The sequence below is a fragment of the Bos mutus genome, chromosome 15 (genome assembly GCF_027580195.1).
Source record: "Bos mutus isolate GX-2022 chromosome 15, NWIPB_WYAK_1.1, whole genome shotgun sequence".
Taxonomy (NCBI): Eukaryota; Metazoa; Chordata; class Mammalia; order Artiodactyla; family Bovidae; genus Bos; species Bos mutus.
This window is the reverse complement of record NC_091631.1, coordinates 73,628,090-73,772,268: the sequence shown is the minus strand read 5'-3', so window position 1 is coordinate 73,772,268 and position 144,179 is coordinate 73,628,090. Positions and strand designations below refer to the sequence as shown.

Genomic DNA, 144,179 nt, shown 5'->3' with positions numbered 1-144,179 from the left:
GGAAAGTGTGTATGAGGCTATAACACTGTGAATGCCAAAGAATGTTCAAACTACTGCACGATAGCACTCATCTCACACACTAGCAAAGTAATGCTCAAAATTCTTCAAGCCAGGCTTCAAGAGTACGTGAACTGTGAGCTTCCAGATGTTCAAGCTGGATTTAGAAAGGGCACAGGAACCAGAGATCAAATTGCCAACATCCGTTGGATCATGGAAAAAGCAAGATATTTCCAGAAAAACATCTACTTCTGCTTTATTGATTATGCCAAAGCCTTTGACTGTGTGGATCATAACAAACTGTGAAAAATTCTTAAAGACATGGGAATAACAGAACACCTGACCTGCTTCCTGAGAAATCTGTATGCAGGTCAGGAAGCAACAGTCAGAACTGGACATGGAATAATAGACTGGTTCCAAATTGGGAAAGGAGTATGTCAAGGCTGTATATTGTCACCTGCTTATTTAACTTATATGCATCATGCAAAATGCCAAGCTGGATGAAGCACAAGCTGGAATTAAGATTGCCAGGAAAAATATCAATAACCTCAGATATGCAGATGACACCACCCTTATGGCAGAAAGTGAAGAGGAACTAAAGAGCCTCTAAATGAAAGTGAAAGAGGACAGTAAAAAGTCTGGCTTAAAATTCAACATTCAAAAAATGAAGATCATGGCATCCAGTTCCATCACTTCATGGCAAATAGATGGGGAAACAATGGAAACAGTGACAGACTTTAATTTCTTGGGCTCCAAAATCACTGCAGATGGTGACTGCAGCCATGAAATTAAAAGACACCTGCTCCTTAGAAGAAAAGCTGTTACCAACCTAGCTGCTGCTGCTAAGTCACTTCAGTCGTGTCCTGCCGGTGCCAGCCGGCAAAGTCGATCAGGTCCCGAGAACGTGCATGGCGCGGCTGAGAAAGGAAACTACAGCAAAAGAATTCTACAACAAAGATGGGGTCGAGAGGTTCAGACATGTCTCCACGAAGGGATGCAGTCTGACCATGACTTTATTCAGCATCTTATATTTATACAGGAGAGTGTGAGAAAGACAAGACAGCATTTTTCTTGGTTGACCTATACATCTTACAAAAAGTCACAAGAAATCTTGAGAGCATGGGAATGGCACCCTGTTATTATTTCTTACACCAGATAACATTTCCCTGTGTGTGAGAAGTTTGTCCAGAACTCCAGGTGTCTGCAGTAAATAATCGTCTAATCTCTGGGGTGGCGGGATAGAGAGCTATGTTTGCAAGCAAACCCTCAAGGACTGAGGCAGCTCCCAGAGCTGTGTCCTTCAGGCAAAGGACCCCGTTCTCATGGGCAGCTCCCTGCATCTCCCCCTTTCTTTTTATATAGGCGCACACTTATGTTCCTTTAACCACAGACCATTTCCATAGATGGAAGCCTTTATCATCCATAGATCATCAGTCAGTTTTTTAATTAAACAAGGTGCAAGAAGCAAAACAGTTTCATTAGTGTATATGGGAATGGACTGACCCTCCCAGTCCACGGGTTGGAGAAGGGGAGGGTCGGGCAAATAAGCCCAGTAAACACTTGAATATTCTTCAGAGTGTGCAGTATTAATCTGATTTAAGATAATTAATAAGGTTATCAGGAAGCTTAAAGGCGATATTGGATCGCCCTGCACAGCAACACGATTCTGTGCCTCTCACATCAATGCCTGGAGTTGTTGCTGAGATGGTAATTCATCATGCTCTTGAATCATCAATCTCCTCATCTGGTTTACGAGAGATTGTCTCCGCCGTGCGTACCAACCTTTCTGGCAGCCAGCGCGGCCCTTCGGCATCCTGTGGGAAAACACAAACATACCCTCGTCCCCAAATTATTACTGGATCTGGTCCATACCATTTTCCCACAAGTGGGTCTTTCCAAGAGACTTTAGGTCTTATTGTTTGCACATCAAAGTTCCAAAATTGCTGTGCTGCTGAATGGCCACATATATCCAATTGTAAAAAATTTAGAACAAATAAAGCATGGTTTAGAGGGTTGGAGGGGGTATTGAGATACAATTCCCCCTTCTTTAGTTTTTGCAATTGATGTTTGAGAGTTTGATGCGCCTGTTCAATGATTCCTTGACCTTGAGGATTATAAGGGATACCCGTTTTATGTGAGATAGACAATTGCATACAAAATAGTTGAAAATTTTTTCCAGTGTATCCTGGACCATTGTCTGTTTTTATGGTTTTAGGGGTTCCCATAACAGCAAAACATTTAATGCAATGAGCTATGCAATGTTTGCTAGCCTCTCTGGATTGTAGAGAGGCATGTAAAAAGCCGGAGAAGGTGTCAATAGTAACATGAACAAATTTTTGTTTACCAAATTCAGGAATATGGGTAACATCCATTTGCCATATGTCGTTTGGCAACAATCCTCGGGGATTAACTCCATAATGGGGGATGCTAAAAAATTGAGGACATGTTTGACATTGCTTAACAATCTGTCTGGCAGCTTCTCGAGTAATGCCAAATTGAAGTCTTAAGCTATTGCTGTTTTGATGGTGTAAGCTGTGAGAAGTTTTTGCCATTTGTTCCAATGAAGGAAATATCATACATGTAGCTTCGTCAGCTAAAAGCATTGCCTCGTGCTAAAAGTCCAGGAAGTCCAGAGTGAGCACAAATATGACCAAAATAGCATTTATTAACTCTGGAGCAAATTAAATGTTGTATATCACGAAAAAGAGTTTGAATAGTAGAATTCAGGGTACCAATAAATGGAACAGTCTCAATAGTGTTTAAGGCTCTTATGATATACTGACTGTCAGAATATAAATTAAATGGAGCAGAGATTTGTAATAGAGCCTGAAATACGGCAAATAGTTCTACTTCTTGAGCAGACTTATAATTAGTACGCCAGGCGGCAGTATTGTCCTGTATAATCAGACTAGCTATTCCATTAGAAGAGCCATCAGTAAATACAGTTAGGGCGTCGGCAAGGGGCTGAGAAACAACAATTTTGGGGAAGAGAAATTGGTGATAGTGAGCAAATTGCAAAATTTTATCCCTTATCCCGCTTTTGTTGCTGATACAGTACTTCTTTGACTGTCTTTCCTTGTAATGCCGCGGCCAAAGTTATGCCTTGAACGTACAAAGGGCCGATATCGGCACAAATCCGTACATAATTGGATAAGCCTCCCTTTTTTCTGTAAGGTCTCAGGGCAGCTTGACAAGCCGAATTGGCATTCTCATAAGCAAGCTGTTTAGCCAACACCATTCCTGCCTGCTCATCCCCTATCATTTTACTAACTGCCTCAAGCAGGCGGGCAACAAAATCGATATGGTTCATCTGGCCCCTGGCGAATTTTAGGTAAATCTTCAGTCTTTTTATCAGAATTTGGAAGTTTTTTCCATGCTCGTAGAGCCGCAGCACTAATCTGAGGGTAGGCTCCAGGCAAATAATTAAGTTGATTATTAGTGTCTCGATAATCTCCCTCTCCCACCATCATTTCATAAGTGGTGTTCAGTCCCTGTCACCGATATCGGCTGTGATCCCACACTGCTCAGCAAACTCAGATTTCCATAGTAAATAATCTCCTCCAGATAAGCAAGCCCAAGCAACCTTTTTCCAATCATTAGGTGGCAGATTTTGGTTTCCTAAAGCCTCTATAATAGCCTGAGTAAACGGCGCAGTTGGGCCGTATTGTGCACAAGCCATTTTAAACTCTTTTAGTTGCTTAAAGGGCAGCGGTTCATAATACCTCTGTGTTGAGCATTTTCAAATACTGGATAGATTCCTGAAAACCCAGGAATACGTACTCCTTCTTCATTAGCTCGCTTAATCGCTTGTTGAAGAGGAGATAATAATATCTCACTTCTAATTATTATGTTTTCACCGGGCAAAGAAGCAGGGATGGATATAAGCTCTCGCGGTTCTACGAAAGGCGGAGGTGGATCGAGCCCAGCAAGAACCAAGGGAGGATATGCTAGAGGCACAGGCTGGCTGGAGTGGGAGTCTCCCTGTGCATCATTTTTTACTGCTATAACAATTTTCTGAATTAAATTCTCCAGCTGTTCTTCGGAAAGCCCTGAATGCTTTAATTCCCCTTTTCCTATAGGGGGTTGCATGCTAACCATCATCTCCCAAGGCATATCCTCTCTATGGTACTGAGGCGCTTGCTCATTTAACTCTTCCTGTTCATCAGAGCTTAACACATCATCATTCCCTCCAGCCTTACAAGCTGTTCCCTCAGGCACAGCATAAAGTGGCTCAGGCGGAGGGGCAGAAGGCTCTGCAACTTCGGGTTCTCTGGAATCCCTGAGGGCCATTTGAATCTTATGTCCTTCATGTTCAGGATCCAGACAGTCTCTTATCAGAGTCCACAAAGAGAAAGCATCCACAGGGACACGATTGGTACCATGTAAGGAATAATATGTCTGCAATTGTTTTCCTACTTTCTTCCAAGTTTTCAGACTTACTGTTCCTTCCTCTGGAAACCAAGGACAAACTTCTTCTACAAAAAGTAAAAACTTCTCTAGCTGTAACTTATTTACATGAATTCCCCTACCGTTTAACATAGTTTTCAACATATGTACAAATAACTGGTGGCTATTGCCTTGTCCCATGATTTATTACTCTCGACAATAACACTCCCTGCCCTTTACTTTAATTAATTAGGAATTCCTCTTTACTTACCTCAATCTTGGCAGGCAGCGGCTGTCGTCGCGCTCCGATTCCCAAGTCCCTGTTCGGGCGCCACCTGCCCGTGCAAGCCGGCAAAATCAATCAGGTCCCGAGAACGTGCACAGCGCAGCTGAGAAAGGAAACTACAGCAAAAGAATTCTACAACAAAGATGGGGTCGAGAGGTTCAGACACGTCTCCACGAAGGGACGCAGTCTGACCACGACTTTATTCAGCATCTTATATTTATACAGGAGAGCGTGAGAAAGACAAGACAGTTAGCATTTTTCTTGGTTGACCTATACATCTTACAAAAAGTCGCAAGAAATCTTGAGAGCATGGGAATGGCACTCTGTTATTATTTCTTACACCAGATAACATTTCCCTGTGTGTGAGAAGTTTGTCCAGAACTCCAGGTGTCTGCAGTAAATAATCACCTAATCTCTGGGGTGGCGGGACAGAGAGCTATGTTTGCAAGCAAACCCTCAAGGACTGAGGCAGCTCCCAGAGCTGTGTCCTTCAGGCAAAGACCCCGTTCTCACGGGCAGCTCCCCACAGTGTCCAACTCTGTGCGACCCCATAGATGGCAGCCCACCAGGCTCCCCGTCCCTGGGATTCTCCAGGCAAGAACACCAACTTAGACAGCATATTAAAAAGCAGAGACATTATTTTGCCAACAAAGGTCCATCTAGTCAAAGCTATGGTGTTTCCAGTAGTCACGTATGGATGTGAGAGTTGGGCTATAAAGAAAGCTGAGAGCTGAGAAATTGATGCTTTTGAACTGTGATGTTGAAGAAGACTCTTGAGAGTCCCTTTGATTGCAAGCAGATCCAACCAGTCAATCCTAAAGGAAATCAGTCCTGCATATTCATTGGAAGGACTGATGCTGAAGCTGAAGCTCCAATACTTTGGCCACCTGATGTGAAGAACTGAGTCCTTGGAAAAGACCCTGATGTTGTGAAAGACTGAAGGCAGGAGAAGGGGACGACAGAGGATGAGATGGTTGGATGGCATCACCGACTCAATGAACATAAGTTTGAGTAAACTCTGGGAGTTGGTGATGGACAGGGAGGCCTGGTGTGCTGCAGTCCATGAGGTCGCAAAGAGTTGGACACAACTGACTGAACTGAACTGATAACACTATGAAATAATAGACAAAATACATATTGGTGTCCATCCCCAGTTCATGCCACAGAGCTCCTAAAACCCTTGTGATCTGCTAAATAAGGGCATCAGTAACATTTTTTTTTCTAATATTTGATATCTGACCCTTGACAATAATTTCTAAACCCTTTGTAATTTCCTGAGTGATACAAACTTTTGTTATCATGAGGCAACTCTGGGTGGGCTCCTGGATGAGGCCTGGTCACCAGAAAAACCAAAGCATGATTATAAACTTAGAATTTTCTGACCCATCCCCAAACATACCCCATTCTCTTGAGGAAGGAGAAGGAAATGAGTCACAGATCAATCATACCTATGTGATGAAGCCTCCATTAAAATCTCCAAAGGAAGGGGTTTGGAGAGCTTTCGGGTTGGTGAACACATCCATGTCAGTGTACCCTAGCTCCATGGAGACAGTAACTCCTGAACCTAGGGCCCTTCCAGTCTTCTTGACCCACGTATTCCTTTCATCTCTTTTTCTGTCTGTTCATCTGCATCCTTTATCACGTCTTTTAATAAACTGGTAAACATACCTGTTTTCCCTGCGCTCCATGAGCCATTCTAGCAGATGATTGACTCTAAGGAAGGAGGTCTTAGGAACCCCTGGTTTGTAGTCACATTGGACGGAAGCTGTGGGTAACTTCAGACTTATTACTTAGGCTTGGTATCTGAAGTGAGTGTGTGAAGGCTGGGGCAGGGGGAGAATCTCCTCTGGATCTGATGCTATCTCCAGGTAGATCATGTCGAATTGAGTTAAATTATAGGCCAGCTGTTAGAGATGCAGGTTCAGTCCCTGGGTCAGGAAGATTCCCTAGAGGAGGGCATGGCAACCCACTCCAGTGTTCTTGCCTGGAGAATCCCACGGACAGAGGAGCCTGGTGGGCTACAGTCCAATGGGTTGCAAAGAATTACACACAACTAAAGCGATGGACTGTGAAGAAAGCTGAGTGCTGATGCTTTTGAACTATGGTTTTGGAGAAGACTCTTGAGAGTCCCTTGGACTGCAAGGAGATCCAACCAGCCCATCCTAAAGGAGATCAGTCCTTGGCGTTCATTGGAAGAACTGACGCTGAAGCTGAAATTCCAATACTTTGGCCACCTCTTGTAAAGAGTTAACTCATTGGAAAAGACCCTGATGCTGGGAGGGATTGGGGGCAGGAAGAAAAGGGGATGACAGAGGATGAGATGGCTGGATGGCATCACCAATTCAATGTGCATGAGTTTGGGTAAACTCCGGGAGTTGGTGATAGACAGGGAGGCCTGGCGTGCTGCGATTCATGGAGTCACAGAGTCGGACACGACTGAGCAACTGAACTGAACTGAACTGAAAGTGATGCACACTTCTTCTTCTAATAGGCCATCCACCTGGTGTTGCTTCTTATGGGGGGAAGGCCCCTACACATCTGGCGTCAGAAGTGCTGTGAGTGTGGTAGTACAAGGAAGAACAAAGAAAAACACGTGAGAAAGACCAGGTATTTTTCCTACACAACCACCAGTGCCCAGTGCCCCACCTCCTCCCACCCCCACTACCTACTAGGTCACTGAGGATATTCCAGGTTTGATCTACGACCCTTGAGAGCAGGCTTCCTGCAAAGCTCTATTCTAAAAAGTCAGGGAAGCCCACATCCAAAGATGTCACCTTCAGCAATTCTTTGTCCCCATCCCCTGTCCCAATAACCATCTCCTTCATCCATCAGAGTCTGGGTTCTTCCTTGTACTCAGCAACCTCCCCTCCACCAGTAATATGTGCCAACATATAAATGTTGACAATGCATAATCTTATCTGGTTTTGTGTTTTTCTTTTTTTTCAATGCACTAGAAAGTGAAGTGCAAATATTTTTCGCATCTTTGGCGAAGCAAGTCCTCCCTTCCCGGGAGCAAAGAAGAACGTGTTTTTCAAGTTATGGATTGAATGAGCTTAAAGTGTATGGTGAAGGAGCACGAGGGAGGAAGTTCCTCCCAGACTTGGAGACTACATAGTGGTGGGAGGTAAGGAGTCCATAGGTCCAGAAGCAGCAGAAGCCAGGCTCTATTCCAAGTCATTACCCTGAGAAGTAGCAAGGGTCCAAACAGGAGGTACGTGGTTTACCCAGGGAAGCTGGGGCCCAGGCACTGGGTTTCAGAGCTTTGCCAAATATTCCAGTACCCTCAGTGTGTCAGGGAAACTGCCAGAAGCTGCCAGCCCAGACAGGATTGTGCAGACACAGAAAATGGGAAGACCAGCAGTAACCAGGGTGGGAGAGATGACTCATCAGCCAGGGAGTATGGTCCAGGTGGCAATGGAGGCTGTCAGATTGACTTATACACCTTCCTACTGGCCCAGTGAGCTTCCTGCGGCTCCGCAGTAAGAAGTGACCTGTCAATTCCCCAGTTTGATCCTTGGGTCGGGAAGATCCCCTGGAGAATGAAATGGCAACCCCCTCCAGTATTCTTGTCTGGAAAACCCCATGGACCAAGGAGCCTTGGCAGGCTCAGTCCATGGGGCTGCAAGAGTCAGACACAACTTAAAAACTAAACAGCAACCAGTGCAAAGGAGTGGCAACTTGGAATCAAAACTAGGTTGATCCAGGGATCACAAAGAAATGTAATATTTCTTACACACCTGAGCTTTTGATCTTAGATTTGGACCTGTTACAATACAGTAGATTCCTACTCAGGGTATAAATCCAGGAGCTGAAGGACTAACCCCAGGAAGAAAAGCCTCTGTTGACCATTCTGTGATCACCCTTCCAGACTCATTTTTGCTGTGCTCCAGGCATACCTCGGACCCCACACTGCTCACCATCCTCAGCCCTGCCAGCCCTCCAGGGCAAGGCCCCTATGTCTCCTCTCCCATTTTGTCTTGAGGTCTTTTATCTCAGGAAAGAGGCACATGTAGGATGGAGGAATTTCTCTTCCTCGATTACTTTCCAAATGTTCTCTGAGAGACCATCTATCCCCTGGTGATTCTCGAGTCTGTATCGCCAGGCTTGTCCTGACTATAGAATAACAGCTCGTGGGTGTGACACCCCCTTGGTACCCTACCTAGAATTCAAGCTCCAGATGCTAAAACTAGAACATATTAACTTGTGCCACCCTGCCCTTAGATACCCCTATGTCAGTAATTAGAACCACCAACCAGTTGACTTAATTAGAAACCCAAAGTCATCAACTTTTTTTAAATGTTCTTTATTCACCACCTCCTCCAGTCCCATGACTTCTGACTTCATTTAGGACTTCACCATTTCCTGTCTGGATCATCACAATAGCCTCCTGATCCATCAAACTCCAGTATACTTCCCACAAAGCCAGATTGATCTTCCCAAAACACAAAGTGATTATCACTCCCCTTTTTAGCATCCTTCAGTGATACCTCACTCTTCTGCTTTTCTGTGTCACATAAACTGTGGCCCTTGGCTGAATCCAGCCTGCAGCCTCTTTTTGTGTGGCCTTCAAGATAAAAATGGATTTTATATTTTTTAAGTGTTTAACCAAAAAAAGATGAACACCCAGCAATTGTCATATGTGGCTGACAAAGCCTAAAGTTTTCAGATCTAGCCTTTACAGGAAACATTTGCAACCCCACTTAAGTTTAAAGGACTCCACTCTGGCCCTTTCCCCAACCATGCCCCTCCCCGCTCAGGGCAAGAAATCCCCAGCTATAGCTTGGATAGGGCTTTCTCACCCAGAGCCTGTGTCCTCCTCCTTCGAGAAAATACCCCTGGGATTCCCAGCCCGAACAGCCTGAGCCCACCGCTAGGGCTCACTCATGTCTCAGAGGAGGCCAAAGGCAGCTGTTTGCAAGGAGACAGGACAGACCCTGGACATGCAAGCTGAGTTGTTCACAAATGTGTGTGAGGAGGTTTGAATAACAGGAGCAGGGATGGGAAAAGAAGGGACCAGCCAGGACGCTGTACTTGTGCTTTTGGCCTGGGCCCCACAAGTGTATCTTCCCTGTTGCTCAGATGGTAAAGAATCTACCTGTGATTCAGGAGACCTGGGTTCAATCCCTGGGTCAGGAAGATCCCCTGGAGAGGGGAACGGCAACCCACTCCAGTATTCTTGCTTGGGAAATCCCATGGACAGAGGAGCCTGGTGGGCTACCGTTCATGGGGTCATGAAGAGTCAGACATGACTGAGCGACAAACACGGCTACACTGCCACAAGTGTAAGGATACTTATAGAACCCTCTGGCATAATAAGTAAGACTTTTCATGATACATACCCTTGCACACCACACTCAAGACAGGCACTGACAAGGCTGACTCTTGGTGCACCCTGCTCTTTCACCAGCATCTATGTACTTGCCTCCATTTTGCTGTGCATTCTCTTTCTGGAATCCTCTCAAATTTGAGACTCAGCTCCAAGGTCAGTTCCTCAATGGAGGTTTTCCTACTCTCTCTTCTCTCCTCTCTCATCCTTTCTCATTTAATCTTGGGGGCCACAATACCCTACACAAATGTCTATCACAGTACCTCTGACACTTTGTTCTACCTGGTTTATTGCGTCTGTTTCCTTCCAGTGGACTGGAGCGTCCTTGTCCAGTCGACTGGACCTAGACTAAAGAGACTTAGTCTAATTTTTTTCTGTGATCCAATCAGTATAACGGAGTTTCTGGCACATAATATGTCCTCAATGCTTTTTAAAAGAATACATGAATAAATCAAAATATATGACCAGTCTATCTTACCAAATCCTGGGATCCACACTCAAAGGGCAGGGATACTTGTATATTCCAAGTGACTATGGTCTCATCCCACTTATATCCATGGTGAATTAAAATAAAAACTAGAATCCCACAACTATCTGCAGTTTTCTACAGGTACCACATGTTTATGGCCTTTGTGACCTTGTTTGAGGTTTGGTGAAGTTCTCAAGGCTTAAAACTTACCTCGAGTGTTGCTTCTTTCAAAATGCCTTCAAGCTGAGTTTGCTCTTCCCATGGGTGTACTCTTGTCTGATTGCATATTTCTATTACCAGATTTTCTCATTGTTTATTTCTTTCTCCCTAACAAGACGGAGAGTTTCTTGAAGGCAAGATCTATCCATGCATTTTTGCATTTCCAGGGACAAGGGCTATACCTAACACTTAAAAGTTGTTTAATAAATGTTTGATTAATGTTCATACACTTAGAGACCTTAGAGACTGTGGAGGTTATTCAATCCAAAGAAAGAATCCCAGTAACAGTATTTTCTATTATCAGCCCATCTTTGAATTCCAGTGACAGCCTCATTAAACTGCCCTAACAGAATGTACACCTCACTGGGACAAAAGTTTTCCTGTTGTTTTTTTTTTTCCCACGGGCAAATCCCCAGAACTTAGATCAGTGCCTGGCACATAGCTGTTGTTCTTGCTGTTCAGTCACTAAGTCATGTCCAACTCTTTGCAACTTCGTGGATTGTAGCACGCCATGCTCCCGTGTCCTTAACTATCTCCTGGAGTTTGCTTGGATTCATGTCCATTGAGTAGATGGTGCTGTCTAAGCATCTCATCCTCTGCCACACTCTTCTCCTTTTGCTTTCATCTCCAGCAACAGTCCGTCCAATGAACATTCAGGACTGATTTCCTTTAGGATGGACTGGTTTGATCTCCTTGCAGTCCAGGGGACTCTCAAGAGTCTTCTCCAACACCACAGTTCAAAAGCATCAATTCTTCAGTACTCAGCCTTCTTGATGGTCCAATTTTCACATCTGTAATGACTACTAGAAAACCCATAGCTTTGACTATATGGATCCTTCACTGGCAAAGTGATGTCTGTCTAGGTTTGTCATAACTTTTCCTCCAAGGAGAAACTGTCTTTTAATTCATGGCTGCAAACACCATCTTCAGTGACTGTGGAGCCCAAGAAAATAAAATATGTCACTGCTTCCACTTTCCCCCTTCTATTTGCTTTGAAGTGATGTGACAGACACCATGATCATAATTTTTTCATGTTAAGTTTCAAGCCAGCTTTTTCACTTCCCTATTTCACCCTCATCAAGAGGCTCTTCAGTTCCTCTTCACTTTCTGCCATTCAAGTGGTATCATCTGCATATCTGAGGTTGTTGATATTTCTCCCAGCAATCTTGATTTTACCTTGGGATTTATCCAGCCTGCCATCTCACATGATGTACTCTGCATGTAAGTTAAATCAGCAGGGTGACAATACACATCCTTGACGTACTCCTTTCCCAGCTTTGACCAGTCCATTGTTCCATGTCCAGTTCTAACTGTTGCTTCCTGACATGCATACAGCTTTCTCAGGAGACAGGTAAGGTGGTCTGGTATTTCCGTCTCTTTAAGCATTTTCCACAGTTTGTTGTGATCCACACAGTCAAAGGCTTTAGTGTAGTCAATGAAACAGAAATAAATGTTTTTCTGGAATTCCCTTGCTTTCTCTATAATCCAACAAATGTTGGCAATTTGATCTCTGGTTCCTCTGCCTTTTCTAAATCCAGCTTCAACATCTGAAAGTTCTTGGTTCATGTACTGCTGAAGTCCTGATTTAAAGGATTTTGAGCATAAACTTGCTAGCATGTGAAATAAGCACAACTGAACATTCTTTGCCATTGCCTTTCTTTGGGATTGGAATGAAAACTGACCTTTTCCAGTCCTGTGGCCACTGCTGAGTTTTCCAAATTTGCAGGCATATTGAGTGCAGCACTTTCACAGCATCATCTTTTAGGATATGAAATAGCTAAGCTGGAATTTGATCACCTCCACTAGCTGTAATGCTTCCTAAGGCCCACTTGACTTCACACTTTAGGATCTTCACCTGTAGGTATGTGACCACATCATTATGGTTATCCGGGTCATTAAGATCTTTTTTGTATAGTTCTTCTGTGTATTCTTGCCACCTCTTCTTAATCTCTTCTGTTTCTGTTAGGTCCTTACTGTTTCTGTCCTTTATCATACCTATTCTTGCATGGAATGGGTTCCCTTGAAGACCAGTTTTCTTGAAGAGATCACTGATCTTTCTCATTCTATTGTTTCCCTCTATTTCTTTGCATTGTTCATTTAAGAAGGCCTTCTTTATTACAATAGCTTTGCTATTCTCTGGAACTCTGCATTCAAATGGATATATCTTTCCTTTTCTCCCTTGCCTTTCGCTTCTCTTCCTCAGCTATTTGTAAAGCCTCCTCAGACAACGACTTTGCCTTCTTTCATTTTTTCGTGGGGGTGGGGGTGGCTTTGGTCACTGCCTCCTGTACAATGTTAGGAACCTCTGTCCATAGTTCTTCAGGCACTCTGTCTACTGGATCTAAATCCTTGAATCTATTCATCACCCCCACTGTATGAGGGATTTTGATTTAGGTCATAACCTGAATGGCCTTATGGTTTTTCCTTCTTTCTTCAATTTAAGGCTGAATTTTGCAATATGGAGCTCATGCTCTGAGCCACAGTCAGCTCCAGGTCTTGCTTTTGCTGACTGTATAGAGCTTCTCCACTTTGAGCTGCAAAGAACATAATCAATCTGATTTCAGTACTGACCATCTGGTGATGTCCCTGTCTGGCACATAGTAGGTGCTTAATAAATATTTAGTAATGTTTGAATGAATAGTTGAAAAGTTTTTTCTGACAATGAACCAAAATTTGTCTCCTTGTAATTTCCACCCTTTGAACCTGGAATATATGTTTTCCTTCTTCACATGACAAGTTCCAAATATTTTTCAGGGAGATCTTGTGTCTCCCCCATTATGTTCCTCTTCTTTTCCAAGCTCAACAACCTCAGTTTCTTCCTAACTTATTCTGAGACCCTTTGCCAACTCCATGCCCTTATCATTAACATCCTTCTGATTCTAAAACAATAATAATAATAATTAAGAGGAGCCATGAAAGAGACAAGTATAATTAAAACTCACAGCCCTAGTCCTAGTATAACAGTTTAAACATTAAAGAGTTCAGAGAATCTCTCGAGTTATCTAGTTTAAGCTTCTAATTTTGCAAATGAAGAAACTGAAGTTACAATGAGTTATTCATCAGAGCAAGACCTGCTCCTGGTCCAGTAGCTAATCACATGTAGACCCATCTCAACCCCAAGATTAATCATCTTACTCTATTTGAATTCTTATTCAAATGCTAACCTGAAAAAAACTTATTAGATTTGCCATAATCTATCTCCTGCCAAAGACGATTCTCTCTACAGATATGATGAAATAGGAAATTTGGCCTTCTCTTCTTTAAATTATAGTTTTATTCATTTATTTATTTTTGGGTGTGGGGGCCTTTGCAACGGCCACTGCCTAGTTATGGTCCACAGGCTTCTCACTGAAGTGCTCTCTCGCTGCAGAGCCTTGGCCCTGGGGTGCTCTGGCTTCAAGAGCTGCGATGCGCAGGCCGCAGAGCATGGCCTCAAGAGCTGCCCAGCCACTCCATGACCTGTGGGATCTTCCCAGGTCAGAGAGTGAACCCGAGTCTCCTGAACGGGCAGGCGAATTCCTCACCATTGAGCTGCCAGGGGAGCCCTGGCCTTCTTTTTAAAAGAATTTCATCACATGTGTAGAGAGAACAGTCTTTGTCAGGGAGCAAGATTTTGAAAATCTACTAAGTTTTTTCAGTTAAAAAAGAAGGCCACATTTCCTGGTTCTATAGCAATAATTTATACTTGTTTGAGCTGTTTTTCATGAATTACCAGATTCTTGGTAGCCTTTCTTTTTTCAGGTGGCGGGGGCCTTCATTTTTTTTTTTTAATTGGAGGCTAATTACTTTACAATATTGTAGTGGTTTTGCCACACATTGACATGAATCAGCCATGGGTGTACCTGTGTCCCCCATCCTGAACCCCCCCTCCCACCTCCCTCCACATCCCACCCCTCTGGGTCATCCCAGTGCACCAGCCCTGAGTGCCCTGTCTCATGCATCAAACCTGGACTGGCGATCTGTTTTCTTGGTAGCCTTTCAAGAGAGAGTTATTAAAATGGTTTATAACTTGTTAGAAAGGCCAAAGGCCATAGAGGTTCACTGACAGTCCAGTGGTTAAGAATCTGCCTTGCCATGCAAGGGACACTGGTTTGATCCCTGGAAGGGGAAGATCCCACATGCCTCGAGCAGCTAAGCCTGTGAAGCCCAAGTGTCCCCGAGCGCATGCTCCACAACGAGAGACACAACTCCACTGAGAAGCCTGTGCACCGTGAGAAAGAACAGACCCTGTCACAGAGTGCCAAAAGCCAGAGAAACCTGTGTGCAGCCACAAAGACCCAATACCACCAAAAAATAATAAAAACTACAAATATTTTTGAAAAAGAGCTATAAAAATCATTTTAATAAGTTCATATATAGACTTTTTTATGATACTTAAATTCTCTTAGGCCAAGAACTGAATCTCACTGTACAATATGAGGTAGAGGCAACCCAGCTGAACCACAAGAAGTCTGTGCCACATTTCTTTTCTTTTCTTTTACCTCACATTAGGATAAGATGGTAAAGAATCTGCCTACAGTGCAGGAGACCCGGGTTCGATCCCTGGGATGGGAAGATCCCCTGGAGAAGGGAAAGGCAACCCAGTCCAATATTCTCACCTGGAGAATCCCATGGACAGAGGAGCCTGGCGGGCTATAGTCCATGGGGTCACAAAGAGTCAGACACGACTGACCAACTAACACACACACACAGGAAATTAAATTAAAACCAACTCTTCAGTACAAGAAAGGATCACCCATTCCCACCTCTATTTAGCACTTTCTTTTTTCGATTTACCATTTCCTCCTATCTCAGAGAAGAATGAATAAAATTAAGTAAAAAATGTCAAATTTTTAGTAGAGACATTTAAATATTTCAAAGGCATGGGCAGTTACATACATTTTAGGAAATTCTGTCTTAATACTGATGAAGTAGTATAAGTAGCAGAGGGATTGTAAGGGTTACTTTGCATTTAGTAAGCACAAAGTCTATTTGTAACTAAGCCAATTTGCAGATAATCCAGTTGAAGAGCTGGTTTACTAACCCATTTTCCTAAAGTGGATCTACCTATTTGTAATTGGGAACTTCTTAGAAAATGGATAATGAACACACAAGTTGTACTTTCATGTTAAGTACAAACTTTAGTAGTCAACAATTTGTACAATTTTGAAAAGAATTCTCCCGTGTGAACTTCCCCATCAAAGACTTGTAATTTAACATAGGAAAACGCACAGTGTAGTTCAGTGTCAGAATTGCATCAGAGTATTACCAGGAGAATGCTGTAGATTTTTATCTTGGAAATTGCAGCTTAGGTAGGTCTTCTTTCTTTCCCTGTAATAATCCTCACCTTTGATAGCTCCGTCTGCCTCAGTGGTTTGCAAACTATGGCATCTGGCTGCATCGGCAACACCTGGGAACTGGTTAGAAATGCAAATTCCCAAGTCCACCCCAGAACTACTGAATCAGAAACTGGAGGGTGGGGCCCAACTGTCAGTGTCTTTACTTGGCGGCCGGGTGATTCTGATGCATGTTAAAGTCTGAGGATTGACACGTGTTATGTAGCAGCTCACCACATCCTGTTCCTTTACCTTTCACATGAAATGCTCTTCCGCTCAGACAAGCCCTTGTTACCTTACAGACGTGAGAAAGAGGAAAGCAGTCCCTGATATCTGGAGCTACTCTGGCACCCACAGCTTAGGCCCTGGTGTACAACATAAACAGATTCACAGAAAATCATCAGAGCAGGCCACTCTGCAATCAGGACAAAAGCAAACCCACTCCATAGTCACATCTGAATACAGACAAAAACAGGAACACGTCCAAACCACAAAGATAACCAAAATATTTTCCATCCTAGCTAAAATAAGCGGCCCTTGCCTCTTTGCCAATTAAAACTTTACACTCATTTTATTCTTGCCTCTTTCCAATAAGCTGTATTAAGATACCCAAACATAGAATAGTCCCCACTTCCTGGCAGCATCCAACCCCAGACAAAGCCCCATCTCTCAGCATTACCTAACACAAGTCCAAATCATAACCTAACACAAATCATTACCTAACACAAGTCCAAATCATAGATCTTCCTAATTACACAAGCCCCTGTTTCTCTGAAGTTTCACTTTACTCACCTGTGGTCAACCTCAGTCTAAAGACACCAAATGAAAATGTCAGAAATAACTCAGAAGTTTTAAATTGTGTGCGTGTCTGAGAAGCATGATGAAATCTCTCACTGTCTGCTGCATCCACCCACAATGCCAATCCTCCCTTTGTCCAGTCATTATGGCCCTTAATCACTCAGTACCCAACGTGGTTATCAGGTCCACTGGTCCTGGTATCACAGTGCTTGTATTCAAGTCACCCTTACTTAACAAGGGCCCCCATTGTAGTGAGCAGTGATGCTGGCAATTCAGATCTGCCCAAGAGCAGCCGCAAGCAAGGTGCTTCCTGTAAGTGAAAAGGTAAAAGTTTTCAACTTGATAACGAGCGGAAAAAAATGGCTTGCTGAGGTTGCTAGATCTATAGGAAGAACAATCCTTCTATCCATGAAACTGTGAAAAAGAAGAAATTCATGCCAGTTTTACTGTTATGCCTCAAACTGCAGAAATTATAACCACAGTGCATAAGTGCGTAGTTCAAATGGAAAAGGCATTAAATTTGTATAGTATTTTCAGAGAGACCACATTCACATAACTTTTATTACAGTATATTGTTTTAATTTTTCTATTTTATTATTAGTTACTGTTTTTAATCTCTTACAGGGCCTAATTTAAAAATTCAACTCTATCATAAATAGGCATGTATTTTTTAAAAGAAGCACAGTATTAGCCACAGTTTCAATATTATCCACATTTCAGTATAGAGTTCAGTATTATCCACAGTTACAGGCACCCAATGGGCGTCTTGGAATGTATTCCCCGAGGATCAGGGCAGAGGACTATTCTTTCTAAGATGTTGCAGGTTGTAACTAATTTTGCTACAACAAGTAATAATCAACTTTCTCAGGAACAGGTGTGTTTCTGTGGTCTTTGACTGGACAGCATTAATACAAGAATTATTGTGCAACCTCCTAGTCAGTGGTTCCTAGTGCCCTCCCGTGAACAATTTGTTCCCAGTCCAACACAAAGTAAGTACAGAAATTAGGATTTGTTATTTAGAAACACAAACAACCATTTGAGATAGTAATTTTATGTCTGTTGAATCTAAACATAGAACATCAGGCTGGTATTTTGCATACCAGTTGTTTAAATTTTATTTTTCTATTAATTCGTAACTACATCTTACAAATGATCCACAATAGATTTTTAAAAAAGAAAAACTGGTACTCCATCACAAATTGGTTGAGAGGCATTGTCCTACAGGGCTTCTCTAATACCTTTCAATATTACTGTCACATTAATCTTCTGAAAACTCTGCTTTCAATAGTTTGTGCCCTTTCTCAAGCATCTTAAACATTACAATCTCCTCTGTTTTCCAGATGAGGAGAGGGGAATCTAATATACTTTGAGTTTCTACTGTATGCTGTTAATTGTCAACATTTAAATATACCCAATTCCCAGGAAGGAATTCTAAATAGATATTAACATCCTGTTTCAAAACCTATTTCACAAAAAATACAAGGACCCAAGGTGTTTATGGGTGAACTTTTTAAAAATCTTTAAGGAACATTATACTGAATGTTATTTAGATAAGAATAAAACAGGACATACTGTCACCCTGCTTATTTAACTTATATACAGAGTATATCATGTGAAATGCCAGGCTGGATGGAAACCCAACCTGGAATCAAGATTGCCAGGAGAAATATCAACAACCTCATATATGCAGATGATACCACTCGAAAGGCAGAAAGTAAAGAACTAAAAAAGAATCTCTTGATGAAAATGAAAGAGGAGAGTGAAAAAGCTGGCTTGAAACTCAGCATGAAAAAAACTTAGATTATGGCATCCAGTCTTTTCACATCATAGCAAATAGAAGGTGAAAAGGTGGAAGCAGTGTCAGATTTTATTTCCTTGGGCTCCAAAATCATTGCAGACAGTGACCACAGCCATGAAATTAAAAGACACTTGCTCCTTGGGAGGAAAGCTGTGACAAACCTAGACAGCATATTAAAAAGCTAGAAGCATCATTTTGCCGACAAAGGTCCATCTAGTCAAAGCTATGGTTTTTCCAGTAGTCTTGTATGGATGTGACAGTTGGAACATAAAGAAAGCTGAGTGATTAAAAACGGTGCTTTCAAGTTGTGGTGTTGAAGAAGACTCTTGAGAGTCCCTTGGACTGCAAGGAGAGCAAACCAGTCAATCCTAAAGGAGAACAGTCCTGAACATTCATTGGAAGGACTGATGCTGAAGCTGAAGCTTCAATATTTTGACCACCTGATGTGAAAAGCTGACTCATTGGAAAAGACCCTGATGCTAGGAAAGAGTGAAGGCAGGAAGAGAAGGGGACGACAGAGGATGAGATGGTTGGATGGCATCACCGACTCAATGGACGTGAATTTGAGAAAACTCAGGGAGATAGTGGAGGACAGGGGAGCCTGGTGTGCTGCAGTCCATGAAGCTGCAAAAAGTCAGACTCGAATTAGCAACTGAAGGACAACAGCAAATAGTAAAAGAAACTTGATCAATATAACATTGAAATTTCTAGTGCAATATTGTTAGTAAATACTGATGCAAAGGTGCTATACTAAACAGTTGTTAAAGTTTGTTCCTGGCTTAACATTGATCAGGAACTTACTAAAAGCTGGCACCATTCACGGTCCCTTTGGCAGCCACATTTGTGCCACCTCCCCTTCTTCTGTCATTCTTGGCTCCAGAAGTAGGGAAGAAGCATAAGAAGAGCCAGTGAAAACACCTCGCTCTTCTGGCCTCAATGATGGAACCAGTGGTGTGTTCATTTTCCATGAAGAATAAACCAGTTTTCCCCAGAATTGTGCTAAGTATAGGTAGCAGGGAAGATGCCCTTTATCCTTTATTGCAAGTCATTAGGACATGGTGCATATTGCCAGTAGCATACTCCCTAGAACATGAGAAAGATCTATCTAATATGGGGACAAAACAAATCGAAACTTCAGAAAGACACAGAGATAGAGCAAGAATGAGAGCAAGAGTGCAAGCGAAAACCTCTCAACACCAGAATTCCCTGGACCAAGTCAACCCAACACCTTCTCTTCCCTTTCTCAGGCTTGGTTTCGTAAATCAACAGCATTCCTTTTCAGGTTAAGGTAGTTTTGAAGCAGGAAACAGACAGACCCTGGGATAAACAGAGTTCATGCCCTGTGGACAGATACTCAAAGAGGAGCAGAGAGAGACGAGCTGACTCCTGCCCAGATAAAAACCACAGATTTCTCATTTTCAAAGTCAAGCAGACCTTCCCAACCACACATATTCAGAAAGGCTCCATAGAGGTCAAAAGAAAGGGAGTGTCACCTCACAGTAACTAATGTCAACCTAGCCACATGTCTCTTCCCTAGATTCCATCTTGGCTAAGAAATGCACATATGGGAGGACCCTGAGATATACCATATCTGAACACAGAACCCACAAAGCAAGATGATTGGCCCAAGGAAACTTGGAAGAAATGCCCCATAACTGTGATTCAAAATAACACAAGGGCATGGCTCTCTCTCTTGAGCCCACCTGCATGTCCATCTACATGTAGATTATTTTTCCTCCTAATAAGCACTATATTTTTTCACTACTTTCTGTTTCTGTGTAGAAATTCATTTCTACACAGCTGACAGGCCAGGGTCTTGTCACTGCTCACTGGTCCCTGGTGGTCTGTTGGCTAGCATTCACAACTTTCATTGCTGTGGCCTAAATTCAATCTCTTGCCAGGATCCAAAGCCCTGATTCAAGCCACTGCAGGCTGAAGCCACCTTGAATCAGTTTGAGGTCCTTTTCTGTCATTTGCAACCCAAAAGCTTTCACTAACACAAATCTTCAATAACTAGCTCACGTGATAGAAAGAGCAAGGGCTAAAGACTGAGACAAATATAGTTTTTTCCAATTAATAATTATATGACAATTAGCCTCTCTGAACATCATTTGCCTTGTTTGCATCTGAGAATAAATACAGCCCACTCCTAGAGTTGGACTGTAAGCTTTAGAAGGACAGGAAACATGTCTACCTTTCTTCCTATGTCCTTCTCTCATGACCTGCCAAATGGGGGGAGGGCCGGGGAAGATCAGAGAAATATAGTCATTTTCTCAGATTCCTTCAGCTTAAAATATTCAATATAATAAGATGTCATATTTTAGGATAGCATGTCCTAAACCTGGTCACTTGAAAACCAGAGTTTGATTTGGCAAATGTCCCCACAATTAAACCCAACTCACTGACCTTTTTGTGTTTCCGCTTTCACTTACTTTTTTAGCCTCTAAAATTGCTAATTTCCTCATCCATGTTTCTAAATGTCCTTTTGTTACAAGGAAGAACAAAATATGACACGTTGGGTCTGTTTCTTTTACTTTAATCTTTGCTTCCTGTTGCCTTTGGATACTGTCTATACATAATTAAAAGATGCTTTCTCCTTGGAAGAAAAGCTATAACAAACCTAGACACCTATTACAATGCAGAGAAATCACTTTGCCAACAAAGGTCCATGTCATCAAAGCTATAGTTTTCCAGTAGTCATGTACGGATGTGATTGTTGGACCATAAAAAGGCTGAGTGCCAAACAATTGATGCTTTCAAACTGTGGTGCTGAAGAAGACTCTTTTGAGAGTTCCTTGGACAGCAAGGAGATCAAACCAGTCCATCCTAAAGGAAATCAATTCTGAATATTCATTGGAAGGACTGATGCTGAAGCTGAAGCTCCAATACTTTGGCCACTTGATGCACAGAACTGACTCCTTGGAAAAGAACCTGATGCTGAGAAAGATTGAAGGTGGGAGAAGGGGACGACAGAGAATGAGATGGTTGGATAGCATCACTGACTCGATGGACATGAGTTTGAGCAAACTCCAGGAGATAGAAAGGACAGGGAAGCCTGGCGTGCTGCAGTTCATGGGACTCCAAAGAGTTGGACACCACTAAGTGAGTAAGGGAAGGAACAACAACAATACACGATGGGCTTCCTCAGGGAACCCTGCACCTCTGCCTGAATGTTAAACCAAAGTGCTTTGTTCATATCCTGACCCTGTCCACCTGTGAATGGCTGCAACTAAGTAGAAATTAACACATCCCCTCCCTGAGGCTGGCCATTCTAGGAGATATTTGTAAGATTAATGGCCTTTTTACTTTACTTCCTCACCCTCTCCCACTCTCTGTTCTACAAGAGAAACTATCATCCAGACCCAGATAAGATGGTTATTTTGAGACACTGATCTCAAAGAAGATTTAAGTTCCTCTGCCATCTTCTTGGTCTGCCAGTTTTCAAATAAAATTATTATTCCTTGCCTCAAGTCCCTTCTCCTGAATTATTGGCCTGTCACGCGGTGAGAAGAGTGAGCTTGGACTTGCTAACACTTTTATCCTTTATCTAACATTTTTATTGTAAGCATCAACCAAGATATCTATACTGCCATTTTGCCAGAAACAGAAGTCTCTGATTAGTAGTTCTATTTACTATTCTTATGCAGTTTCACTGTTTTCATTTCAAAAATGTTCCCTGTACTTAGTATTTTCTATATTATTGTAGAATATTTTAACATTTTGTGCATGCTAAGTCACTTCAGTCATGTCCAACTCTTTGTGACTCTGTGGACTATAGCCCACAGGTTCCTCTGTCCATGGGATTCACTAGGCAAGAATATTGGAGTAGGTTGCCATTTCCTCCTCCAGGGGATCTTTCAGACCCAGGGATCAAACCCAGATCTCCTGCGTCTCCTGCACGGGTAGGTGGGTTCTTAACCACTAGTGCCCCCTGATAAGCCATTTTAATCTTTTAGTCCATATGATTTTCCTCCTCACGTTCATAATTAATTCATCTAAATTTTCGCAGATGTCTTAAAGTTTTCTAACCTTCGATTAAATCAAGTAAGTGGTCAGGAGCACAAGCAATTCTCATAAAATAACCAGTAAAGTAGAGTGGTTAAGAGCATGAATTCTGCACCAAACTTCCTGTGTTCAAATTCTCATTGCCACTTAGCTATGAGTGCTGTACCTTGAACTCCTTACGTGTAAAATGCAGGTGATAATAATAGTACCCTCCTGTTAGTATTAAAAAGAAAAACCACAGTCCCCAAATGGCATCACTTCTGCTAAAGACCATGATACCAAACCTAGATTTAACCTAACTCAACTACAGTTTCAACCTTCCCCTGAAATGTAATCTTAGTCACCCATCTGGGAATTTTCTGGTCAGTATTAAGGAGGTAATCTGTCCTAGTGGGTCCTCTCCATCCTCTCCCCACCCCCAAAAAGAATCTTTTCTTTTCTTTTGCTAACAGCTTCCTCACCCCACACTTCCTTCCATTTAGCACAACCTCTCAGAGTGCCTTTCTGTTTTCTAGACGGAATGCTGCTGCCTGATCAGGACAGGCTGTCTCTGAGACCGGGATGCTTGTTCTAGCTAGCTAAGTGTCTAAAGGCTTCACTGACCCCAGGAATCTGACATGCTCATCTTCACCTCCGCAGCACCGTGTGTGGCCCTAACGCATAGCGGGTAGGCCATAGCTGTCTTTGGAATGTTGTAAAGGTTAGACAAATGAACGTGTCAGTGAGTTAATGGATATGACTATGAAGATCAGGACAGAATTTTTTGACTGTGGCATCTTGCTTATGTGGTTACAGACAAGGTCTATGTGAAAACACCAGAAGATTTAAATCCCTCTCAAACTCAATATAAAACAGTAGCGAGATATGGCTGATAAATAATTATGATATAACCTTCAGTTCGGTTCAATCACTCAGTCGTGTCCAACTCTTTGCAACCCCATGAACCGAAGCACACCAGGCTTCCCTGTCCATCACCAACTCCTGGAGGTTACACAAACCCAGGTCCATCCGGTCGGTGATGCCATCCAACCATCTCATCCTCTGTCGTCCTCTTCTCCTCCCGCCTTCAATCTTTCCCAGTATCAAGGTCTTTTCCAATGAGTCAGTTCTTCGCATCAGGTAGCCTTGCTATTAAGTTAAAAAGAACATGGTACTCAGAAGAAAAAAAGTTAGTAGGGGATTCTTCACTCCTATGGTCAGTTTCCCAAGCATTCCAAATGCCGTTCTCAAATGCAAAGGAAACTGATCTTCCTTTCCAAGACAGACTCACATCCATTTGTCCTGTTTCCTCACGTGGTTTTCTCCCACCCATAAAAAATGCTTTCCTTCTCATCCTTCATTTCTTTATTGTCCTTCCTGGAATTTTCTGCTGTTCTACAATCCCAGGCCCCATGCTCCCAACTTTTCTCTACACTGCCCAAACCTCTGTTACAATGTTATGGTGCTTATCTTTTATAATTTGACATTTTCACTATTTTTGTCCTTGACTTCTTTACCAAAAAAGTATCAGCTGTAAAGCACTGATCAAAGGCAAGCAAATATCATTATTTTTATTGTACTTGCTTCCACGTACATTTCACAGCTATTAGATCATGATCTTTTAAAGGTCAGTAGTGACTGCGGTCATGAAATTAAAAGACGATTACTCCTTGGAAGGAAAGTTATGACCAACCTAGATAGCATATTCAAAAGCAGAGACATTACTTTGCCAACAAAGTTTCGTCTAGTCAAGGCTATGGTTTTTCCTGTGGTCATGTATAGATGTGAGAGTTGGACTGTGAAGAAGGCTGAGTGCCGAAGAATTGATGCTTTTGAAGTGTGGTGTTGGAGAAGACTCTTGAGAGTCCCTTGGACTGCAAGGAGATCCAACCAGTGCATTCTGAAGGAGATCAGCCCTGGGATTTCTTTGGAGGGAATGATGCTGAAGCTGAAACTCCAGTACGTTGGCCACCTCATGTGAAGAGTTGACTCATTGGAAAAGACTCTGATGCTGGGAGGGATTGGGGTCAGGAGGAGAAGGGGACAACAGAGGATGAGATGGCTGGATGGCATCACTGACTCAATGGACATGAGTCTCAGTGAACTCTGGGAGTTGGTGATGGACAGGGAGGCCTGGGGTGCTGCGATTCATGGGGTCGCAAAGAGTTGGACACGACTGAGCGACTGATCTGATCTGATCTGAAGAGACTCTTGCCATTTACATTATTTTATTTCTCTTTAATTTACACAGTGTACCTAGTTAGTTGTCCTGGACAAGGAACAAATGTTGCTTGTCTGATGGCTGACTCATGTATATCTACAAGCCACAATAGGAGGATGTTAACACACTAGCAAGGAACAAGGGTGTATATATACTCCAAGCCAAGAGCCGGGTTTTTGAAACATCTCTTAGTACATAGACATACAGATATATTTTCTGATTACATATTCTCATGTACATAAATTGAAAGAGTTAACCAACTAAGAATATGAAGAGATAATTTCCAGAAAGGGAAATACAAATGGCTGATGAAATATACAATGGTATGTCATCTTAGTTAATAAAGAAAGAAATGCAAATGGAACAAAATGAGACACCATGATTTGCCTACTACATTGGCAAAAGTCAAAGACATAGATAATAATCAGTGTCAGCAACAGCAAGAATGCACATTTTAAAGAACACTTTACAATACTGATAAAAATTTTGAAACACAGATTCCTTACTAAATAAGCCCACTTCTAAGAGCCTAGTCTTCAGAATAACTTTTTCCATATTGCCAGGATGTTGGCTGAAGAATGTCCTTTGTGTCATTAAATTTATATTAGTAGAAATCAGAGAAAATCAAAATATGTCAAAAATGAGATGTTCAAATAAACTATATTCATACTTCACACTCTGATGCTTCATAGCCATCACAAAGAATGAAGCATATCTATGTGTGTAGACATGGGGAAATGATCACAATATATTGTCAAATTAAAAAAGCAAGTTGCAAAGCAATGAATTTGGTATCATCTCTTTTTTTGTGGGAAAAAAATAAACATACGTTCTATGTTTCTATGTTCATATAAGTACCCAAGTTTCTACATAACTATATGCAAAAACAGAAGTAAAAACAAACCTACAAACAAAAACAAAGGTCTGAAATCTGAAAGGAAAACACCCAGCCGCTAACTGTGGTTACCCCTGGGGAGGAAAAACAGGAAAGGCTTTGCCTTTTATGTATTTCTGTGTATTGTTGAAATTTTCTTTCAACATTAACTTTGGATTTTTTGAAATAAAATAATAAACTCAATTAAAGTAGTTATAAAATGTTTGAAGATTTAAGAAAGTGTTACCGAGTCCAAGCTCCCTCTGCTTGCTGCACGATAGGCCGATGAATCTGAGAGAGAGGTGTTGAGGTAAGAAAGAGACTAATCAGGGAGCCAGCAGACTGAGAAGACGGCAGGCTAGTGCCTTAAAATAACCATCTTATTGGGGTCTGGATGCCAGGTTCTTTTATAGATCAGAGAGAAAGAAGCAATGAGGAACTAAAGACAAAAGGTAGAATAGAGAGGTAGAGGCAGCGGGAAAGTAAGGTGAAAGCATCTTCAGTCTTACGAAACATCTCCAAGGGAATGTCCAGCCTTTGGAAGGGGTGTTTTAATCTCTTTCATTCACAAGTGGGCAGGGACAAACTGTCTCTCCTTGAGCTGAACAAAGGCACCTTAGTTTACAGTCAAGCAGAGGGGCGGCGTCCTTCTGGCAAGCCACTGAATATGATTATAATAATAAAAACAAGTCAAAGAAACAGTCTCCAACATGGAGTCAGAATTGGTTTCCTCCCTGCAACAGACTATGCTAAAGTCTGACTGTGTGGATCACAAAAAACTGTGGAAAATTCTTAAAGAGACGGGAATATGAGACCAGCTTACCTGCTTCCTGAGATACCTGTATGCAGGTCAGGAAGCAACAGTTGGAACAACAAACTGGTTCCAAATTGGGAAAGGAGTATGTCAAGTCTGCTTTTGTGATGCTGCTTATTTAACTTCTATGCAGAGTACATCATGCCAAATGCTGGGCTGGATAAAGCACAAGCTGGAATCAAGATTGCTGGGAGTAAGATCAATAACCTCAGATATGCAGATGACACCACCCTTATGGCAGAAAGTGAAGAAGAACTAAAGAGCTTCTTGATACAAGTGAAAGGGGAGAGTGAAATAGCTGGCTCTGGTTGAGTGAAAAACTCAACATGGAAAAAACTAAGATTATGGCATCTGGTCCCATCACTTTATGGCAAATAGATGGGGAAACAATGGAAACAGTGACAGACTTTATTTTCTTGGGCTCCAAAATCACTGCAGATGGTGACTGAAACCACGAAATTAAAAGACGCTTGCTCCTTGGAAGAAAAGCTATGACCAACCTAGACAGCATATTAAAAAGCAGAGACATTACTTTGCCATATTGTAATATTGCCATATTGCCAAAGGCCATATTGTCAAAGCTATGGTTTTTCCAGTAGTAATGTATGGATGTGAGAGTTGGACTATAAAGAAAGCTGAGTGCTGAAGAATTGATGCTTTTGAACTGTGGTCTTGAAGAAGACTCTTGAGAGTCCCTTGGACTACAAGGAGATCAAAGCAGTCAATCCTAAAGGAAATCAGTCCTGAATATTCATCGGAAGGACTGATGCTGAAGCTGAAGCTCCAATACTTTGGCCACCTGATGTGAAGAACTGACTCCTTGGAAAAGACCTTGATGCTGGGAAAGATTGAAGGCAGGAGGAGAAGGGGATGACAGAGGATGAGATGGTTGGATGGCATCACTGACTTGATGGACATGAGTTTGAGCGGCTCTGGGAGTTGGTGATGGACAGGGAAGCCTCATGTGCTGCAGTCCATGGGGTCACAAAGAGTCGGAGATGCTGAGCAACTGAACTGAACTTGATGACTGCAACAGAAGCAGTGATCAAATCTGCAAGAACTGCGTGCATGAATTATCTCTTTAAGTATTTTTTAGAACTCTGTGTTCAAAAAATTATTCACACATATTCATGTCAGTTGCTGAGACCTTAAGTGGTAGCATAAAAAGTCATTTCCATGTTGTAGAAGAGGTAAGAAAGGAACAAAAAGAATTAAATTTCTTTCAACACTGTGGATGAAGAATGTCTCCTGTAATATCAGTAAACAAAAAATGCTGCAGTCACCAAGCCATCAGCAACTGCAGACACTCCCAAATGTGTACTCTGAGGGAACTCAAGATGGGAAAGAACAGGGTACTGGCCCCAGACAGTTAAGATGCATATCAAAGGAATGATTTCAATGAGCCCAAACTCTTGCATCTTCCCCTATGCACATGAATGTGTGCTCAGTTGCTCAGTGTGTCTGACTCTTTGCAGCCCCATGGACGCCTGCCAGGCTCCTCTGTCCCTAGAAAAGTCCTATATTCATCAACTTGAGATGTCCGTGTGTTTTTTTAATTAATAGTAATCTTCTGATGTTTCAACTACCTGGTTTTTGTAAAACCTCACATATCCTGGCTACTTCCTTACCTCTTTGGACCAATTCCTCAGAGCTATCTGAGAGTCCATCTCTCAGGTTTAAGTCCTCAGTAGGTACACCAAATAAAACATAATTTTCAACTTTTAGATTGTGTCTTTTTTCCTCAGTTGACAATACTTTTCTTTAAAGAAATTGACAAACCAAGCGCAGGGCTCTCAGAAAAATTCACCTGATCATTGATTTGTGCTAGAGGCCACAAAATTTCACAGGAAACAGGCAAGTAGCAGAGATCAGTGAGGCCAGCTGGGAATAAGATACTAAAGGCCAGAGGGGCTGTTTGGAGAGCGTGTACTGCTTAAAGGTCATAGCGATTTCAAAACTCCAGCTAGTTAAGAGTTTGTATCTGGTATTACCAGATCTTTTAATATTTCAAAGAAAATCAGAAAACAGAATTTTTCATAGCAATGTTTCAGGAACAGGGGCCCCTTCCAGGGCCCAAGAGTGGGCTCTTGTTTAATACTTGGAAATGAATTGTCTGAATTCATGCTTACAAAGAAAGAGATTTTATTGGAAATGAACGTCCAGGTGCACAGAGCAATAGGGGAAGGGACACAGGAGAACTGCTCGCCACCTGGCTCACAGTCTCAGGTTTTGTGGTAGTAGGCTTCGTTTCTAGGTCATCTCTGACTTAGGGTTCTTCCCGGTTGCTTGCCCAGCCAAGATGGATTTCAGCAAGAAGGATTCTGGGAAGTTGGTAGGAAATATAGACTGGTGTTTCATCTCTGCATTTGACCTTTCCCCATTTTTTCCTGGTTGGTGGTAGGTTGTTAATTACAAGTTCCTTACCTGGACCTCCTGTTGTAAGACAACTCCTGTAGATGGTTAGGTAACTATTGTGCCTGGCCAGGGTGAAGGCAATGGCAACCCACTCCAGTACTCTTGCCTGGAAAATCCCATGGACAGAGGAGCCTGGTAGGCTGCAGTCCATGGGGTCCTGAAGAGTCGGACACGACTCAGCGACTTCACTTTCACTTTTCACTTTCCTGCACTGGAGAAGGAAATGGCAACCCACTCCAATGTTCTTGGCTGGAGAACCCCAAGGACAACGGAGCCTGGTGGGCTGCCGTCTATGGGGTCACACAGAGTCGGACACGACTGAAGCGACTTAGCAGCAGCAGTAGCAGGGTGGGTAGTTTCAGTCAATGGTTCTCCTAACAGTAATAAACTCAACTTGTACATTTTGACAACCAATTCCTTTAAAACCTTAAAGGCTATGTTGGTAGACAGTGCACAAACCAAACAAAACACACCTCCTAGCTGGATTTGGCCGACAGCCTCCCATCTGCCATTTTTGGGTTTTACTGATTTCACAGAGTTCCAGTGGACTAATCCTAACACATCCTTCACCACCCAAATCAGTCCCCTCTTCTCTCACTAGCACTTTGGCCACTGTATTATAGAAAATTAGAGTTCAAAGATTTTTTTTTTTAAATCTTATTGAAATCTCTCAATTTCTTATGGTAGCAAAATATATATAACATAAAATTTGCCACTTTAACCATTTTATGTGTACAATTTGGTGTCATTAATTACATTCAGAAGGTTGTGCAACCATCATTACTACCTCTTTCCAAAGTTTTTTCATCACCCTAAACAGAAACTCTGTACCCATTAAACAATTAACTCCCCACTTCTTCCTCCCCCAGTCCCTGATAAATTCTAATCCATTCTCTGTCTCTTTGAATTTGCCTATTCTAGGTACCTCACAGAAATGGAATCATACAATATTTTTCCTTTTCTGTCTGTCTTATTTCACTTAGCATAATGTTTTCAAGGTTCATCCACATCACTGCATGTATCAGAATTTCAACTGAGCAATATTCCATTGTATGTTGTGATATTGTAATTTATATCAGGAAATAGGCATTGGGTTGGCCAAAAAGTTCGTTGGAGTTTTTCCATAAGATGTTACAGAAAAACCCCAACAAACTTTTTGGCCAACATGACATTTGATCTTTGTTCCCATTTCTAGCACAGGGGGTTTTAGAAATACTTGGCATCTTCTAAGCGGTGAGAGAAATAGATGCTTCATTTGTCATGTTAAAGAGGTGACTTTTGGAATGCAGGTCAGCTAAGACTGGGTGCTGGTTGCCAGGGCAACCAACCCTGTGATTGGGGGGTTGGCACTTTCAGCCCCTTAGCCTGACCTTCAGCTAGGGGAGAGGGGCTAGATGTTGAGTCATCACCACTGTCTATTGATTTAATCAATCATGACTATTTAATGAGGCCTCCATAAAAATTCAAAAGGACAGAGTTTGGAGAGCTTTCAGCTTGGTGACTCTGCGGAGATTGGTGCATCTGGAGAGGGCGTGAAAGCTCAGTGCCCTTTCCCATACCTTGCCCTTGCACCCCTTCTGTCTGTTGTCCCTGGGTTATATCCTTTGATAACAAAAACCATAATCTGGTACATAAAAGGGTTTCCTGAGTCCTATGAACTACTCAAGCAAATTAACCAAATCCAAAGAGGGGATCATGGGAACCTCTGATTTATAGTCAGTTGGTCACAAGCACAGGTAACAACCTGGACTTCTGATTGGCATCTGAAGGCCAGGGCAGTCTTGCATGACTAAACCCCTGACCTGTGGAATCTGGTTCTATCTCCTGGTAGGAAGTATCAAAACTGAGTTAAAAGACACCTAACTGGTATCAAAGCATTGTTTGCTGGGAAACTCTCTCTCGTCACCATGGAACTGTTTTCAGAACCATTTGTATGCATATAGCACATTTTGTTTACTCATTTCTCTTTGAATGGACACTTGGGTTGTTTCTACCATTTGAATATTGTGAAAAATGTTGCTGTGAACATTGATTTTAAAATATCTGCGTCCAACTTTTATTGTTTTGGGTGTATACCTAGGAGTAGTACTGTTGGGTAATATGAAATTCTATATTTGACTTTTTGAGGACCTGACAATCTGTTTTCCACACCAGTCACATCATTTTACATTCCTACCAACAATGCGTGTAAGTTCCTCATTTTTAAGATGAAGAAATCAAGGGCAAAACTGGTAAGATAGATAGCTTGACCATAGATACAGAAAGTCAACTACAGATCTTGTAGTAGCATGTGGCCATAGGCAGCCCCTGGCACACTGCCTTTGCTGTGTACAGTTAGCTCACTCTCTGTTACCAGGCAACGGTTACCATGAGACCATCAGTGGGCCCATTCAGCCAGCGTGAGTGGTGGCCATCAAGTGGAGAGTGAGGTAAGAGGCAGGTTTGGGCTTTCTCCCCAGGGTCATCCTGCTGGTGAGCTGGGGGCCCAGGGATAGGCTGGGGGCTGTGTTCTTCAGGGTTCCAGAGCCCTTGCCTAGGTCACCCCCTGGCTGGCCCAGGCCTTGAGTGGGTGGTAAACTTCTTCAGCAGCAGCAGTGTGCAAAGGATGTAGACTGTAGGACCTGGCCTGGGCAGGTTGAGAAGCCTGAGTGCCAGCTGAGTTGGGTGATTGACTCCCTCAACAATGACAGCTGGGCAAGGTCTGGGGACCTGGCCCCGAGGGAGCTGCCAACTGAGCTCTGCCTCTTCAGCCAGGGCTCATCCCTTAGAAGGGGAAACGTGTGCCTTGGGATCTTGCCCTTTCTCATCAGAACAGAGAGTAACATTTATTTGGTGGAGATGAATAGAAACACTCTTACCTGACCATGACCTTACCTCAATAAAAAAGGAACTGACACCGAGAACTTTGTTTGTAACAACTACATGCTCCTCCCTCGCCTTTTCTGTAAAAGGGCTTTGCTGAGAGCTTTCGGGGAGCTTGAGGTTTTTAAGGCATGAGCCACCCATCCCCTACAGGGTCCTCAACAAACCTTTCTCTGTTCCAAACTCCAATGTTTTGGTACTGTTTGGCCTCACTGTGCTCAGGCACACAGGCTTGTGCTTTGCTAACAAGCTGACAAGAGAAAGCAAGTATCTTGACTCCTAGTACAATTCTCTTTTAAAGGTTAGCTCCACTAGGATTTAACTCAGATGTTCAGGCTAATGACAGCACTATCTATACAAAGAGTAGGCCACTGGAAACAGATCAGTAGATATATTGGAGGAAACAACGACAATATTGGAGGAAAGAATTTGAATTAAGTTATGGATTTTCCTCTCCATATGGAGAGAATTTTGTTTTGTTCTTCTTTAGGTCTAAGCTCTGAGAGAAGATAAAGTCATACTTGTCTTTAGCCTGATATCTAATTATAGAATAATGATACAAATATTTTTGTATCATTATTAGTCTTACCATTCTAAACTAAGGGCTTTAAAAAAATTCCTTGAAATGCAATAAATATTTGTTTTAGAGGAGTTGGAAAATTCAGAAAGGAAAAGAAAAGGGCACCTGTTGTTGTTCAGTTGCTAAGTCACGTCTGACTCTTTGCAACTCCATAGACTGTAGCACACCAGGCTTCCCTGTCCTTCAATATTCTCCCTGAGTTTGCGCAAACTCATGCCCATCGAATCAGTAATACCAACTAACCATCTCCTCCTCTGTTGCCCTCCTCTCTTTCTGCCTTCAATCTTTCCAAGCATCGGGGTCTTTTCCAGTGAGTTGGCTCTTTGCATCAGGTGCCCATAGTACTGAATCTTCAGCTTCAGCATCAGTCCTTCCAATGAAAATTCTGGGTTGATTTCCTTTAGAATTGACTGATTTAATCTTCTTGCAGTTTAAGGGACTCTCAAGAATCTTCTCCAGTACCACAACTCAAAAGCTTCAATTTTTTAGTGTTCAGCCTTCTTTATGGTAAAACATATACAGGTATCTGTACAATCTGTACATGACTACTGGAAAAACCATAGCTTTGACTATACAGATCTTTGTTGGCAAAGTGATGTCTCTGCTTTTAATATGCTGTTTAGATTTTCCATAGCTTTTCTTCCAAGGAGCAAGTGTCTTTTCATTTCATGGCTGCAGTCTCCATCTGCAGTGATTTTGAAGCAGAAGAAAATAAAATCTGTTACTGCTTCTACTTTTTCCCCTTCTATTTGCCATGAATTGATGGTACCAGATGCCATAATCTTAGTTTTTTTCATGTTGAGTTTCAAGCCAGCTTTTTCACTCTCCTCTTTCACCCTCTTCAAGAAGTTCTTTACTTCCTCTTCACTTTCTGCCTTTAGAGTGGTATTACCATCTGCATATCTGAGGTTCTTGATATTTCTCCCAGCTATCTTGATTCCAGCTTGTGCTTCCTCCAGCCCAGCGTTTCTCATGATGTACTCTGCATGTAACTCAAATAAGCAGGGTGATAATATACAGCCTTGTCCTACTCCTTTCTCAGTTGTTTCATTTCTGGTTGTAACTGTTACTTCTTGACCTGAATATAGCTTTCTCAAGAGACAGGTAAGGTGGTATTCCCATCTCTTTAAGAATTTTCCACAGTTTGTTGTGATCCACACAGTCAATGAAGCAGAAGTATGTATACACAGATATAGATATAGATACATAGATAGATATGTTTGGAATTCCCTTGCTTTCTTCATGATTCAACAAATGTTGGCAATTTGATCTCTAATTTCTCTGCCTTTTGTAAACCCAGCTTGTACACCTGGAATTTCTTGATTCATGTACTGCTGAAGCCTAGCTTGAAGGATTTTGAGTATAACCTTGCTAGCATGTGAAATGAGCAAACTGTATGGTAGTTTGAACATACTTTGGGATTGGAATGAAAACTGACCTTTTCCAGTCCTGTGGTCCTTGCTGAGTAACCTAGAGAGCCAAAAAAATAACTATTAACTTTTTAGTACTTTTTTCCAGGCTTTTCACCCCTAAATATGATGTTTTCGTTTGGTATATATGGTTGAAATCATAGAACCTTAAAGCTTAAGAAGATTATTACAATTTGGGAAGCAAGCTTAAAAACAGAATAAGGATAAATGAAGATTTCAAGGTTTAGAAAAGCACCCAGTATAGAGTCAGGACTCCTTCCTAGCAAGCCATGGCCCTCACTGTCTTATGATGCTCCTTTTGGTGGTGTGTTCTTATTTACCTGTCCACATGGAAATGTGCCATTTATCTAAATGTATAAGCTCCAAGGACATGGCCACACATTATACTATTTGTTTCTTCCTCCATGCCATGTAGAGTGCTACAAACACAGTAGGTCCTTAATAAAGAATTTCTGAATGCTTATTACTGATTTCAGACCATCTTCAAAGTTAACACTCCTCAGACTCTCCATTAAGGGTAATCTAACCCAGGACCTGCGGAGAAGGCAATGGCAACCCACTCCAGTACTCTTGCCTGGAAAATCCCATGGGCAGAGGAGCCTGGTAGGCTGCAGTCCATGGGGTCATAAAGAGTCGGACACGACTGAGCGACTTCACTTTCACTTTTCACTTTCATGCATTGGAGAAGGAAATGGCAATCCACTCCAGTGTTCTTGCCTGGAGAATCCCAGGGACAGGGGAGCCTGGTGGGCTTCCGTCTATGGGGTTGCACAGAGTTGGACACGACTGAAGCAACTTAGCAGCAACCCAGGACCTGCAGGACCCAGTCTTGTCAGGGCTTCACATTCTGTGACCTTTGGTTCAGTAATCAAAGATAATTTAAAGTCATCTGGGAGGCTTCCCTGGTGGCTCAGTGGTGAAGAAACTGCCTGCCAATGTAGGAGACATGGGTTCGATCCCTGGGATGGGAAGATCCCACGTGCCTCAGAGCAACTAAGCCGGTGCGCCACAACTAGTGAGCCTGTATTCTGGAGCCCAGCAACGGCAACTACTGAGCACTCATACCATGACACCTGAAGCCCACATGCCCTAGAACTCATCCTCCAGCAACAAAAGAAGCCACCACAGTGAGAATGTACTAGAACTAGAGTGTAGCCCATACTCATGGCAACTAGAGAAAAGCTTATGTAGCAATGAAAACCCAGCACAGCCCATAAATAAAAAAATAATTAATTGATTTAAAATAAAAGTCATCTGAATCTTTACTTCCATTACTTGAATGCTATAGGAAATTCAACGTGTAACCCATAATAACACTTCTTAAAACCTCCTTTGCCCCATTCTCTTCACTTCAGTACATCTCAAGCCCATGGCTGACTTAAAGCCCCCATCTCAAAATCTTCAAAAATTCTCTCTCAACTTCATCCCCTGTGATTCTTGGTTTCATGTTTCTTCCCCTTTAACTTCAATTTCTTCTTTATTTCAGCCAAAAATTACAGCCATTTATATCGTTTTGGTGTTCTCTTATTTCTTTTCCCTACTCTTATTTCTTCAGCTCAGCCCCTCTCTCCTCAGGCTCTGATTTTGCATCAGGAAAGCTCAGGATTGGAGCTGCACACTCAGCCCTTCTCTTGGAAGGAGACCCAGAAGTTAGGACCTGGGGACAAGGAGGCAGAGAAGGTGGGAGAAGCCATAAGTGTTTATAATGTACTCTCTTTTCTTTTATTCTCATCCCATGATGAAATTCTCATATATTATTTACTTGGGGTGGACTACATGAAAGTTCTTTGGAAAAATATGTGGCAAGTTGTAAAGGGAAAATGATGAAATTTTCTTTGATAAAGGAGGTCACTACCAACTCACCCTCTCCTCTTTAGAATGTCACCTTGAAGGTATATGATAGGCCTGAAAAGTAGGGTCTGATCTTTTGGTCTTAAAAAACAGTCACAGGACTTCTGACCCTTGAAACTGCAAACATTCCTCTGGGATTAGCTCAGAGGTCTCTCATGGGTATAATAAGATAATTACAAGGTATATCATCTTGTCTCTCAGAGATAAGTTTTCATTTTTCTCTTTTCTACTTTCTGCATATACCTGTGTGAAAATCTCTCCAAACTTGGTATTCACTGTTGTGATAGCTGATATGCATGTTATCACTGATAACACTTACTCAGTAGTAAATTTACATTCTCTCTTCTATACTGGTATAGAGCATGGGTTCCCAACCAATGCTAGCCCCTGGCCTGTTAGGAACTAGGTCACACAGAAAGAGGCGAGCGGCAGGCGACTGAGGGAAGCTTCACCCGTGTTTACAGCCACTCCCCACAGCTCCTTACTTGCATTACTGCCTGAGTCCCGCCTCCCTTGAGATCAGCATCATTCTCAGAGGAGTGAACCCTACTGCACTTGAATCATCCCCAAACCAAGACTCACCTCCCCATCTTTCATGGAAAAATTGTCTTTCACAAAACTGGTGCTTGATGCCAAAAAGACTGGGGATTGCTGGTATGAAGGGGTCTTTTGCTGGAGTCTTTGCTACCTTTCCCCAGCACTACGATATGGCCCTCCAAACAACCGTGACATCTATTTAACTATAATTCTTATTTGATCTCTTTCTCCAGTTCAGTTAATACCCAAAGTGCACTCTTGCCGAGTGACAGCAAACCTAGGTAATACCCAACACTACTTGACATGAGTCAACAGGTACCAACAGATAATCACCGAAACTTTTTGTTCTCCCCAGCTATCTCTGCGTGCATTTTTGACGGAGTTTGCTATAAGACTCCAAAGGACAGGAGGACAGTAGAACCGAATCAGAAAGTGTGGGTGAATATTGCAGGATAAGGGATATGGAGCTACCACTCATTTAGTTCTGAGGCCACAAAACTAGGATTCTGCCTTAGTTCTCTTTCCCTCAAACAAAACATCTGATCGACTCCACACTCAACCCACATGCCCAATGCATTCAGTTCTTCTATTTTCACTACTTCTACCCTTGTTCAAGGCACCATGCACCAGCCTCCTAACTGAACTTCCTGTTTCTACTCTTGCTTGTCTCTATAGCAGCTGGTGTAACCATTTATAAAAATATAAGCCATAACATGCTACTGCTAACTCTTTAATGGTTTACATCATATTTAAATTAACACCCAACTCCTCACCTGAAAAGCCCCAAGCCTCATCTTACATCTCTTTGCTTCAGCCACACTTGCTTGCTTTCTGTTCCCCCAACACACCAAGTTTGTCTAAAATGTACTTCCCCCTGGTTTTCACATGACTGTTTTTAAGGACTCAGTTCAGTTCAGTTCAGTCACTCAGTCGTGTCCGACTCTTTGTGACCCCATGGACTGCAACACACCAGGCCTCCCTGTTTATCACCAACTCCCGGAGTTCACTCTAAGTCATGTCCATCGAGTCAGTGATGCCACCCGACCATCTCACTGAAGGACTCAGTTGAACTTTTACCTACTGAGAGAGGACTTACCTGTTTATTCTAAAGTAACTGCCCAGGTGTTCTCCATCACAATGTTGTGTTTTGTCCACATGACACTTTTCTAGTTGTTTCTTGAATATATGTGTGTGTTTTCAATTGCTCAAACTTTTGTTGAATGAATGAATGGTGAGCCTTACTCTTCAGTTTCCTAGATGGGAGAGGAAACACTGAGCAAGAATTAAGAGTCTAAGAATTTTATATCAGATTTTTCTTTAACTTCCTCACAACAGCTATTTTATCTACTTCAAATTTTCCATCATTATTAACCCTTACTATAGAATGGCTTGGGGATTTAGGCAACTAACTCCATATGAAGGTTTGAAGAAAGAAAAACACCAAAGAATGGATACGCGGCAGTGACTTTAAACAGGAAAAGAAAGTCTGCCTATTCCTATAGCTCCCTATAAAGAAGAAGCAGTCAAAGTAAGAGCTGATGAACAACTTGGGACTAACATTGGAAATGCCCATGGAACTCTCCGGTGCCCACCACCTGAAGTTTCTGAACTCAGACCTCACCTTCCTACTGCCTCACACAACATAATCCTGCACACACGCATTCTGAACAGTCTCCATCACCACCACTCTCCAAACCAAATCCTTCAGATTCAGACACAGTTCTCCAATTCCTTTTCCTTTCTTTTTTTTCCCCTTTGGTGGGGGGCAGTGGGGCCCTGGGTCTTAGTTACTGCCTATGGGATCTAGCCCCCTGCATTAGGAACTCAGAGTCTTGGCCTCTGGACCACCAGGGAAGTCCCTCCAATTCCTTTTTGAGAAGTCAGTCCTTAAAACCTTTAATCCACTAAGAACTTTCTTCTTCTTCTCTGACTTCCTTGTTTCAAAAGGAAAATCCAGTAGGAGTTCATTGGTCTTTTTTTTTTTTTTTTTTTTTTTTAACCATTACTTGTACATTTGGGTTTTGCTTTGCTTTGCTTTATTTTTACTTTTAAATATTTGTTGGAAGAACTGACGCTGAAGCTGAAGTGCCAATATTTTGGCCACCTGATGTGAAGAGCCAATTCACTGGAAAAATCGTGATGCTGGGAAAGATTGGGGGCAGGAGGAGAAGGGGATGACAGAAGATGAGATGATCAGATAGCATCATCAACTCAATGGACGGGTTTGAGCAAATGCCAGGAGATGGTGAAGGACAGGGAAGCCTGGAGCACTGCAGTCCATGGGGTGCAAAGAGTCAGACACAACTCAGTGACTGAACAGCAACAATTTTTACTTTTACTCTTGTCTTAATCTTAGAATTCTATATAGCATCAAACACAAAATACCAGTAAGAGTTTTTGTTTTGGTTAGTTTGGATTAATGGAACAGATTCACACTCTGGCTGCAGTTTGTACTCCGAAGGGAAAAAACACGAAGATAAAACTAAAAGGAGAGGGAAGAAGGAGGTGTGACAAAAAGAGGGGCTCGAATATATAAGGAAAGGAAGCAGGGGTACAAAAGAGGAAAGAGACCCCCAAAATCAGCTTTCATTGTGAAGACTTGATCACAATTTCTAACACGTTGTCAGTCTGCTAAAATGGAAGTTGACAGGAAATAGGCAGAATCAGGGAAAGGGCCACAGGCCAACTGACTCTCTTGTGTTAAATCTTTCCACTGCCTTGCCTTATTTGCAGTTACCTCTCAGTCTTAAAGTCAGGCAGATTCTGATTTGTTCTTCATGCAAGTATGGCTTTCTCCACAGATTTATTTATATATAGGTAGAAAGTAATAATCATCTGTGGACATTGAACCAGATGAGCCTTCCTCTCTCACCTCTTTCTTTTTACAAATAAAAATTTAGTGTGGGATATACATAAGTTTCGGTGGGAAAGCATGAACTCTCAGTAACTTTCATATAGTCATAATAGAAGCAGTTTCTGTCATTCCTCTCCAGAAATTAACTCACTCTGAAACCACTCACTGGATCTATCATTTTATGTGACAGGTAGATCACGATTATTCACTGCTATTTCCTAGCACCTAGCACAGTGTCTGGTACATGTCATGTGTGTAGTAAGTTTTTGTATATTTTCTGACAGAGTGAAAGAATAAATGGTAGTTCTAATCTCTGGTACACCCCTAAGTGATCTTAAATCAAAGATACAGACATATGGGAAATACAGGATGGTGTTTTTGAAAAGGACATAACTGAGGGAGAAGAGTACCAGAGTTTTGCTGCTCTGTTTATCTCTATCTAAAATTCATTCCATGAATAACTGAATGCCTTCTATGTGACAGGAAGTGTGTTATACCTTGAGGTACAAATATAGAGACTCGGACCCTGGCTCCAATGTGTGCTTTTCCATTATCCCATCATAGCCTCTAATCACATGCTCTTAGATACTAGGCTGTAACTGTCACTCTATCTGTCTTGCCAATATACTGAAATTTCTGTTAGGACCCAGCCCATCACACAGCAAGCACTAAATAACAGCTGGTAAAGCATCTAATGGAGATCATAGCCTCCCAAGGGAAGAGGACATATTCAACCATATAAAGTCAGGATTCTTAGTTGTGAGAAAGAAAAGCTGACTCTGGTTGAGACAGCAGAAAAGGAGCATGTTGAAGATACTGGATGGCTCTCAGAATTATTGGAGGGTAAAGAGAATCATCACAGAGGTTAGGCCTGCAGAAATGATGCCCAAAACCAGCAGAACCAGACCAGTGAGGAAACCGTCTCCATTGCAGCTCCCAGCCAATGCCACTTCTGCATCAGAAATTCAGTCTTGCAACCCTTGAGAAACTGCTGCTGTTGCCAGGGCTGCCAACAAAGTCAGCCACCTCTAGAGTTACTCTATCAAATGCCAAAGAACCAGAGAGCATCCCTTGTTCACGGAAAGGCAGGCTGAACCCGGATTGTGAAATGCTTGGACAGATGAGCAGACATCAGCACAGCTTATTCCTAAACCAGATTCCCCAATTAAATGGGGGCAGTGCTAGTCACTGTCGTGTCTGACTCTTTGCAACCCCATGGACCGTAGAACGCCAGGCTCCTCTGTCCATGGAATTCTCCAGGCAAGAATACTGGAGTAGGTAGCCATTCCCTTCTCCAGATGATCTTCCCCACCCAGAGACTGAACCTGGGTCTCCCACATTGCAGGCAGATTCTTTACCATCTGAACCACTGCTGCTGCAGCTGCTGCTAAGTCGCTTCAGTCGTGTCCAACTCTGTGTGACCCCATAGACGGCAGCCCACCAGGCTCCCCCATCCCTGGGATTCTCCAGGCAAGAACACTGGAGTGGGTTGCCATTTCCTTCTCCAATGCATGGAAGTGAAAAGTGAAAGTGAAGTCGCTCAGTTATGTCCGACTCTTCAGGACTCCATGGACTGCAGCCTACCAGGCTCCTCCGTCCATGGGATTTTTCTAGGCAAAAGTACTGGAGTGGGGTGCCATTGCCTTCTCCATCTGAACCACTAGGGAAAGCTAAATATGCAGTGCTTGCTTTTGGTATTTGCACATATGGTTGAATCAACAGATGAACGTCTGTAAATTCAGAACAGATTGCCCCAGTTAACCTCTATGATTGGTCATGTCTACAGTTCAGTCAGTAGAGTCACTCAATCATGTCCAACTATTTGCGACCGCAGTATGCCAGGCCTCCCTGTCCACCCTGTCCATCACCAACTCCTGGAGTTTACCCCAACTCAGGTCCATTGAGTTGGTGATGCCATCCAACCATCTTATCCTCTGTCATCCCCTTCTCCTCCTTGCCCTCAATCTTTCCCAGCATCAGGGTCTTTTCCAATGAGTCAGCTGTTTGCGTCAGGTCGTCAAAGTTTTGGAGTTTCAGCTTCAACATCAATCCTTCCAATGAACATCCAGGACTGATCTCCTTTAGGATGGACTGGTTGGATCTCCTTGCTGTCCAAGGAACTCTCAAGAGTCTTCTCCAACACCACAATTCAAAAGCATCAGTTCTTCAGAGCTCAGCTTTCTTTATAGTCCAATTCTTACATCCACACATGACTACTGGAAAAACCATAGCCTTGACTAGATGGACCTTTGTTGACAAAGTAATGTCTCTGCTTTTAAATATGCTATCTAGGTTGATCATAACTTTCTTTCCAAGGAGTAAGTGTCTTTTAATTTCATGGCTGCAGTCACCATCTGCAGTGATTTTGGAGCCCCCCAAAATAAAGTCTGACACTGTTTCCACTGTTTCCCCATCTATTTCCCATGAAGTGATGGGAACGGATGCCATGATCTTCGTTTTCTGAATGTTGAGCTTTAAGCCAACTTTTTCACTGTCCTCTTTCACTTTCATCAAGAGGCTTTTTAGTTCCTCTTCACTTTCTGCCATAAGGGTGGTGTCATATGCATCTGAGGTTATTGTTATTTCTGCATCTGCATCTGAGGTTATTGATATTTCTCCCGACAATCTTGATTTCAGCTTGTGCTTCTTCCAGCCCAGTGTTTCTCGTGATGTACTCTGCATATAAGTCAAATAAGCAGGGTGACAATATACAGCCTTGATGTACTCCTTTTGCTATTTGGAACCAGTCTGTTGTTCTATGTCCAGTTCTAACTGTTGCTTCCTGACCTGCATACAGGTTTCTCAAGAGGCAGGTCAGGTGGTCTGGTATTTCCATCTCTTTAAGATTTTCCACAGTTTATTGTGATCCACACAGTCAAAGGCTTTGGCATAGTCAATAAAACAGAAATAGATGTTTTCTGGAACTCTCTTGCTTTTTTGATGATCTAGTGGATGTTGGCAATTTGATCTCTGATTCCTCTTCCTTTTCTAAACCAGCTTGAACATCTGGAAGTTCACAGTTCACATATTGCTGAAGCCTGGCTTGGAGAATTTTGAGCATTACTTTACTAGTGTGTGAGATGAGTGCAATTGTGTGGTCATTTCAGCATTCTTTGGCATTGCCTTTCTTTGGGATTGGAATGAAAACTGACATTTTCCAATTCTGTGGCCACTGTTGAGTTTTCCAAATGTACTAACATATTGAGGGCAGCACTTTCACAGCATTATCTTTCAGGATTTGAAATAGCTCAATTGGAATTCCATCACCTCCACTAGCTTTGTTCATAGTGATGCTTCCTAAGGCCCACTTGACTTCACATTCCAGGATGTCTGGCTCTAGGTGAGTGATCACACTATCGTGATTATCTGGGTCATGAAGATCTTTTTTGTACCATTCTTCTGTGTATTCTTGCCACCTCTTCTTAATATCTTCTGCTTCTGTTAGGTCCCTACCATTTCTGTCCTTATGTCTAAATTTCTTGAAGAGATCTCTAGTCTTTCCCATTCTATTGCTTTCCTCTATTTCTTCTCCTTTTTTTTTTTTTTCTATTTCCTCTCCACATCCAAGGTAAGGAGTGGCGGCTCCACTTTGCTGGAGCAACTGTGAAGAGATACTCCACGTCCAAGGTAAGAAAAACCCAAGTAAGACAGTAGGCACTAAGAGCGGGAATCAGAGGGCAGACAGACTGAAACCACAATCACAGAAAACTAGCCAATCTGATCACATGGACCACAGCCTTGTCTAACTCAATGAAACTAAGCCATGCCGTGTGGGGCTACACAAGACGGATGGGTCATGGTGGAGAGGTCTGACAGGATGTGGTCCACTGGAGAAGGGAATGGCAAACCACTTCAGTATTCTTGCCTTGAGAACCCCATGAACAGTATGAAAAGGCAGAAAGATAGAACACTGAAAGATGAACTCCCCAGGTCGGTAGGTGCCCAATATGCTACTGGAGATCAGTGGAGAAATAACTCCAGAAAGAATGAAGGGATGGAGCCAAAGCAAAAACAACACCCAGTTGTGGATGTGACTGATGATAGAAGCAAGATCCGATGCTGTAAAGAGCAATACTCCATAGGAACCTGGAATGTTAGGTCCATGAATCAAGGCAAATTGGAAGTGGTCAAACAGGAGATGGCAAGAGTGAACATCGACATTCTAGGAATCAGCAAACTAAAATAGACTGGAATGGGTGAATTTAACACAGATGACCATTATATCTACTACTGTGGGCAGGAATCCCTTAGAAGAAATGGAGTAGCCAGCATGGTCAACAAAAGAGTCCAAAATTCAGTACTTGGATGCAATCTCAAAAATGACAGAATGATCTCTGTCCGCTTCCAAGGCAAACCATTCAGTTCAGTTCAGTTCAGTTCAGTCACTCAGTCACGTCTGACGCTTTGCAACCCCATGAACTGCAGCATGCCAGGCCTCGATGTCCATCACCAACTGCCAGAGTCTACCCAAACCCATGTCCATTAAGTTGGTGATGCCATCCATTCATCTCATCCTCTGTCATCCTCTTCTCCTCCTCCTCTCAATCTTTTCCAGCATCAGGGTCTTTTCCAATGAGTTAGCTCTTTGCATCAGGTGGCCAAAGTATTGGAGTTTCAGCTTCAACATCAATCCTTCCAATGAACACCCAGGACTTATCTCCTTGCTGTCCAAGGGACTCTCAAGAGTCTTCGCCAACACCACAGTTCAAAAGCATCAATTCTTCAGCACTCAACTTTCTTTATAGGCCAACTCTCACATCCATACATGACTACTGGAAAAACCATAGCGTTGACTAGACAGACCTTTGTTGATAAAGTAATGTCTCTGCTTTTTAATATGCTGTCTAGGTTGGTCATACTATCACAGTAATCCAAGTCTATGCCCCAACCAGTAATGCTGAAGAAGCTGAAGTTGAACAGTTCTATGAAGACCTACAAGACCTTTTAGAACTAACACCCAAAAAAGATGTCCTTTTCATTATAGGGAAGTAGGAAGTCAAGAAACACCTGGAGTAACAGGCAAATTTGGCCTTGGATTACAGAATGAAGCAGGGCAAAGGCTAGTAGAGTTTTGCCAGAAGAATGCACTGGTCATAGCAAATACCCTCTTCCAACAACACAAGAGACAACTCTACACATGGACATCACAAAATGGCCAACACCGTAATCAGATTGATTATATTCTTTGCAGCCAAAGATGGTGAAGCTCTATACAGTCAGCAAAAACAAGACCAGGAGCTGACTGTGGCTCAGATCATGAACCCCTTATTGCCAAATTCAGACTTAAATTGAAAAAAGTAGGGAAAACTACTAGACCATTCAGGTATGACCTAAATCAAATCTCTTATGATTATACAGTGGAAGTGAGAAATAGATTTAAGGGACTAGATCTGATAGAGTGCCTGATGAACTATGGACGGAGGTTCATGACATTGTACAGGAGACAGGGATCAAGACCATCCCCAAGATAAAGAAATGCAAAAAAGAAAAATGGCTGTCTGAGGGGGCCTACAAATAGCTGTGAAAAGAAGAGAACCGAAAAGCAAAGGAGAAATGGAAAGATACACTCATTTGAATGCAGAGTTCCAGAAAATAACAAGGAGAGATAAGAAAGCCTTCCTCAGAGATCAATGCAAAGAAATAGAAGTCATGTCTATAATAAGAGACTGAACCTGAGATCAGAAAGTATACAATCTCTCATAACATGTTTTATGGAATTTAACTGCAATATCAAGGCCTTTATGTCATGAAATCTGGGTCAGGTACCAAAAGAACCAACAACATTTAGATCTGCAACATTTATAGTGTTGGGGTTTGGGTGTGGCTGGATCTTATGTGCCCTGGATCCTTCTCAACTGAGGGTTTCCCACCCAAATCAGGACTCAATTTTTGTCATTCTCTTGCATCAGCCACAGGTTACTACAGGTTATTTCACAGTTCTTAGCAGAAACAAAATGCAGACTTTAGGAGTACTGCAAGTCAAGACACGTGAGTAGCACTGGCTCCAAGGGCTGAAGAGACACTTAGGCAAAAACTATTCAGAACAGGTTATTCCATCCCAACTGGGACAGCAGACTCCTTCTCCAAGGAGAGAACAGACTAGGTTAGAAGTGTGCAAACTCGGTCTTGCCGGCTATACTTTCCTCTGAATAGCTACCAATTCTTTCGTGTCCCCTTGCCGCCATCCCCTCCACCCCCCCACCAGAGTCCACTTTAATAACCGCTTAAGGCACGGAAGCTGTCTAGAGAAGCCGGGAATCTGTGAAAGAAGAGGCGGTATAATTTGGGGTATAGAGATCATGGATGTTTTACGTATAAAGTGAGTGAAGTCGCTCAGTCGTGTCCGACTCTTTGCAACCCTATGGACTGTAGCCCACCAGGCTCCTCCACCCATGGAATTTTCTAGGCAAGAGTCCTGGAGTGGGTTGCCATTTTCTTTTCCAGGGGATATTCCCGAGCCGGGGATCGAACCCGGGTCTCCTGCATTGCGGGCAGACGCTTTACCGTCTGAGCCACCAACGAATCATAAACTTAAACGAATTTGTCTTTTCCACCCCCCGCCCCATCTCAGAAAAACAACAACAACAAAAAACCCTCTGACGGCACAGGACCCCTCAAAGGGGATCCCATCTACTCCAGCTTCTTTCCTGGACCTCCCTTTACGCATCCCTCGCCCAAGGCTTCTCCCTGTCACTCGAAGCCGCAAGCATCCCCTGCACCCCACCAAAAAACTACTCTTCAAAGACTTCCTTCCGAGCCCAGCAAAGCCCGGCGCGCTCGCTATCCGGAGAGGCAACAGGTGCTCGCTTTTTTCCAAAAAAAAAACGAAACTGCCATTTCCGGGGAAAAAAAAAAAGGAACTTGATGAAGCGTTCTGGGGCTCGAAGACACGCGCGGGAAGGGGAGGTGGCGAGGAGAGCCCCGCGCGCCCAATCGCAAGCCCCGCCCTGTCCCCGCCCCTCCGCCTCGGCCCGTCCCTCCGCCTCAGCCCCTCCGCCTCGGCCCCGCCCCTCCGCCTCTGCCCCGCAGCCTCGGCCCCGCCCCTCCGCCTCTGCCCCGCCGCCTCGGCCCAGTCCCCCCGCCTCAGCCCTCCGCCTCGGCCCCCTCCCCCTCAGCCCCGGCCTCGCCCCTCCACCTCAGCCCCGCCCCGCCCCCACGTCTCGGTCCCGCCCCCTCAGCCCCCCCGCCCCGCCAAGACGCCTCGGCCCCGCCCAGCCCCACCTCCTGGGCCGGCACGCGACGCCCCCTCCGGGCCAGGTTCCCGCGCCCGATTTGGTGTTTGGGGGGAGGCGGCGGGAGGGGCGGCGTGCGCGGCGGAAGGGGAAGGGGGAGGGGAAGGGGAGCAGGCTCTCAGCCGTGCCGCAGCCGCTCGGTGAGGACCCGCGAGGCCTCGGCGTCCCGCCTCGGAACAATGGGACTCGGCGCCCGAGGTTTCCTGACGTTGCTGGCCCTGGGGGTCGTGCTGGGGGTGGCGCTGCTGAAGGTTTTCACGGACAGCGCGGACCCCGAGGGTGAGTGGCCGCGGGGTCGCCCACGGCCCGCGAGCCTCCCGGCTGGCTGTGGCCGCGCGGAAAGTTGTGCGAGTGTGGGGACGAGCGCGCGGCGGCCGTGCGCGGGCCTGAGGGCGGCGGGGGGCGGCCGGGCGGCCGGGCGGCCTCGCGCCCCCGCGCCCCGCGGGGCCGCCGGCTGACTGGGCGTCTGGCCCTCTCCTCAGCTCCGGGGCTCGCCGCGGTCGCGGCCCAGGGCGGCGAGTCACCTGTTGCGCTACCGACGACCGGCCTGCAGCGCGGTTGTTACAGCCTTTCCCCGAAGTTAACGTTTCTCGGGGAGGTTAGAGTTCCTCTCAGGCTTCCTTTTGTAAACGGTTAGGGGGACTGGAAAATATGTCTACCGACTCCTGAGCAGACGTGTCTACCAGTTAGTTGTGAACCTTTCAGCGTTTTCTGGCGTCTCATTGCCTCGTGTAAAATCAAACCAATTATGCATATAGTCTTAAGGACCCCAGACGCCTCAAGTTTGCACTTTGGGGCTCATGTGGCAGGTTGGGAGCTTCGGGGGCATGCGGCCAGCCCTCCCAGGCGCAGGTGATGCTCGCGCCCTTGTGGATGGCCGCTCCCGGTCCCTCGTGTACCGTAAACAGCGGTCGAGGCGCATCAGCTCTGCCGCCTTGAACAGCTGCGCGGATGTTAGGAGTTCAGGACACCGCCAGTAGAGTCATGACAGAATGATTTTGACCTTTCGCTCCTGGGGGAAGGGAGGTGTCCCTTTAGGCCCTTGGCCTTTTGGGGACTTTTTCGATAAAGCGGCGAAAGCTGGGATTTCCTGAGTAAATTCTGTTTTCTCTTTGTCAACTCTAATAGAAGTCAGATAACTGGTTAATGATCAGTAAACCACAGTGAGTTAGTTTAAAGACCCAAGCTTTTCATGGCTTTTAAATTCTATCCACTGTATATTTAGCTTTACATTAGTTTTATCCAGCAGTTTGCAAAACCAGGTAATTCAGACACAACGCCTACTTTTGCTAGAATAATCTGGGTGAATCAGACAACGATTTTCGTTTGTTTTGCTGAATTTTTTTGTTTGCTTTGCTGAATTGCACATGTGACAGACTAGCTTTGTAGACCACATTTTGAGATCATTTAAGGAAAGAAGATCAGTAAAAGCATGTCCATCGTATTTTCAATATTACGAGGTGTTTGATTGTAAAATGAACAGTCTAGAGTTAAAGAGTATAACTTGGTGCTAATTTTATACCAATATTTATGTCAGTAGGTCTCCATTTTTTATGTTACTTTGTGAAAGTATACGTTTTTATTGTTTCTCTGAATTACTGAGTAGAGAAAAAGTGTCCTTGCTTTTCTTTTCCCCTCATAACAGATTTTTTTGTCCTAATTTAATACTCACTTTTTGACAGTTCTGTTTATTACCTGATATCTCACTAGATGTTAACGCTGTTTGAAAAATTTGGGATGCTCTACTATGTGAGAGCCTTGATTTCATGAACTGGTATAACCAATGTGAGTGGGAATCCATTTCTCCAGACTATAATGTCACCTTGAAACTAAAGGAAGGTTCTATAAAGGAAATCTCAAAAGAACAAATAAATGTTGTCCTAGTGTTTATAGGTAATCTGTAATCCATTTAAAGTGTCATTATGAAATACAGTGATTTTTGTCATACTAGAGTTCCGTAACTAATTTTTACTAGACACTTTCATCTCACTCTGTGAGCTTCTCACTCTGTGCTAATTGAGGTCCATACCTCATCCCATTGGATCCTTCCAGTATTATACCCATTTTATAAATGAGGAAATTGAGGCTTAGAAGTTACCTAACTTGTGCAAAGTGAAACAACTAATAGATGTTTGATTTCAGAGGCCAGAATCAATCTTTCAACCATTTTCCACTAAGCTACATTGTGTGATGTTGACTCTTCAAGCAATACTGTCATTGCCCAGAATATTGTGGGAAAAAATAAAAAGATTACTGAAATTCTACTTTTAAGATTTTCTTCAGTCTGCTGCATAATTTCATAAATATTTTCGCTGAAGGAGGAGGGATAGTATGAATAAGTTAGCAAGCCAGCAAACAGGATAGAACGTGGTAGTACAATGAAAGATATAAGGGAGGGGAAAGCTGTTAGTCAGGACTGTTAGCAGTAGCAAGTGACAGAAACCCACCTTAAACAAGCATAGGGGAAAGGAAGGACTTCAATGACCATGAACTGAAAAGTCTAAGGGTTGAGGTAGCTTCAGAAATGCTGCCTTCAAGAGTTCAAACAGGTTGCTAAGAGATGGCCATTTCTAACACTAGATTACATCTGTCAAACCTTAGGCAAGCCCTAAAGTGTTCTTAGCCTGCAGGGGGAATCCAAATAAGAGGAACTTTCTAAAGTGATTCAGTTCAGTTCAGTTCAGTCACTCAGTTGTGTCCGACTCTTTGTGACCACATGGACTGCAGCACGCCAGGCCTCCCTGTCCATCACCAACTCTCAGAGCCTACTCAAACTCATGTCCACCGAGTCAATGATGCCATCCAACCATCTCATCCTCTGTCGTCCCCTTCTCCTCCCACCTTCAATCTTTCCCAGTGTCAAGGTCTTTTCAGATGAGTCAGTTCTTCACATCAGTTGGCCAGAGTATTGGAGTTTAAACTTCAGCATCAGTCCTTCCAATGAATATTCAGGACTGATTTCCTTTAGGATGGACTGGTTGGATCTCCTTGCAGTCCAAGGGACTCTCAAGGGTCTTCTCCAACACTGAAGTTCAAAAGCACCAATTCTTTGGTGCTCAGCTTTCTTTATAGTCCAACTCTCACATCCATAAAGGACTACTGGAAAAACCATAGCTTTGACCAGATGGACCTATGTTGTCAAAGTGATGTCTCTGCTTTTTAATATACTGTCTAAAGTGATTGCCACACTTCAAAAACCACCATAATGGGTAGCCAATTAGGAGATGAAATTAATCTTTAATGATTCTGGGCCACTTTATGAACTTAATTCCATTTAGAGTAGTATTGTGCTATATAATACTTGAGTCTTTTTTTGTCAAGTAAAGCATCCACCTCCTTGTACCTAGATTGTCCAAGACATTCTTTATTTCAGCTTGCACACAGTGGGTACTTCATAAGTATTTTTTGAAAAAAGGTGAAGAGCTTAGAAGATAGTTTCTGCCTTCTTCCTCAAGTCAAAAAAAGAGAAAAAAGTAAAGCACCCGTCATAAGAGTGACAACAGCAGGGAGAGAAAAACAGGAGGCTCTTGTAATCTGGGCAAAAGATGAAGACATGGGGTAATGGGGATAAGTGGGTGGAGTCTAGATCTACTTGGGGTGTGGAACTGAAATCATTGCTAATGGATTGGATGGTGGAGTGAGGAAGAAGGAAGACTCAAAAGATAACTTCCTGGTGTTAGAGTTGAGCAACCAGCAATGCAACAACTGGGAACAACTGCCAACTTCCAGAGGGCAGAAGCAGGTTTATCGTAGAAAATCAACACTTCCAGTTGGCACTCTCATGTACACACTTTGGAATCAAACAGCCTGGTCCACATCTGAGACTCCACCGCTTACTGGCTGGGTGGCCAGAATCTGCCTGAAGGCAGGAAACCCTGGTTTGATTCCTGAGTGGGAAAGATCCCCTGGAGAAAGGGATCGGCTACCGACTCCAGTTTTCATGGGCTTCTCTGGTGGCTCAGATGGTATAGAATCCACCTGCGGTACAGGAGACCTGGATTCAATCCCTGGGTTGGGAAGATCCCCTGGAAGAGGACTTGGCAACTCACTCCAGTATTCTTACCTGGAGAATCTCCGTGGACAGAGGTGCCTGGTGGGCTACAGTCCATGGGATCACAAAGAGTCAAACACAATGGAGCAACTAAACACAGCTGGGTGGTCCCCTGTGGGTCTTCCTATGGGTCTTCTGTCACTGCCTAGCTGTGTTCCTGTCGCAGAATTGTTTTGGGGGTTAGATGGGCTAATGCAGGTTACATGCTCCCCACAAGGCCTGGCATGTAGTAAGCCCTTCATAGTATTGGCAGTTATTTGCTACCTGCTGCTAAATACATCTAAATACATAGCCTACTGACCTTGATCTTTTTCAGGTTTAATCTTCACACCATAGTCTTGGGATAAATGCATTATGGTTCCAGCAAAAGGAAGAAATTTGCACACAGAGTAAAGATAGCTCCATCAGAATTGTTATTGCTTACTTTCTTTGTACTTGGGAGGTTTTTGCTGTGGGGAGGGCCTTCTTTGGAAGTACACAATAACATACTTGCTCGCCTCCCATGTAATATATGTATTTAATCTTCCCTTATACAAAGATCCAAGGTGAATAATGCACCCTGAAAAGTTGCAGAGCGTAGAATTCTTCCAAACTTTTTCCAAATTTTAAGTTACTAGTTAAAAATTCAAAGAGTTATATCAACAATGCTTCCAATTTTATGTGAAAACCCTAACCCACTTCATCTTCTCTCCATTGTATGAAGTTAGGCATGCTGGTGCACAAGACCTTGGGCACTCATTAGTAGTAAGGGTGATCCACTCTCCTCAGAAGAGCAAAGTTGTCTGTAGTAGAAATTCCTCATAACCACATGGCCTCCTGTCCAAACTATTTTATCAGTGGCTGGCACATAGTAAGTACTAGGTAAATGTGTACATTAGCTATATGTTTTCTGTCTTAAAAAATCTAGTAATATAGATCTAGATTTATGAACAGTATCAAGGCACATTTCATAGAAGCAGTGCAAAAGTAGAACTTCCTGCAGAATAATCTACCCTGCCACCCCTCAGGGGCTGAAAGAAACATATTGCCAGTACCCTTATTAAATATTGATGGCCGTTATTCACAGGATATTTCTTTGTTTTTATAGGATCTGTAAGTCAGAAGAATCCTATGTCTGTAGAAAATTCCAGTGATAACCAAGGAGGTGAGTTTAAAAAGGTCAGAAGACGGATTATCTGCCTAGCATACATAAAGTAATATCAGCTAGTCCAGTGCATGTAAACTGGTACACTGACCTGTCTTAACCATGATTTGTGCGTTTGTGAATACTTAAAGCCTACCATCAAAGGCTTCCCTTAGTAGGCATCAGGAAATGATAGTTCACTGGATTCACCATCTTTCTCAGTTTAGCAAAGTTGTCAGTAAATTTTAGAACTATTAATAAAAAAAATGCTGGAATTTATTACTGAGTTTTCAAGCACATTTTTAGGTATGACATTTTGCGCTCTGCCTATGAATACGAACTAGAATTCATAAATCTGCTGATCTTGCTGGTGGAAGAAATCACTTTAAGCTGGTCAGCCATGGCAGCCTTAATTTGCCTTGGTGGACTCTAAGGAGACCCTGCTTATATTTCACCCATCAGTTAGATTTCAATCCACACCATTGCTTCCTTATTAAAACAATAGATGAGGCTTTTTTTCTTCTGCTTTTAGTTTAGGACAGATGGATTTCTTCCTTGATTTTCTGTATTAACATGGAAGCATAGGAACCAGACTAATGTTATAATAATAGTACCATCAACGCATGTTTCTTCTAAGTGATATTTAGTTTATCTTCTCACTGCCTTTATTAAGAGTGACAGAGGTAGAAACTTAAAAAAGGTACACAAATCCTATCACTGAACCCATTTTTTCTACTTTTATTCAACAAATATTTATTAAGTGTCTTTACTGTGTGGACACAGTACAAAAGGGACCAAGCTCTGACTTCTTGGAGTTTTTCTTTGTTTTTTGTGTTATTTTATTGTTGAAACATGCACGTAACATAAAATTCACAACGTTAGCCATTTTTAAGTGTACAGGTGGCATTAAATACATTCACAATATTATGCAATTTTTTTTGAAGATATTTTTATTTTATAGCTGTGACTAGATGGACCTTTGTTTGCAAAGTAATGTCTCTGCTCTTTAATATGCTATCTATATGGTGATTGCCAGACTTCAAAAGCCACCATAATGGGTAGCCAATTAGGAGATGAAATTAATCTTTAATGAATCTGTGCCACTTTATGAACTTAATTCCATTTAGTGAAGTATTCTCCTGTAATACTTGGTCTTTTTCTGTCATGTAAAGTATCCGCCTCCTTGTACTTAGATTGTCCAAGACAGTCTTTATTTCAGTGCTTGCACACAGTAGGTACTTCCTAAGTATATTTTGAAAAAGGTGAAGAGGTCTTAAAACTAGAAAGTGCTTAGAAAGAAGGCAGTTTCTGCCTTCTTCCTCAAGCCAGAAAAAGGAAAAAAGGAAAGTATCCATCATAAGAGTGACAACAGCAGGGAGAGGAAAACATGAGGCTCTTGTAATCTGGGCAAAAGATGAAGACATGGGTAATGGGGATAAGTGGGTGGAGTCTAGATCTACTTGGGGTGTGGAACTGAAATCATTGCTAATGGATTGGATGGTGGAGTGAGGAAGAAGGAAGAATGAAAAGATAACTTCCTTGTGTTAGGGTTGAGCAATCACCAATGCAACAACTGGGAACATGAGGGCAGAAGCAGGTTTATCGTAAATCAGCACTTTGATTTGGCACTCTCATGTACACGCTTTGAAATCAAACAGCCTGGTCCACATCTGAGACTCCACCGCTTACTGGCTGGGTGGCCAGAATCTGCCTGCAAGGCAGGAAACCCTGGTTCGATTCCTGAGTGGGAAAGATCCCCCTGGAAAACAGGATCGGCTACCCACTCCAGTATTCATGGGCTTCCATGGTGGCTGAGATGGTAAAGAATCCACCTGCAGTGCAGGAGACCTGGATTCGATCCCTGGGTTGGGAAGATCCCCTGGAGGAGGACATGGCAGCTCACTCCAGTATTCTTGCCTGGAGCATCTCCATGGACAGAGGTGCCTGGTGGGCTACAGTCCACGGGATCGCAAAGTCAGACACAGCGGAGCAAATAAACACAGCTGGGTGGTCTTCTATGGGTCTCCTGTGGGTCTTCCTATGGGTCTTCTGTCACTGCCTAGCTGTGTTCCTGTCGCAGAATTGTTTGGGGGTTAGATGGGCTAATGCAGGTTACATGCTCCCCACAGGTCCTGGCACTTTTAAGCCCTTCATAATATTGCCAGTTATTTGGTACCTGCTGCTAAATACATCTAAATATATGGTCTACTGACCTTGATCTTTTCCAGGTTTAATCTTCACACCATAGCTTTTTGGGAATAATGTACTATGGTTCCAGCAAGAGGAAGAAATTTTCTCACACAGTAACGATAGCTCCATCAGAATTGTTATTGCTTACTTTCTTTTTACTTCAAAGGTTTTTTTTGAGGGGAGGCCTTCTTTGTGAAAAGTACACAATAATACACTTGCTCGCCTCCCATGTAATATATGTTTTTAATCTTCCATTATGTAAAGATCCAGGGTAAATAATGCACCCTGAAAAGTTGCTTAACTGAAGCATAGAATTCTTCCAAACTTTTCCCAAATTTTAAGGTACTAGTTAAAAATTCCAGAGAAGGCAATGGCACCCCACTCCAGTACTCTTGCCTGGAAAATCCCATGGACAGAGGCGCCTGGTAGGCTGCAGTCCATGGTGTCACGAAGAGTCAGACCTGACTGAGCGACTTCGTTTTCACTTTTCACTTTCCTGCAATGGAGAAGGAAATGGCAGCCCACTCCAGTGTTCTTCCCTGGAGAATCCCAGGGACAGGGGAGCCTGGTGGGCTGCCGTCTTTGGGGTCGCACAGAGTTGGACACGACTGAAGCAAATTAGCAGCAGCAGTTAAAAATTCAAAGAATTATCTTGAGAAGGCTTCCAACTTTACATGAAAACCCTAAGCGACTTCATCTTCTCTCCATTGTTTTATGTTAGGTGTGCTGGTGTACAAGACCTGGGCACTCGTTAATAGTAAGGGTGGTCCACTCTCCTCAGAAGAGCAGAGTTGTCAGTAGTAGAAATACCTCATAACCACATGGCCTCATGTCCAAACTATTTTTCAGTGGCTGGCACATAGTAAGTACCTGGTAAGTGTGTACATTAGCTATATGTTTTCTGTCTTAAATAATCCAGTAATAGAGATCTAGATTTATGAACAATTTCAAGGCCTGTTTCATAGAAACAGTGCAGAAGTAGAACGTCCTGTGGAATAATCTACCCTCCCAACCCACATAGGCTGAAAGAAAAACATTGCCAGTACCCTTAGTTAAATATTGATGTCCTTTCTTCACAGAATATTTCTTTGTTTTTATAGGAACTGCAGACAATGATCCTAAATCTCCAGAAAACTCCAAGGACAGCCAAGGAGGTGAGTTTAAAAAGGTCAAAAAACGGTTTATCTGCCTAGCATACATAAAATAATAACAGCTAATCAAATACATGTAAGCTGGTACACTGACCTGTCTTAACCATGATTTGTGCGTTTGTGAATACTTAGAGCCTACCATCAAAGGCTTCCCTTAGTAGGTATCAGGAAATGATAGTTCACTGGATTCACCACCTTTCTAAGTCTAGCAAAGTTGTGAGTAAATTCTAAAACTCTTAATAAAAACATACGGAAATATATTACTGAATGTAGAAGCACATTTTTAGGTATGACATTTTGGGCTCTGCCTATGAATATGACTAGAATTCATAAATCTGCTGATCTTGCTGGTGGAAGAAATCACTTTAAGCTGGTCAGCCATGGCAGCCTTAATTTGCCTTCAATCCACCCCCTTGCTTCCCTATTGAAACACTAGATGAGGCTCTTTTCTTGTGCCTTTAGTTTGGGACAGATGGATTTCTTCCTTGATTTTCTCAATTAACATGGAAGGATAGGAACAAGACTGATGTTATATAGTACCATAAACGCATGTTTCTTCTAAGTAATATTTAGTTTATTTTCTCACTGCCTTTATTAAGAGTGACGGGGGTAGAAACTTAAAAAGGTACAAAAATCCTATCACTGGACCCATTTTTTCAACAAATATTTATTGAGTGTCTCTAATGTGTGGGCACAGTACAAAAGGGACCAAGCTCTGACTTCTGGGAGTTTTTGTTTGTTTTTTTGTGACATTTTATTGTTGAAACATACACATAACTTAAAATTCACAGAGTTAGCCATTTTTAAGTGTTCAGTTCAGTTCAGTCACTCAGTTGTGTCCAACTCTTTGCAACCCCATGAACCACAGCACGCCAGGCCTCCCTGTCCATCACCAACTCTTGGAATCCACCCAAACTCATGTGCATCGAGTCGGTATTGCCATCCAGCCATCTCATCCTCTGTCGTCCCCTTCTCCTCCTGCCCCCAGTCTCTCCCAGCATCAGGGTCTTTTCCAATGAGTCAACTCTTCGCATTAGGTGGCCAAAGTACTGGAGTTTCAGCCTCAGCATCAGTCCTTCAAATGAACACCCAGGACTGATCTCCTTCAAGATGGACTGATTGGATCTCTTTGCAGTCCAAGGGACTCTCAAGAGTCTTCTCCAACACCACAGTTCAAAAGCATCAGTTCTTCGGTGCTCAGCTTTCTTCATAGTCCAACTCTCACATCCATACATGACCACTGGAAAAACCATAGCCTTGACTAGATGGACCTTTGTTGGCATAGTAATATCTCTGCTTTTGAATATGCTATCTAGGTTGGTCATAACTTTCTTTCCAAAGAGTAAGCATCTTTTAATTTCATGGCTGCAGTCATCGTCTGCAGTGATTTTGGAGCACAAAAAAATAAGTCTGTCGCTGTTTCCACTGTTTCCCCATCTATTTCCCATGAAGTGATGGGACCAGATACCACCATCTTAGTTTTCTGAATTTTGAGTTTTAAGCCAACTTTTTCACTCTCCTCTTCACTTTCATCAAGAGGCTTTTGATTTCCTCTTCACTTTCTGCCATAAGGGTGGTGTCATCTGCATATCTGAGGTTATTGATATTTCTCCCAGCAATCTTGATTCCAGCTTGTGCTTCTTCCAGCCCAGTGTTTCTCATGATGTACTCTGCATATAAGTTAAATAAGCAGGGTGACAATATACAGCCTTGAGGTACTCCTTTTCCTGTTTGGAACCAGTCTGTTGTTCCATGTCCAGTTCTAACTGTTACTTCCTTACCTGCATGTAGGTTTCTCAAGAGGCAGGTCAGGTGCTCTGGTTTTCCCATCTCTTTCAGAATTTTCCACAGTGTATTGTGATGCACACAGTCAAAGGCTTTGGCATAGTCAATAAAGTAGAAATAGATGTTTTTCTGGAACTCTTGCATTTTCAATGATCCAGCGGATGTTGGCAATTTAATCTGTGGTTCCTCTGCCTTTTCTAAAACGAGCTTAAACATCTGGAAGTTCACATTTCACGTACTGCTGAAGCCTGGCTTGGAGAATTTTGAGCATTACTTTACTAGCATGTGAGATGAGTGCAATGGTGCAGTACTTTAAGCATTCTTTGGCATTGCCTTTCTTTGACAATACACTTTCTTTTTAAGTGTACAGGTGGCATTAAATGCATTCACAATGTTGTGCAGTGTCATGGAGATTTTTTATTAAATTTTTATTGAAGTACAGTTAATTTGCAATGTTGTGTTCATTTCTGCTGTACAGCAAAATGACTTAGTTATATACATGTATACATTCTTTTCATTTTCTTTTCCTTGTGGTTTATTGCAGAATAGTGAATGGAGTTCCCTGAGCACCGTTGTTGTTTCTCAGTTCTGTATGTAACAGTTTGCATCTACTAACCCCAGACTCCTAGTCCCTCCCTCCCAGGCCCAGGCTCCCCCTGGGAAACCCTATGTCTGTTCTGTATGTCTGTGAGTCTGTTTCTACTTCATAGATAGGTTCATTTTTGTCATATTTTAGATTCCACATATAAGTGATTTGTTGTTGTTGAGTTACTAAGTTGTGTCTGACTCTGTGACCCCATAGACTGCAGCATGCCAAGCTTCCCTGTCCTTCATCTCTCCCAGGGTTTGCTCAAACTCATGTCCATTTAATCAGATTACTGATTAATCAGTGATTAACCCATCCAGTCACTTCATCCTCTGTTGCCTCCTTCTGCTTTTGCCTTCAGTCTTTCCCAGCATCAGGGTCTTTTGCAATGAGTCAGCTCTTTGCATCAGGTGGCCAAAGTATTGTAGCTTCAACATCAGTCTTTCCAATGAACATTGAGGGTTGTTTACTTTAGGATTGACTGCTTTGATCTCCTTGTAGTCCAAGGGACTTTCAAGAGTCTTCTCGCAACACCACAGTTAAACACCATCAATTCTTTGGCATTCAGCTTTCTTTATAGTCCACCTCTGACACGCATACATGACTACTGCAAAAACCATAGCTTTGACTAGACAGACTATTTTTTGCAAAGTAATGTCTCTGCTTTTTAATATGCTATCTATAAAGTGATTGCCAGACTTCAAAAGCCACCATAATTGGTAGCCAGTTAGGTGATGAAATTAATCTTTAAGGAATCTGTGGCACTTTATGAACTTAACTTAATTCCATTTAGTGAAGTATTCTGCTGTAATACTTGGTCTTTATTTGTCATGTAAAGCACTTGACTCCTTGTACTTAGAAAGTCCAAGACAGTCTTTATTTTAGTGCTTGAACACAGTGGATACTTCATAAGTATTTTTTGAAAAAGGTGAAGAGATCTTAAAACTAGAAGAGCTTAGAAAGAAGGCAGTTTCTGCCTTCTTCCTCAAGCCAAAAAAAAGAGAAAAGGAAAGCATCTGTCATAAGAGTGACGACAGCAGGGAGAGAAAAACAGGAGGCTCTTGTAATCTGGGCAAAAGATGAAGACATGGGGTAGTGGGGATAAGTGGGTAGAGTCTAGATCTACTTGGGGTGGGGAACTGAAATCATTGCTAATGGATTGGATAGTAGAGTGAGGAAGATGGAAGAATGAAAAGATAACTTCCTGGTGTTAGGGTTGAGCAACCAGCAATGCAACAACTGGGAACATGTGGGCAGAAGCAGGTTTATTGTAGAAAATCAGCACTTCAATTTGGCACTCTCATGTGTGCACTTTGGAATCAACAGCCTGGTCCACATCTGAGACTCCACCACTTACTGGCTGGGTGGCCAGAATCTGCCTGCAAGGCAGGAGACCCTGGTTTGATTCCTGGGTGGGAAAGATCCCCTGGAGAACGGGATCGGCTACCCACTCCAGTATTCATGGGCTTCCATGGTGGCTGAAATGGTAAAGAATCCACCTGTAGTGCAGGAGACCTGGAGTCCATCCCTGGGTTGGGAAGATCCCCTGGAGGAGGACATGGCAGCTCACTCCAGTATTCTTGCCTGGAGCATCTCCATGGACAGAGGTGCCTGGTGGGCTACAGTTAATGGGATCACAGAGTCAGACACAGTGGAGCAACTAAACACAGCTGGGTGGTCTCCTATGGGTCTTCTGTCACTGCCTAGCTGTGTTCCTGTCGCAGAATTGTTTGGGGGTTAGATGGGCTAATGCAGGTTACATGCTCCCCACAAGGCGTGGCATGTAGTAAGACCTTCGTAATATTGTCAGTTACTTGCTACCTGCTGCTAAATACATAGTCTACTGACCTTGATCTTTTTCAGGTTTAATCTTCACAGCATAGTCTTTTGGTATAAATGGATTATGGTTCCAGCAAGAGGAAGAAAATGGCAGAAAGAGTAAAGATAGCTTTATCAGAATTGTTATTGCTTACTTTCTTTGTACTTGGGAGTTTTTTGGGTTGGCGGAGGCATACTTTGCTGCTGCTGCTGCTGCTAAGTCGCTTCAGTCGTGTCTGACTCTGTGCAACCCCATAGGCGGCAGCCCACCAGGTTCCCCCGTCCCTGGGATTCTCCAGGCAAGAACACTGGAGCGGGTTGCCATTTCCTTCTCAATGCATGAAAGTGAAAAGGGAAAGTGAAGTCGCTCAGTTGTGTCCGACTCTTAGCGACCCCCATGGACTGCAGCCTACCAGGCTCCTCCGTCCATGGGGTTTTCCAGGCAAGAGTACTGGAGTGGGGTGCCATTGCCTTCTGCAGGGCATAGTTTGGGAAAGTACAAAATAACATACTTGCTCGCCTCCCATGTAATATATGTATTTAATCTTCCATTATATAAAGATCCAGGGTGAATATTGTACCCTGAAAAGCTGCTTATCTGGAGCATAGAATTCTTCCATACTTTTTCCAAATTTTAAGTTACTAGTTAAAAATTCAAAAAATTATATCAAGAAGGCTTCCAAGTTTACATGAAAACCCTAAGCCATTTCACCTTCTCTCCATTGTATGAAGTTAGGTGTGCTGGTGCATAAGACCTGGGCACTCGTTAATATTAAAGGTGGTCTGTTCTCCTCAGAAGAGCAGAGTTGTCAGTAGTAGAAATTCCTCATAACCGCATGGCCTCATATCCAATCTATTTTATCAGTGGTTGGCACATAGTAAGTACCTAGTAAGTGTTACATTAGCTACATGTTTTCTGTCTTAAAAAATCCAGTGATGCAGATCTAGATTTATGAACAGTTTCAAGGCATGTTTCATAGAAGCAGTGCAAAAGTAGAACTTCCTGTGGAGTAATCTACCCTGCCACCCCTTGGGGCCAAAAGAAACATATTGCCAGTACCCTTAGTTCAATGTTGATGGCCGTTCTTCACAGGATATTTCTTTGTTTTTATAGGATCTTCAAGCCAGAATAATCCTCAGTCTGAAAGAAACTCCAATGGTAACAACGAAGGAGGTGAGTTTTATAAGGTCAGAAAACGGATTATCTGCCTAGCATATATAAAGTAATATCAGCTAGTCCAGCACATGTAAACTGTACACAGGCCTGTCTTAACCATGATTTGTGCGTTTGTGAATACTTAAAGCCTACCATCAAAGGCTTCCCTTAGTAGGCATCAGGAAATGATAGTTCACTGGATTCATCATCTTTCTCAGTCTAGCAAAGTTGTGAGTAAATTCTAAAACTATTAATAAAAACATACTGGTATTACTGAGTTTTCTAGCACATTTTTTTGGTATGACATTATGTCCTTTGCCTATGGGTATGAACTAGAATTCATAAATCTGCTGATCTTGCTGGTGGAAGAAATCACTTCAAGCTGGTCAGCTATGGCAACCTTAAGTTGCCTTGGTGGACTCTAAGGAGACCCTGCTTATATTTCACCCATCAGATAAATTTCCATCCACGCTGTTGCTTCCTTATTGAAACAATAGATGAGGCTTTTTTCTTGTGCTTTTAGTTTGGGACAGATGGATTTCTTTGTTGATTTTCTCAATTAACATGTAAAGATAGGAACCAGACTGATGTTACAAATAATGGTACCATCAACGCATGTTTCTTCTAAGTGATATTTAGTTTATCTTCTCACTGCCTTTATTAAGAGTGACAGAGGTAGAAACTTAAAAAAGGTACACAAATCCTATCACTGGACCCATATTTTCTACTTTTATTCGTAAATATTTATTGAGTGTCTTTAATGTGTGGACACAGTACAAAAGGGACCAAGCTATGACTCCTTGGAGTTTTTCTTTGTTTTTTGTGTTATTCTATTGTTGAAACACACACATAACTAAAAATTCACAAAGTTAGCCGTTTTTCAGTGTAGAGGTAGCATTAAATACATTCACAACGTTGTGCAGTGTCGTGGAGATTTTTTAGTAATTTTTTATTGAAGTGCAGTTAATTTAACAATTTTGTGTTAAACAAAATTTAACAATGTTGTGTTCATTTCTGCTGTATAGCAAAATGACTTACTTATATACATGTATACATTGTTTTTTATTTTCTTTTCCATTATGGTTTATTTCAGAAGAGTAAATGGAGTTCCCTGTGCACTGTTGTGTTTTCTGAGTTCTGTATGTAACAGTTTGCATCGAGTAATCGCAAACTCCTAGTCCCCTCCTCCCCGACCCCTGCTCCCCCTTGGAAACCCTAAGTCTGTTCTGTATGTCTGTGAGTCTGTTTCTACTTCAAACATAGGTTCATTTGCTCCATTTTTTGATTCCACATATAAGGGATTTGTTGTTGTTTAGTCACTAAATTGTGTTTGACTCTGTGACCACATGGACTGCAGCATGCCAAGCCTCCCTGTTCTTCATGTCTCCTGGAGTTTGTTTAAACTCATGTCCATTTAATCAGATCACTGATTAATCCGTGAGTAATCCATCCAATCACCTCATCCTCTGTTGTCCCCTTCTGCTTTTGCCTTCAATCTTTCCCAGCATCAGGGTCTTTTGCAGCGAGTCAGCTCTTTGCATCAGGTGGCCAAAGTATTGTAGCTTCAGCATCAGTCTTTCCAATGAATATTGAGGGTTGATTTTCTTTAGGATTGACTGGTTTGATCTCATTGCAGTCCAAGAGACTCTTACGAATCTTCTCTTGCACCACATTCAAAAGCATCAATTATTTTGTGTTGAGTCTTTTTATGGTCCAACTCACATCTGCACATGACTACTGCAAAACCATAGCTTTGACTAGGCGGACCTTGGTTGAACCTTTTTAATAAGCTAAGTATAAAGTGATTGCAGTCTTCAAAAGCCACCATAAAGGGTAGCCAGTTAGGAGATGAAATTAATCTTTAATGAATCTGTGGCACTTTATGAACTTAAGTCCATTTAGTGAAGTATTCTGCTGTAATACTTGGTCTCTTTTTGTCACGTAAAGCACCCACCTCCCTGTACTTAGATCATCCAAGACATTCTTTGTTTCAGTGCTTGCACACAGTAGGTACTTCCTAAGTATTTTTGAAAAAGGGTGAAGAGATCTTAAAACTAGAAAGACCTTAGAAAGAGGGCAGTTTCTGCCTTCTTCCTCAAGGCAGAAAAAAGAAAAACGGAAAACATCCATCATAAGAACGACGACAGCCGGGAGAGAAAAACAGGAGGCTCTTGTAATCTGGGCAAAAGATGAAGACATGGGGTAATGGGGATAAGAGGGTAGAGTCTAGATCTACTTAGGGTGTGGAACTGAAATCATTGCTAATGGTTTGGATGGTGGAGTGAGGATGAAGGAAAACTCAAAAGATAACTTGTGTTAGGGTTGAGCAATCACCAATGCAACAGCTGGGAATATGGGCAGAAGCAGGATTGTAGAAAATCAGCACTTCAATTTGGCACTCTCATGTATGCGCTTTGGACTCAAACAGCCTGGTCCACATCTGAGAATCCACCACTTACTGGCTGGGTGGCCAGAATCTGCCTGCAAGGCAAGAGACCCTGGTTCGATTCCTGGGTGGGAAAGATCCCCTGGAGAAAGGGATCTGCTACCCACTCCAGTTTTCATGGGCTTCTCTGGTGGCTCAGATGGTAAAGAATCCACCTGCAGTGCAGGAGACCTGGATTTGATCACTGGGTTGGGAAGATCCCCTGGAGGAGGACATGGCAACTCACTCCAGTATTCTTCCCTGGAGCATCTCCATGGACAGAGGTGCCTCGTGGGCTACAGTCCACAGGATTGCAAAGAGTCAGACACATTAGAGCAACTAAACACAGCTGGGTGGTCTCCTATGTGTCTCCTGTGGGTCTTCTATCACTGCCCAGCTGTGTTCGTGTCGCAGAATTGTTTTGGGGGCTAGATGGGCTAATGCAGGTTACATGTTCCCCACAAGGTGTGGCATGTAGTAAGCCCTTCATCATATTCTCAATTATTTGCTCCCTGCTGCTCCAGTTCAGTCACTCAGTCGTGTCTGACTCTTTGTGACTCCATGAATCGCAGCACACCAGGCCTCACTGTACATCACCAATTCCCGGAGTTCATTCAAACTCATGTCCATCGAGTCGGTGATGCCATCCAGCCATCTCATCCTCTGTCGTCCCCTTCTCCTACTGCCCCCAATCCCTCCCAGCATCAGGGTCTTTTCCAATTAGTCAACTCTTCGCATGAAGTAGCCAACGTATTGGAGTTTCAGCTTTAGCATCAGTCCTTCCAAGGAACCCCCAGGACTGATCTCCTAATTTAGGATGGACTGGTTGGATCTCCTTGCAGTCCAAGGGACTCTCAAGAGTCTTTTCCAACACCACAGTTCAAAAGCATCAATTCTTCAGTGCTCAGCTTTCTTCCCAGTCCAACTCTCACATCTATACAGGACCACTGCAAAAACCATAGCCTTGACTAGACAGACCTTTGTTGGCAAAGTAATGTCTCTGCTTTTGAATGTCTCTCCTATCTAGGTTGGTCATAACTTTCCTTCCATGGAGTAAGCATCTTTTAATTTCATGGCTGCAGTCACCATCTGTAGTGATTTTGGAGCCCAGAAAAATAAAGTCTGACACTGTTTCCACTGTTTCCCCGTCTATTTGCCATGAAGTGATGGGACCACATGCCATGATCTTTGTTTTTTGAATGTTGAGCTTTAAGCCAACTTTTTCACTCTCCTCTTTCACTTTCATCTAGAGGCTCTTTAGTTCCTCTTCACTTTCTGCCATAAGGTTGATGTCATCTGCATATCTGAGGTTATTGATATTTTTCCCAGAAATCTTGATTCCAGCTTGTGCTTCCTCCAGTCCAGCGTTTCTCATGAGTACTCTGCATATAAGTTAAATAAGCAGGGTGACAATATACAGCCTTGACGTACTCCTTTTCCTATTTGGAACCAGCCTGTTGTTCCATGTCCAGTTCTAACTGTTGCTTCCTGACCTGCATATAGGTTTCTCAAGAGGCAGGTCAGGTGCTCTGGTATTCCCATCCCTTTCAGAATTTTCCACTGTTTATTGTGATCCACACAGTCAAAGGCTTTGGCATAGTCAATAAAGCAGAAACAGATGTTTTTCTGGAACTCTCTTGCTTTTTCCTTGATCCAGCAGATGTTGGCAATTTGATCTCTGGTTCCTCTGCCTTTTCTAAAACGAGCTTGGACATCTGGAAGTTCACGGTTCATGTACTCTTGAAGCCTGGCTTGGAGAATTTGGGGCATTACTTTACTAGCGTGTAAGATGAGTGCAATTGTGCAGTAGTGTGAGCATTCTTTGGCATTGCCTTTCTGTGGGATTGGAATGAAAACTGACGGTTTTCGGTCCTGTGGCCACTGCTGAGCTTTCCAAATTTGCTGGCATATTGAGTGCAGCACTTTCACAGCATCATCTTTCAGGATTTGAAATAGCTCAACTGGAATTCCATCACCTCCACTAGCTTTGTTCGTAGTGATTTTTTCAAAGGCCCACTTGACTTCACATTCCAGGATGTCTGGCTCTAGGTGAGTGATCACACCATCGTGATTATCTGGGTCATGAAGATCTTCTTTGTACAGATCTTCTGTATATTCTTGCCAACTCTTCTTAATATCATCTGCATCAGTTAGGTCTATACCATTTCTGTCCTTTATCGAGCCCATACTGACCTTGATCTTTTTCAGGTTTAATCTTCACACCATAGTCTTTTGGGATAAATCGATTATGGTTCCAGCAAGAGGAAGAAATTTGCACAGAGAGTAAAGCTGCTCCATAAGAATTGTTATTGGTTACTTTCTTTGTACTTGGGAGGTGATGGGGGTTGGGGAGGCCTTCTTTGTGAAAAGTACACAATCACATACTTGCTCGCCACCCGTGTAATATATGTGTTTAATCTTCCCTTATACAAAGATCCAGGGTGAATAATGCACCCTGAAAAGTTGCTTAACTGAAGCATAGAATTATTCCAAAGTTTTTTCCAAATTTTAAGTTACTAGTTAAAAATCCAAAGAGTTATATCAAGAAGGCTTCCAAGTTTACGTGAAAACCCTAAGCCACTTCATCTTCTCTCCATTGTATGAAGTTAGGCGTGCTGGTGTACCAGACCTGGGCACTCGTTAACAGTAAGGGTGGTCCACTCTCCTCAGAAGAGCAGAGTTGTCAGTAGAAATTCCTCATAACCACAAGGCCTCATGTCCAAACTATTTTATCAGTGGCTGGCACATAGTAAGTACCTGGTAAGTGTTACATTAGCTACATGTTTTCCGTCTGAAAAAATCGAGTGATACACATCTAGATTTATGAACAGTTTCAAGGCATGTTTCATAGAAGCAGTGCAAAAGTAGAATTTCCTGTGGAATAATCTACCCTCTCACCCCCCAGAGGCTGAAAGAAAAAAAAAAGAAGCATAATGCCAGTATCGTTAGTCCAATATTGATGGCCGTTCTTCACAGGATATTTCTTTGTTTTTATAGGATCTCCAAACCAGAATAATCCTCAGTCTGGAGGAAACTCCAATGGTAACAAGCAAGAAGGTGAGTTTTATAAGGTCAGAAAGCGGATTATCTGCCTAGCATACATAAAGTAATATCAGCTAGTCCAGTACATGTAAGCCTGTACACAGGCCTATCTTAACCATGATTTGTGCGTTTGTGAATACTTAAAGCCTACCATCAAAGGCTTCCCTTAGTAGGCATCAGGAAATGATAGTTCACTGGATTTACCATCTTTCTCAGTCTAGCAAAGTTGTGAGTAAATTCTAAAACTATTAATAAAAACATACTGGAATTTATTACTGAGTTTTCTAGCACATTTTTTGGTATGGCATTGTGTGCTCTGCCTATGGATATGAACTGAATTTATAAATCTGCTGATCTTGCTGGTGGAAGAAATCACTTTAAGCTGGTCAGCCATGGCAACCTTAAGTTGCCTTGGTGGACTCTAAGGAGACCCTGCTTATATTTCACCCATCAGATAAATTTCCATCCACGCCATTGCTTCCTTATTGAAACAATAGATGAGGCTTTTTTCTTGTGCTTTTAGTTTGGGACAGATGGATTTCTTTGTTGATTTTCTCAATTAACATGTAAAGATAGGAGCAGACTGATGTTATAAATAATAGTACCATCAATGCATGTTTCTTCTAAGTGATATTTAGTTTATCTTCTCACTGCCTTTATTAAGAGTGACAGAGGTAGAAACTTAAAAAAGGTACACAAATCCTATCACTGGACCCATATTTTCTATTTTTATTCAACAAGTATTTTTTGAGTGTCTTTAATGTGTGGACACAGTACAAAAGGGAACAAGCTCTGACTTCTTAGAGTTTTTCTTTGTTTTTTGTGTTATTTTATTGTTGAAACATGCACATAACATAAAATTCAAAATGTAGTCATTTATCAGTGTAGAGGTGGCATTAAATACATTCACAGTGTTGTGCAGTGTCATGGAGATTTTTTAGTAATTTTTTATTGAAGTACAGTTAATTTGCAGTGTTGTGTTCATTTCTGCTGTACAGCAAAATGACTTAGTTATATACATGTATACATTCTTTTTATCTTCTTTTCCATTGTGGTTTATTGCAGAATAGTAAATGTAGTTCCCTTCTGTCACCGCCTAGCTGTGTTCCTGTCGCAGAATTGTTTGAGGGGTTAGATGGGCTAATGCAGGTTACATGCATTAGTACATTACTACAGGCATGGCATGTAGTAAGCCCTTCGTAATATTGTCAATTATTTGCTACCTGCTGCTAAATACATCTAAATACATAGTCTGCTGACCTTGATCTCTTTCAGGTTTAATCTTCACACCATATTCTTTTGGTATAAATGGATTATGGTTCCAGCAAGAGGAAGAAATTGGCAGACAGAGTAAACATAGCTTCTTCAGAATTGTTTTTGCATACTTTCTTTGTACTTGGGAGGTTTTTGGTGTGGGGGCGGCCTTCTTTGGGAAAGTACACAATAACATACTTGCTCACCTCCCATGTAATATATGTGTTTAATCTTCCATTATATAAAGACCCAGGGTGAATAATGCACCCTGAAAAGTTGCTTAAGTGGAGCATGAATTCCTCCAAACTTTTTCCAAATTTTAAGTTACTAGTTAAAAATTCAAAGAATTATATCAAGAAGGCTTCCAAGTTTACATGAAAACCCTAAGGCACTTCATCTTCTCTCCATTGTATGACGTTAGGGATGCTGGTGCACAAGAACTGGGCCACTCATTAATAGTAATGAGGTCCACTCTCCTCAGAAGAGCAGAGTTGTCAGTAGTATAAATTCCTCATAACCACATGGCCTCATGTCCAATCTATTTTATCAGTGGCTGGCACATAGTAAGTACCTGGTAAGTGTTACATTAACTGTATGTCTTCTGTCTGAAAAAATCCAGTGATGCAGATCTAGATTTATGAACAGTTTCAAGGCATGTTTCATAGAAACAGTACAAAAGTAGAATTTCCTGTGGAATCACCTACCTTCTCACCCACCAGAGGCCAAAAGGGAAAAAAAAAAAAGAAGCACATTACCAATATCGTTAGTTAAATATTAATATCCGTTCTTCACAGAATATTTCTTTGTTTTTATAGGATCTTCAAACCAGAATAATGATCAGTCTAAAGAAAAGTCCGATGGTCACCAAGGAGGTAAGTTTAAAAAGGTCAGAAAACGGATTCTCTGCTTAGGATACATAAAGTAATATCAGCTAGTCCAGTACATGTAAACTGGTACACTGACCTGTCTTGACCATGATTTGTGCGTTTGTGAATACTTAGAGCCTACCATCAAAGGCTTCTCTTAGTAGGCATCAGGAAATGATAGTTCACTGGATTCATCATCTTTCTCAGTCTAGCAAAGTTGTGAGTTAATTCTAAAACTATTAATAAAAACATACTGGAATGTATTACTGAGTTTTCAAGCACATTTTTCGGTGTAACATTGTGTGCTCTGCCTGTGGATATGAACTAGAATTCATAAATCTGCTGATCTTGCTGGTGGAAGAAATCACTTTAAGTTGGTCAGCCATGGCAGCCTTAAGTTGCCTTGGTGGACTCTAAGGAGACCCTGCTTGTATTTCACCCATCAGTTAGATTTCAATCCACGCCATTGCTTCCTTATTAAAACAATAGATGAGGCTTTTTTCTTGTGCATTTAGTTTGGGACAGATGGATTTCTTCGTTGATTTTCTCAACTAACATGTAAAGATAGGAGCAGACTGATGTTATAAATAATAGTACCATCAATGCATGTTTCTTCTAAGTGATATTTAGTTTATCTTCTCACTGCCTTTATTAAGAGTGACAGAGGTAGAAACTTAAAAAAGGCACACAAATCCTATCACTGGACCCATATTTTCTACTTTTATTCAACAAGTATTTATTGAGTGTCTTTAATGTGTGGAGTACGTCATGAGAAACGCTGGACTGGAAGAAACACAAGCTGGAATCAAGATTGCCAGGAGAAATATCAATAACCTCAGATATGCAGATGATACCACCCTTATGGCAGAAAGTGAAGAGGAACTAAAAAGCCTCTTGATGAAAGTGAAAGTGGAGAGAGAAAAAGTTGGCTAAAAGCTCAACATTCAGAAAACGAAGATCATGGCATCTGGTCCCACCACTTCATGGGAAATAGACGGGGAAACAGTGGAAACAGTGTCAGACTTTATTTTTCTGGGCTCCAAAATCACTGCAGATGGTGACTGCAGCCATGAAATTAAAAGACGCTTACTCCATGGAAGGAAAGTTATGACCAACCTAGGTAGCATATTCAAAAGCAGGGACATTACTTTGCCAACAAAGGTTCATCTAGTCAAGGCTATGGTTTTTCCTGTGGTTATGTATGGATGTGAGAGTTGGACTGTGAAGAAGGCTGAGCGCCAAAGAATTGATGCTTTTGAACTGTGGTGTTGGAGAAGAGTCTTGAGAGTCCTTGGACTGCAAGGAGATCCAACCAGTCCATCCTGAAGGAGATCAGCCCTGGGATTTCTTTGGAAGGAATGATGCTAAAGCTGAAACTCCAGTACTTTGGCCACCTCATGCGAAGAGTTGACTCATTGGAAAAGACTCTGATGCTGAGAGGGATTGGGGGCAGGAGGAGAAGGGGACGACGGAGGATGAGATAGCTGGATGGCATCACTGACTCAATGGATGTGAGTCTCAGTGAACTCTGGGAGTTGGTGATGGACAGGGAGGCCTGGCGTGCTGCGATTCATGGGGTCACAAAGAGTCGGACACGACTGAGGGACTGATCTGATCTGATCTGATCTGAATGTGTGGACACAGTACAAAAGGGAACAAGCTCTGACTTCTTGGAGTTTTTCTTTGTTTTTTGTGTTATTTTATTGTTGAAACATGCACATAACAAAATTCAAAATGTAGTCATTTATCAGTGTAGAGGTGGCATTAAATACATTCACAGTGTTGTGCAGTGTCATGGAGATTTTTTAGTAATATTTTATTGAAGTACAGTTAATTTGCAATGTTGTGTTCATTTCTGCTGTACAGCAAAATGACTTAGTTATATACATGTATACATTCTTTTTATCTTCTTTTCCATTGTGGTTTATTGCAGAATAGTAAATGTAGTTCCCTTCTGTCACTGCCTAGGTGTGTTCCTGTCGCAGAATTGTTTGGGGGGTTAGTTAGGCTAATGCAGGTTACATGCTCCCCACAAGGCGTGGCATGTAGTAAGCCCTTCGTAATATTGTCAATTATTTGCTACCTGCTGCTAAATACATCTAAATACATAGTCTGCTGATCTTGATCTCTTTCAGGTTTAATCTTCATACTATAGTCTTTTGGTATAAATGGATTATGATTCCAGCAAGAGGAAGAAATTGGCAGACAGAGTAAACATAGCTTCTTCAGAATTGTTTTTGCATACTTTCTTTGTACTTGGGAGGTTTTTGGTGTGGGGGCGGCCTTCTTTGGGAAAGTACACAATAACATACTTGCTCACCTCCCATGTAATATATGTGTTTAATCTTCCATTATATAAAGACCCAGGGTGAATAATGCACCCTGAAAAGTTGCTTAAGTGGAGCATGAATTCCTCCAAACTTTTTCTAAATTTTAAGTTAGTAATTAAAAATTCAAAGAATTATATCAAGAAGGCTTCCAAGTTTACGTGAAAACCCAAAGCACTTCATCTTCTCTCCATTGTATGACGTTAGGCATGCTGGTGTACCAGACCTGGGGCACTCTTTAATAGTAATGAGGTCCACTCTCCTCAGAAGAGCAGAGTTGTCAGTAGTATAAATTCCTCATAACCACATGGCCTCATGTCCAATCTATTTTATCAGTGGCTGGCACATAGTAAGTACCTGGTAAGTGTTACATTAACTGTATGTCTTCTGTCTGAAAAAATCCAGTGATGCAGATCTAGATTTATGAACAGTTTCAAGGCATGTTTCATAGAAACAGTACAAAAGTAGAATTTCCTGTGGAATCATCTACCCTCTCACCCACCAGAGGCCACTAAAAAAAAGAGAAGCATATTGCCCATATCATTAGTTAAATATTGATATCCGTTCTTCACAGAATATTTCTTTGTTTTTATAGGATCTCCAAACCAGAATAATGGTCAGTCTGAAGAAAAGCCTGGTGGTCAAAAAGAAGGTGAGTTTAAAAAGGTCAGAAAACGGATTATCTGCCTAGCATACATAAAGTAATATCAGCTAGTCCAGTACATGTAAGCCTGTACACAGGCCTGTCTTAACCATGATTTGTGTGTTTGTGAATACTTAAAGCCTACCATCAAAGGCTTCCCTTAGTAGGCATCAGGAAATGATAGTTCACTGGATTCACCATCTTTCTCAATCTGGCAAAGTTGTGAGTAAATTCTAAAGCTATTAATAAAAACATACTGGAATTTATTACTGAATTTTCAAGCACATTTTTCAGTCTGACATTGTGTGCTCTGCCTATGGATGTGAACTAGAATTCATAAATCTGCTGATCTTGCTGGTGGAAGAAATCACTTTAAACTGGTCAGCCATGGCATCCTTAAGTTGCTTTGGTAGACTAGTTGAAGTCTCTTCTTATATTTCACCCATCAGTTAGATTTCAATGCACCTCCTTGCTTCCTTATTGAAACAGTAGATTAGGCTTTTTTGTTATGATTTTAGTTTGGGAGAGATGGATTTCTTCCTTGATTTTCTGAATTAACATGGATAGATAGGAACCTGACTGATGTTATACATAATAGTAACGCATGTTTCTTCTAAGTGATATTTAGTTTATCTTCTCACTGCCTTTATTAAGAGTGACAGAGGTAGAAACTTAAAAAAGGTACACAAATCCTATCACTGGGCCCATTTTTTCTACTTTTATTCAACAAATATTTATTGATTGTCATGGATATTTTTTAATTTTTTATTGAGCTACAGTTATTTTACAATGTTGTGTCCATTTTTGCCATACAGCAAAATGGTTTAGTTATATACATGTATACATTCCTTTTTGTTTTCTTTTCCATTGTGGTTTATTCCAGAATAGTAAATGGAGTTCCCTGAGCACCATTGTGGTTTTCAGTTCTAAATGCAACAGTTTGCATCTACTAACCCCAGACTCCTAGTCCTTCCCTCCCTGACCCAGGCTCCCCCTTGGAAACCCTATGTCTGTTCTGTATGTCTGTGAGTCTGTTTCTACTTCATAGATAGGTGCATTTGCTCCACATTTTATATTCCACATGTAAGTGATTTGTTGATGTTTAGTCACCAAGTTGTGTCTGTGTCTGTGACCCCATGGACTGCAGCATGCCAAGCTTCCCAGTCCTTCATGTCTCCCGGAGTTTGCTCAAACTCTTGTCCATTTAATCAGATCACTGATTAATCAGTGATTAATGCATCCAATGACTTCATCCTCTATTGCCCCCTTCTTCTTTTGCCCTCAATCTTTCCAACCATCAGGGTCTTTTCCATTGAGTCAGCTCTTTGCATCAGGTGGCCAAAGTATTGTAGCTTCAGTATCAGTCTTTCTAATGAATATTGAGGGTTGATTTTCTTTAGGATTGATTGGTTTGATCTCCTTGCTGTCCAAGGGACTCTTAAGAATCTTCTCCGGCACCACATTGAAAAGCATCAATTCTTTTGTGTTCAGCCTTCTTTATGGTCCGAGTCACATCCACCCATGACAAGTGGAAAAACCATAGCTTTGACTGTGTGGACCTTTGTCAGTGGAATGATTTTCAGTATGCTTTCTAGGTTTGTCATACCTTTTCTTCGAAGGAGCAAGCGTTTTTTCATTTCAAGGCTGCAGTCACCATCCTCAAGTGATTTTGGAGCCCAAGAAAATAAAACATCACTGTTTCTGCTTTCACCCCATCTATTAGCCAAGAAGTGATGGGACCAGATGCCATGATCTTCGTTTTTTGAATGTTGGGTTTCAAGTCAGCTTTTTCACTCTCCTATTCCACTTTCACCAGGAGGCTCTTTATCTTTAGTTTTTCGCTTTCTGCCATAAGGATGGTGTCATCTGCATATCTGAGGTTATTGATATTTCTGGAAATCTTGATTCCAGCTTGTGCTTCATCCAGCTCAGCATTTCGCATGATGTACTCTGCATAGAAGTTAAATAGGCAGGGTGACAATATACAGCCTTGGCATATTCTTTTCCCAATTTTGAACAAATCTGTTGTTCCATGTCCAGTTCTCACTGTTGCTTCTTGACATGCATACAGGTTTCTCAGGAGGCAGGTAAGGTGGTTTGGTATTCCCATCTCTTAAGAAATTTCCAGTTTGTTGTGATCCACACAGTCAAAGACTTTAGCATAGTCAGTGAAACAGAAGCCGATGTTTTTGGAATTCCCTTAACTTTTTCTATGATCCAGCAGATGTTGGTGATGAGAAATTGGTTACAGGGAAAAATGAGGTATTTCCAGTATCATGAACAGATTGAAGTTTCTAATGACAGATCCAATGGTCAGAGAAGTTCCCCGTTTTGCAGTAGTTTGGGAAATGCCAATAAGGGCATTGTCTTCCTAAGAACGAGAGAAAAAGGTATACTGGCCTGGTTCTGTCAGCTGTCTCCTTCAGATGTCGTCTGCTTCATTTCTTAGAGGTCTTTGTTTTCAAGTCACCAGTGCAAGTCCACTCTGGGTTTGATGCTTTCTTTACATGTGATATGTTAATCCAAGAGTATTTCTTTTGGAATTTGATGACATAAGGTTGGTTAACAGTACCTGATTGAGGCCTTTTCAGTGGGATTGAAAGGAGTCTTTCTAGAGATGAAATTTCCAGACTGCAGAGTGTGGTGTCTGAGGTTTCGTCTCTCAGGAATACACTATGAACAGATTACTGAAGTTGGTTATTTCTGTGACATACATTTTAAGAGACTAACTAGATTATGACTGATAACATCATACCAGGATATATCAGAATTTTATAAAATTTCTGGAACATTTATATAAATAACATTCACCATGCATTATAACCTAAGAAGGTTTATCATCACTTATTTAACAGTGCTTCCCATATAGTTTAACGTGCCAAATGAACCTAATTAGTTTGATTTCTCTTTTTGTAAGAAAGAAAACAAATCTTTTGAGATGTTGTAGGAGCCCTCTGGAAATATCCAGTGTTACTTTCAGGTCAAAAAGACTTTATTTAGAGTTTGATCTTGGGGAAGTTTGTCAAAAACATCAGAAGCGTTCAGACATCTGACTAAATATGATCACAGATTATTATAAATCAATACTTTATTACCTAAGAAGATTACATAGTTCTGAGCAAAATTTAGCTCTTTTAAAATTGGAAAGACTTTGTTTTCATGAGTAAAAACAAAGATCTGATTGAGATAACATGAAGCACAGAAAAATAATTTTGGTAAAACACAAAATCTTTGCTTTGTAGACAAGAGTACTTAAAAGGTAAGAAAGAAAACTTTCATAGAATTTTCTCAGAAGCAGATCATAGTCCAAGCAAACTTTGGTCTTTTAGTAGATGATGGAAAATTAAGTTCCAGTTTTACATAAGTACACTATTGATATTAAAGCTTATTTTTTTCAAACCCTTACAACAAATTCGTTCAATCTTACCCAGCTTGATCACTCATAAAATTCCTTTCCCAGATTCTCTTTCCAAAATCCTACAACTTTCATAATACCCCTTCAGATTTTATTCTGTGTTTTTCCTTTCTTTCCTGCTTTAGGACAGTTTCTGAAATGATAAGGTTGCTTTGGAGGACAGAGGATGGTATTTTGTGGCGGATTCATTTTGATTTTGGCAAAACTAATACAATGTAAAAAAAATAAAATAAAATTAGAGAGAAAAGCAAAAAAAAAAATACATCTCTTATACCTTCTTTTACCATCCTATTTTTCTTATATATGAAGATTTTTCACTTACTATTTCTTGTAGCTTTAATTATGTTAAAGGATTAGAATTCTTAACCCCTGGTAACCTTGGTTTCTAATAAAGCATTCTTTAGTCAATTTATGAATACCCTTCATAATTTCTAGAATCATGCTTTCTCATAGTACAGTTCTTTTAGCATGGCACAAAACATGTTTACTAAGAAAACCAAATATCTTTAGTAACTCTGTCAAAGAAAGCCAAAACTGGATAAATCTATGTTCAGTATTTACTTTTTCAGTGTTTTTTCTTATTTGAAAATGATTCAGATATTCAATGAGTTTAACTCATTATTTAGCTGAATTTAACAAAATTTTAAGGTTCTAAGGTACCAGAAGATTTAGGGAAATTTTTAAAAGTTTACCTAAAAGCTATTCTGTGTACATCTATTTAATTTACTTGTTTTTTTAAAAATTATATTTACATGAATTATGAAAGTCTGATCATACCGTTATTTTTCTTGCTGAATTATCGTTAAAGGTCAGTGCAGTACTTTGAGAACAGCTTCAGGCTTGATCCCTGGATTGGGAAGATACCCTGGATTAAGAAATGGCAATTTACTCCAGTATTCTTGCCTGGAAAATTTCACAGATAGAGGAGCCTAGCAGACTGTAGTCCAATGGGTCGCAAAGAGTCAGACATGACTGATCACACACATACACACATGTTAGAGTCCATGAGATAACTTTAAATGTTCCTTCTAGCTCAGGGTATTTATCTTGAGGGGGAAAAAGCATTGCCTCAAATTTTTTCCTGAAGAGACCAGATAATACAGCTATTATAAAAATGTTTTGTTTATTGTGTAAGATTTTTGCATAACTGTTTTATCCCTTTGATATATCTCTGAAGCTTGAAGATCCTTATGTAACCTGTTGGATTTGTTTTTTTAATTGGACATAATGCTTAGTGGAAATTAACAATAGTTACTGGTCAGTATGTAGCCACATTGGCTTAACACTGGAGTGGGTAGCCTATATCCCTTCTCCTGCAGATCTTCAGGAATCGAACCATGGTCTCCTGCATTGCAGGCAGATTCTTTACCAACTGAGCTATTAGAGAAGCCACCAAGACTTCCTGGTGGCTCAGACGGTAAAGCGTCTGTCTACAATGCAGGAGACCCGGGTTTCATTCCTGGGTCAGGAAGATCCCTGGAGAAAGAAATGGCAGTTCACTCCAGTACTATTGCCTGGAAAATCCCATGGACAGAGGAGCCTGGTAGGCTACAGTCCATGGGGTCGCAAAGAGTCAGACACGACTGAGCGACTTCACTTTCACTTTAATGCTTAGTATTTTGTTTTGTTAGTAACATTTCTAATTGTAGAAAAATTGTCATTTGAACATACTGTTTACCAATTTATTGGGTGCAGTTTAGTGCAGTTTATTTGGCACCAGTCCCAAAAGGAAAACAGTACCTTTGAGAAATCCTGTATGATGTGTTCTCTAGGAATGTACTGTTGGCAAAAGAGGAGACTGCTAGCAGTACCACTTAAAACATGTATCTGTATCACTGTTACATTGGACTCACCATATTGAATTCAGCAAATCCAATTGTTCTCGATTTTGTTTGTTTGTTTTTGGTCTCCATCTGAGTTCTGTGAGTGCTTTCTATGATTTATTCATCTTGGCACCTAACACTATATGGAACCAAGTACATATTTTGTAGTTGCTGATTTACAAAGAACCACTGTGTATGTTTTTCAGACTTGACTGGTCCGTGCTCCAATCTTATCTGTTATTCTAGCTGGATTTTTTTGTCTGTAGAGTAAGATAGACACTTGAGGTCAAAGAAACAGGAATTAAGGTTACTTTTTAACTGTACCACAGAGTTACATGTGATGGTTTTATTTTTTAGTATGTTCTAATAATTATTTGAAGACAGACATACTTTTGACATTCTTTTCTACAGGGACTTGTTTGATGCTTCATCTACTTAGAAAATAATTTCCCCCATTTCATGTATAGTCTGAGAGCATATTGTTTAGAGTCTGTGGATGGATAGATTTATCCTTCCTGTGCAAGAAAGGCACAGGCCCAGATTGTTTTTCATAACAGGTTTTGGGCAAGGAAATGTAACATAGTCTAGAATGGACAGTAGATATCAGAACAACAGTTCAGTATCAGTCAGGATACAGGAGCATTTTTCTTGATCAGCTAGGATTAATGCTTCCCCTAAAAGGGGATTCTCAGGTTCAAGGTACCACCATCCAGTCTGAAGCTCTTTTCTTGGGCATAATTTTACAAAGCTGTATTCAAAGCATTTGACCTCCCTTAATGTTCTCGCCATACATGATTGCCTTTGGCTTGGTACAGTTGTTTGGTACATCCTTGGTACAGTTGCTTGGGCTACTCTAGTAGGGTTGGCTTTATCGACAGATCCGACAGGACCATAGCAGTTTTGAACAGATGCACCTGGTTTGAGTGTTAGATTTCTGCAGAAGAGGGTAGTGGAAATTTGGGAACAGCTTACTCAAATAATTATTCAAACTTTTACCCCCAATGAAAACACTAGAAGCCTTACTGATGTGGAAAGAATTCATCAGGTACATAATCTCATATTCCTCAGTACCTTCCTTTATTTCCTTTGGGTAAAATGGTTTATGTATGAAAGAAACATTAGATGGAAACTTCCAGTTAGGTTGTAAGCTGCTATAAGACAGGAACCAGATGACCTGACAGGTTACCTCAGATGCAGATGGTGTTAGATGGACAGAGATGTAGATATAGATATTGTTATTTCTAACCAGAGAGTTGACATAGGAAATAGTTTCTCTGACTACTCCGAAGGTTACTGTGTACTTAAGGAAGTGCTTCAACTCCTCAAAGACTTTGTTTTGTTCAACTCATGTTTATGAGATTGCATTTGAAAATTGCTGATAATTTTTAACATCATTAGATTTTGTAGGAATGTAGATTTCAAGGAATGTAGAGTGGGAAATCATTATGTTCAGTTTCAGGCTGAGTCACTAAGTCATGTCTGACTCTTGCAACCCCATGGACTATAGCCTGCCATGCTCCTCTGTCCATGGGGCTTCTCCAGGCAAGAATACTGGAGTGGGTAGTCATTCCCTTCTCCAGGGGATCTTCCAAACCCAGGGATCAAACCTGGGTCTCCTGCATTGCAGGAAGATTCTTTACGGACTGAGCTACGAGGGGTGGGGAGATACAAACTATGAGATAATCAACTGAAGGTGATTTCAGATCGTGATTTTTAGAAACAAACAGGATATTATGTGTGTGTGGTGGAGAATGACTGAGGAAGGGCTGCTTCAGACCGGGTGGTCTGGGAGGACCTCTCTGAGGTGGGGTCATCTGAGCTGAGCCCTGACTGACAGGAAGGAGCTGGCCCTGCACATAACAGAAGGAAGAGCATTGCAGGCAGAAGGAATAATTCGTGCAGGTGTGAAAAAGGAGTGAACCTCTGTGTCATGTGGCCGGCATGCAGCCATGAGTGTGCACTTATTACATACAGGAATTATGAAGTGGGAATACAATGTTTAATATGAAAGAGTTGTATTTTGAAACATCAAAAACATAGTAGAGCACACTTCAGAAGAAGAGGCCAGAAATGTGGATTCTGGCTACTTCATTAATTTTTCTGGGTCTTTTTTGTTGTCGTTCGAGTTGAGGTAGGTGTTAGTTCTTTAGGCATAAAATGTTATGGTGATTCTAAACCACAGTGCACCTTCATATTCTCTGTACTTTCAAGACAGCAGGTATAGTAATAAATTGGAACTGTTCTGGTGCTTTCTTTCCTGAAGTGTGCTGCTATCCCGAAGTTATAATTAGGAGCCAGATGAAAAGCTTCCAATTCAGATCAAGAACTGTTGCTTGTACTTGATTGTGATGTGAGCTTTAAAAGGGAACAGCAGATGTTTAACAGTTAAGTCATTTTAAGGGTTAGAGGTATGGGGCTGGGTAACCAGCCCGCTGTATGAGTTCTGGGAAAACCCAGGAAATTGTGGATGTTAGCTTGGGTTTGTGGGGGCCATGAGGTCGTGATAAATGGAGGTTAGGAGAAAGAAACGGTGTAGGATGCACATGCACTGAGAATTCAATGCAGAAATCCCAGAAATCCTGAGAAATGCGAAACAGCAACAGAAATGAGAAAAATAAAGGAGCAGTTTTTAATACTTTTGTTCCTTTTCACAGATGGTGTAGAAGATAAGCATAGGTGTCCTCTCCCCCCAAAAGTAAACCTAGGGCAGAAAGCCAGATACCAGACCCTCTGTTCCTATTGTCTTTCAGTATGCCCACGAGGGTCTGACACAGTGAGTGCCCAGTGGGTCCTTGCTGAATCTGAATTCTAGTTTGAATAGGAGAATGAACTTACATGTCATTGAATACACAACACTCATTTTTTTAGCTTGCTCTGGACTCTCATGTCATCTTTCAGACAAATATTATTGACTTATCTATTCAGTCATGTACAGTAATACATAGAGATTGCTCAAGAATAACTTTCCCAGATGCATAGTATTAAAAAAAAAAAAAAGACTTTGATGTACTGATTATAGAATTAAGCAGTAGTTGGTATCAGGTAAAGCGTCTGCCTGCAATGCGGGACACCCGGGTTTGATCCCTGGGTTGGGAAGATCCCCTGGAGAAGGAAATGGCAACCCATTCCAGTACTCTTGCCTGGAAAATTCCATGGATGGAGGAGCCTGGTAGGCTACAGTCCATGGGGTCGCAAAGAGTCAGGACATGACTGAGCGACTTCACTTTCACTTTCACTTTGGTATCAGGCATTCATCTTTTTGTTTGTCAGTATCTTCTTTTTCTCCTTAATATTTTAATTTTGTTTACAACTTATTATAAAATATGAGTAATGTATGTACATAATTTGAAAGTTCAGAGAGTATTTGAAAATATGAAATACATAATACCTGCCTTCCTTTCTCTGTTGAGTCCCACTGACTCCTTTTCTCAGATGTCCTTTAATGGTCAAAAGCCAGACTCATTATTTCCATCCAAAGATCTATATTTCGTGTCTCACTTGAATGACCAACCATTTGTATATAAAGCAAGAAATTATTACCAGTTTTGCATGTATTCTTCCAAAAGACACTTTAAAAGTGAAAGTGTTAGTTGCTCAGTTGTGTCTGACTCTTTGCGATCCCACGGTCCGTAGCTCACAGGGATCCTCTGTTCATGGAATTCTCCATGCAAGACAGTTTAAGCCTAATCCATATATAGCATATGTGTTTTTTACGAACATGAATGGATAAGCACATGAAGGTGTGAAGCACACCTTTCCCTGCTCAGCTGGTCTCACTTACGCTTATCCTTCCTGGTGGCTACATGGTATTCCACGGTATGGATGCAGCACAGCTGATTCTCCCAGGTCCCCACTGAGGGATGTGTAGGTTATTTTCAGTCTCTGCTCATTTAAGCAGTGCTGCAGTGAGCATCCCTCCTGTTCTGTGCTGGCTTCCCTCTGCTAGGGCCCCTGTAATGCTCTTTCCAAGTGGTGGAACTGCTGAGTCAGATTGTGCATGTATTTTAATTGATGTTTTGCTAAATTTTCTTGCAAGGAGATTACACTAGTTTACTCCCACAGGCAGTAAAAGGTGCTTGTTTTCCACAGCCTCAACAGCACTGGGTAATAGCAAATATTTTAATATTTGCCAATCTAATATGTGATTAATGAAGTCTCCTTGTTTGGAGTTACAGTGCTTTAAATAAGTTTAGAATATTTTCATATTGGTTTTGAAGGGGCTTGGTTCTTTTTTAAAAAAAACAGCTTTACTGAGATATAAGTCACTCATTTCAGGTGTATAATTCAGTGGTTCTTAGTATATTCAGGTATGTGCAACCATCACCAGTTAATTTTGGAATATTTTCATTGCCTCAAAAAGAAATTCTGTGCCCTTTAGCAATCACCCCCCTTACACCCATCTCACCCTGACCCCTCAGTCCCTAAGCAATCATTTATCTAGTTTCTATTTCTAGATTTCCTTATTCTGGACTTCCATATGAATGGAATCATTTTAGTATGTGGTCTTTTATGATTGACTTCTTTCACTTATGTTTTCAAGATAACGTGAGTTGTAGCAAGTTGTCAGTACTTCATTCCCTTTTATGGCTGAGTAATGTTCCATTGTACAGAGATACCATATAATGCTTATATATTCATCCCTTGGTGGACATTTAGGCTGCTTCAGCCTTTTGACTGTTATGAATAGTATTGCTATAAACAAGTGTGCAAAATTGATGGGTCATATGGCAACACTGTGCTTGATGAACTGCCAGGCTGTTTTCCTAAAAGGCTGTCCCATTTCACATTCCCACTAGTAGTGTGCACTGTCAGGATTTTGATTTCTCTACATCCTTTCCAGCACTTTTAAACTTTTTGATTCTAGTCATCCTAGTAGGTATGAAATAGTATCTCATTGTGGTTTTGATTTGCATGTCTTTGTTGACTAATGATGTTGAGCATCCTTCATGTGTTTATTAGTCATTTGCATATCTTCCTTGGAAAAATACCTGGTTTTTTTAGTTTGAAGTATAGTTGATTTACAGTGTTGTGTTAATTACTGCTGTACAGCATAGTGATTCAATTGTATTGTTTAGTTGCTAAGTTGTGTTCAACTCTTTTGCAAGCCCATGGACTGTAGCCCACCAGGCTTCTCTGCCCATGGGATTTTCCAGGCAAGAATACTGGAATGGGTTGTCATGTCCTTCTCCAGGGGATCTTCCTGACTCAGAGACTGAACCTGTGTCTCCTGCATTGGCAGGCAGAGTCTTTACCACTGAGCCATCAGGGAAGCCCTGATTCAGCTTTGCATACATACATATAAATTCTTCTTTTACATGTTCTTTTCTATTATGGCTTATTGTAGCATACTGAATATAGTTCTCTGTGCTACACAGTAGGACCTTGTTGTTTATCCATTCTATATATAAAAGCTTATATCCGCTAACCCCAACCACCCATTTCAAAATATTTAATTATTTTGCCCATTTTTAAATTATTAAATTTTTTCTGATTATAAAAATAATTCTTGTGGAGACTTTGGAAACTACAGCAAAGTATTTTTTAATTATTCCAATTACTCCCACCAAGCACATTTAATTTTTTTTAGACTCAGAGTTGATATATAGGCACAGTTTCTTAAACGGAAACTAACACTCTTCCACAAAACATTTTATTATGGTTTCAAGTTACAACAGGAGAACAACTAGTTGAGAAGTGACACTTTTAGCCTATTACCTGTTACGATAATAACTTACTTATTGCTCAGTAAGTTTTGGTTTGACTACTTTTTTCACTCTACAGTGAATTTGATTTGCCAGTTTTAGTGTTTTTCACCCCAGTGTGTGTGCCCTGTTGTATTTGGGGGAAGATACAAAGAGAAAAGTAATTGTTTTGCTGTTAAGTGAACTTGGATTAGGTACTTAACCTCTCTGTGCTTTGGTTCCTTTTGTAAAAATAGAACTGATAAAATAATACAGATCTTCTAATGGGGTAAATTACAAGTAAAGCACCTGACTTTAAAACAGTACCTGGCACAAATTAAAAACTAAATAAATATGTTCCTCTTTGCTCTCCAGCCATGATGGTCCTTTTTTTTTCATTGAAATATAATTAATTTAAAATGTTATGTTAGCTTCAGCAGGTGTTTAGCATAGTAATTTGGTATTCTTCTACATTAAGAAATGTTCACCACAGTAAGTCTAGTTATCATCTGTCACTATACAAAGCATTTACAATATTATTGATCATATTCGCTGTGCTGTACATTATCTCTTCACGACTTACTTTATGACGAGAAGTCTGTGCCTCTTAGTCACCCATTTCGCTCATTCCTCTGCCCCTCTTCCCTGTCACAGCCGGTTTGTCCTCTGCGCCTGTGAGAATGGGCCTTTTTGATCCCCAGCTGTGCTCTCTGCCCCAGAACCTTGGCATATGCTGCTCTCACTCCCTCAGGCACTCTCCCCTCCCATCTCCGCTTCTGCCTGCTGAACACCCATTCTGCCCTCAGGGCTCTGCTCTGGCCTCACCTCCTCCTCGGGGGAGTAGTCCTTGACCTGTGCTTACAGGCCTCCTGAGGACCATATCTGTCTGTGTTAGGCTTTAGTGAAGACTGCCTTCTCAGCTGAAAAGTCATCTTCCTCAGCACCACATTGCCAGTGTCCAGCTCAGGCCTGACACATTTTTGTTGAAGCAAAGGACGAGTGAATGCTCTGGGAGGAGTCTAGTTTCTGTGCTTGCTACCCCAGCCTTACCTTCAAGGTTAGTTGGGAGTCCTTTGATCACAGTAAATCACCGTCTGCTCTCTACATACTTCTCTAATGGGATGCAGGGCTTTTCACTTTACAGTTGGGAAGAACAGGCTTACATGATGGTAGGACCGTTGCCATAATTCTGTCACTGTGTTCCTGGGCAACTCCTGTCTTTGCTCTTGTTCCCATGAAGCCCCTCCAGCCAGGCCCTGATCAGTGAGGGGTGTGGGGAAAGTGGGTGGATAGGGGCCTTCAGATCCATGAGGACAGAGCAGAGCTCGCCAGGCTCAGCAGGGCCACACTGTGCTCAGTCTTTCTGACGAGTCAGGGGTAGTCAGGTCATTCAGCCCTGGTGACCTCCTGCAGGAGGGGACCATCTGTGCTTTGTGTGACGCAAGAGGTCATAGCGGTGATGGCAGGGAGGAGGCGTTGGGTTTACTCATGTTGGGGGATGGGAGGGGTTGCCCAAGTCCCTTAGGGAGTATGGGTTTGACAGTAATGTGGTGGGAAGACATTGCAGGGTTTTAAACAGATTAGTTCAAATGGATGGTGGGCCAGGATGCTACTGGTGGACATGAAGACAGATTTTGCTGATAGGCTGACTGTGGCAGGTGAGAGGAAGTGGGGACTGGTGGCTGGGTATTCGAGTTTGAGCTCAGATGTTGTACTGGCCCAGGCAAACCCAACAGCTGGCCACCACGTGTCCAGGCAGTTACTACAGGAGAGGAGTTAAAAATGAGAATGGCTGAGAGATCCCAGCAGGCTGGATCTCTGTCCAAAGATGTGAGTGTCCAAAAGAGTGTCCAAAGATGGAGAGCCTCGTGACGAAAGACAGAGGGAAGAGCACAGACAGAGAAGTGGGGGGTGAGGAGAACCCCACTTTGTATGTTTCATTGTCTTTGAGAAAGTTGAGAGTTAGGGGTGACAGTGTGAGAATTAGGCAGTTTTAACTTCCTACATGAGCCAGGTTTGGGGGGTCTTTACAGGGTAAGTCTTAGAAATTGTCATCTAGTATTAATAGTTACATTACTGCATTTTATTGTTTTAAATTATCAAACCTTAGAACTAGAAGTAACCTTTGAGCAGTTTTTCTTGTTATTAGTACCACATTCTAACCAACTGAGCAACCTGTCATTCCCTCAGTTGTATGATTTTTTTTTTTTTTGGTTATTTAACCTGTTTGTGCTGGGAACTATGGATAATGGTTAGTTATGTGAAAATTATAAACCAAGAAGTACCATACAGTCCCAAAGTAAACATCCAAACTTAACCAGAGAGGAGAAAGTATTTAGTTTCTGACTTTTTCCAGTTGAGTTTAGCTATTTAGTTTTCTTGTGAGTTGTATAATCCAAGTTTTGCCATGACTTCATCCTTTCTAGTCACAGAGTTTGTGTTTCACAAAGTAGCCTTAAGATTCAGCAATCTGCAGAAACTGTGACACACCAAGGCTATTACATGCTTACCACAGCATAATTGTCTTGATGAGACGACATGATAACAAATGTATGTGTGGCTGTCTCTGTGAAGAGGTTAATCTCTCTGTGTTAAGTTTTCTGAGGATGATTCTGTTTATAACTAGACTCTAGATCATGCTGACCCAGGATAAACTTTTTAGACTAAGTGCTTTAAATGATGCTAAGTCTCTGTAAGTTCAGTGAGTCTGGCTACATCTGGGATCCACACTAGTTTACCAGTGAAAGTTGCTATATATAAGACGTAAAACTTCTGCTTAGTAGAATGCTATGATTTTAACAATTTACTTTAGAATCAAAACTTAGAGTCTAGTTGACTCAGTGTAAGTATTGTAACATTGCAGCACACAGGAATTCATGTTCGTTAGCTTAGTCAGAAGTTCATAGAGGGGTGTGAAAGTCTATTTCAAAAAGAAAAGTCTAATTTTAGAAGCTTCTACTTTACACACCAGAACTTTCGTTTCGATAAATAGCTTGGGTAATTTTCCTGCTGGCACAAGTTGAAAAGTACATTCTGTTGGAAAGGAAAAAAGAAAATAACCTGACGAGAAACTATAAGCCTGTCTATGAAGCGAAGGAACAGGAAGAAGAAAGTAAACACCACAGATTTAATTTTCATATTTCATATTTCCTGTTACATGTATTTGGTTGCAAGCAACAAAAACCAACTCCAGCTGAGCACTTAGGCAAACAAGAAATTGTTGGACACAGATGGGGTCATTCACAGAATCAAAGAGAAAACAGTGAACAGCTAGACCTAGCACTAGGTATTTTAAGGGCAGGAGTGGACAGAAAGAATCTTTTAAGGAGTGGTCAAAATGACTTTCAGCTCTTTTCCATTCTATTGTACGCTGCTTGAGTTTCAAATTTGTGGGAAGATCTGATTGACCAAATTTGAGTCATCGCCTACCCATTGACAGTCCCTCCAAACTGCATGGAGGGCAGGACTGAGGGGTCTTTAAAGGAAGAGTGGAAGCTATTATAAAAAGTGAGGACCAGGAGCTAGACAAGGGAAAAACAGTGAATGTTCACTACGCCAGCTGCGTAGCCACGGTCAGTAGTAGTGATTCTGCCTGACTAGAGTAAGAGCCAGATAGTTACTATCTTTCTCTTCAGAAACAGCTCTTGTCAGCTTTGTATTCATACGTGAACTGTGGTGAAAATATTATGCCACTTTGAATTGGAGAGGGATCATTTCCCTTGAATTTCAGAATATCTTTTTCATTTAGCTTTATAAATTGTCCAGATGACCAGTAATTTCTGATATGGAGTAAAAATAATCTAGAATCACTTTTCTTGTTTGCTTCAATTTTTTTTTCCAGAAAGTTCTTATACTTGAAGTATGTGTTGCCAGAAAGTTATCATGATAATTCTCAGAAGGTATATGTGTATTCTTCTTTTCTACATCTCCATGTAGAGAGAATATTCTTTGTCTTCCTGAATGAACTGATTGTTTACATTTAAAGTCTATTTCCTAGGATTTCCCTGGTGGTCCAGTGGTTAAGAATCTTCCTGCCACTGCAGGGGACACAGGTTCAATCCCTGGTCCAGGAAGCTCCACATGCCGTGGGCCAACTAAGCTCACGCTCCACAGCTGCTGAGCCTAAACTCTGGAGCCTGTGCTCCACAGTAAGAGAAGCCACTACGGTGAGAAGTCTGTGCACTGCAGCTGGAGAGTGGCACCCCTCGCTGCAACCAGAGAAAGCCCATGCAACACAGCAAAGACCCAGGGAAGCCGAAAGGAAAAATGAAGGATTGTTTTTTTAAAGTCTATTTCCTTAGAACTTACACCACCCTATTCTTGTTCTGCCACTTCTACCTTTCTCCTTGTCACTCATAGTTCTTGTCCCCTAGTTGGTCAGGTACTAAGGGACCTGGGACAGCTTTTGTGAAACTCAAAACAATCAAAAAGCCCACGGAACAAGAACTAATTGAAATATGTTGGGGTAACATTGTGCCATTAGCCTTGAAGAGCAGTGGCCACTGCTCAGTGCTGCCCCACGGCCACGAACTCGGCAAGCGCCCCAAGGTGATCAGGTATGGTCGGTTTATGTGGGCCTGTCCCAGAGGTAGATGGTCTCACCCAGGGTGAGTGAGCGTGCACACAGGGGACTGTTCAAGGTCTCTGAGCACAAGTGGGCCCTCCAGTCCATGAGGAAAAGGGTGGGGATCCCCACCGTGCCAAGAGGAAGAGGGAGGGCTGAGTAGCCCTAAGGAAACCGGCTGCAGAGAAAGACTGAGCCGCCTTCCTCCCAGTGCACACCAAGACCTTTACAGGGACAGAGAGGCAGGTACTGCTTAGGACATTAAGCCAGCTGTGAAAAATAGTGTTGGTCAGCACTCTAGCTTGATACAGGGTGTGGATAAGAGACATGTAGTAAATTCCAACCACAGACGGAAGGTTGTGAAAAGAGAACCTGCTAAAGACCAAAACCTTGCAGCTTAATTCTGCAAGTTAAAGCATTCCACAGTAGACAGTAACACATTCACAATTAGAAGACTTCGTTCGGCTTGGTGACATCCCAACTTATCTAGACTAGCACATAACTGGTTGTATATGCCCAGACACAAAGCTGTTTATCCACAGCTGGCTATTCAGTTAATAAATAGCTTTGTGACTAGGCATATACATCAGTTATTTGCTATTTATAGTAATTAGGATATTGCCAAACAAAATAGAAGTTTTCTAATTGTAAATGTATTAGTCAGATTTTAATCAATAAGTAGGGAATAAAACAGCCTTTGTAAACACTAGGCCACATGCTCATTCAGTCTTTATCATCATACTCTAGTAAGTAATTTTGCTTTCAGTGTTAAACAATAACAACAGAAGGCGTAACAAAAGGCGTACCAAAATCCTCACATACCTTGGGTGTAAACTTTCCTGGGGTTTTCCATTATTAATGAAGTCAAAGACAAATTTTATAACTTCCTTGAGATAGCTAAAACTTACATAGCAATCTCTGTAGTAGGGATATTAGAGTATTAAAAGAAACTGACCTTGCATTATTTTCTACTCAAGACAGGATTTTGGTTAAATGCAATTTTTGTTTTTTAAAATCTCATAAAATCTCATATATGCTCTGTCCATCCCACTAGTTAGCTGCAAGACAGTTGACCTCAGGCAAAGTTAAGTCCCTCTGGAAGTTCATTGCCTAGAGATAGGGAGACAGTTTACTTGATATTGACACTGTTTAGTTAGAAATAAGTAAAAGTGTCTCAGTAGATTGGTGGAAATTGATTATGATAGTAGATTAAGAGGTAGAAACTTCATTTACCTTAAGGAAAACATAAATACTAATATCACTGAAATATGAATAGGAAAAGAGTGGAAAATAAAGCATAGAACTAATTCTAACCGACAGAAGTTTTATGGAGATTACTGAGGTAAACTATGAGGAGCTTTCAACACTTAAATTCTCCTTACCCATTTTAGCTTTTTAAAATTATTGGCTCCTGTTTTTACCAATCTGAGTTTTCATTAGTCTTCCTTTTTTTTACACAGTTAGAAGGAAAAGAATTGAAATTTTTGTGCCTCAGTTTTCTCCTAGCACTTCTTTCTAAGGTTGTTGTGAGGGTTAAGTGAGTTGATACACGTAAAGGATTTAGAACAGTGCTTGGCACATCATAAATGCTATATATATATGGATTATTATTATTGTTAAGAATGATCCAGATGTTCAAGAGTAAGAAGTCAGAGTTCTAATAGAATGCTGTAGTTACTTAGGGGCTTTCCAGATGGCTCAGTGGTAAAGAATCTACCTGCCAAGCAAGAGATGCGGGTTTGATCCCTGGGTCAGGAAGATCCCCTGGTTTGATTCCTGGGTCGGGAAGACACCCTGGAGAAGGAAATGACAACCCACTCCAGTACTTTTGCCTGGAGAATCCCATGAACAGAGGAGCCTGCCAGGCTACAGTCCATGGGGTCGCAAAGAGACAAGATTTTGTGACTAAATAACCACATAGTTACTTAGACTCAAAGCTATAAAAACCTAGCTGACCTTTCTGTCAGAGTTCAGTGATAATTCTGCTATATAAGCCTCTGATATTCTTTTCTTACATCCACTCATCAAAGGTTCCTTTTGAACCTAATATGTGTTAGGCAGTGTGCCAGACTCTGGGAGTTGTAGAGACCAACTGGATATAGACACTGTCTTTATGATACTTGGAATTTACTTCCAAAAGTAATAAGAACCAAAATAGCTATAATCAAAAATGTGCTTAGTAGAAAAACACACTCGAAGGAGGGAGAGATTACTTTCAGTTAGGAAAACCTTGAAGGAAATAGCATTTGAACATGCCTATGTGGATGTGGCATTCACAAATGGAGTAAGGAAGAACAGATTTGTCATTGGAGGACACGATGTGAGGAAAGATGTGGGGAAGGGACGGGATCTGGGCTGGACGACGGGATCTGGGCTGGACGACGGTCCAGGCTGTCTTTATGTCATGCGTTCCCTGTTGTGAATTGAGGGTGAGGGTGGTGGTGGTAACAATGGTAGCCTCTGGCTGCCAAGCATCTTGTGGTTCTTCACCCTTGTTATTGAATTCTGTGTGATAACCAGATGGGTTAAGTATTGTTTTCCCTATTTTAGAGATGAGGAAATGTTGTACACTTAGAAAATAATTGCATGACTGTTTGAGCGTAGGAAGGAAAGTGAAAGTGTTAGCCGCTCAGTCATGTCCACTCTGTGTGACACCACAGACTGCAGCCCACCAGGCTCCTCTGTCCATGGGAGTCTCCAGGCAAAGAGTATGGGAGTGGGTTGCCATGCTCTCCTCCAGGGATCTTCCCGACCCGGGGATCGAACCTGGGTGTCTTGCATTGCAGGCAGATTCTTTACCATCTGAGCCACCTGGGAAGCCCAGGAGTTGGTTTGAAAATGAGGGGTTTCTTTCTGACATACCTGGCTGCCTCTTCAAAATCTCCAGGGTTGATTGACAGATAATTAGATACATATTCTACCATCTTGAGAATACCAATTGATACAGATTAGAATTTTCTTCCGGAGAAGGCAATGGCACCCAACTCCAGTACTCTTGCCTGGAAAATCCCATGGATGGAGGAGCCTGGTTGGCTGCAGTCCATGGGGTCGTGAAGAGTCAGACATGACTGAGCGACTTCACTTTCACTTTTCACTTTCATGCATTGGAGAAGGAAATGGCAACCCACTCCAGTGTTCTTGCCTGGAAGAATCCCAGGGACGGGGGAGCCTGGTGGGCTGCCGTCTATGGGGTCGCACAGAGTTGGACACGACTGATGCAACTTAGCAGCAGCAGCAGCAGCAGAATTTTCTTCATTACTGCTTCTGAATTTTCATCAGATTTTTCTGCCCCCGGTGTTTCCCAGAAACCCGGGGTTTGTCTGTCTTTCCCCAAGACCTTTTTTAAAAATGTAGCAAGTGAGCATGCAGTCTGTGCAGAGTTGGATGGTTGGAGGGAGCACTCATTCTGGCTGAAGTGACGGGGTCCTGCATCTACAAGCCTGACCCTGTCCCATTTCCGTATCAGATAAATAGCATTATCTGTGTAATCAAGTTCTAATTCAGAATGGAATTCAGGGTCTGTGTGCCTTGGCTCCATGCACTTCCTGGCTTTGTTTCCAGATCTGTAAAACATCAGTAAAAATACTTCTGTATGCCTTGAGGTATGCCTTGTGGGGTAAAGTAAAAATCAGTACATGGAACAGTTCATCAGCTGCTTACTGCTTTATTGTTTCTATAATCATAGTCTTGTGAGGCAGTTATATCCTCAGAGGCTTCTCGATACATAGGGGTCTTTGTTCCTGCACTCTAGTGGCTTCAGATGGCTTATTTTAGCTTCTCCTTTTTTCTAACAGACTCAATTGTCATGTCTTTGTATTGGCATTATGCTTCCCTCTGATACCCACTCCTCCCTTTATTTGCTGCTTTTAATCAGCAGTCAACTAGGAAACCACAGAATAGAACTTGTTAGCAATATGTCTAAAATTAAAGTAATTTTGTTCTTTTGCACAAGGGATGAGAGGAAGTTTTCTTAAAATCTCAGTTGGTTTAAAATTTCATGTTTATTTTTGAAATCTTTTTTAAGTTCTTAAGCATTTTTAGAAATTAATAATGCTTGCACTTAATCCTTTAAGCAATGCAAAAGTGTATAAGATAAAAAAATATCTGATGCCTCCTCTCCCTTTCCCTTTTCAGTAACTCCCTAGAAATAATCACTATTTGTGGAATGAATATACAAAATAGGCTCATGATGTTCTGCACCTCGTTTTTTTGACCAAACTATTAACCTTTTTGTATTAGTACATCATAGGTTGTGTGCACACGTGCTAAGTCACTTCAGTCGTGTCTGACTTTGCGACCCTGTGGACCATAGCCCACCAGGCTCCTCTGTCCATAGAACTCTCCAGGCAAGAATACTTGGGTGGGTTACCATGCTGTCCAGGGGATCCTCTGGACCCAGGGATCGAACTGCATCTCTTTATGTCTCCTGCATTGGCAGGCAGGTTCTTTACCACTACCGCCATCTAGGAGGCCCACATTATTGGTTATTGCTGCATAACAGAACCCCCAGGACTTAGTGGTTTGACTGTATATATTACCTCAGTTCCTGTGGGTAAAGAGTTCAGTAGAGGCTTAGCTGGGTACTTTGCTGAAGGTTTCAGGGTTTCCCTAATAGCTCAGTTGGTAAAGTATCCACCTGCAATGCAGGAGACTCCGGTTCGTTTCCTGGGTCAGGAAGATCCACTGGAGAAGGGATAGACTACCCACTCCAGTATTCTTGGGCTTCCCTTGTGACTCAGCTGGTAAAGAATCTGCCTGCAATGTGGGAGACCTGGGTTCGATCCCTGGGTTGGGAAGATCCCCTGGAGAAGGAAAAGGCTACCCACTCTGGTATTCTGGCCTGCAGAATTGCATGGACTGTATAGTCCATGAGGTTGCAAGGAGTCAAACATGACTGAGAAACTTTCACTTTTCACTGAAGGTGGATTTGAAGTTGCAATACTGGAGGCTTGAGTGGGACTGAAGGCACCACTCTAAGGTAAACTAACAGACAGGAGGCCTCAGTTCTTTCTACTTTGCTTTGCTTGAGCATCTTCACAGCATGGTGGCAGGCTTCCCAAGAGTGAGCTCTCTAGAGATTCACTGGATCCTAGAGAGAGCCATGGAGAAGGCAGTGGCACCCCACTCCAGTACTCTTGCCTGGAAAATCCCATGGACGGAGAAGCCTGGTAGGCTGCAGTCCATGGGGTCGTGAACAGTCAGACACGACTGAGCAACTTCCCTTTCACTTTTCACTTTCATGCATTGGAGAAGGAAATGGCAACCCACTCCAGTGTTCTTGCCTGGAGAATCCCAGGGACGGCGGAGCCTGGTGGGCTGCCGTCTCTGGGGTCCCACAGAGTTGGACACGACTGAAGTGATTTAGCAGCAGCAGCAGCAGAGAGAGCCAAGTAGAAGCTATCGTTTTTGTGACCTAACCGCAGAAGTTATAGTTTTGACATACTCTTTGCTAGAAGCAGGTTTCTAAATTAGGTCTACCTAGAAGGAAACTGAAATAGAAATAGTGTAGGAAGTGCTTTGAAACAGTAAATTATAAACAAATCTACAATAATTTCAGGATAATGGTTACTTTGAAGGCACTGCATTTGATGAAGGTGCACAATTTGAGGGAATTTCTTAACTGACAATTTTATGTCTTTATCAGACTAATGAGAACACAGATGTTCTTAACCATGAGATGTTCTTAAACATTGCTTAATGGAAATTTAGAGAGGCTCTCGATTTTTAAATTCTGACCTCTTATTTTAGTTTCAGCTTACATGTATTTGCTTATTGATGGTGATTTTAGTGCAGTGAAGATAGTCAATGGTAAAATTAAAACCTAAAGTAAATGCAGTAGGCTCTGGAATTCAGGAGGATTTCCATTAACAGACAATGAGCAAACCAGTGGAAAGTTCACCAGGCTTGAAGAAGTCCAACAACCTGTGTCAGGGTCTGTTCATCACTGTATGTGACAGTGATTTGGAGCATTTACTTAACTGGAGTCAGTTTCTTATCAATAAATTGCAGGGAACAAGCCCACTTCTCATGCTGTTATACAGATCACATGAAATATTTTTCATTAAAAATATGAAATATTTAATTTTTAATATGAAATATATCCAGCTACTGGCACACAACAGATCCTCAGTATTTTCTTCCTACTTGCACAGATTATTTCCTCTTGATTCTGGTTCAGTGTCTAGCATTTTAGCAAGTGTGTATTTTTAGTAATTGCAAGTTTTGTATTTTTCTTTTGTTGTGCAAGAAAAAATGTTCAGTATTCAATACTAAATTTTCTAATGCCTTTATACAATGAGCTAAAATCATTTAATAGTGGATGGTAAACTGTACAATTGCCATCTCTAGGGATTTCTTTTTGCTGACATTTGAGCAGTTTTTTTTTGCTGACTGAATATCTCTTTGTGGTGGTGCTTTGAGCTCATTAACAACTAAATTCTTATGTGGCAGCTGCACATTACACATGCTTATTCTCCGTTTTCAGACCATAAATCTTCTATGACTGAGTGACAGCACCACCTGCATAGTCTTTTGAGGTTGCAGATACAGCTCTAATAATGTTATTTCAAAATAGTCCAGATATGTTTTCTCGTACATTTTAGCACAACTGGGACAATGAAATGGTATTTCAGAGTATGAGAAATTATTGTTATTTTTTTTGTGTATTTTACAATGCAGACAGACGGTAGAATTTCCTGTATGTAGGATTGTATAACATGTAGAACATCCAGAGCATTCGGTACATACGTAGCTGGGGGTTATTAAATACTGAGAGTAATTTTGAAAATGTTCATGTTATTTTTTCTCCCTAAAATCTATTTTCTAGCTTATTCTTAGCAAAACACGTTGAATGAAGGTCATTAGGGCAATGACACAGTCACTCACTCATCCCGACAGAGCTTTTTGCTTTGATGGCACTACTTTTCATGACTGGTAGCCAAACACAGTGCTTGAAAGCAGAGGCTCTTGGGCCGAACTGCCTCAGTTCACATCCTGGCTCTTCCCTTCCCGAGGTTGTTCTCAAGTCACTGAGCCTCTCTATTCCTCAGTTTCATCTTGAAATGGGGATGAGCATAAAATCTGCCCCTTAAAGTAATATGAAAATTGCTAATGTTTACAAAATACTAAAGCAGTGTCTGGTTCATAATGGGGACTGTTCAAATGTTCATTAAGTAAGCATATTAAATAAGTACAGCAGACAGACAGCTGTAGAGCATAGAGCACACAGGACTGGGCTCAGCTCTGCGAGCTCATCCCAGATCGGATCAGTCCCCAAACAGCAAGACACTGTCCTTTCAGTCAGATTAGTCATACAAGCTCATAAGGATAAGGAGTATAAATCATCAATGAATGATGCTTTCCCTTTGGCTTAACCAAACCAGAAGCCTAGGGGATCAGCCTGTGTCATTTTTCAGGGCAGAGGGCTGGTGGGACAGGGGTAGGGAGGGATCTGGAGGGACAGACAGAAAATATCCATCACAGTTTCTGAGACAGAGTGCATATTTATATATAATGCATATATAATATGTAGATACGTGCATATTTCTGTATAAAATTTCCATTATCTTCCCATGTATTTTCTAATTCTCCACAGAAAGAAATTTGATCTCAGCATGAAAGTCTCAGTCACTTAAAGCGTATTTCAGCATTACTATTCCCTGGCTTAAAACAATGGAGGAACACAGTTCGTTTTCTATTTAATCCAAAAAAACCATCCCAAGCCTGGTAGGAAATGTTGAAGAGCTGATAGATAGAATTGATAAATACTACCTCCTATTTAGAAATGCCAGCAGAATTGTTTCTTCAGTCCTTATACCAAATGCTTCTAATCTGCACCAGTAATTTCTTTTCATAAACAGAACAGAATTGAATCTGTTCATAAATTCAACAGAACATGTTGAATGAGGTTTTTAAAGTACTTCCTATGCCTAAATCAGTCATTTCATTTTTCTTCTACTAGAGCCCCATTGAGCCCACTCTGATGTTCATGTCTTCAGTGGGAGGTAAAGGTGATATACAGTATTCTGAATAACAAAAGTAGTTAATTGAACATTTCAAAGCAATCACTATATAACAGACTGGACGCACAGTTGCCTTGGGGAATTGAGGTAGCTGGGAGACGACAAATGAGCAGGCTTTAATTCTCTTAGTTATTGTTCCTGGAGGACCATTTTAAATTTCTGCATTCTGGAGAAGGAAACTCACTTAACCTCACAGCATTGTGTTAATTCTGTGTTCAGGCACACAGGGGACATGATTAGCCTCGATTTGACAATTAACATTTGGTCAGTCAGTCAGTTCAGTCTCTCAGTGGTGTCTGACTCTTTGCGACCCCATGGACTGCAGCACTCCAGGCTTCCCTGTCCATCACCAACACCCAGAGCATCCTCAAACTCCAGCCATCTTATGCGATTGGACATTTGGTAGCTAATAAGTAATGATTCAGGGCATGAGGAAACACATTTTTGTAACACCCAAAATTATGTTTTACATAGGAGAACTTTAGCTTGCCTATGGTTGGGAGCCATTTTTTTTTTTTTTTTTTTTTGCCTGAGTTTGAACCTTTGAATTTAATGAGGGCTTGCTCACACTTTCTCTCATTCACCAGCTAGGAATTTAGTTTTCTCATATTTGCAAAGCAGGATCAACCTTAGTCCCAAAACACTGTGTGGTAGGCAGAATTCTAAGATGACCCTCCAGTGACCCTCTCCCTCTGTCTAATTCTCTCACTTGTGAATATCAGCCATCATTCCTATCACAGTTACAGAAAACTAACCAATCTGATCACATGGACCTCAGCCTTGTCTAACTCAGTGAAACTATAAGCCATGCCAAGTAAGGCCACCCAAGACAAACGGGTCATGGTGGAGAGTTCTGACTAAACATGGTCCACTGGAGACAGGAATGGCAAACCACTTCAGTATTCTTGGTTTGAGAAGAACTGTATGAAAAGACAAAAAGATTAGGACACTGAAAGATGAACTTCCCAGGTCTGTAGGTGCCCGATGTGCTACTGGAGATCAGTGGAGAAATAACTCCAGAAAGAATGAAGAGACGGAGCCAAAGCAAAAACATCACCCAGTTGTGGATGTGACTGGTGATGGAAGCAAGGGCCAACGCTATAAAGATCAGTATTGCATAGGAACCTGGAATGTTAGGTCCATGAATCAACGCAAATTGGAAGTGGTCAAACAGGAAATGGCAAGCGTGAACGTCAACATTTTAGGAATGAACAAACCAAAATGACTGGAATGGGTGAATTTAACTGAGATGACCATTATATCTACCACTGTGGGCAAGAAGCCCTTAGAAGAAATGGAGTAGCCATCATAGTCAACAAAAGAGTCCTAAATGCAGTACCTGGATGCAATCTCAAAAACGACAGAATGATCTCTGTTCGTTTCTAAGGCAAACCATTCAGTATCACAGTAATCCAAGTCTATGCCCCAACCATAGAAGCTGAAGTTGAACAGTTCTATGAAGATCTACAAGACCTTCTAGAACTAACACCCAAAAAAGATGTCCTTTTCATTATAGGGGACTGGAATGCAAAAGTAGGAAGTCAAGAAACACCTGGAGTAACAGGCAAATTTGGCCTTGGATTACAGATTGAAGCAGGGCAAAGGCTAATAGAGTTTTGCCAAGAGAATGCACTGGTCATAGCAAACACCCTATTCCAACAACACAAGAGAAGACTCTACAGATGGACATCACCAAATGGTCAACACCGAAATCAGATTGATTATACTCTTTGTAGGCAAATGTGGAGATGCTCTATACAGTCAGCAAAAACAAGACTAGGAGCTGCCTGTGGTTCATTCTGATCATGAATTCTTATTGCCAAATTCAGACTTAAATTGAAGAAAGTATGGAAAACCACTAGACCATTCAGGTATGACCTTATTCAAATCCATTACAATTATAGAATAGAAGTGAGAAATAGATTTAAGGGACTAGATCTGATAAGCATCCCTGATGAACTATGGACAGAGGTTCGTGACATTGTACAGGAGACAGAAGTCAAGACCATCCCAAAGAAAAAGAAATGCAAAAAAGCAAAATGGTTCATGACATTGTACAGGAGACAGAAGTCAAGACCATCCCAAAGAAAAAGAAATGCAAAAAAGCAAAATGGCTGTCTGAGGAGGCCTTACAAATAGCTGTGAAAAGAAGAGAAGCAAAAAGCAAAGGAGAAAAGGAAAGATATACCCATCTGAATGCAGAGTTCCAAAGAATAGCAAGGAGAAATAAGAAAGCCTTCCTCAGTGATCAGTGCAAAGAAATAGAGGAAAATAATAAAATGGGAAAGACTGGAGATCTCTTTAAGAAAATTAGAAATACCAAGGGAACATTTTATGCAAAGATGGGCTCAATAAAGGACAGAAATGATATGGACCTAACAGAAGCAAGAAGATATTAAGAAGAGGTAACAAGAGTACACAGAAGAACTATACAAAAAAGATCATGACCCAGATAACCACGATGGTGTGATCACTCACCTAAAGTCAGACATCCTAGAATGTGAAGTCAAGTGGACCTTAGGAAGCATCACTGCAAACAAAGCTATTGGAGGTGATGGAATTCCAGTTGAGCTATTTCAAATCCTATAAGATGATGTTGTGAAAGTGCCATTCTGAATATGCCCACAAATTTGGAAAACTCAGCAGTGGCCACAGGACTGGAAAAGGTCCGTTTTCATTCCATTCCCAAAGAAGGGCAATGCCAAAGAATGCTCAAGCTACCGCACAATTGCACTCATCTCACACGCTAGCAAAGTAATACTCATAATTTTCCAAGCCAGGCTTCAATAGTATGTGAACCAAGAAATTCCAGATATTCAAGCTCGTTTTAGAAAAGACAGAGGAACCAGAGATCAAATTGCCAGCATCCATTGGATCATAGAAAATGCAAGAGAATTCCAGAAAAACATCTATCTCTGCCTTATTGATTATGCCAAAGCCTTTGACTGTGTAGAGCACAGCAAACTGTGGAAAATTCTTCAAGAGATGGGAATACCAGACCACCTTACCTGCCTCCTGAGAAATCTGTTTGCAGGTCAAGAAGCAACAGTTAGTACCAAACATGGAACAACAGACTGGTTCCAAATTGGGAAAGGAGTCTGTCAGGGTTGTATATTGTCACCCTGCTTATTTAACTTCTATACAGAGTATATCATACGAAATACTAGGCTGGATGAAACACAAGCTGGAATCAAGATGATCAGGAGAAACATCAATAACCTCAGATACACAGATGATACCACCCTTATGACAGAAAGTGAAGAGCAGCTAAAGAGCCTCTTGATGAAAGTGAAAGAGGAGAGTAAAAAGCTGGCTTAAAATTCAACATTCAAAAAATGAAGATCATGGCATCTGGTCCCATCACTTCATGGCAAATAGATGGAGAAACAATGCAGACAGTGACAGACTTATTTTCTTGGGCTCCAAAATCACTGCAGATGGTGACTGCAGCCATGAAATTAAAAAGACGCATGCTTCTTGGAAGAAAAGCTATGACCAGCCTAGACAGCATACTAAAAAGCAGAGACATTTCTTTGCCAACAAAGGTCCATCTAATCAAAGCTATGGTTTTTCCCATAGTCATGTATGGATGTGAGAGTTGGACTCTAAAGAAAAGTGAGCACCAAAGAATTGATGCTTTTGAACTGTGGTGTTGGAGAAGACTCTGAGAGTCCCTTGGACTACAAGGAGATCCAGTCAGTCCATCCTAAAGGAAATCAGTCCTGAATATTCATTGGAAAGAGTGATGCTGAAGCTGAAACTCCAATACTTTGGCCACCCAGTGCGAAGAACTGACTAACTGGAAAATACCCTGATGCTGGGAAATTGAAGGCAGGAGGAGAAGGGGACGACAGAAGATGAGATGGTTGGATGGCATCACTGACTCAATGGACATGAGTTTGAGTAAGCTCCGGGAGTTGGTGATGGACAGGGAAGCCTGGCGTGCTGCAGTCCATGGGGTCGCAAAGAGTCAGACGTGACTGAACTGAACTGATGATTAGTGATGTGGAACACTTTTGATCTGTTGGCCAACTCTGTCTTTTTGGGGAAAATATCTATTCAGATTCTCTGTGTTTTAAATGAGATTATTGATTTTCTTGCTGTTGAGCTATATGACTTTATATAAATTGGATATTAACCTCTTAACATATATGATTTGCAAACATTTTCCTTCATTCAGTGGTCTGCGTTTTCATTTTGTTAATGGTTTTCTTTGCTGTGCTGAAGCATTTTAGTTTACTGTGGTCCCACCTGTTTATTTTTTGCTTTAGTTATCTCTGGTTTTGGTGTCAAATCTCAAAAACCATAGCCAAGCCTTATGTGAAGGACTTTATTACCTGTGTTTTCTCAGATGTTTTATGGTTTCAGGTCTTACATTAAGTACTACCAAGTCTTTACTGCACTTTGGGTTAATTTTCTGTGTGTGGTATAAGATAGTGGTCTAGTTTCTTTCTGTTCCATATCGTTATCCAGTTTTCCCATCACCACTATTGAAGAGATTGTCCTTTTCCCTTTGTATTGATATATTCTTGGTTTCTTTGTTTTAAATTAATTGGCCATATTTGTATGGTTTCTAGGCTGTCACTTCTGTTGATACGTGTTTGTTTTTATGCCAGTACCATACATTTGATTACTGCAGCTGTGTAATTGGTTTAAATTTGGACAGTGTGGTGGCTCCAGCTTTGTTGTTACTTCTCAGGATTGCTTTGGCTACTCAGGATCTTTTGTGATTCTATATAAATTTTAGCATTATTTATTCTGAGAAAAATACCATTGAAATTTTTATCAAGATTGCATGAACTCTGTAGATTGCTTTGGATAGTGTGGATATTTTAACAATATTCTTCCAATTCATGATCACAGAGTATTTTTCCATTTATTGGTATCTTCTCTAATTCTTTTCATCAGTGTCTTATAGTTTTCAGTGTACAGGCCTATTACCTACTTGGTTAAATTTTTTCCTAGGTATTTTATCTCTTTCATGCAATTGTAAATTGGATTGGTTTTAGTTTCTTTATGTGATAGTTTGTTATTAGTGTATATAAATGCAATAGATTTTTATACATTTTATATTCTTGAACTTTACTGAATTTGTTTATTTAGTTCTAACAGTTTTCGGTGGTGTCTTATGGGTTTTCTGTTTATAATACCATATTATCTGCAAATAGTGACAATTTTACTTCTTCCTCTCTAACTTGGATGCCTTTTATTTCTTTTTCTTGCCCATTTGCTCTGACTAGGACTTCCAATACTGTGTTGAATAAAAGTGGTTAGAGTGGGCATCCATATCTTGTTCCTGATATTACAGAAGAAGTTTTCAGTGATGCGTATGTTAGCTATGGTCGTGTCATTTATGGCCTCTACTATGTTGGGGCACATTATGGCCTCTTTTCTGTTGAGACACATCCATAAATGAATGTTGAATTTTCTTAAATGCTTTTTCTTCATCAAAGGCTAGCTACTCCAGTATTCTGGCCTAGAGAATTGTAGGCCACACTTTATAGTCCATGGTGTCGCAAAGAGTCAGACACGACTGAGCAACTTATACTTACTTGCTATTGAGATAATCATATGGCTTTTATCCTTCATTTTCTTAATGTGGTATATAACATTGATTGATTTGCAGATGTGGAATCATACTTGCATCCCTGGAATAAATCCCACTCGATTATAATCTATGATTCTTTTCATATATTGTTGAATTCAGCTTGCTCATATTTTGTTGAGGATTTTTACATCCATTTTCATCAGTGATATTGCCCTGTTCTTTTGTTGTGGCATCTTTGTCTGATTTTGGTATCAAGGTAATTTTGACCTCTTAACACTTTATTGACTGGAGATGTGTTACTACATCTTCTGTTACCCAAACATTTATCAACCAGAGACATATCACATATCAGTACGTTTTTAGAGAGTGATACAGTTAACATCACTGTGCGAAGTTGTTAGAGCTTAAAATTGATCAAGAATTCATTATGATTATCATCAATAATCATACAACTTATAATTATTATCATTCACATTTTGTTCCATTAGCTTTTGGTTTCAACCTTGTGTATGTTATAATAAACATAAGATTTTCAAAAATGATGCAGTGAAAAATTTTGAGTGAAGAATATTTCAGTAAATTTTATGCAGATACTTTCTCTGATTATCTGAGTAACATATACTAATGTCTCAGAAAATGGTAGTTCTTCAGAGAATAGTTCTGATTCACATATGATGAGTAGACCAACAAAAATACAAAAAACCTTACTGATTGATTTGACATGGCAAGTGAAAATGAAATGGTGCTGGAGAATGCTCCAATGCTTCTACAGAAGAGTGGATTGGAGACAATATTTTACAACAATTAAGAGACTTTACAGGTGTGTCAGTTGTAACTATTGAGTGTAATAACCCACAAAGTGTTAGTGAAATGACAGACTTAAATTTTGGCCAGTCAAAATAAAAATCACTGGCCACAGGTGTTTCTGCAAAAATCCCCCAGTCAACAATGAGTTAAAATTAGCTTTTAAATCTTATCTCTTCTGTTTTTTGGAAGAGTTTTAGAAGGATTGATGTTAATTCTTCTTGAATATTTGGCAGAATTCACCAGTGAAGCTGTCATGTCCTGAACTTTTGTTTGTTAGGAGGTTTTATTACTGAATCAATGTCCGTATTAGTATTTGTTCTGTTCATATTTTCTGTTTCTTGAGTCAGTCTTGGAAGATTTTATGTTTCTAAGAATTTATCTGTTTTCTCTTGGGTTGTCCAATTTGTTGGCATATAATTGTTCATAGTGGTCTCTGAAAATTCTTTGTATTTCTGTGGTATAAGTTTTGATGTCTCTTATTTCTGACTTAATGTTTGAGTCTTCTTTTCTCTTGATGAATCTAGCTAAGTTTGTCCATTTTTTGTTCATCTTCTCAAAGAGAGAAACAACTCTTGATTTCACTGATCTTTTCTGTTACCTTTTTAGTCTTTATTTCATTTTTCTACTCTGATCTTTGTTATTTTATTGCTTCTACTGACTTTGAGTTTAATATTTTTTTTTAGTTTCTTTAGGTGTAAATTTAGGTTGTTTATGTGAGTTTTGTTTTTTGTTTGTTTCTTGAGGTAGGCATTTACAGCTGTGCATTTCACTGATAGAGTTCTTTTGCTGCATTCCATAAGGGGCTTCCCAGGTGGCACTAGAGGTAAAGAACACACTTGCCAGTGCAGAAGACATAAGATATGCTTATTCGATTCCTGGTTCAGGAAGATCCCCTGTAAGAGGGCATGGCAATCCACTTCAGTATTCTTGCTTGGAGAATCCCATGGACAGAGGAGCCTAGCAGGTTACAGTCCATGGGGTCACAAAAAGTTGGATACGACTGAAGCAATTTAGCATGCATGCATGAATTTTGGAATCCTATATTTCCATTTTCATATGTCTTAAGGTATTTTTTTGTTTCCTCTTTGACTCATCGGTTGTTCAGTAGCATGTTGTTTAATTTCCACATCTTTGTGCATTTTCCAGTTTTCTTCTGTAATTGAATTCTAGTTTCCTACCATTGTGATTGGAAAAGATACTTGATATTATTTTAGTCTTCTTAAGTTTGTTAAGAACTTGTTTTCTGGTCTAATAATATGATTTATCCCAGAGAATTTTCCATGTGCACTGAGAAGATTGTGTGTTCTATTGCTTTTTGGATGGAATGTTCTGTACTAGTTTTGTTAAGTCTTTTATGTTCTAACTTGTCATTTAAGGTCAATGTTTCCTTATTGATAGTCTGTCTGATGGATGGTCTATCCATTGATTAAAGTGGGATATTAAAGTCCCTCTTGTTATTGTGTTGCTGTCTTATTTTTCCCTTTAAGTTTGTTAATGTTTGCTTTATATACTTAAGTGTTCCTATGTTGGGTGCATAAATATTTGCAAATATTTTCTTATTTGGTTGACGCCTTTATCATTATGTAATGCCCTTCTTTGTCTCTTATTACAGTCTTTGTTTTAAAGTTTACTTTGTCTCATGCAAGTATAGCTACCCCAGCTTTGTTTATATTTCCATTTGCAGGGCATATCTTTCTCTGTTCCCTCTCCTCAGTCTCTCTATGTCATTATACCTGAAGTGAGTCTCTTGTAGGCAGCATACAGATGGGTGTTTTTTTAAAACCATTCATCTACTCTGTCTATATCTTTCAATGGGAAAATTTAGTCCATTTACATTTAAAGTAATCATTGATAAATATGGACTTATTTCCATTTTGTTAACTATTTTCTGGCTCTTTTGCAGTTTCTCTATTTCTTCTTTTTGTTCTCTTTTGTGGTTTGATGACATACTTTAGTGGTATGCTTTGATTCCTTTCTCTTTATCTACTACAGGTATTTTTCTTTGTGGTTACCATGAAGCTTACATATAACAGCTTATTTATAACATTCCCATAAGTTTTCCCATAAGTCCCTTAAAATACCTTCATTTTTTTGACTCTTTTTTCTTTTTGCTGCTTTGATTAAGAGAGTCCCACTGTCCTGTCCTTGAGTTCACTGATCCTTTATTTATTCTGCTGTTAAACCTCTTTATTGTATCAGTTATTTTATTCTTCAGCTCTGTGTCTCTTGTTCATACTTTCTTATATTTTCTCTTTATTGAAGTGTGCTCATCCATTTTTCTCCCAAGTTCAGTGAGAATCTTTATGACAGTTATTTTGAATTTTCTATCAGGTAAATTTTTTATCTTTGTTTCATTGAAGTATTTTTATAGTGTTTTATCGTGTTCTTAACTTTGGAACATATTCCTACTTCTTCCTTTTCCTTGACTCTCTGTCATGGTTTCTATGTATTAGATAAAACAGCCATCTGGCCCAGACCTGAACGAGTGGATCCTTGTAGGAGATGAACCTTGTTCAGTCCTGCCCTAGCTCGTGGTTCTCTCTCAAACCTTTTTGTTTGTTAAGTAGTCTGTTTACTTTTAATGGATGCTAATAGCTGAGGGTGTGCCAAGACATGTCAGCATAGGAGAGGATCTCAGTGAGCACCGATTGGAAGCCAGACCCGCAAGTAACAGCTTTCAGAGTATGCCAATATACGCAGCCCTGCAGGACCACAAACACAAGCCCCACAGGCAACTAGAGCTGGGTGATCTGGAGCTGTCCCGCGGCAGCATCACAAAAACTGGGGCATCAGAAAAAATTTGCAGAAGATCTTGAAAACCTTGGGTTAGGCAGAGAGAGGGGGGAAAGATGGTGTCCTCCAGCCTTCATCCCCTCGGAGCACCTTTGTGGGCCTCTAGAAGTGTGCCAAACCTGAAACCTGCCCCTCGGGCCAGAGCGCCTCCTCTCAGAAAGACAAATGTGTTTCCGTCTGCTGTCTGTGCAGTTCTCTGCGGGTGGCAGTCCGCCAGGAACTACCTTTCATTTGTTACAGTCCCACGGGATCTAGGAACATAAGTGTCCCTGGCCTCCAGAGCCAGGTGCTCAAGGGGTGTCCCCTGGGGAGCAGCCACAAAAAAACAGGGCACCAGACACACATCCACGCCAACTCCAGGATATACTCCAGGTGCTCTGGAGTGTGGCAGAGGGGAATCATGAAGATAGGATCCACCCCAGGTCTCCGGAAAGGACTGTGGTCAGCTCTTCGATTTGTGTTTAATTAGAAGTCTGCCCTTCAGGCCCAGCGATAAGAGCCCTCTGGGCGTGTACCCGGTCCTGTGGCCACTGCTGGGTCTTCCAAATTTGCTGACATAATGAATGCAAAACCTTGATGGCATCCTCCTTTAGGGATGTGAGTAGTCCTGCTGAAATTTCATCACATCTACTAGCTTTATTAACTAAAGCAGTGCTTCTTAAGGCCCACTTGACTTTGCACTCCAGAATGTCTGGCTCTGGGTGAGTGACCACACCATCGTAGTTAATCTGATTCATTAAGATCTTTTTTATACAGTTCTTCTGTGTACTCTTTCAGTCTCTTCTCGATCTCTTCAGCATCTATTATGTCTCTGTCATTTTTAATCCCTTACTGTGCCATCTTTGGGCGGAAAGCTCCCTTGATGTTTCCAATTTTCCTGAAGAGATCTCTAGTCTTTTCCCTTTTGTTGTTTTCTTCTGTTATTAAACACTGTTCGTTGAAGAAGGCCTTCTTGTCTCTTCCAGCTGTTCTCTGAAACTGCATTTAATTGGATGTACCTTTCCCTCTCTCCCTTGCTTTTCACTTCTCTTCATTCTTTGGCTATTCATAAAGCCTCCTCAGATAACTACTTGGCCTTCTTGCTTTCCTTTTTCTTTGGGATGGTTTTGTTCAACGCCTCCTGTACAGTATTATGGACCTCTGTCCATAGTTCTTCTGGCACACTGTTAACTAGATCTAGTCCCTTAAATCTATCATTACCTCCACTGCAGATTCAGACAGGATTTGATAGAAGTCATACCTGGCTAGCCTAGTGTTTTTCCTAGTTTTCTTTAGTTTAAGCCTGAATTTTGCTACAAGAAGCTGATGATCTGAACCACAGTCAGCTCCAGGTCTTGTTTTTGCTGACTGTATACAGCTTCTCCATCTTCAGCTACAACAAATGTAATCAGTTTGATTTTGGTCTTGACCATTTGGTGATGTCCGTGTGTAAAGTTGTTTCTTGTGTTGTTGAAAAAGAGGATTTGCTATGACTAGTGCATTCTCTTGGCAGAATTCAGTTAACCTTTGCCCTGCTGCGTTTTGTTCTGCAAGGCCAAGCTTGCCTGTGACTCCAGGTTTATCTTGACTTCCTACTTTTGCATTCCAATCCCTGATGATGAATAGAATATCTTTTTTAGGTGTTAGTTCTAGGAGGTCTTCTAGGTCTTCACAGAACTAATCTACTTCACGTTCTTCAGCCATCAGTGGTGGGGCATAGACTTGGATTACTGTGATGTTGAATGGTTTGCCTTGGAAATGAGCTGAGATCGTTCTGTCATTTTTAAGGTTGCACCCAAGTACTGAATTTCAGACTCTTTTGTTGAATGTGAGGGCTACTCTGTCTCTTCTAAGGGATTCTTGCCCACAGTAGTAGATATAATGGTCATCTGAGTTAAATTCACCCATTCCCGTACATTTTAGTTTGCTGATTCCTAGGATGTCGATGTTCACTCTTAGCATCTCCTGCTTGACCACTTCCAATTTTCCTTGATTCATGGACTTAACATTCTATTCTAGGTTCCTGTGCAATACTGTTCTTTGCAGCATTGGATTTTACTTTCGTCAGCAGACACATCAACAAATGAGTGTCTTACAGCTTTGGCCCAGCTGCTTCTTTCATTCTGGGGCTACTGGTAATTTTCCTCTGCTCCTCCCCAGTAGCGTATTGGACACCTTCAGGCCTGGGGGGACTCATCTTTGGTGTCCTATCTTTTTGGCCTTTTGTGCAGTTCATGAGGTTCTCATGGCAAGTATACTGGGTGGTTTGCCATTCCCTCCTCTAGTGGATCATGTTTTGTCAGAATTCTCTGCTATGACCCATCCGTCTTGAGTGGCCCTGCACAGCGTGGCTTGTAGCATCATTGAGTTAGTCAAGCTCCCTTGCCACAACAAGACAATGATCCGTGAAGGGGTATACAAAGGTAGTTGAAATAAATCCAGACTCTGAAGAGGATGAGTACTTTTACTTGGTGCTAAAAAAACAGGCTGCTTCATAGTGTCCTTGGTCCTGCTGTGATAGAAGGCGGCTGGCTGGTGTTAGAAACGCTTGGAGTATCCCTTTTTTCTTTTTTGGATGTTTGTATCAGTGAACTGAAAATATCTTCAATAGCATCCTCTTCACGTGCTGTGATTCCGGCAGCAGTGGTGATAATCGTGGAAGTAGGTGTGTTCTGAGCATCTCTGCATCAGTGGCACAGCGCCCCTCATCGCCACAGGTACCTTGTCTGTCTCGTTCCTCTCCCTCTGAGTGCGGCAGCTGCTGGCACGGAGGGCACATGGTGCCCTCACTGCAGGCCTTCGCCTCCTCTTCCTGTGATTGTTAGCTGAAACCAAGAGTTAAGGTCAGGACATTTTTATAGCTCTGACTGAAATCTATAGATGATCTCAGGTTTTACTTAAGCAAGTTTTGAGAGTGGTTTGACAAGTACTGAATGACTGAATTTGTCTCAAAGATCTGAGTTTCAAAGATCTGTGAAAGGAACCAGCTTAGCACAGCCACCAGTCTCTGTTGCCCAGAGACACGTCTTGTTAGAAATGCAAGAACTGTGATCCTGAGTGCATTCGTTTGCCAGGGCTACTACAGGAAAGGGTGGCATAAACAGCAGAGATGGATTGTCAGATTGTCGACAGACTGTCAGATACATCCTCCTGAGGGCTGATGACAGAGGTCTGTTCCATGCCTGTTGCCTCATTTCTGGTGTTTCGCTGGCAAGCTTTGGCTTTCATTGGCCTCTTGGAACCACCACCCTGATCTCTGTCTTCATTTTCACATGGTGTTGCTCCTGTATGTTTGTCTGTCTCCAGATTTCCCACTTTACAAGGTTACCAGGTACTTAAGCCTCTTCCCGATAACCTCATTAACCTCATTTTAACTTGATTATAATCCTCTGTGAAAATCCTATCTCCAAATAAGGCGACATCCTCAAGTACTGAGAATTAGGGCTTCACCATATGAATTTTAAGGGGACACAGGTCAACACATAACACTAAATAAGTGTTGACAACTGTGTGCCCCCTATACCCTGTCCTGCAGCTCCACCTGCGTTCACTTCAGTTCAGTCGCTCAGTTGTGTCCGACTCTCTGCAACCCCATGAATTGCAGCACGCCCGGCCTCCCTGTCCACCACCAACTCCCAGAGTTCACCCAAACTCATGTGTATCGAGTCAGTGATACCATCCAGCCATCTCATCCTTTGTCGTCCCCTTCTCTTCCTGCCCCCCAATCCCTCCCAGCATCAGAGTCTTTTCTAATGAGTCAGCTCTTCACATGAGGTGGCCAAAGTACTGGAGTTTCAGCTTTAGCGTCATTCCTTCCAATGAACACCCGGGGCTGATCTCCTTCAGAATGGACTGGTTGGATCTCCTTGCAGTCCAAGGGACTCTCAAGAGTCTTCTCCAACACCACAGTTCAAAAGCATCAATTCTTCAGTACTCAGCTTTCTTGACAGTCCAACTTTGACATCCATACATGACCACTGGAAAAACCATAGCCTTGACTAGACAGACCTTTGTTGGCAAAGTAATGTCTCTGCTTTTGAATATGCTATCTAGGTTGGTCATAACTTTCCTTCCAAGGAGTAAGCATCTTTTAATTTCAAGGCTGCAATCACCATCTGCAGTGATTTTGGAGCCCAGAAAAATAAAGTCTGTGTCCACTGTTTCCCCATCTATTTGCCATGAAGTGATGGGACCAGATGCCATGATCTTCGTTTTCTGAATGTTGAGCTTTAAGCCAACTTTTTCACTCTCCTCTTTCACTTTCATCAAGAGGCTCTTTAGTTCCTCTTCATTCTCCTGGCAATCTTGATTCCAGCTTGTGCTTCTTCCAGCCCAGCGTTTCTCATGATGTACTCTGCATATAAGTTAAATAAGCAGGGTGACAGTATACAGCCTTGACGTACTCCTTTTCCTATTTGGAACCAGTCTGTTGTTCCATGTCCAGTTCTAACTGTTGCTTCCTGACCTGCATACAGATTTCTCAAGAGGCAGGTTAGCTGAGGTGTTATTGACGGTATGTGTGCTCAGCTTGTTGAACGAGTTGTAGTTAGTAGGATGTCTGTCTTGTTCAGACTGAAACCAAAAGGAATAGCACTGTGATGAGTGGGATTCCTCTCTCTGGCAGCCCAGGCCCTGTAAGGGGGCTGCACTGCGGCCCCCGTCCTTGTTCCCCCTTCTCCCCTCACCTCTGCTGTTTTGACCTCATGGAAGCAGGCCTGAAGGGGCTTGGGGAGAAGCCCGCTGGGATGTTTGCAGCCGGTGGAGGTGCCCCTGGGTGCAGATGTGATTCTTGGGGAGCTTCTGGAGAGACCCTCAGCTGGCACTTCCCCCGCCAGTCTCTGGATGCCCTGGGACCTCCCCCTTGCTGGCCCTCACACTCCACTCCCTTCAGTCCAGTTCAATTCAGTCGCTCAGTCATGTCCAACTCTCTGCAACCCCATGGACTGCAGCACGCTAGGCCTCCCTGTCCATCGCCAACTCCCGGAGTTTACTTAGGCTCATGCCCATTGAGTTGGTGATGCCATTCCCGTGGCCCCCGCTGTTTGATGTCCCACCTCTCTGCTGGATCTCTCCACCCCTCTGTGCAGAACTCTGTGCGAAGCTGTCGTGTAAAGCAGCCCCGTGCTGGCTGTGTTCCACAGGGCCTGATTTGCTTCATGGGAAGCAAGCACCTTTGTTGTCACTGGAAGCAAGAATCAACTCCCAGAGTAGCCTTTTTAAACTCTGCTGACAGGTAGAGATGGCTCACCCATGGCCTCTCGCCTTTAGAGTTACTTTTCAGGCCGGAGTAAGATCTCAGTGTTTGTCCCTTCAGGTCCAGTGGATGCTGGGCCTGCTCTTCAGGTGATTCCCTTGAAGCCTTCCCAACTTGGCTTGAGGGCAAGGGTTTGTGTTCCCCTCTTTTACTCCGTGGGCAGAGGTGGGGGTGGACAAAGAGCACACATCATACTTTCCAGTAACATACCCTCCTTGGGCCTTTGTACCCTCTTTTGTCTTGTTTTAACTTGATGTTTTTGTACTTTCTTGGATTGAGATACATAGTTGATATATAACACATTAGTTTCAGGTATACAACATAATGATTTGATACTTGTCTGTATTGCAAAATGATCACAGTAAGTAACATCTATCATAATATATGTAAGAATTTGTATAACATCTGTCATCATATTTAGTTACATTTTTTTCTTGTGATGAGAACTTTCCAGGTCTATTCTCTTAAAGACTCCAATACACAGTGTGGTATTAACTAGAGTCACCATGTGTTTTACATCACATCCCCATGACTGACTCACTTTATAACTAGAGCTTGGTCCCTTTGATGCCCTTCGCTCATGTCACCCGCCCTCCACATCCTTACAACTTCTGCTTCTCAGAGGCTGCGGAGACTGAAGGGCTAACACAGCAGAGCTTAACCCTTCCCAAGCTCTGCGTGCATAGTCTGTTCTTCCGACGTCTCTGCAGGTGTTCACTGTGCCTTGCCATGGAGGACACTGGCCAGTCACTGAACAGTTCTGGGAGAGGGAAGACGCCCAGATGCCCTTGGAGGGATGGTCTCATTTGTAGAGGAGCCCAGAGGACCATTCACTTATATTATAGACAGGGGTCGGGGGAGTGACTCACTGAATGTGAGCTCTGACCTTGAAGAGAGCTTCCTTGCATTGCAGCTAACACATTTAAACATCACAGAACACACCTTAACGTGAAACTTATTTGCCTGTTTTGTCAGGCAAAATTTGTAGAAAATTTTAGCTGCTTAGTCATTTCTTTAACACATTTGGATTTTCCTAATGAACTAACCTGACAGGTCCCTGTTTTGCCTGTGTGACTTTGTACAGTATCTGTGAAGAATATCTTATTATGGCCGGGAGAAGAGAGTAGGCTCTGTGTGTGTGTGTGTGTATAATCCAAAAGCAGCATTGTGTTCATTGTTCCACTCTGCAAAGATCATTTTGTTCTAAAGATATGATATAAACAATGGTTCTTTGCTGTATTTAATTTCACTATAATAGAATTAATTCAGTAGATTAAAATAACAGTTGATTATTTGAATGCTAAAGTACATTACTTATATCTGTAGAGCATTTTAATTGATTAATAAAAGATTAGTTCAAGTTCATAGCATTTCTATCATCTACTTGAATAATGATAATTTATTAGTCTATATAATACAAAAGTTTTTGTATTATCACCAATGCAGTGGACATGAACTTGGGCAAACTTCAGGAGATGGTAAGGGCCAGGGGGGCCTGGCGTGCTGCAGTCCATGAGGTCACAAAGAGTCAGACACAACTGGGCTACTGAACAACAACAACATAATATAGAAGTACTAATTCCTTTTGTCTTTTTTTAAAAATCAGATAATATTCAGTAGAAGAGATCACACAATAAAGACCCGGCGTTCAGAAAAGGTGATAGGAATTTAAATAGTAAAAGCTGATGGCCAGATAAGAAGCACTATTAAAACCAGCCTTTAAAGCTGAAAATAAATATTTGAATTCTTTGAATAAAAAGTCCAGAATAATTGTGAAAGATAGGGTGATAGTACCTGAAGTCATGGCTTTTGGGTGTGACAGGGACCCTGAAGGCCTGATGCTGCTGTCGGTGGAGACGGCAGCCCAGGGGCGAATTCTTTCCACTTGGTTCTTGGCCAGAGAGAGTGAAATGAGAAAATGCAGGCAACATAGCAACTCCTAAACCTACAGACACAAAGAAATAAATTGCAACCAGTCAGTCCTAAAGGAAATCAACCTTGAATATTCATTGGAAAGACTGATGCTGAAGCTGAAGCTCCAATACTTTGGCTACCTGATGCAAAGAACTGACTCATTGGAAAAGACCCTGATGCTGGAAAAGATTGAGTGCAGAGGAGAAGGGGGTGGCAGATGATGAGATGGTTGGATAGTATCACTAACTCAGTGGACATGAGTGTGGCAAACTCAGGGAGATAGTGGAAGACAGAGGAGCTGAACAACAACAATAGGGCAGAGAGAGATTTTTGATTCCTTGGATAGTATATAGTAAAATAGTATTTATTATGCTTCCTTCATGGCTCAGACAGTAAAGAATCTGCCTGCAGTGCGGGAGACCCAGGTTCGATCCCTGGGTTGGGAAGATCCCCTGGAGAAGGGCATGGCTACCCACTCCAGTATTCTTGCCTGGAGAATCCCATGGACAGAGGAGCCTGGCAGGCTACAGTCCATGGAGTCACAACGAGTCAGACACGACTGAGCAACTAACACACATTTATTTAGTAAATTATAAATAACTAAAGTATCTTAGTTGTAAGTATCAGTTAGGTTATGGTGTTACAATGAAGATAGAATATGAAAAATTATTAAGACAGAAATGTTTGCTTTTGGCCATAGGGCATTTTATACATAGATATTTAGTATTTATTTTTTGGTAATAGTGCTTACTTATTTCCAGTTGTTTATTTTAAATTAACATGAATGGTTTCCCCTTATAAAACTGGCTTTTGCATATTTTAAGCTTTCCAAAATATTTTTAGAAATATGTTTCCAACGATGGAAAATTATTACCACTATGAGATTTCCAACCAACCATGTTCTGCAATGTTATTTCACTTCTAATGTATCATGGGAGGTTGGTTTTACTCTTATAAAGAGTGTCCCACTTATGCTCACATCCACTTCAGGCGGTTAGAAGCATGCAGCTACTGTTTGTCCCCAAAGCCTTTTGGAAGAATGTGGCAGGGAAACTTTAAACTTTAAAAACCCTTTTACATCCATTGGTTTAATAATCTTTTCAACTAATACTGTGACATAAAGTATGGCATATTCAGACGGAGGTGGTTAAGACACTGTCCCTGTACTGAAAGAGCTCCGTCTTCTGGGTTGGGTCTCCTTCCCCTTCCCCGCCTCCACTCCCCACCATATGGTCACAAAAGTTCCTAACTCTATGTAAACACAGACTTGGTTCCTTTTGAATATTTTTCTGTTTTGAGACATTTTATGGCTTATTGCTGTGTACTGCAGAGTATTAGGAGACTAAGTATCTTCATGCTGCTGTGTTTGTTAGACGTTTTCCTTTATGTGTGACCATGAAAGGCAGTGAAGTGGAAGCTTGATTATCCGAGTCACAGCTCTTGCTTTAATGTTTCTATATCTTCTCATAGACCCACAGGGACATCCGAGCCATAGACATGAACCTTCCAACGTCAGTGCGAAACCATCAACTGCTTCAGTTTCCCCAGTCTCAAAGAATGTGACCACTACCACCTTGAAAGACATAGGAAAATCATCATCAGAAACTAAAGATTCCCCAGCCTCAAATCATGGGACAGCCACCACCTCGACACCCTTTGCAACATCTAAAATGATAACACCAGTGGTCTCAACAAATATGACTTCTACCACCTTAAGGTCTACACCCAAAATAACAAATGTTTCACAAAATACATCCCAGGTATCAGTATCCACAGTGCCCACAGCCCACAATAGTTCTTCATCAGTAACAGGTATGTATAAAATGGACCTGTTTTTCCCTATGCTGAAAAATAGTTGTTAAAATGCCGCATTTATACCATTCCATTCTGTAAAATGTAGAAATTTAGGCAATTATTTCTCATTTCCTATATAAATTAGTTGTAGAGATCAGGAAAAGAGTTGATGTAGTAACTATCTTGTTCCTTTAAGAAATTAGCTTCCAAGTTAATCATGCCAAATAATGACTGTATAAGATCCATCTGTAAATAAATAAATTATCCTAATGGAATTTTATTTTGCATGATTTAAAAACTTGTCATACCTTTAATTTTTTGTACCTCACTCTAGAAGGGAATTAGGTAGGGTCAGTCTCCATGATTCTAAACCTAAATCATGGTGAACTTCGGTTTTAATCCACTTGTGCCATAAAGATATTTTTTAATGGTATTAGATATAGTCACATATATATTATTAGTCTCAGCACTCTTTTTCTTCATTTGTCTAAAATATAATGCCTGTGAAACCTGGAATTCAAAAACCTTAAAATTCTCATTAAGTTATCCAAAGTTGAACTTCTCTTTAAAAGCTGTTGATTACATTTACCAGAACAAATATCAGACTTTATGGTTTCTTTTTTGTGTTTTTATATACTTTTATTCTGAATAGTTTCTCTTCCTTATTACTACAATTTATGTATTGACTTCACAAAATTAAAATAGTTAAAATTCACAATTTGTTCAAAAGGAGGAATTTCAGTTAGAAACATTTATTCAAATTGGATCCAGTTTCAGGATTACAGCTGTTACCCAGACAAGTTTTGTTTAGGGCATGAACTCTTAAAGAGAATTCATAAAAGAATTCCCCAACTCGTGCTGCCTTGGATGGTTTTGGTAGCCCATCCAAGTCCAGTCTCGCATTAAGATCTTGGGACTGCATGCAGTGGGGGTTTCTTTAATAAGGGATGTGTTGGGTCAGCTGAAGAAAACTAAAGCCAGGCAGTCACTAGACACAAAATCAACTGGAGAGCAACTTCATGTCCTTCTTATCCCCAAGTACAGAGTGCTTACATGGAAATTCAGAATGTTTTAGTTGATTACAATGTATTTTAAAAGCACTAAAACCTGTTTTTTGTTTTGTTTTCTTCTAGTCACAACAACTATTATTTCTAAGGAAAATAAAGGATCAAAATTTGATACTGGCAGCTTTGTTGGTGGTATTGTATTAACATTGGGAGTTTTATCTTTTCTTTACATTGGATGCAAAGTGTATTATTCAAGACGAGGCATTCGGTATAGAACCATGTAAGTTTTGATTGGCCAGGACTTTTATTATTATTAGTTCTTTATTTAAATATCATGACAAAATATAAGAGTAGAGCCAGTGTTCATCTCAGTGATTAATAATTCATAGATTTATGACTTATATTCCTATTAATCCTTTGTGCCTAAAGCAAATTGGGTACAAGCTCATGATTATAATTATTTGCAAATGAAAATGGATATATATACCTGTAAAAATGATTGTATTTTATTAGTGTGCCATCCTTTTTCTTTTTTTAACCGGAGACCCAAGTTTAGTCAGCCTTTTTCACATGCTTACACCTCTAATCACAAGAAATACCATATCAGGTCTCCTGAGGCTGTTGACTTAGTGCTGCCGACAAACGTAAGACACACTAAAGTAGCATCCTCGATAAAAACATGATTTCTCCTTTCTGTGACAAAGGAAATAAAGAAATTCTGACAGCCTCATTTTCCCTGATAATGAGTTGTTAGTATAATATATATTATCAGTTAATCTGCAGTAAAACCATCTTTTCAAGTGAGCTTTATCAACAAGTCTTCAACAACAAACCGTGTCATTCTATAGAGCTGATGGTTTTTAGAGGTATCATCTCCCAATTTTTGTTACTACAACAAAGTCCTTTTGGTTTTTCTTTTGAGTCTTATATGTACAAGAGTGAATTTATTCTTTTGATTGTTCAGTTCAGTCACTCAGTCATGTCCAACTCTTTGAGACCACATGAACTGCAGCACGCCAGGCTTCCCTGTCCATCACCAACTCCTGGAGTTTACCCAAACCCTGTGTCCATTGAGTTGGCGATGCCATCCAGCCATCTCATCCTCTGTCGTCCCCTTCTCCTCTTGCCCTCAATCTTTCCCAGCATCGGTTAATGTATATATAAAATAAATACCATAGAACACATGGCATTTTCCAAAATTTAAGTTGTCATATGTCAATACATATGTGTCCCATAGAGTTTCCATGTCAGAAACATTTGGGAAATGCTGATTGAGCACAGTAAAATTCTGTAAGCCTTTGATATGTTGATGTACATTATGAATTTCTAGGAGGAAATTATAATATCGAAATAAGTCTCAGATTTTTCACTGAACTAAGAAAACCAGACTTTAAAAAATACTTAAATTGTAACTTACCTTCCATGTATAGTAGCCATCATATCCAGCTTACTTTAAAAGAATATCAAGGTGGTGTTTTGTCAGATTAAAGCACATTCAGAAACATTCATTCTTCCTCTTGTAGCCTAGCCTGTAAAAGAAGAAGAAAAAAAAAAGGAAACTAACTAAATCAAGTTAATTCTAAAAATGCTTTAACATTTGAAATATTTTTTAAAACCACTCTGTTCCTAGAAATATTTATCATCTGGCTTTTTTTTTGTGCGTGTGGTAAATTTCAGTTAAACAGAAGGCACATTTTGATTAAATTTAATACGTCTCCTTTTTTATAATATCAATATTTATTGATATTCTTGAGACTATAAAACTATGAAGGAACTAGATTTAAGTGTGCTGTTTTCATTTTAAAGTGCCTTAACTACGAAGTATGTAGTTTTAGCTTTATGGGTCAGCTTTTTTGTCACAGTACATGACCACATAATGCTGCATGCCCTGTGGAGGACATCAGGGCCAGAGTCCCCATAACTGAGGGAACTGTGTGGTGTATAAGGTGGTGTGACTCTAGAAGTAGTCTTATTCATATCACACCAGTAGCTAGTGAAAACACTTTATTTCATTGAGTCTCAGAACACATTTTTGTTTTTGTGTTTTTCTACATTTTAACACCTCCGAAGTAGATGTATGTTACAGTCTATGGGATGAGAAAGCATTGTGTTGTAGTTTAATTGGCCATGTTTTTCTTAGTGCTACACTTTTTTTTAAAGTGTATTTTAAAGCCATTCATTCCTTTGAAGTTATAAACAATGACATTCCATAAATAAAGACTTACTATTTTCCCATGAAGGAAACTGAGACCAGTATCTAGTAATTATGAGCATTTCTAATTTCCTTTATTGGATAATAACACTGATTAAAGTGTTAGCCACTCCAGTGTTCTTGCCTGGAGAATCCCAGGGATGGGGGAGCCTGGTGGGCTGCCGTCTATGGGATTGCACAGAGTCAGACACGACTGAAGTGACTTAGCAGCAGCAGTAAAGTGTTAGCTGCCGTGTTTCTTAGGGTTGCATGGATAGACGGTGGAGTGATGTGGTAAGAGATGGGGTTGGGGCAGACAGACTTAAATTTGAGTCTGGTTCTATTGACTAGCGGGGTGCCTGCCTACATTCATGTAAACGGTGTAGCACAGTGTCTAGTAGTCAGGATGAGAGTCCACAGGCTTACATGCTTGCTTAGCTTCTGATCTTCTGCAAAATGGAATTGATTGATTAAATACCTACCATTGTCCACACACACACACACACACACACACACACACACACACGTTTTTTTCAGCGCCCTTCTTCTGCTTAGGGCTACTGTGATGACTGAAAGAGATATGGGTGCAAAGTCTGTAGCAGAACACCTGGCACATAGTAGATGCTCATAAAATGATTGTTCTGGTTATCTTCTTTTTTAAAGAGGTTTATAATAGCTAATTGATGAAAAGTCACAGCCACTGTAGAGCAGAGATTTGAGTGTAGATCCATTTTGCAACCTGAATACGCTGCTTGAATCCTTAACCACTATAGTATACCAGGTACTTTTGCTTAAGAAAACACAAAGCAATACAGTTTTGATTCTGAAGCTAGAAATTATTCATTTCTTAAAAATATGAACTATAAGTATTTTGATACAATATAAAACACAAAGTAATTTTAACTTTTGATTTATTACAGTGATGAACATGATGCCATCATTTAAGGGACTCCAAGAACCAATGGAAGGAAGAGCGATACAGCCCTATCAGCTCATTTTGATTTATTACTTTAATACAGTATTCTTTTCTTGAAAATAGCATAAACAGGCCATGCATATAATATACAGTGTATTATATAAATATGTAAAGATTCCTCATGATTATTAAAGGAAAAAGGTTTTGGTTTGGGGGTTTTTAATGAACATATGGAGCATATAGTTAATGCAATGGTATTATATTCAGTTTTAGAAAATACATAGTAAGACAAACAAGTCTGGTTTTACTTTTCTGTGGCATTGGTCACATAGGCCAGTAATTGGAAAGCATCATCACTGAAGGGTATGATGCCATCTGGTCATTCAGATAAGGAGCTTGTCTCAGCACTAAGGATTCTGATGTCTTTGTTAGTCACACAAAGAATCTCAGTGCTAATAACAGCTGGATATATCCTAATTACCATTGCCACATAGCAGAAATTATATGAATAAGCCACGTCTTAAGCATAATTTTAGTTTATTGTCTCTTCAGAAACCATCAATATTTTCTATATTTAAAGTTAGTTATATTGTTTAGAACAAAATACATGCCCTCCCCCACCAAAAAAAAAAAATTTTTAACTAGAAACAGTATCTGGGCTCATCCTTGTTAGAGAACCATTGGAGAGCCTGTATTTTTCTTTTGCGCTTTCAATAGCAGTTGATGTAACTGCCTTTTTCCCCCTCTGTAATTGCAGTGTTTAACATAATAATGTTTTAAAGACTTAGTTGTTAGTATTAAATAAATTAGATTTGCTACTGTGAGAACACTGTCATCACTGGAAATTGCTTTATTTCATGTTCAGTTGTTAATTTTATATTTAGTGAATATTTTTAACAGATGGAGAACTGCTTTCAATGTTTAGAAATGGTTAACATAATGTAAACAGACCTAGCTTTAAAAAAAAAAAAGACCTTTAGATGATTTCCACAGCAACACTTAGCACTCTTTGGTCCAAATGAGAGGTGAGTGCTGTGTTTGCCAAGCCGGGGGCTGTGGGGCTCCCCTCGGGCTGCTACACCTGTAGGTGCAGTCCGTCAGTGTCACTCAGAGATTTGGGGAAATAGCGTTTTTACACTAAAACACCAGCATATTTTGGAATAAATTCTTACACAGTTTAAAACAGGAGTTTTTAAGACTGGACATTCCTGCTTCCATATTTGGGTCTTCTCTCAACTACTCCTCTTCTCCCCTGCTGAGGAGGAGGCACTTTCAGATGTATTATGTTAATGGAGAGAAAAAGCATAATATTGTAAAGACAGCAGTATTAGCCAACATATTTTGGAGTGTTTTCAGATTTACAGTTTATATTCCAGCACTCAAAACTCAGGGTCAAGTTTTAACAAAAGAGATACTTAGTCATACTACGTACTAACATACTGTTTCTTCTATCTTAGACAGTCAAAGTAAATCACACCAATTTCTGACAGCCCAGAAATGAGCTAAGAAGTCCTAATAAATGTGTACGTTCATTTAGGAGGAATTAAACGTAACTTTTGTGCAGAGAATCAAGAATTCTGATATGAAAGGATCATTTCTACTCACTGTGTATTGTGGCCAACTGACATGATGAATAATAAGAATTATCCAAAATATGGATGTGACAGGATGGGTGGATGTGACACATGCAGTGTGGAAGGAGAATTATGAAACATGTGTTTGCCTTAGTTTGAAAAGAGATCTGGGCTGATAGATAACTTGTATGTTACTAACTTATCCATAACTGGTCCTTTAACCACTGCTTCACTTTTTTGCAAAATATACTGAAGACACGTTTTATAGTAAAGAAGGCTTTTTAACCTTAACTTGTCTTCTGAATTCTTGATATTTCAGTACTTCAAGTCAGTCAGAACTTTGTAGACAGGCCTGAAATTTTCTTGAATACTTGTTTCTTAGCACTTTGAAAATATAAAACCACTTTTTAAGTACTGAATGTCATTATTTGCCTTTAAAATTTCCTGTGCTTGGGGCTTGAAAAAATTTAGTTATGTCTTTTTCTGTATATAAGTTGTACAATTTGTTACTTTCAAATATCAGTAGTTCAATGCAATCAGGTTTTGGGGTTTGGGGTTTTTTTTGTTTATCTGCAAAAAATAAGGGAAACAGCTATATAAACCAGTATTTCACTTTGGAGCACATTTCCTAAGTATAAATTTATCTTCCTCATTATGTTTACTTCAGCAAATGTTCAGTTTCATTTGCATTCTTTAAGAATGTATTTACTTGAAGATAAAAGCAATTCAAATGTATGTTTAAATATTAGGTAGAATTCAACCTATGATTTTTAAATTTCCTTGGATAGTCCATACAATAAATAATACAAATACAGTTAATGAGAGCTGGCAAAATTAGAGTGATAATTTTGTATTTTTCAGGAAAAAATTATAAAGCAAATTTCTGTTACATTTTTTCTTTTTATTATAAGGACCAACTTTTGGTATTTCCTTGTTACTGAGATCTATTTTTAGAATAAAATTTTGTTCTTTATCAGAGAGTAGTGTGTGGTTTTGCTTCATTTTTATCAAACTCAGGAGAAACTAACAGAAAATGCCCAAAGTGAAAAGGCAGATTGTTGTGCGGTCGCCTGGCCCAGCGGCAGGCTCACGCGGAAGCTTGTTACGGTAGATCCCAGCCCAGGTCTGCTGAATCCCAGTCTCTGGGGTGGGGCCCGGCAGTCCTGTCAGGTGATTCTGAACACCAGAGTCTGAGAGGCACTGCTCAAAGGACTTTCATTTAAAGCCATTTATTTTTATTCTTCTGGGTAGAACCTTTAAAACAAGTATATCTGTTGTAGAAATTTTAAAATTACCATTCCTGATATAAATCAACTGCAAATGTATTAACATACGGTTTTTCAACACTTTTTCTTTACAACTGGATATAATTTAACTTTATCGAAAGGATGACTTGGCTTCCCAGGTGGCACTAGTGGTAAAGAACCACCTTCAATGCAGGAGACATAAGAGATGGGGGTTCTACCCCCAGATGCGAAGACCCCCTAGAGATGGGCATGGCAGCCCGCTCAGAGAATCACATGGATACAGGAGCCTGGCGGGCTACAGTTCATAGAGTTGCAGAGTCAGACATGACTGAGCGACTTACCACACATGCAAGGAAGACTTAAATATATATTGTTACAGAGGGGAAGGGCTTCCCTGGTAGCTTGGACGGTAAAGCGTCTGCCTACAGTGCGGGAGACCCGGGTTCGATCCCTGGGTTGGGAAGATCCCCTGGAGAAGGAAATGGCAGCCCACTCCAGTATTCATGCCTGGAAAATCCCATGGACCGAGGAGCCTGGTGGGCTACAGGCTCTACAAAGAGTCAGACATGACTGAGCGACTTCTTTTCACTTCACTTCACTTCAACCAAGGGGAAAAGGTGCAGTCTGCAGAAAATTCTTTATATGATAAAAAGTACTCCTACAGTAATATTTGTACATAATTCTTCCTCCGTCCCCATCATTACTTCAGCTTCACTCTGTGCAGAGTGATGCCCCCAGCGTCAGGCTTGAATGTGTGTCTTATTTAGGTAAACAATGGTATGAGTATAGATACAATAAACATCACATTTGTCGAGGAAAAAATGCCCTTTTAAGGTTCAGCTTATTTTTTAAAAGATTGAAGTATCTTATACATACAAAAAAAATGCCGTGTGTCATCACCAAGATGGCAACATAGATTGTTCCTGACTTCCTCTCACCCCACTTACATGAAGCACAGCTAGCTAACAACTGTTGTGCGCTGAGAGAAGCCTGGAACACAGGAGTGAGGCTGACACATCCCCTTGCACCACAGACACCAAGAAAGACCACACTTAAAGGTACAGAGGAGGGGCTACATAGTGACTCACTGCCCCTCCCCTAGGCCAGCACCACACCTTACCAAGAGGTCTCCCTGAGCTTAGAGTTACCCCATTTGGAAGAGAAAGCCCAGAGTGGACATCCAGTTCCCCCAGCACTACGGGTCACTTCTTTGGAGCACCCACTCATCTCACCCCATGGGAACTGCAAGGAAATCTGGGGGGGCTTGACCACTGGGAATCCAACAGAGAAAAGGAGAAGGCTTGCAATAACCAGCATTCAGAACGTGGCAGGTGAAGTCGACCAGCAACCTGCAAGTGTTGTAGTCCCAGCAGCTTTGCTCATCTGCAGAATCAATTTAGTGGCACAGTCTAACCTGGGAACTTGATGAGGTGCAGGTCTGCCTGATTTGGGTCCTCAAAGGGATTTGGCAGCCCTGGAACGTGGTCTACTCTCACTCCCAGAAAGCTGAGGCATACCCTGGCCCACTGCTGAAATGGAAAAAAAAGAAAAACATATAACCTGCCAAACTAACTCAGAAGAAATAAAAAATTTGCACAGACCATTTATTAATAAGGAGACTGAATGGGTAGTCAAAAATTCCCAGCACTAAAAATACCAGGACCAAAGAGCTTCACTGGAGTATTTTACAAAACACTGAAAGAACTAAATCATTATCAAAGCTCTTATAAAAAAAAAAAAAAAAAGAGGAAGGAATGCTCCCAAATTGGTTTTATGAGGCTCGCATTACTGTAATACCAAAGTCAGAAAAGGCTACTACCAGGAAAGAGAACTATAGGCCAATATCCCTGATGAATATAGTTGCAAAAATTCTTCATAGAGTATTGGCAAACTGAATTCAGCAACACACACAAAAAAGATCATTCACCATGATCAACTGGGACTTTTATTTCTAGGATGTAAGGATGGTTTAACATATGCAAATAACTCTGTGATTCATCACATTAATAGAATGAAAAAAATATTTCAGACACAGAAAAAGCATTTGAAAATTTCAACATCCGTTCATCTTAACATAATTAAAGGAATGTACCTCAACATAATAAAAGTTATATATGATAGGCCCACAGCTAACACACTCATTAGTGAAAGGTTGAAAGCTTTCCCTCTAAGATAAGAACAAAACAAGAGGGATGTCTCTGGTGGTCAGGTGGATAAAATTCCATGCCCCCAATGCAGGGGGCCTGAGTTTGATCCCAGGTCAGAGAACTAGATGCCATATACCACAACTAACAGAGTTTGCAAGCTGCAACTAAACATTCCGCATGCCTCAACGAAGATTGGCAATCCATGTGCTGCCACTAACACCTGCTGCAGCCAAATACATATTCTAAAACTTATTAAAAAAAAAAAAAAAAGAACAAGACATGGGTGCCCACTTTGACCACTCCTATTCAACAAAGTTCCAGAAGTCCTAGCCGGAGCAATCAGGCAAGAAAAAGAAAAGGCAACAGAATCAGAAAGGAGGAAGTAAAACTGTCCCAGTTTGCAGATGACATGATTTTATATATAAAAGAACTTAAAGACTCCACCAAAAAGCTTTTATTTTGTTAAATACAGACTATGGACAAAACATAAATCTTTTTTTAAAATGTATAGGCTGCACTGGGTCTTCATTGCTCTGTGCGGGCTTTATCTAGTTGAGGCAAGTGGGGCTACACTCTAGTGCAGAAGCTTCCGTGGTGGTGGATTCTCTTGTTACAGAGTACAGGCTCTCGGCTCGCGGGCCTCAGAGGTTGCGGCACATGCGCTTACTCGCCTCCCAGCATGTGGGACCCTCCCAGATCAGGAATCCAGTGTGTCCCCTGATTTGGCAGGTAGATTCCTAACCACTGTGCCACCAGGGAAGCCCCACGAAAAAGCTTTTAGCTCTATTCAACAAACTCAATAAAGTTGCAGTTTACAAAATAACATTGAAAAACAGTAGTTTTCCTATACACCAATAAGGAATTATTCGAAAAATAGATAAATGGTCCTACTTACAATAGCATCAACAACAAACAAATACCTAGGAATAAATTTAATCAGGAGATGAAAGATCTCCACTCTGAAATTATAAAACAGTGATGACAGAAATAGAAGACACAAATAGATGGAAATATAGCCTGGGTTGGAAGAATTAATATTGTTAAAACATCAATACTACCAAAAGCCATTTAGAAATTCAGTGCAATCCCTACCAAGATTTAAATGGCATTTTTAACAGAGGTAGAAAACAATCCCAAAATTTAGACAGAACCACAAAGACTACAAACAGCTAAAGCAATCCTGAGAAAGCAGGGCAAAGGCTAATAGTTTTGTCAAGAGAACGCACTGGTCATAGCAAACACCCTCTTCCAACAACACAAGAGATAACTCTGCACAAGGACATCACCAGATGGTCAACACTGAAATCAGACTGATTTTATTCTTCACAGCTGAAGTTGGAGAAGCTCTATACAGTCAGCAAAAATAAGACTGGGAGTTGACTATGGCTCAGATCATGAGCTCTTTATTGCAAAATTCAGACTAAAATTGAAGTACAGAAAACCACTAGACCATTCAGGTATGACCTAAATAAAATCTTTTATGATTATACAGTAGAAATATAAATAGATTTAAGGGATTAGATGTGATACACTGAGTGCCTGAAGAACTATGGACAGAGGTTTGTAACACTGTACAGGAAGCAGTGATAAAAACCATTCCAAAGAAAAAGAAATGCAACAAGGCAAAATGGCTGTCTGAGGAGGCCTTACAAATAGCTGAGAAAAAAAGAGAAGTGAAAGGCAAAGGAGAAGGAGCAAGATATATCCAACTGGATGCAGAGTTCCAGAGACTAGCAAGCAGAGATAAGAAAGCCTTCTTAAGTGAAGAATGCAAAGAAATAGAGGAATGGGAGAAACAGAATGGGAAAGACTAGAGATTTCTTCAAGAAAATTAAGAGATACCAAGAGAACATTTCATACAAAGATGGGCACAATAAAGGACAGAAACAGTGAAGACCTAACAGAAGCAGAACAGATTAAGAAGAGGTGGCAAGAATACACAGAAGAACTGTATAAGAAAGGTCTTACTGATCCGGATAACCAGGATGGTGTGGTCACTTACCTAGAGCCAGACATCCTGGTATATGAAGTCAAGTGGGCCTTAGGAAGCATTACTACAAACAAAACTAGTGGAGGTGATGGAATTCTAGCTAGGCTATTTAAAATTATAAAAGATGATGCTTTTAGAGTGCTGCACTCAGTATGCCAGCAATTTGGAAAACTCAGCAGTGGCCACAAGATCAGAAAAGGTCAATTTTCATTCCAATTCCAAAGAAGGGAAATGACAAAGAATGTTCAAACTACCATACAATTGCACTCATTTCACACACTAGCAAGGTAAAGCTCAAAATCCTTTAAGCTAGGCTTCAACAATACATAAACAGAAAACTTCCAGATGTACAAGCTGGATTTAGAAAAGGCAAAGGAACCAAAGCTCAAATTGCCAACATCCATTGGATCATGGAAAAAGCAAGAGAAATCCAGAAAACATCTGCTTCATTGACTACGCTAAAGTCTTTGACTGTGTGGATCACAACAAACTGGAAAATTTTTTAAGAGATTGGAATACCAGACCACCTTACCACCTCCTGAGAATGTATGCAGGTCAAGAAGCAACAGTTAGAACAAGACACGGAACAATGGACTGGTTCCAAATTGGGAAAGGAGTCTGTCAAGGCTGTATACTGTTGCCTTGCTTATTTAACTTATATGCAGAGTACATCATGCGAAATGCTAGGCTGGATGAATCACAAACTGGAATCAAGCTTGCCGGGAGAAATATCAATAACCTTAGATATGCAGACGAATCACCCATATGGCAGAAAACAAAGAAGAACTAAAGAGCCTCTTGATGAAAGTCAAAGAGGAGAGTGAAAAAACTGCCTTAAAATTCAACATTCATAAAACTAAGATCATGGCATCTGGTCCCATCACTTCATGGCAAATAGATGGGGAAACAGTGGAAACAGTGAGACTTTATTTTTATGGGCTTCAGAATCACTGCAGATGGTGACTAAAGCCATAAAATTAAAAGATGTTTGCTCCCTGGAAGAAAAGCTATGACACACCTAGATGATATATTAAAAAGCAGAGACATCACTTTGCAAACAGTGGTCCCTATAGTCAAAGCTGTGTTTTTTCCAGTCATGTACAGATATGAGAGTTGCACCATAAAGAAGTCTGAGCACTGAAGAATTGATGCTTTTGAACTGTGGTGCTGGAGAAGACTCTTGAGAGTCCCTTGGACTGCTCGGAGATCAAACCAGTCCATCCTAAAGGAAATCAGTCCTGAATATTCATTGGAGGGACTGATGCTGAAGCTGAAGTTTCAACACTTTGGCCACCTGATGTGAAGAACTGACTCATTTGAAAAGACCCTGATGCTGGGAAAGATTGAAGGCAAAAGGAGAATGGGACGACAGAGGATGAGATGGTTGGATGGCATTGTTGACTCAATGGGCATGAGTTTGAGCAACCTTCAGGAGACAGTGAAGGACACGGAAGCCTGGTGTGCTGCAGTCCATAGTGTTGCAAAGAGTCGGACATGACTGAATGACTGAACAATATATGGTAAAGTAATATTTGACAAAGGAGCCAAGAATTCTCAATGGAGGTGTGTCAGTCTTCAATAAATGGTGCTAGAGAATTTGGAGATTCACATGTAAAGAGTGAAATTAGATCCCTATCTTAACACTCCTCACAGAAATTAACTCAAGTGGATTAAAGACTTAAATATAAGACCTGAAACCATAAAACTCCTAGAAGAAAACATAGGAAAGAACCTCTTTGACATGGGTCTTGGCAACAACTATTTTTAATATACCACAAAGCAAAAGCAACAAAATAAAAAATAAACTGGTGGGACTACCTCAAACTAAAAAGCGTCTGCAGAAGAAATGATCAACAAAATGAAAAGACAATCTATCGAAAAGTATTTGCAAACCATATATGTAACAAGGGGTTAATAGCCATAATGTATAAAGAACTCTTGCAATAACAGCAAAAAAAAAATTAATTGGAAAGGAACTGAACAATATAGAGGTTCCTCAAAAAATTAAAAATAGAACTATCATGTGATCTAGCAATTTCACTTCTGGGAATGTATCCAATGGAAATAAAAACACTGTTGAAGAGATATCTGCACCCCCATGTTCATTAGCAGCATTATTTACAATAGCCAAAATGTAGAAACAATCTAAGTGACCACTAACGGGTGAATGGATAAAAAAGTTTTGGTGTGTAAATATATATATATATACACAACGGCATACATGGACTTTGAGGACATTATGCTAAGTGAAATAACTGGACAGAGAGACACAAATGGATATATCACATATATGCAGAATCTAGAAAACAATAACACAAACTCACAGGAAAAGAGTGGATTTGTGGTTACCATAAGTGAGGTGTGGGGGGAGGGGCATGTGGATAAAAGGTCAAAATGTACAAACTTCAGGTTATAAGGTAAATATATACTAGGCATATAATTACAACATGACTATAGTTCATCACTGTTGTATGATATGTAAGAAAGTTGTTCAGAGTAAATCCTAAGAATTCTCATTCCAAGGGAAAAAGAAATTCTTTTGTGTCAATATGAGATGGTGGATGTTAACTAAACTTATTGTGGTAATCATTTCACAGTGTATGTAAGTCAAATAATTATTCTGTGAACTTTAAACAGACAGTGTCATACATCAACTATATCTCTATAAAACCGTATCAGTTCAGTTGCTCAGTCGTGTCCGACTCTTTGTGACCCCATAAATCGCAGCACGCCAGGCCTCCCTGTCCATCACCAACTCCCAGAGTTCACTCAAACTCACGTCCATCGAGTCAGTGATGCCATCCAGCCTCTGTCGTCCCATTCTCCTACCGCCTTGACTCTTTCCCAGCATCAAGGTTTTTCAAATGAGTCAGCTCTTTGCATCAGCTGGCCAAAGTATGGAGTTTCAGCCTCAGCATCAGTCCTTCCAATGAACAACCAGGACTGATCTCCTTTAGAATGGACTGGATAGACCTCCTTGCAGTCCAAGGGACTCTCAAGACTCTTCTACAACACCATAGTTCAAAAGCATCAGTTCTTCAGCACTCAGCTTTCTTCACAGTCCAACTCTCACATCCATATGTGACCACTGGAAAAACCATAGCCTTGACTAAATGGACCTTTGTTGACAAAGTAATGTCTCTGCTTTTGAATATGCTATCTAGGTTGGTCATAACTTTCCTTCCAAGGAGTTTTTTTAATTTCATGGCTTCAGTCACCATCTGCAGTGATTTTGGAGCCCCCAAAAATAAAGTCTAACACTGTTTCCACTGTTCCCCATCTATTTCCCATGAAGTGATGGGACCAGATGCCATGATCTTAGTTTTCTGAATGTTGAGCTTTAAGCCAACTTTTTCACTCTCCTCTTTCACTTTCATCAAGAGGCTCTTCAGTTCCTCTTCACTTTCTGCCATAAGGGTGGTGTCATCTGCTTATCTTAGGTTATTTCTCCCGGCAATCTTGTGCTTTCTCCAGCCCAGCGTTTCCCATGATGTAGTCTGCATATAAGTTAAATAAGCAGGGTGACAATATACAGCCTTGACATACTCTTTTTCCTATTTGGAGCCAGTCTGTTGTTCCATGTCCAGTTCTAACTGTTGCTTCCTGACCAGCATATAGGTTTCTCAAGAGGCAGGTCAGGTACTCTGGTATTCCCATCTCTCTCAGAATTTTCCACAGTATATTGTGATCCACACAGTCAAAGGCTTTGGCAGAGTCAATAAAGCAGAAATAGATGTTTTTCTGGAACTCTCTTGCTTTTTCCATGATCCAAAAGATGTTGGCAATTTGGTCTCTGGTTCCTCTGCCTTTTCTAAAACCAGCTTGAACATCTGGAAATTCATGGTTCACGTACTCTTGAAGCCTGGCTTGGAGAATTTTGAGCATTACTTTGCTAGTGTGTCAGATGAGTGCAATTGTGCGGTAGTTTGAGCATTCTTTGGCATTGCCCTTCTTTGAGATTGGAATGAAAACTGACCTTATCCATCCCTGTGGCCACTGCTGAGTTTTCCAAATTTGCTGGCATATTGAGTGCAGCACTTTCACAGCATCATCTTTCAGGATTTGAAATAGCTCAACTGGAATTCCACCACTTCCACTAGCTTTGTTTGTAGTGATGCTTTCTAAGGCCCACTTGATTTCACATTCCAGGATGTCTGGCTCTAGGTGAGTGATCACACCATCGTGATTATCTGGGTCATGAAGATCTTTTTTGTACAGTTCTTCTGTGTATTCTTGCCACCTCTTCTTAATATCTTCTGCTTCTATTAGGTCCATACCATTTCTGTCCTTTATTGAGCCCATCTTTGCATGAAATGTTCCTTTGGTATCTCTGATTTTCTTGAAGAGATCACTAGTCTTTCCCATTCTATTGTTTTCCTCTATTTCCTTGCATTGATCTCTGAGGAAAGCTTTCTTATTTCTTCTTGCTATTCTTTGGAACTCTGCATTCAGATGCTTATATCTTTCCTTTTCTCCTTTGCTTTTCACTTCTCTTCTTTTCACAGCTATTTGTAAGGCCTCCCCAGACAGCCATTTTGCTTTTTTGCATTTCTTTTCCATTTCTTCAATTTCAGTCTGAATTTGGCAATAAGAAGTTCATGATCTGAGCCACAGTCAGCTCCTGGTCTTGTTTTTGCTGACTGTATAGAGCTTCTCCATCTTTGGCTGCAAAGAATATAATCAATCTGATTTTGGTGTTGACCATCTGGTGATGTCCATGTGTAGAGTCTTCTCTTGTGTACATAAATATACAGCACAATGAATAATCATAAAGTGAACAGACCTCTTTAACCCCCACCCAGATCAGAGACAAGAATATTACCAACACTTTGGAAGTTCCTCTTTTGCCCCTTCCCAACCACACTTCCCTCCTTCTCCTCTGAGGTTAACAAGTGCTTGTCTTTTAGCATCATAGATTAGTATTGCCTGTTTAAGAATTTCATGTGATAGAATCATGCTTCTTTTCATCTAGATTCTTTCAGTCAATGTTTGTGAGATTCATTCATATTACTTACTGTAAGTAGTCACTAATTTATGTTCATTGCTGTTTAGTATTCCATTTTGAGCATACTGATTTGTTCATCTACTGTACATTTGGGTCTTCAGAATTTGGCTTATACAAATAACATGGGTATGAACTATCTATACATGGCTATTGATGCAAATTTGTAAACATTTCATTTAGGTATATACCCAGGACAGGAACTGCTGGGTCAGAGGCTTTGTGAGTATAGCTGAGCTGCAGTAGAAAATGCTAAACTCTTTTCAATGTGGCTCAGTTTGCAGCCCCATGGTAGCCTAAGAGTTCTTATTGTCTCATGTTTTTGATTTATCAGGCCTGAATTTCAGTCATCCTGGCAGGTGACAGTATCCCACTGGGTGGGATACACCCAGTATCACCTGGGTGTACCTTGCCTTTCTCTGATAACTACTGATACAAGATTACACACCTTTTCATTTGTTTTTTGGCCATTTGGCTATACTCCTGGGATGTGCCGATCTGAGTCTCTTGCCCATTTTTTGATAGGCTTTCTTATGTATAATTTTCTATATATCCTTTTTCTGTTTTTTAAAAATTTTATTGGAATATAGTTACCTTACAATGTTGCATTATGTACTATACAGCAAAGTGAATCAGCCATACATATCCTCTCTGTTTTGTTTTCCTTCCAACTTGGGGCACCACAGAGCGTTGAGGAGAGTTCCCTATGCTGTACAGTAGGTTTATATGTCCTTGATGAAAGTTTCAGTCAGTAATACATTTACAAATGTATCTCTCCAAATCCATTTAATAAATATAGAAAAATTAAATTTTTGTTCTATGCAAAGTGTATAATTTAAAGAACAAATAGCATATTTTCATTAAATATGTTTCTGGCAAAAGAGATATTTGTTATTATCCCTGAAATTGTCCTGTATTAGAGTGCAGTGACTGACAACTTCCCAAGAAGAAATGCATAATATTATAAAAAGAAACATTTGATAAATATGAATATTTTATATCTGCTCTGCTGTTGTGTGATCATAGATGCACAGGTTCATTAATAAGTTTGTAGCAAACGGAGAACACAATAGATATCTCTGGATACAAATAGCGGATAACTAAGAAGAAACTGAGTTGGAGATCTGAGATTAACTCCTAGATTTTCACTGAGTAGAGACTGCTCAGCTTCCTCCACTTCTCCTACAGCAGCACCACTGCACCCACCATCTGCCCCTTCACATATCCATCCATCCCAACACTTTTCCATTTCATCTGAAGAAGAGATAGACTTCTGCCCCAAAATACCTACATATATCACCCCCCAGCTACTCAAAGGCCTTGTCTATTTTTATTAATAAAATATCATAATCATTATTTACTAATTTCTAAAGCTCAGCATTCAGAAAATGAAGATCATTGCATCTGGTACCATAACTTCATGGGAAATAGATGGGGAAACAGTGGAAACAGTGTCAGGCTTTATTTTGGGGGCTCCAAAATCACTACAGATGGTGACTGCAGCCATGAAATTAAAAGATGCTTACTCCTTGGAAGGAAAGTTATGACCAACCTAGATAGCATATTCAAAAGCAGAGACATTACTTTGCCAACAAAGGTCCATTTAGTCAAGGCTATGGTTTTTCCAGTGGTCATGTATGGATGTGAGAGTTCGACTGTGAAGAAAGCTGAGCGCCGAAGAACTGAGGCTTTTGAACTGTGGTGTTGTAGAAGATTCTTGAGAGTCCCTTGGACTGCAAGAAGATCCAACCAGTCCATTCTAAAGGAGATCAGCCCTGGGTGTTCTTTGGAAGGAATGATGCTAAAGCTGAAACTCCAGTACTTTGGCCACCTCATGCAAAGAGTTGACTCATTGGAAAAGACTCTGATGCTGGGAGGGATTGTGGGCAGGAGGAGAAGGGGACGACAGAGGATGAGATGGCTGGATGGCATCACTGACCCGATGGACATTTGTCTGAGTGAACTCCGGGAGTTGGTGATGGACAGGGAGGCCTGGCGTGCTGTGATTCATGGGGTCGCAAAGAGTCGGACACGACTGAGCGAGTGAAATGAACTGAACTAAGAGCCAGTTAAGGTGCTACCTGTTTTATGCAGAACTTTTCCCATGCCCCCAAGCCTGCTCTTTTTCTTCTGTTATGTGTCTTCTGATACTGATGCTTCAACGTGTTGACAGGATGGCACACAGCAAAAGGATTCTCAAAACATGTCATATTCTGCTACTTTTACTGCAGGATTAAGAAGGAAATATCTAGGAACTACAAATGCTCTGCACCAAAGGAAGTTAGGAAAAAATCAACTGAGCTACAACACTTCCTAACTCATTCTGTGAATGAGTATCATTTGGTGTCATTATCCTGATACCAAAGCCAGACAAACTCACCACAAGAAAACTACAAACCAATATCCCTTATGAATATAAAGGCAAAAATCTTCAACAAAATATAAGCAAACTGAATCCAACAACATATTAAAAAGATTATACACCACAATCAAATGGGATTTATCTCATGAATACAAGGATGTTTCAACATAACAAAATCAATCGATGTAACATACCAAATTAATAGAACAAACGTGGAGGGGATCATGTGACCATCTCAATGAAGAAAAAGTATTTGTTAATAGCCAACATCTTTTATAACACTCAGATAACTAGAAATAGAAATGACTTCATCAACCTGGCAAATGTCATCTATTAAAAAAATAGATAAAAAGAGCTAATGTACCCAATAGTAAAAGATTGAAAGCTTTCCCTCTAAGGAAGCCCACTTTCATCACCGATGTTCAACATCATGTTGAAAATTCTAGCCAAAGCAATTAGGTAAGAGAAAAAGCTTCAAAATTGGAAAAGAAGACAATCCCTATTTATAAATGTCATGATTCTATATATAAAAATTCCCAACAAATAAACAAGGAATATAGAGCTATTAAATTCACAAAGTTGTAAGGGTATGAGACCAATACACAAAAATCAGTTGTGTCTCTACATACTAACAATAAACAGTTCAAAATGACATTAAGAAAACAGCACCCAAGAGAATAAAAACACCTAGGAGGAAATTTAACCAAGAAAGGGAAAGTCTTATACACTTTTCAAAAACTTTGCTGATATTAAAGACCTAAATAACGGAAAAAATCCCCATGTTCACGGATGAGAAGATTTAATATTGTGAAGATGGCAACACTACCCAAGGCAATCCACAGATTCAATGTAATCTGTATTGAAATTCTTGGATCACAAGGGGCCACAAATATCCAAAACAACATTGAAAAATAAGAACTAAGTTTGAGGATCACACTTCCCAATTTAAAAACTTACTAGGAGGCTACAGTGATTAAAACAGTGTGGTACTGGCACAGGATAGACATATCAGTATCAGTTCAGGTGCTCAGTCGTGTCTGACTCTTTGCCACATGGTAGACTGCAGCAAGCCGGGCTTCCCTGTCCATCACCCACTCCTGGAGCAATACGGTAGACTGCAGCAAGCCAGGCTTCCCTGTCCATCACCAACTCCTTGGAGTTTTACTCGAACTCATGTCCATAGACTCAGTGATGCCATCCAAACATCTCATCCTCTGTTGTCCCCTTCTCCTCCTGCCTTCAATCTTTCCCAGCATCAGGATCTTTTCCAAGGAGTCAGTTCTTCACATCAGGTAGTCAAAGTATTGGCTTCAGCATCAGTCCTTCTAATGAATATTCAGGACTGATTTCCTTTAGGATGGACTGGTTGGATTTCCTTGCAGTCCAAGGGACTCTCAAGAGTCTTCTCCAACACCACAGTTCAAAAGCATCAATTCTTCGGCACTCAGATTTCTTTATAGTCCAACTCTCACCTTCATACATGACTACTGGAAAAATCATAGCTTTTTAAAAAACTAGACAGACTTTTGTTGCCAAAGTAATGTCTCTGCTTTTTAATATGCTGTCTAGGTTGGTCATAACTTTTCTTACAAGGAGCAAGCGTCTTTTAATTTCATGGCAGCAGTCACCATCTGCAGTTATTTGGGAGCCCCCCAAATATAAAGTCTGTCACTGTTCCCATTGTTTCCCCAACTATTTGCCATGAAGTGATGGGACTGGATGCCATGATCTTAGTTTTTTGAATGTTGAGTTTTAAGCCAGCTTTTTCACTCTCTTCTTTCACTTTCATCAAGAGGCTCTTTAGTTCTTCACTTTCTGCCATAAGGGTGGTGTCATCTGATTATCTCAGGTTATTGTTATTTCTCCTGGCAATTTTGATTCCAGCTTGTGCTTCATCCAGCCTAGCATTTCACATGATGTACTCTGCATAGAAGTTAAATAAGCAGGTTGACAATATACAGCCTTGATGGATTCTTTTCCCAATTTGGAACCAGTCTGTTGTTCCATGTCCAGTTCTAACTGTTGCTTCTTGACCTGCATACAGGTTTCTCAAGAGGCAGGTCAGCTGGTCTGGTATTCCCACCTCTTTTTAGGATTTTCCAGTTTGTTGTGATCCACACAGTCAAAGGCTTTGGCATAGTCAATAAAGCAAAAGTAGATGTTTTCCTCAAATTCTCTTGCTGTTTCAGTGATCCAACGAATGCTGGCAATTTGATCTCTGGTTCCTCTGCCTTTTCTAAATCCTGTTGATGCCTGGCTTGGAGAATGTTGAGCATTACTTGGCTGACGTATAAGATGAGAGCAATTGTACAGTAGTTTGAACATTTTTGGCATTGCCTCTCTTTGGGATTGGAATGAAAACCTGACCTTTTCCAGGACAGACATATACACCAATGGAATTGAATTAAACATCAGGAGTAAACCCTTAATCTATGGGCAATTAAGATGTCTGTGTGTGTGCTCTGCACCCTTGAGAGCAAGTGCCCATTTTTTAAAATTTTATATTTTACATTAAAAATATATTTGCCATGTAATTTTTATGAGAGAACCCGATTCTATTCTCTTTGCAAATTTCCATTACTTAGTACAATATTATTAACTATAACTATGGTCATTATGCTGTACATTGTTATCTGTATTCATCCAAAACGACTGCAGTTTTGTGCTCTTGACCAGCATCTCCCCAATTCTCCCACTTCCTTCTTCCTAGGTCCACAATTCATCTGACTTCTTTAGATTCCACATACAAGCAAGATCATGTTTTGTTTTTTTTTGTGCCTGGCTTATTTCACTTAGCCTAATGTTAGCCAGGTTCATTCATGTTGCAAATGGCAGGATCTCTTTCTTTTTCAAGACTGAAATATATTATGTATATAAAATCTCTCACAATTTTTAAATCCATTCTTCATTGAATGGACACTTAGGTTGTTTCCACATCTTGCCTATTATGTATAATACCACAATAAATGGGAGAGGCGATAACTCTTCAAGGTACTGATTTCATTTCCATGGTTGATATACCCAGAAGTGGGACTGCAGGGTCATGATAACTTTATTTGTGGTTTTTTGAAGAAACTTCATAGTGTTTTCCACAATGACTATACAATTTACAGTCCCACCAAGAGTGCACAAGGGTTCCCTTCACATTCTCACCAACACTTGTATTGTCTATTTGATAGCAACCATCCTAACAGGGGTGTGTTGCTATCTCATTGTGGCTTTGATTTGTATTTCTGATGATTAGTCATGTTGAGCACCTGTTCATTTACCTATTGGCTATTTGTATGTCTTCTCTGGAAAGAGTCTGTTCAGTTCCTCTGCCCATTTTTAATTGATATGTTTGCTTTTTGCTAGTTGTATAAATTCCTTATTTATTTTGGACACTATCAGATATATGGTTTACAAATATTTTTCCCTCTTCATTTTGTCGACTGTTTCCTTTGCTGTGAAGTAGCATTTTAGTTCGGAGAAGGCAACGGCACCCCACTCCAGTACTCTCACCTGGAAAATCCCATGGATGGAGGAGCCTGGTAGGCTGCAGTCTATAGGGTCGCTGGGAGTTCGACACGACTGAGCGACTTCCCTTTCACTTTTCACTTTCATGCACTGGAGAAGGAAATGGCAACCCACTCCAGTGTTCTTGCCTGGAGAATCCCAAGGATGGGGGAGCCTGGTGGGCTGCCGTCTCTGGGGTTGCACAGAGTCAGACATGACTGAAGCAACTTGGCAGCAACAGCAGCAGCAGCATTTTAGTTTGATGTTGTCTCACTTGTTTATTTTTTCTTTTGTGTCTGAATTTTAGATGTCATACCCAAAACATTATAGCCAAGAATAATGTCAAGAAGCTTTTTCGCTACTTTTTTTTTTCCCACTCAGAAGTTTTACAGTTTCAGGTATTATGTTTAAGTCTTTGATACATTGAGTTATTTTTGTTAAGGTGTATGATATGGATCCAGTTTTATTCTTTTGAATGTTGATATCATTTTCCCTATACCTTTTATTGAAGAGACTGTCCTTTTCCTATTGTGTATTCTTCACATCCTTGTCAAAAGTTAGTTGACTGTGTTTGTGTATGCTAAGTCATTTCAGTCATGTCTGACTCTGCAACCCTGTGGACTATCTGCCAGCTTCCTCATCCATTGGATTTTCTAGGCAAGAATACTGGAGTGGGTTGAAATGAACTCCTCCAGGGGATCTTCCCAACCTAGGGATTGAACCTGCACCTCTTATATCTCCTGCATTGAAAGGCATGTTCTTTAGCACTAGATCCATGCTTCGGTTTATTTCGAGGCTCTCTACCATGTTCTACAGGTCTATGGGTCTGTTTTTATGCCAGTATCATATTCTTTTGATTACTATAGATTTGCAATATAACTTGAAATCAGGAAATGTGATGCCCCCAATTCTCATCTTCATTCTCAAGATGGCTTTAGCAAATTAAGGGTTTGGGTTTTGTTTTATTTTGTTTTTGTGGTTCCATACAAATTTTAGAATTTTTTTCTATTTCTATGAAAAATGTCACAGGAATTTTGATAGAGATTGCATTGAATCCATCCATGTCTTTGGGTGGCATGAACATTTTAACAATATTAATTCTTCCAATTCATGTACACAAGATATATTTTCATTTTTTTTTAAGTTTTTCCTTCAATGATCAATTGATCTTAGATAAGGGTTCCAAGGGCATTCAATGGGGAAAGAATAGTCTCTTCAACAAATATCCAGTTGTCCCTGTTCAAAAATGCAAAAGAATGGAGTTGGACCCTCACCTCATACCACATAGAAAAAATAATTCAAAATGAATCAACAATTTAAATATAAAAGCCAAACCATAAAACTCTTAAAACAGGAATATCTCTTATGACTCTGAATTTGGCAATGGATTCTTAAATTAACACCAAAATCATGAGCAACCAAAGAAAAACCAGATAAATTAAACTTCATCAAAATTAAAAACCAGGGGAGTTCCCTGGTGGTCCACTGATTAAGAATCCACCTTGCAATGCAGAGGATGAAAGTTTGATCCCTCATCTGGGAACTAAGACCCATGTGCTGCAGGGCAACTAAACCCACACACCACAGCTACTGAGCCCATGCACTCAAGAGCCTATGCTCCACAAGAGAAACCCACGTACCACAACAAAGAGCCCTCACATTGCAGTGAAGACCCAGGGCAGTCAAATAAATAAAAATCAATTCAAAATATATCACTGAGTTAAATACAAAACAAAAAATATATAAAACATTAAAAATTAAAAACCACTCACCACTACTATTCAACATAGTTTTGGAAGTTTTGACCACAGCAATCAAAGCAGAAAAAGAAATAAAAGGAATCCAGATTGAAAAGAAGAGGTAAAACTCTCACTGTCTGCAGATGACACGATCCTCTACATAGAAAACCCTAAAGATTCCACTAGAAAATTACTAGAACTAATCAATGAATATAGTAAAGTGGTAGGATATAAAATTAACACACAGAAATCCCTTGCATTCCTATACACTAACAATGAGAAAACAGAGAAATTAAAGAAACAATCCCATCCACCACTGCAATGAAAAGAATAAAATACTTAGGAATATATATACCTAAAGAAACAAAAGACCTATATATAGAAAACTATAAAACACTGGTGAAAGAAATCAAAGAGGACACAAATAGATGGAGAAATATACCATGTTCATGGATTGGAAGAATCAATATAGTGAAAATGAGTATACTACCCAAAGCAATCTATAGATTCAATGCAATCTCTATCAAGCTACCAACGGTATTTTTCACAGAATTAGAACAAATAATTACACATTTTGTATGGAAATACAAAAAACCTCGAATAGCCAAAGCAGTCTTGAGAAAGAAGAATGGAACTGGAGGAATCAACCTGTCTGACTTCAGGCTCTACTACAAAGCTACAGTCATCAAGACAGTATGCTACTGGCACAAAGACAGAAACATAGTTCAGTGGAACAAAATAGAAAGCCCAGAGATAAATCCATGCACCTATGGACACGTTATCTTTGACAAAGGAGGCAAGATTATACAATGGAGAAAAGACAATCTCTTTAACAAGTTGTGCTGGGAGAACTGGTCAACCATTCATACAAGAATGAAACTAGAACACTTTCCTAAACCATACACAAAAATAAACTCAAAATGGATTAAAGATCTAAACATAAGACCAGAAACTATAAAACTAGAGGAAAACAAAGGCAAAACACTCTCCGACATAAATCAGAGCAGGATCCTCTATGACCCACCTCCCAGAATATTGGAAATAAAAGCAAAAATAAACAAATGGGACCTAATTAAACTTAAAAGATTTTGCACAACAAAGGAAACTATAAGCAAGGTGAAAAGACAGCCTTCAGAATGGGAGAAAATAATAGCAAATAAAGCAACTGACAAAGAATTAATCTCAAAAATATACAAGCAGCTCCTGCAGCTCAATTCCAGAAAAATAAAAGACCCAATCAAAAAATGGGCCAAAGAACTAAACAGACGTTTCTCCAAAGAAGACATACAGATGGCTAACAAACACATGAAAAGATGCTCAACATCACTCATTATCAGAGAAATGCAAATCAAAACCACAGAGGTACCATTTCACGCCAGTCAGAATGGCTGCTATCCAAAATTCTACAAACAATGAATACTGGAGAGGGTGTGGAGAAAACGGAACCCTCTTACACTGTTGGTGGGAATGCAAACTAGTACAGCCACTATGGAGAACAGTGTGGAGATTTCTTAAAAAACTGGAAATAGAACTGCCATATGACCCAGCAATCCCACTGCTGGGCATACACACCGAGGAAACTAGAATTGAAAGAGACATGTGTACCCCAATGTTCATCGCGGCACTGTTTGTACCGCCAGGACATGGAAGCAACCTAGATGTCCATCAGCAGACGAATGGATAAGTGTGGTACATATACACAATGCAATATTATTCAGCCATTAAAAAGATTACATTTGAATCAGTTCTAATGAGGTGGATGAAACTGGAGCCTATTATGCAGAGTGAAATAAACCAGAAAGAAAAACACCAGTACAGTATACTAACGCATATATATGGAATCTAGAAAGATGGTAACAATAACCCTATATGCGAGACAGCAAAAGACACACAGATGTATAGAACAGTTTTTTGGACTCTGTGGGAAGAGGGCAAGGGTGGGATGATTTGGGCGAATAGCATTGAAACATGTGTATTATCATATGTGAAACGGATCACCAGTTCAGGTTCGATACATGAGACAGGATGCTCGGAGCTGGTGCACTGGGATGACCCAGAGGGATGGTATGGGGAGGGAGGTGGGAGGGGGGTCCAGGATGGGGAACACATGTACACCCGTGGTGGATCCATGTCATTGCATGGCAAAACCCCTACAATATTGTAAAGTAATTAGCCTCCAATAATTTATATTAAAAAAAAAAAAACCCAAAAAACAAAAATTACATTGTCTTCATTTTGAACTAAGTGAAAAAAAAATAAAAAACCAAACTTTTGCACCAAGGACATTAGCAAGAAAGTAAAAAGATAAGCTTCAGTCGTGTCCGACTCTGTGCGACCCCAGAGATGGCAGCCCACCAGGCTCTCCCGTCCCTGGGATTCTCCAGGCAAGAACACTGGAGTGGGTTGCCATTTCCTTCTCAAATGCATGAAAGTGAAAAGTCAAAGAGAAGTCGCTCAGTCACCTCTGACTCAGCGACCCCATGGACTGCAGCCCACCAGGCTTCTCCGTCCATGGGATTTTCCAGGCAAGAGTACTGGAGTGGGGTGCCATTGCCTTCTCCAAAAAAGGGTCTACTATACAGCATACATTATATAAAGAACTCCTCAACAAAAAGACAAGCAACCCAACTGCAAAGTGGACAAAGAGCTTGAATAGACATTTCTCCAAAAATACATTAGCCATTAGAAAAATGCAAATGAAAACCATAATACGAACCAATTCCACATCCATGAGGACAGCTATAAAAAAGAGAAAGAAAACAGAAAAAACCAAGTGTTGCAGGGAATGTAGAGAAATGGTATCCCTTGTGTATTGCCTGCTTGTGGGAATGTAAAATGAATAGTGCAGCTGCTGTTAAAAATAGCCTGGCAGTTCCTAAATAAGTTAAACCTATTCGAGGTACATAATCAAAAGACCTGAAAATAGGTATCCAAACAAATACCTGTAGAAGAACATTCATAGCAGCACTACTCACAGTAACCAAAAAGTAGAAAGTACCCCAAGTCCACCATTAGATGTATGGATAAACAAAATAGTATATACGTTCGTTGTAGTATTCAGTTCAGTTGCTCAGTCATGTCTGACTCTCTGCGACCCCATGAACCACAGCAAACCAGGCCTCCCTGTCCATCACCAACTCCCAGAGTCCACCCAAACCCATGTCCATCGAGTTGATGATGTCATCCAACCATCTCATCCTCTGTCGTCCCCTTCTCCTCCTGCCCTCAATCTTTCCCAGCATCAGGGTCTTTTCCAATTAGTCAGTTTTTCACATCAGGTGGCCACAGTATTGGTGTTTCAGCCTCAGCATCAGTCCTTCCAATGAATATTTAGGGTTGATTTCCTTTAGGATGGACTGGTTGGATCTCCTTGCAGTCCAAGGGACTCTCAAGAGTCTTCTCCAACACCACAGTTCAAAAGCATCAATTCTTTGGTGCTCAGCTTTCTTTATAGTCCAACTCTCACATCCATACATGACCACTGGAAAAACCATAGCCTTGACTAGACAGACCTTCTTTGGCAAAGTAATGTCTCTGCTTTTTAATATGCTGTCTAGGTTGGTCATAACTTTCCTTCCAAGGAGTAAGAGTTTTTTACTCATCCATAAAAAGGAATGAAGTACTGATACACGCTATAATGTGATGAACCTCAAAAACATTATGCTAAGTGAAAGAAGCCAGGCACAAAAAGCCACATATTGACTCCATTAATATGAAATATCCAAAATAGATAAACCCAGAGACAAAAAGCAAATTTCCAGGACAATGGGGAAGAGGGTATGGAGACTGACTGCTTCAATAGGACAAGATTCTCTTTTGGCTTTAGTCATCTACATAAGTTGCAACCCCCTTCTCCATTTTTTAGCACAATTATCTTTTATATTATTTATGGTGTTTATGAATTGAACGTCAAGTCCCATCAACTAGCCTTCCCAAACTCCTTTAAATTCAATTCTGCCACTATATTATTCTTTATAACAGCTATAATCACATAACTACTCTGCTGAGAAAACAATAGCTCTTCATCACCTTTAGAATGATGTCTAGACAGCAAAGCTCAATATCTGTATCTTTTTAAATCTGGTTCCCATCCTAACTTCTTAAACTTGCTTCCCATTATTTATTCTCATTGACCCTATAACTACTCACTTTTTCCAAAAAAATACTTCATGCATTTTTATCTTTCTTCGGATTTTCCCCTCTGCCTGGAAAATACTTCCCAACACCTCTGTTCTCCAACTTTATAGACTTTAATCCTATTTAATCTTCAATACCCAATTGATTACTACCCTAGTTAAGATTCTTCTTAAAAATCCCCAGAGCACTTTATCTGAACCTCTTTTATAGCAATTATTTTCTACTTTGAATTAAAATGTGTTTCTCAGGGCCTCAGTGCCTCTGTCTTCTTCCTTTGCACCCCTGTGCTTTACATATGCCGAACCTGTCACCAGTCTCCATGCCTGCCCCCAGGCTTCTTCCCCTTTGGCATCTGCATATATCCTAACTATTCCAAATTACATTGTTCTACAAATCACCTTCTCAATCACAATAGCTTCAAAATGAATAAGTTTCCTCAAGAGACAATGAGTTCTGGTGGAAACAGATTGTACATGTAATCAACTGAAGTGCTATCGAGATTATATATATCAGATACTGAAAGTCTTAGTAGTTCACCTGTGTCTGACTCTTTGTGACCCCATGGACTGTAGCCCACCAGGCTCCTATGTCCATGGAATTGTCCAGGCAAGAATACTGGAATGGGTAGACATTCTCTTCTCGAGGGGTTCTTCCCAACCCAGGGACTGAACCTGGGTCTCCAGCATTGCAGGAAGACTCTTTACAGTCTGAGCCACCAGGGAAGCCCCAAATACAAGATAAGGACAGAGAAAATCTTCAGTTTCCTTGTAACTTTGAAACCAAGATTATGATTTCTGTTTGCATAGAAAAATCATGGAGTATGTATCTACAGAATTTGAAAAGTAAGGAAAAGTAAAGATCTTCAAGGCATATTGCCAAATGAAAAAAAACTTGAAGAAACTCATACTATCTATGCACATGTACATATGCGCAACCACACACATTAAATACATAGCAAATTTAAAGGTGATTAGCCCTGTGAAGAAGATTGAAAGTAGCAGTAAGGAGAAATTAAAGAGGACTTGTGCATTTTATTTTACTTTATATACTTTCAACATGGGATAGCTCCTCTAGGCCCTTCTGCGCCCGCGCAGCCACGGCTCCTTGAGTGGCAACAAAAGAGTCCGAAATGCAGTACTTGGATGCAATCTCAAAAACGACAGAATGATCTGTTTGTTTCCAAGGCAAACCATTCAATATCACAGTAATCCAAGTCTGTGTCCCAACCAGTAACGCTGAAGAAGCTGGAGTTGAACGGTTCTATGAAGACCTACAAGACCTTTCAGAACTAACTCCAAAAAAAGATGTCTTTTTCATTATAGGGGACTGGAATGCAAAAGTAGGAAGTCAAGAAACACCTGGAGTAACATGCAAATTTGGCCTTGGAATACGGAATGAAGCAGGGCAAAGACTAATATTTTTGCCAAGAAAACGCACTGGTCATAACAAACACCCTCTTCCAACAACACAAGAGAAAACTCTACACATGGACATCACCAGATGGTCAACATCAAAATCAGATTGATTATATTCTTTGCAGCCAAAGATGGAGCAGCTCTATATGGTCAGCAAAAACAATACTGGGAGCTGACGGTGGCTCAGACCATGAACTCCTTATTGCCAAATTCAGACTTAAATTGAAGAAAGTAGGGAAAACCACTAGACCATTCAGGTATGACCTAAATCAAATCCCTTATGATTATACAGTGGAAGTGAGAAATAGATTTAAGGGCCTAGATCTGAAAGATAGAGTGCCTGATGAACTATGGAATGAGGTTCGTGACACTGTACAAGAGACAGGGATCAAGACCATCCCCATGGAAAAGAAATGCAAAACAGCAAAATGGCTGTCTGAGGAGGCCTTACAAATCGCTGTGAAAAGAAGAGAAGCAAAAAGCAAAGGAGAAAAGGAAAGATATAAGCATCTGAATGCAGAGTTCCAAAGAATAGCAAGATGAGATAAGAAAGCCTTCCTCAGCGATCAATGCAAAGAAATAGAGGAAAACAACAGAATGGGAAAGACTAGAGATCTCTTCAAGAAAATTAGAGATACCAAGGGATCATTTCATGCAAAGATGGACTCGATAAAGGACAGAAATGGTATGGACCTAGCAGAAGCAGAAGATATTAAGAGGTGGCAAGAATACACAGAAGAACTGTACAAAAAGATCTACATGACCCAGGTAATCACGATGGTGTGATCACTGACCTAGAGCCAGACATCCTGGAATGTGAAGTCAAGTGGGTCTTAGAAAGCATCACTACAAACAAAGCTAATGGAGGTGATGGAATTCCAGTTGAGCTATTCCAAATCCTGAAAGATGATGCTGTGAAAGTGCTGCACTCAATATGCCAGCAAATTTAGAAAACTCAACAGTGGCCATGGGACTGGAAAAGGTCAGTTTTCATTCCAATCCCAAAGAAAGGCAATGCTAAACAATGCTCAAACTACCGCACAATTGCTCATCTCACACGCTAATAAAGTAATGCTCAAAATTCTGCAAGCCAGGCTTCAGCAATATGTGAACCGTGAACTTCCAGATGTTCAACCTGGTTTTAGAAAAGGCAGAGGAACCAGAGATCAAATTGCCAACATTCGCTGGATCATGGAAAAGAAAGAGAGCTCCAGAAAAGCATCTATTTCTGCTTTATTGACTATGCCAAAGCCTTTGACTTTCACAATAAACTGTGGAAAATTCTGAAAGACATGGGAATACCAGACCACCTGATCTGCCTCTTGAGAAATCTGTATGCAGGTCAGGAAGCAACAGTTAGAACTGGACATAGAACAACAGACTGGTTCCAAATAGGAAAAGGAGTACATCAAGGCTGTATATTGTCACCCTACTTATTTAACTTTTATGCAGAGTACATCATGAGAAATGCTGGACTGGAAGCAGCACAAGCTGGAATCAAGACTGCCGGGAGAAATATCAATAACCTCAGATATGCAGATGACACCACCCTTATGGCAGAGAGTGAAGAGGAACTAAAAAGCCTCTTGATGAAAGCGAAAGAGGAGAGTCAAAAAGTTGGCTTAAAGCTCAACATTCAGAAAACGAAGATCATGGCATCCGGTCCCATCACTTCATGGGAAATAGATGGGGAAACAGTGGAAACAGTGTCAGACTTTATTTTTGGGGGCTTCAAAATCACTACAGATGGTGACTGAAGCCATGAAATTAAGACACTTACTCCTTGGAAGGAAAGTTATGACCAACCTAGATAGCATATTCAAAAGCAGAGACATTACTTTGCCAACAAAGATTCGTCTAGTCAAGGCTATGGTTTTTCCTGTGGTCATGTATGGATGTGAGAGCTGGACTGTGAAGAAGGCTGAGTGCTGAAGAACTGATGCTTTTGAACTGTGGTGCTGGAGAAGACTCTTGAGAGTCCCTTGGACTGCAAGGAGATCCAACCAGTCCATTCTGAAGATCAGCCCTGGGATTTCTTTGGAAGGAATGATGCTAAAGCGGAAACTCCAGTACTTTGGCCACCTCATGCGAAGAGTTGACTCATTGGAAAAGACTCGGATGCTGGGAGGGGTTGGGGGCAGGAGGAGAAGGGGACGACAGAGGATGAGATGGCTGGATGGCATCATTGACTCGATGGACGTGAGTCTGGGTGAACTCCGGGAGTTAGAGAACAGGGAGGCCTGGCGTGCTGCTATTCATGGGGTCACAAAGAGTCGGACATGACTGAGTGACTGAACTGAACTGAACTTATATACTTTCAATTTTTTACAAGTATCTATTCACACATTCAGTTCAGTTCAGTTGCTCAGTCGCATCCGACTCTTTGCGATCCCATGGACCACAGCATGCCAGGCCTCCCTGTCCATCAACAACTCCCGGATTTCCTCAAACTCATGTCCACTGAGTCGGCGATACCATCCAACCATTTCATCCTCTGTCGTCCCCTTTTCCTCCTGCCCTCAATCTTTCCCAGCATCAGGGTCTTTTCAAATGAGTCAGCTCTTTTCAATAGGTGGCCAAAGTACTGGAGTCTCAGCATCAGCATTAATCCTTCCAATGAATATTCAGGACTGATTTCCTTTAGGATGGACTCATTGGATCTCCTTGCAGTCCAAGGGACTCTCAAGAGTCTTCTCCAA

The 144,179-nt window shown here is 40.9% G+C and overlaps 1 protein-coding gene and 1 pseudogene across 3 annotated transcripts; one reads left to right on the top strand and one right to left on the bottom strand.

The window, feature by feature from the left end:
- Positions 1-3,019: 3,019 nt before the first annotated feature.
- LOC106701595 (endogenous retrovirus group K member 7 Gag polyprotein-like) lies at positions 3,020-4,584 on the bottom strand (annotated as a pseudogene).
- Positions 4,585-46,334: 41,750 nt separating this feature from the next.
- Positions 46,335-118,926, top strand: TMEM123 (transmembrane protein 123). Of its 3 annotated transcripts, XM_070384338.1 has the most exons (11): positions 46,336-46,527; positions 51,387-51,443; positions 54,713-54,766; positions 60,067-60,126; positions 65,531-65,590; positions 66,851-66,925; positions 67,645-67,701; positions 70,618-70,674; positions 111,935-112,276; positions 113,392-113,545; positions 116,377-118,926. In XM_070384338.1, the coding sequence occupies exons 1-11, from the start codon at positions 46,428-46,430 to the stop codon at positions 116,399-116,401; spliced, it is 1,041 nt and encodes a 346-aa protein (XP_070240439.1). In that variant the 5' UTR covers positions 46,336-46,427; the 3' UTR covers positions 116,402-118,926. The 3 variants fall into 3 exon arrangements, with proteins under 3 accessions (XP_070240440.1, XP_070240439.1, XP_070240441.1); XM_070384339.1 differs by lacking the exon at positions 51,387-51,443 and having other exon boundaries at positions 46,335-46,527; XM_070384340.1 differs by lacking the exon at positions 66,851-66,925 and having other exon boundaries at positions 46,338-46,527.
- The last annotated feature ends 25,253 nt before the right edge of the window (positions 118,927-144,179 follow it).

Coding starts and splice junctions, on each gene's coding strand:
- TMEM123 (XM_070384338.1), top strand. CDS start 46,428: ATGGGACTCGGCGCCCGAGGTTTCCTGACGTTGCTGGCCCTGGGGGTC. Junction 65,591..66,850: donor CAATGGTAACAAGCAAGAAG/GTGAGTTTTATA, acceptor GATCTCTTTCAG/GTTTAATCTTCACACCATAT. Junction 67,702..70,617: donor GTCCGATGGTCACCAAGGAG/GTAAGTTTAAAA, acceptor TTGTTTTTATAG/GATCTCCAAACCAGAATAAT.